This window comes from Staurois parvus, unplaced genomic scaffold, assembly GCF_062004578.1.
Source record: "Staurois parvus isolate SC_StPar_1 unplaced genomic scaffold, SC_StPar_1.0 ptg000715l, whole genome shotgun sequence".
NCBI classification, from domain to species: Eukaryota; Metazoa; Chordata; class Amphibia; order Anura; family Ranidae; genus Staurois; species Staurois parvus.
The window spans coordinates 12,306,755-12,422,289 of NW_028318511.1; the positions used below are offsets into that span (position 1 = coordinate 12,306,755).

General features: G+C 41.4%; 2 protein-coding genes across 5 annotated transcripts; both read left to right on the forward strand.

The window, feature by feature from the left end:
• The first annotated feature begins 19,876 nt into the window (after positions 1-19,876).
• LOC149445704 (phospholipase A and acyltransferase 2-like) lies at positions 19,877-92,265 on the forward strand. 4 transcript variants are annotated; one of them, XM_089653619.1, is made up of 6 exons: positions 19,877-19,983; positions 28,154-28,277; positions 58,291-58,391; positions 70,049-70,148; positions 78,251-78,510; positions 86,899-92,265. In XM_089653619.1, the coding sequence occupies exons 3-6, from the start codon at positions 58,377-58,379 to the stop codon at positions 86,998-87,000; spliced, it is 477 nt and encodes a 158-aa protein (XP_089509745.1). In that variant the 5' UTR covers positions 19,877-19,983; positions 28,154-28,277; positions 58,291-58,376; the 3' UTR covers positions 87,001-92,265. The 4 variants fall into 4 exon arrangements, with proteins under 4 accessions (XP_089509745.1, XP_089509744.1, XP_089509746.1 ...); XM_089653618.1 differs by lacking the exons at positions 19,877-19,983; positions 28,154-28,277 and adding an exon at positions 57,846-57,999; XM_089653620.1 differs by lacking the exons at positions 19,877-19,983; positions 28,154-28,277 and adding an exon at positions 58,013-58,063.
• On the forward strand, positions 19,913-21,421 carry LOC149445705 (uncharacterized). Its single transcript, XM_089653617.1, has one exon. The coding sequence runs from the start codon at positions 19,913-19,915 to the stop codon at positions 20,933-20,935; it is 1,023 nt and encodes a 340-aa protein (XP_089509743.1). The 3' UTR covers positions 20,936-21,421.
• Positions 92,266-115,535: the final 23,270 nt, after the last annotated feature.

A 115,535-nucleotide genomic window follows, 5' to 3' on the forward strand; every position in this document is an offset into this window, starting at 1 on the left:
ACAGTGTGCAAATCAAGGATTGTCCTGCCTGACACTTAGGATTACAGCCACTCAAGTGCATGTGTCTCTCAAAGTCTGGAGCTGCTGAAAGAGAGAGGATTTCTACTGCTGTCTAATGCTATCTAGAGGACAATCCAGAAACAGTGAGTACTCTGTGATGAAAGGGGATTTTGCTATTGCTGCATTTGCTGTTCATCTTTGGAGAATGGTCATGAGAAGGCCTGCTCTCTAATTCTCAGAGTGACACAGATCTTGGAAAGCCCAAGCTGCTCAGAATTAGCTATTTCTGCTGCTGATTGATGAGAGAACTCTGTCTCTGTCTATTACTGGTTTGTCTCCTCAAGATTTGTGCTGTGGCTGAAGAGTGTGTTTAGTTCCAAGCCCTCACAGAAGCTTGCTGCTTTGAATATACTGAGCAAGTGTCAGTATATCAGGATTTCACCTGTATGGTAAAGATTTCTTGAAGTGTTGTTTTCTTCTGTTGCAATGTTCACTGGAAGATTTTGTTTAAAGGAGACTGTGCTATCCTGCTACCCCTGGATTACAAATACTCTCCCATGCAGAGAGTGAGCGCTCTTCCATTGATTAAAGGGCCCCAACATTGAGAGACTTTAAGTTTCATCTCACTGGTCAGTGGTTAGGTAGGACATTTTTGCTCTAGATAGTACTGCTATAGCAAATGTCAATAAGCTGCTAAATCTCATTAACAGTTATTGTTTCATGTGTCAATGTCACTCTCATATGTCACCCTAGTCAGTGTGATACTAGTCAGTTTTTTTGAGTCTTTGGCGAGTGAATTGTGACTTCTTACTAACTGTGTTATGCAAAGTGGTATCTGCGTTTTATGCACATTACCTGTGTTAAATCAGCTGGGTATATTGGGAGGTGTCACCAGATTCAGGTGGGAGTTGAACCTATATATCTAGCCAAGCATCACCCAAGGGTGTGCTACACTAATATATGAGATAGACTCATTACATGCAAAGCAAGATAGTTCAAGCCGCGATTTGTCATAATTGTGATGATTATGGCTTACAGCTCATGAAAACCCTAAATCCACAATCTCAGAAAATTAGAATATTACATGCAATCAATAAAACAAGGATTGTACATAGAACAATTTTAGACCTCTGAAAAGTATAAGCATGGGTATGTACTCAGTACTTGGTTTGGGCCCCTTTTGCAGCAATTACTGCCTCAATACGGCGTGGCATGGAAGCTATCAGCCTGTGGCACTGCCAAGGTGTTATGGAAGACCAGGATGCTTCAATAGCAGCCTTCAGCTCTTCTGCATTCTTCGGTCTCATGTCTCTCATCTTTCTCTTGGCAATGCCCCAAAGATTCTCTATGGGGTTCAGGTTAGGCAAGTTTGCTGGCCAATCAAGCACAGTAATCCCACGGTCATTGAACCAGGTTTTGATGCTTTTGGCAGTGTGGGGAGGTGCCAAGTCCTGCTGGAAAATGAAATCAGCATCCCCATAAAGCTTGTCTGTGGAAGGAAGCATGAAGTGCTCCAAAATCTCCTGGAAGACGGCTGCGTTGACCCTGGACTTAATGAAGCACAGTGGACCAACACCAGCAAATTACATGGCTCCCCAAATCAACACAGACTGTGGAAACTTCACACTGGATTTCAAGCATCTTGCAGTGTGTGCCTCTCCATTCTTCCTCCATAATCTGGATCCTTGGTTTCCAAATAAAAGTTTGCAATTAAATAATTGTTCTTCATCAATTTAGGCCAATATGTATTCTGCTGCATTTCTTTGGTGAAAATAACCGAAATTAGTATTTATTTTTTAGTTTGTAGGAAAGTTTTAGAGTTCACAAACTATGGGATATCTGAAAATGGATCAATCCTGAAGTACTGACAGCCAATCTAATTTCTTGAGGCCCAAAAATGTCAGAACAGTACAGATATCCCCCAAATGACCCCTTTTTGCAAAGTAGACAGTCTGACGTATTTCATAAGAGGCATGGCGAGTTTTTTGAAGTTGTAATGTTTTTGTCATAATTTGTTTGGAAAATGAAGAAATTTAAAAAATGATTTTCACAATTTTTTTTACATACTGTCACCAGTGCAGTACAGCATCAGCATATAACTGGTGTGGCGGTGATCAGGGACACTGACTGGTGACAGTACAAAAAAAAAAAAATTTAAAATGTTTTTTTTTAATTAAATTGTTTTCTTTTTTTTAAGATTTTTTTTCATATTGCAATATGACCAAAGTAGTATACTGTTACCATAGTAACATTGTACTACTTTGGGGGAAGTGATCAGTATCTTTTTTTTTCCACACAATTTGATTGCTTATAGCATATTATTTCTTTGCTATAAGCAAGCATATAACTGAATGAAATTGATTCATTCAGGTTTTTTTGTTGTGATTAGCCACGGCTAATGACATGACACAGATGGGCTGTGATTGGCCCTGCCTGTGCATGTGATCGCTGTGACCATTCACAGCTAGACACAGTTGTATACAATTGATGGCATGAAAGGATCCCATCCATTGTATACAACTGTCATGTGACCTACTGTAATTGGTCTTTAGTCCTGACTATTCAGCAAAACGTTGGGGCCTGTTGGCGCATGTTAAGGCAGGCAATAAGGCCTGCAGTCAGTTATAGGGCTGTGGGGTAGCTGGTAGGTAGTTCCTAATGGCTCAGTTTCTAACAGTGGAAACAGGTAGTGGATAGAAGGCCCTCTAACCAGACCCTGTGACGGAGCAGCAGTCGTCTCCACTCATTCTGGGTTGCCTGTGACAGCTCTGGTGGGTAGCTTCGTCCCTCAGTACTCGGGTGACACTCTGTACCCTCTAGCTGTTCCTCACACACCTGTGGTCTCCGCTGATCAGGCTCTTTCTGATTTAGGTGGAGTTTTGTGGACACGATCCTGTCACACTCCTATCACATTACTCTCCTATCACACTCCTGTCACATCACTCTCCTGTCACACTCAGGTCACATCACTCTCCTGTCACATCACTCTCCTGTTACACTCAGGTCACATCACTCTCCTGTCACACTCAGGTCACATCCCTCTCCTGTCACACTCCTGTCACATCACTTTCTTGTCACACCCTGAGGAGAATCCTTTTTTCCAGAAACTTTAGTTCTCTCCTTCTTACTGCTGATTGGTCCATTGCTGTTACTAGGAGTCCTCTTTAGTGGTTAAACTTTACGCTGCTTACAGGAGGAGGGGGTCTGCTGCCTGGCTACATATACAATGTTACAAAGTCAACAATCTAAGGGTCTGGTATGGATTTTGGGGGGGACCCCATGCTGTTTTCTTTTTTCATTTTTGGCATGGGGTTTCCCTCAAAATCCGTACCAGACCTGAAGGGCCTGGTATGGATGGGGGGGACCCCCATGCAGTTTTTTTTTAACTGTTAACGCCGCCATTTATTTGTTTCAGCTGCCAGTGGGGAATCCTGCTGACAGCTGATGAGTCATCAGTTGTTAAGGATGCGACAACCACCTGCTTGTTAACAGCACACTACTTAGCAGTGGTTAGCAGAAATTAGCAGCCTGTATGAGTGTTTGGCATTTTTTCTGCTGAAATGTTGCTCTGAACATCGCAACTCAAAGATTTTTTCCTCTGTTCTTAAACGCTGAGCTTAAAAAACGCCTCTAGACTACAAATGTGCATAGACACATAGGATAACATTATTTGCTTCTGTAGGCAGGAAAAAAACACTAACTGCTGCTGCTAGGAGCGTTTTTTTTTAAGCTAGTGTGCATGGAGCCTTATAGGCATTTTGGAGTTGATTTACTAAAACTGGAGAGTGCAAAATCTGGTGCAGCTGTGCATAGTAGCTGATTGGGTTCTGTGCAGAGCTGCACCAGATTTTACACTCTCCAGTTTTAGTAAATCAACCCCTTTTGTGTTTAATTTATAGAACCTGGGTTCTCCCCAGATAGGTCAACAAGTGCAATCAGTTCATATCAGTATCGTGTCAGTGGGAGGAATGATGTCCCTGTGTCAGTGGGAGGAATGATGTCCCTGTGTCAGTGGGAGGAATGATGTCCCTGTCTCAATGGGAGGAGTGATGTCCCTGTGTCAATAGAGGAGTGATGTCCGTGACAGTGAGAAGAATGATGCCCCTGTAACAGTGAGAGGAATGATGCCCCTGTAACAGTGAGAGGAATGATGCCCCTGTGTCAGTGGGAGGAATGATGTCCCTTTGTCAGTGGGAGGAATGATGTCCCTGTGCCAGTGAGAGGAATGATGTCCCTGTGACAGTGGGAGGAATGATGTCCCTGTGTCGGTTGAAGGAATGAGGTCCCTGTGTCAGTGGAGGAATTATGTCTCTATGTCAATGGGAGGAACGATGTCCCTGTGTCAGTGGAGGAACGATGCCCCTGTGTCAGTGGGAGGAATGATGTCCCTGTGTCAGTGGGAGGAATGATGTCCCTGTGACAGTGGGAGGAATGATGTCCCTGTGTCGGTTGAAGGAATGAGGTCCCTGTGTCAGTGGAGGAATTATGTCTCTATGTCAATGGGAGGAACGATGTCCCTGTGTCAGTGGAGGAACGATGCCCCTGTGTCAGTGGGAGGAATGATGTCCCTGTGTCAGTGGGAGGAATGATGTCCCTGTGTCAGTGGGAGGAATGATGTGGAAGGGATGGTGCCCCTGTGTCAGTGGAAGGGATGGCGCCCCTGTGTCAGTGGAAGGGATGGCGCCCCTGTGCCAGTGGAAGGGATGGCGCCCCTGTGTCAGTGGGAGGGATGATGTCCCTGTGTCAGTGGAAGGAATGACGTCCCTGTGTCAGTGTAAAGAATGATGTTCCTGTGTCAGTGGGAGGAATGATGTTCCTGTGTCAGTGGATGGAATGATGTCCCTGTGTCAGTGGGAGGAATGATGTCCCTGTGTCAGTGGGAGGGATGATGTCCCTGTGTCAGTGGAAGGAATGATGTTCCTGTGTCAGTGGAAGGAATGATGTTCCTGTATCATATTTGCAACTTATCAATCATTAGATGTGGTGGCTGCATTAGTTGTCTTTTTTTTAGTCTTCTTCCCTCTGTTTTAACCTGATGATCTGGCCAGTGACACGTCTCCTGTATTAGAGTGCTCCTACTCTGGATGAAGGAGCACAGGGGGCACAGAATACAGCAGCATTGTCAGTGTGGGGGGAAGGAGATTGTCAAATGTACTTGCAGATTTAGATACACTAACAAACTGAAGCAGAGCTCCAGCTCACAGGTTATTAGCTGTTACAGTGAACAGCTGCCTTCCCCTTTGGGATAAAGGGTTTACATAAATAAATACAAGCTGATCATTGTAAGCACCCGTCAGTAGTAAATGGTTTGTCTCAACTCTCTGCTACACCTAAAGGACAGCTTGTTGAAAAATAAACAGAGAAAGAAAGGCTAAAACAGAAAACGAATGCAGCCACCACATCTAAGAATCGGTAAGCTGCATTATAATATATGTTTTCTCTGGGTTTTCTACTGCTTTAATAATAACAATGTCCACTTTAGTAGCTAAAACGTAATGAACTCCATGTTCTGAGGCCAAGCAGTTGTCTCGATAAAACATGGAGCCCCGGACTGGCCGACGTCTATTTCCAAGCTGAATAGAAAGGAGCCTCTCCTCCGGCAGCGCTGTGCGTGCAGTAGCAGGGTACCAGCCGCCTCTGATTGGCCGGCGGTCGCCTAGGAGACGCAGCGTTGTCAGCGTATGACAAGGCGGGGCGGCCATCTTTTGTGTGTCGGATTGTGATTGTGAAGAGTGGAGGCGGTGAGTGGAAGGGGACCAAACAAACGGGTGAGTGTTCGGGGGGTGCAGAGAGGGGCAGAGAGCCGGCGATGTCACCGTACAGATCAGAGCACAGCTGAGAGGATGGACTGCTCGCCGGGACAACTTGGCGGGGCTGGGAAGGAGAAGGAACCTGATCAGAAAGTCCCGGGAGCGGCGATGGAGGGAGAACAAATCCTAGCCAGAGAGGGAGAGAAGAAAACTTCCATCGGAGAGAGGATCAGAACAAAGGAGGGCGGGGAGATGGCAGATACCTGAACACTTCATAGGGAGGGGAGGGGGAGGAGAGGACAAAGGGCAGGGGAGCAGCACATACATGTATCTATATAGACATGTATACATTCCTCTATACCATACATACACACAGCCAATCACACACAGGCTACCAGGACATTTCCACAACTTAGACACAGGAAAACAAAGCGGATCTGAAGGTGTCTGGAAGTGACATCACTGGCAGGGAGAGGATCTGTTCTATCACACTGTATTCCTGATTGTTACTTTGGATTTCTTCATCCTTTTTCTCATCAGTGTGATAAGTGCTATTCCCCTCCATGACATGTATGAAGAGTACTGGCAGAGGTGTGGGGCTGCTCTTCAGCTGCCATGTTTTTCCTTCTCCTGTACATTCTGTTTGTTAGAAGGAAATCCTGGAATCCTGTCCTGTTGTTTTTTTATTCAGAAAATTCCTGCTTTTCTTTTTTTAATTGCTTTATTTAGGATTCCCGTACGGTCTAAGAATCGCACAGCAAATATAGGAAAGTGCGATGTATGATGGAACATTTAGCAGCCAGACACAGGGGCAATGTATGGGGACAATGCCAACATCCAGGCTTCTTACCTATAGAAACAAACAAACCAAAACCTCCCCAGCACACTTACCATCTAAAATAAATACACTCTGCTGTGCCTGCTATACAGTTTCACCCAACAACTTATCTATACCTATAAATAAAATACAACAAACTTGTGTCCTAGATCAACCAATTAAATAAACATATCAGCCTTTAGTATTATATTCCTTCCATAGCATGACCACTATTCATACTTACACATATAGATACATTAACAATGCTGGATTTTTATGTGTAAGAATGAATAGAGCTAAAATTATAGAAGGAATATAACACTAAAGACTGATTTATTTGTTTATTGCATTGGTTGATATAGGACACAAGTGTATTGTAAAATATATATATATATATATATATATATATATATATATATATAAAATGTTGGTGTGTGAGACTGTATACTAGCAAATACACTGCTCAAAAAACTAAAGGAACACTTTTTAATCAGAGTATATCATCAAGTCAGTTAAACTCCTGAGATATTGATCTGGTCAGTTAAGTAGCAGAGGGGGTTGTTAATCAGTTTCAGCTGCTTTGGTGTTAATGAAATTAACAACAGGTGCACTAGATGGGCAACAATGAAACGACCCCCAAAACAGGAATGGTTTTACAGGTGGAGGCCTTTGACATGTTTTTCCCTACTCATCTTTTCTGACTGTTTTTCACAAGTTTTGCATTTGGCTAGGGTCAGTGTCACTACTGGTAGCATGAGGCAATACCTGGACCCCACAGAGGTTGCACAGGCAGTTCGACTCCTCCAGGATGGCACATCAATATGTGCCATTGCCAGAAGGTTTGCTATGTCTCTTAGAACAGTCTCAGAGAATGGAGGAGATTCCAGGAGACAGGCAGTTATTCTAGGAGAGCTGGACTGGGCCATAGAAGGTCCTTAACTCATCAGCAGCACCAGTATCTGCTCCTTTGTACAAGGAGGAAGAGGATGATCACTGCCAGAGCCCTACAAAATGACCTCCAGCAGGCCACTGGTGTGAATGTCTCTGACCAAACAATCAGAAACAGACTTCATGAGGGTGGCCTGAGGGCCCAACAACCTCTAGTGGGCCTTGTGCTCACTGCCCGGCACCATAGAGCTCAATTAGCATTTGGCATTGAACACCAGAATTGGCAGGTCCACCACTTGCGCCCTGTGCTTTTCACAGATGAGAGTAGGTTCACCCTGAGCACATGTGACAGACATGAAAGGGTCTGGAGAAGCCGTGGAGAACATTATGCTGCCTGTAACATCATTCAGCATGACCGTTTTGGTGGTGGGTCAGTGATGGTCTGGGGAGGCATATTCATAGAGAGATGCACAGACATGTATAGACTAGACAATAGTACCCTGACTGCCATTAGGTATTGGGATGAAATCCTTGGACCCATTGTCAGACCCTACACTGGTGCAGTAGGTCCTGGGTTCCTCCTGGTGCACGACAATGGCCAGTGCTCTGTAGGTGGATAATTTGCATTTCCATCAAACAATGGAGCATCCTTAGGTTCCTAACACAATACCCAGTCCATATCAGTATAGATATCCAGCCTGATATTTTTCCCCATTGAGATCTGATGTGTTTTCAAAGTGTTCCTTTAATTTATTTGAGCAGTGTGTGTATATATATATATATATATATAGCTATATAGCAAAGTGTATGTATTTTTTTGACACTTTGTGGGAGCACAATTGTTTGCTTGCAGCCACTATATATAATTTGAAGTGTTTATTATATCATAGCACGGGTAGTGTATCATAGGTAGCGCAGGAATGTGACTCTATACAGTACACTTACCAGCTAGCCTGGTAAAAAAATCCTTGTCTAATAATACATGTTAAAAATGGTTTAGTTGCACACATTTGCAAATACTGTATATGTGAAAGCCGCAGTGCCTCACCAAGGTTCCTCAGTAAAGTGCGGTTCTAACTCTTATTTTTGAGAGTGTCCAAGTTGGAGCATATATAGGAGTGGATAAATTAAGGGTAGGCAAGCCTGGAGGGAGTCCATCCCTTCTTGAAGGCACAGGGACACATTAGAAGCCCAGCAAGAGCACAGTGGCAGCTGATGGCATCCAATGTGTCTCCACACCAAATCCAGTGAACAAACTATGCAAGAACATGGCAGCCACCCCAATTTATAACTAGCTTTTGAAGCAAGGTAAAGAAAACCTTTATAGCAGCCTTTCTTAACTAGGATTCTATGGAAGCCTAGGGTTCCTTCAGAGGTTGCTAGCGGTTCCCTGAAAATCCTTCCCAATGACCAGTAACGTAAGGAACATTCTTCCTATTGACAATCATACTAATGTACTGTGAGCTGTTGATATGGTCATTATTAGCAGGGGTTTCCCAAGACCAGCAAGTTATTCAAAGGTTCCTCCAAGTTACAAAGGTTGAGAAAAGCTGCTTTAAAATGATAGATAGCAGGCTGACTTTAGAAGGATGACTCAATACATAAAGCCAACTATAAGATCTGGTGGGGACTAGGGGAAATATTTAAACTTTTTATACATGGCTTAGTTGAGAGGGTGGGTGAAGATGTCCTAAAACCGGGTGCAGTGGTAGAGGGGAGAGGGGGCTTGCATAGGTGAGGAAGGGAGGAGAATAAATTCTTTTTTTTTTCATGCCAAAACACAGCGACTTTTTGTGTAATAGTCTAAATTTTTTCTTGCTAAGTGAGGGAAATACGAAATATGTGTTCATAGTCTGCCTCCAACTCCCAAGTCTCAGAGACCAATAGACTTCATACAGGGCTTATGGGGATTGTAAACTTCAGCTATTTCAGGATCTTGTGTATAAGGCTCCTATCACATGGGGTGGACTCTGCTTTGCTCAGTGGGGGGACCTGTCCACTGATCTCCTGCTTAGCTGAACAGAGCAGAGAGGGCGGATGACATGTTCATGTCTGCTCAGTTTATGCAGAGCAGACACAGCCCGCTCTGCTCTATGAGTGCCCTCCATTCCAATCCACTTAGACGGAGGGGAAAGGATCCCCTTCCATTTTTATCAGCAGATCAGATTGGATTGGATGTAGGCGGGTGTAAACAGACACAAATCCGTTTACACCCGCTATTCCATAGAGGTGAATAGAAGGTCTGATCGGGTCTACCTGAAAAACTGACAGGTGGACCCGATTGGACTGATCGTGTGAAAAGGGCTTATAGATAGATACTGTAGATAGACAGATCAATAGATAGATAGACAGTAGAAGAAGCACTCATGAGCCTTGGAATATGTAGTACTGGTCAGTTATATTGGATATAAACAGTGCTTATCCCAACTTGTAGAACCAGGATAACCATACATTTTGAAAAACCGGGACTTTACAAGCACCAAAATTGCAACAAAAAATATATATAAAAACACAATTTTATTCATCCAATTTTAAAAACAGAAGGAAAAATACATTATACATGACATTGTACAGAGATGGTGATGATTTGGCTGAAAATTCATAGAATTCATACTTTGAATCTTCTTTAGGGGGAAACAGTAGAGTGCAGCAAAAACCTTCTATAAAATAATATAAAATCATACAAATATGTTTGTTAGGAAAAAAAAAATGAGAGCGCACATATTAAGTATATACAGTCATGGCCGAAATTGTTGGCACCCTTGATATTTTTCCTGAAAATCAAGTATTTCACACAAAAAAGGTATTGCATTAACACATGTTTTGCTATACACATGTTTATTCCCTTTGTATGTATTGGAACAAATATAAAACAGAGGCAGAAAAGCAAATATGACATAATGTCACACAAAACCCCAAAAATGGGCTGGACAAAAGTATTGGCACCCTTAACTTAATATTTGGTTGCACACCCTTTGGAAAACATAACTGAAATCAGTCGCTTCCTATAACCATCAATAAGCTTCTGACACCTCTCACCCGGAATTTTGGACCACTCTTCCTTTGCAAACAGCTCCAGGTCTCTCTTATTGGAAGGACACCTTTTCCCAACAGCAATTTTAAGATCTCTCCACAGGTGTTCAATGGGATTTAGATCTGGGCTCATTGCTGGCCACTTCAGAACTCTCCAGCGCTTCTTTGCCATCCATTTCTGAGTGCTTTTTGACGTATGTTTGGGGTCATTGTCCTGCTGGAAGACCCAGGATCTTGGACGCAAACCCAGCTTTCTGACACTGGGCCCTACAGTGCGACCCAAAATCCTTTGGTAATCCTCAGATTTCATGATGCCTTGCACACAGTCAAGGCACCCAGTGCCAGAGGCAGCAAAACAACCCCAAAACATCATTGAACCTCCACCATATTTTACCGTAGGTACTGTGTTTTGTTCTTTGTAGGCCTCATTCCGTTTTCGGTAAACAGTAGAATGATGTGCTTTACCGAAAAGCTCTATCTTGGTCTCATCTGTCCACAAGACGTTTTCCCAGAAGGCTTTTGGCTTACTCAAGTACATTTTGGCAAACTGTAGTCTTGCTTTTTTATGTCTCTGTGTCAGCAGTGGGGTCCTCCTGGGTCTCCTGCCATAGCGTTTCATTTCATTTAAATGTCGACGGATAGTTCGCGCTGACACTGATGCTCCCTGAGCCTGCAGGACAGCTTGAATGTCTTTGGAACATGTTTGGGGCTGCTTATCCACCATCCGGACTATTCTGCGTTGCAATCTTTCATCAATTTTCCTCATCCGTCCACGACCAGGGAGATTAGCTACAGTGCCATGGGTTGCAAACTTCTTGATAATGTTGCGCACTGTGGACAAAGGCAAATCTAGTTCTCTGGAGATGGACTTGTAACCTTGAGATTGTTGATATTTTGCCACAATTTTGGTTCTCAGGTCCTCAGACAGTTCTCGTCTCCTCTTTCTGTTGTCCATGCTTAGTGTGGCACAGACAGACACACAATGCAAAGGTTAAGTGAACGTCTCTCCTTTTTATCTGCTTTCAGGTGTGATTTCTATATTGCCCACACCTGTTACTTGCCCCAGGTGAGTTTACAGGAGCATCACATGCTTGTAACATTCTTATTTATCCGCAGTTGTGAAAGGGTGCCAATACTTTTGTCCAGCCCATTTTTGGAGGTTTGTGTGACATTATGTCGAATTTGCTTTCTTTCCTCCCTTTTTTTGTTTTGTCCCAATACACACAAAGGGAATAAACATGTGTATAGCAAAACATGTGTTAATGCAATACGTTTCGTGAGAAATACATGATTTCCTGGAGAAATATCAAGGGTGCCAACAATTTCGGCCATGACTGTATATTATCAACTTACATTGCCATATGTGTATCAAAAATTAGAAGATCCTTGCTGGTTAATTCCTGGCATCGTATATGCAAGAAGACCCTCAAGTGATCCAACTGGGTAAATGTAGACTGAATGTAATACGTTGCGCTCTCTCTCTCTCTCTCTCTCTCTCTCTCTCTCTCTCTCTCTCTTTATATATATATATATACTTAATATGTGTGCCTTTTCCTGTTTTTTTTTTTTTTTTTTAATAACAAACATATTTGTATGATGTTATGATTAACATTGTATTATTTTATAGAATGTTTTTACTGCACTCTACTGTTTCTCCCTGAATAAGATTCAAAGCATAAATGCTATGAATTGAAACACGTTGGTGTTTCTCTCTTTGGTGATATGCAGCCAAATCATCGCCATCTCTGTACAATGTCATGTATAATGTATTTTTCCTTCTGTTTTTAAAATTGGATAAATAAAATTGTGTTTTTATATATCTTTTTTGTTGCAATTTTAGTGCTTGTAAAGTCCCAGTTTTTAAAAATGTATGGTTATCCTGGTTCCACTCATGAGTCTTGATCATGAGTATGTGACTAAGAGAAATTTATTTTGCCCAACATTTTAATGGATCACAATGGATGGTCTGTGATATATGAAAATGTTGGGCAGAATAAATTCCTCTTCTTTTGACACGTGTTTATGTGAGGACTGTGACACAGGAGCCGTACTAACAAAGGTATCTTGCATTCGGAACTCATCTGGATTAAAAACAAAAACACAGAAACTGTAGCCATAGTAATTTAACAATGTTTTCTTCATAAAGTAAGTACACCCAACAGTGATATTTCAGTTTTTGGTAGATGCTGGAGAGTTAAACCATCTGAGTGTTTATTTTTTTGGGGACTCTGTAAGGCTTGTTCACATCTCACAAATTAGAATCACGGGCAGAATCACTGTAATTCTGCCTGCAATCCTAAATCATGACAGAACACTCAAAGCGCTTTTGGGTGCCTTTATTCCTTAAAGGATAAGTTCCCTTTTAATTAAATAAATAAATTCACTTTTTTTTGGGGGAGGCATAAAAATGAGCATTTACTACTTTTTTTTTTAGGAGCCTGGAATGTATTTCAGTGGTGATCAGCTGGTGCCATGCAGGTCTCCTGCAGACTGTCAGTGTAATCTGTCTTCCTGTAGCTGTCACAGCGGGGATCAGGGGATGTGGGGGCTGGGGTTACAGTAACCTGAATATGGGTGTAACATGTAACATATTACGAAAAGTGAACTTATCCTTTAATGGCACCACAAACATGATGCAATTCTGATGCGATTTTCATATGATCGCAGCAAAACGTGAATTTTAAAATGCACAATGCTTGTCACCCAGAAAGGCGCATGAGCTTCTTTGCAGGCAAGAAACACATATAGGGCAGCTCGTGAAGTGAAGGGGATGTCCTATGTGCGACACGCAAAATCACAAGCAAATCTCTCAACAAAATCTCAATCTGGAACACTTGTGCGAAAGTGTGAATGCAGCCTTAGTGGAATTGCTGACTGTGTGCTCCCCAGCTTGTACATCTGCAGTGGCCATTATGAGAGGTGCCCACCTCCATGCTGGATGTTTATTTAATACAATAGAGAATGCAGCAGTAGGTGCTGGAACACTCTAACCGAAAACTGCCAGGTGGACAGGGACAGAGCTAGGAACTATGACAAGCAGATTTTGAAGCTGGAGTAACCAAGATGTACAAGAAACCAGGGGCTGGTACAATCCACCAGGCTCTACCTTTAACTTTATTTACACTTTATGGTGAACCGGCCCTTTAAGTTGTAACAGTTGAATTTCAGCAAATTCCTATTGTGCAATTGACTAGGGACCTAAGGGAAAAATCTCTGCTGAGCAGTGATTGCATCCAATACTCTGACACCTGTGGAAGCAGTTGCTGTCAGGCTACAAGAGCAGGCAGTAGAGATTTCTCCATCTTCTGTGTATGACTAGCTTCAGGCTCGTTCACACTAGTTCTGGTGGAACTGTTGCGGGACTCGCACTTCGTCCCGCATCTGCAACCACCCGTACATAAAATGTGGGACCCATGGGTGGGTGCCATTGATCTTAATGGCACGCCACCCAGGAAATTGCAATTGCGCTGGAATGGGCTGCCGTGCCGCGGCCCGCAAAAGGGCACTAGTGTGAACCGAGCCTAAAGAGTAACTCCACTTTTACTGAGAAAAAAAACATTCCCATCTGGGTGATCCATGTACATTGCAGGGAGTTTAACAGACTTTGTTGCAGATTTCTACTTTTTTTTTATTCTGACAAAAGCTGCTTGTTTGTCCATGTGCAGAGTGAATCTGTATAGAAGTGATTCTATAATTATTATTCAGCTGCTGCACTTACCAGGCTCTAATGAGGAAAGTGGCAGGGTCTGCATCCCTTTATATTTCCCTTTGGGAGTATCTCACAAAAAATGGCATTTTTGTTGCAGGGGATACCCCAAATCTGACTTGTATCTAAGTGCAGACTTTTGGGGAAAACCAATGAGCCAATCACTCAAGCAGGAAATTACATTTCTGGGGGGGTGTTCTGTATACCATCTGTGTACAGAACGCCTCCAGCTAACCATATTGCTTTGCATTTTACAGATTACAGCAGCTGCAGCATGAATAGCAAAGGTCATTCAATTACAATATGACTTGTTTAGCAATTGTATATGCTATATTCATTTTTCTTTTTTATTTGCTATTTTTTTTCCCACAAAAGTGGAATTACCCGTTAATACTGTACATAATTCAACAAATAATCTTATTGGTTACCGTAAGCTAAAGCATCAGTTTTTTTCCCTAGTTTAGGGATCACATAAGAACACGAAAAAATTACAGTGTATCAGTGGTAAAGTATAACTGAGTGCCAGTTCACATATATACGGATTGGATGCGGTTTGGACCGCATTCAATCTGCATGACATGTGAAATAACATTGCTTACTGTGGTGCCTGTTCACATATGTCCGGTGCACCGGCAGTGCGGATTCAGGGCAGATTGCAAAAGAGTCCTGTACGATTTCTGAGCAGTGCTGTCTGGTTCAAGTGCGGATTACAGGCTATTGACTTCTATGGGAACGTTTCTAAACCTGACGTGTGAACAGGATAAAATCTTGAGCTGATCCTGTCCTGAACCTGATGTAATCCTGATATGAGCCGCTGAACAACTACTGTGTCAATTAGCTGTGAAACCTGAACTTCAATCCACACCGCACATGTGTGAATCAGCTCTAAAGGCAAACATCATTTGTTTTATTTGGGTTTTTTTTTTTCAGTTTTGAATAGAGTGGAGATGGATTAGAACCTAGGTTCTAACTACTGTCTATGCCCCCTTTGGGAGACTCACGCTCCCTATTTCTCCTGTTTATCAATATCATTGGGGAGTTAGGAAATCCCACATATTGATCTGTCACCAGGATAGGAATAGGGGGGAAATCTTCCAATGGGGACACTAATTCTGGTGACAACCAGGGCTTTGCTCTGATGGCAAATTGCAGGGGGTTATATCCCAATGGGATATAGATGACCAAAAAAATTGCAGGGGGTTATAATACTCCCTAACACTGTTCAAAATGAAAGACAAAAAAGTTTTCCTTTTGTTCTACTTGAAAACCCACCTCTGGGAAAATTCCAAATTATAACTTGCAATGAGGCTGCACAATGGGGTTCATTGCTAGTGTTGTCTAATGGAGAGGAGAAACACTTTTACTTATCTTGTCTTCCGCTCCTTCCTGGAGATAGTGTCACCCATGCCCCGGCGGTGGACTGTCCCTCAGCGTCAACACGTCCAATACAGGGCTATGGAACCTGCTTTGGTCTTGATGACATGAGGACCCTAGACTGGTAGAGCATGGGGGAGAAGAAACTGTGGGGACCTGTCTAGCAGCAGGGAGGAGCGAAGGATCTGGAAAGTGAATCTTCTTTTATTGTTTCTCCTAGACCTAAATGAGAAATTACCCTTGCAGTATGGGTGCAGGCTCACCGCAGTGGATCATTTTTTTAGTTGTCTGAAGTTGGGCCTTAAGTTTGTATAATGCACGTTTGACACAGCTCCAATGCTTTGTATGTTTCATGCCTTTTTTAGCATGCATCTTGGACAATGTCAGTTTTCTGGCCCTAGGGCCTGTTCACAGCAGAATATGATGCAGAAAACCCATGCCCTGTGAGTGTTTCCTGCATCGCATTCAAAACGCACTGGGCGTGCAATCTGCTGTGGGTGTCAATATCCTAATGACACCCCAAACACAGATCACAATCGCAGTGTGTTTGCCTGCACCGGATCGCATGGTAGGACTATATGATACAGTTAGATGCATTTTTAAAAGTAGCCAGTGCATATTTTTGGTGTAATCCAGTGCAACTTCAGCCTATTCAAATGAATAGGCTTAAAATCCAATCGCAATAAATCACACAAGAATGGCACAGGAATGTGGACCACCAGTTTTGCTTTTTCTCATTGCAGTTCTGTCTGTCATATTATAATTCAAAATAGAACTCTTTAGACTTGATTTACTTAAGGAAAATGTACAGTACCTGTGATAAATATACAGTAATCAACAATCCCAGTGAATGTGATCCCAGTGAATGTGATTCTTCAATAATCTGCAATATTGTACACTCATCTTCTGTTCATACGTTGCAGTCCGTGTTTGCAGTGTGCATTGAACTTAGAAATAATGATGTTTTGTGCTTAACTGTTCATGTTATTCAAATTATGCGAAAACACCACATGAGGAATGCAGAAAACCAAATATGCAGCGCGCTAAAAAGCCAGGGGTATGTAAGGCAGAGAGTTACTCCAAAGGCATCCAACAAGTGCCATATTCAAAGGTTTTAATGAAGTCATATAGATAAAATCAGTTACAAACTTGTACAGAGACAATGAATTCATGTGGACAGGGTCCTATAGCTCCTTCAGCACACTGGTAAGATTCCAGTATAAATGTAAGGATGGAAGTCAATGAACACATACCAGGTGGGAATTGCACATAGTTCATACCAACGAGCCATCCATTAAAGATCACTCTGTATCAGCCTCTGTCTGTTGTATATCATCTAGGGCAGGGGTGTCAAACTGGCGGCCCTCCAACTGTTACCAAACTACAAGTCCCATGAGGCATTGCAAGATTGACAGTTACAAGAATGGCTCCCAAAGGCAGAGGCATGATGGGACTTGTGGTTTTGGAACAGCTGGAGGGCTGCCAGTTTGACACCCCTGATCTAGAGAGACTCAAGGGAATGGATGTGTCATGTGGGGTCCCATGTCGCAGAGATGGCGCCGCTCGGCCAGAATCCCAGCTGCTCAGCGAGCAGCTCAGTGGCTGTGACAAAGGATGAGGGCGGACCCAGGAACGCACGTTCACCAATGGAATAACGCATTTCAAAGCATTCTGCTTTGTCAAACCTTCCACCCTCACATTTCTACTGGAATATTACCAGTGTGCTGAAGGAGCTATAGGACCCTGTCCACATGAATTTATTGTCTCTATACAAGTTTGTGACTGATTTAATTTATATGACTTCAATAAAACCTTTGAATATAGCACTTGTCGGATGCCTTTGGAGTAACTCTCTGCCTTATATACCCCTGGCTTGTTGTGCGCTGCATATTTGGTCTTCTGCAGTTTGTGTTTGGCCATTCCTCCAGTGGATTGTCAGCAGCACGCACCGGTGGGATATTATTGATACCATCAGCCCTAGTGACTAGTGCCTTTAGTCCTGTGTTGTATTTATTACCACATGAGGAATGAAGAGGCACATGAGCCAAACAAAGGAGCATGTACAAAAAACCCATAGGCTGCACTGTCAGTGCAAATATGGCATAAATAGAGGGATTTATCATGGTAAAATGCATTCACAAGCTGGAGCATCTGAAACTGTGCACTCGCTTATTGTGGGCAAAATTGCATGTACAGCATGTGCATTCGCAAAGAGTCACACCTTTAGAGCATGCACTCTGACCTTTATTTGCTTTCACTGTTTTCTACAGTCAACTTTAGGGCTCATGTCGATGGGCAGCATTCAACAAAAATAGGCTGTGTTTGATCTTTGCTTACAGTTCAAATGCATCTTGATAGGACATGATTCATCCAAAGAAATACAATCCAATGCAAAGCAGGTCAAACCAGCCTCTGAACTGCAATGTGTACTGCTCAGTTACAGCCAATGGGATTTTACTGAACTGCGTTTGAGTTGCACGTGAAATGCAGGTCAAACGCAGGAAAAAAAAAAACAGCTTTGACAAAATCCCTTAGTGATATCATTCGCTTAAAGTGCTAATTTTCCTGCATAAAATGACAATGCAAAAGAGTTAACAGATACCCCCTAAACATCAAAGAAATTCCAGCTTTTATTAGCAGTCACATGAAGCAGTCACAAGCCTGGCATATGTTCAGTATAAACCATATTAGTTAATAAAAAATAGAAATAATCTGTGTGTATGCTAACATAGTTGTGTGTATCCTTATGAAAAGTACGCTTTGAGTTTGTAGGAGTACTAATGAAATGTAGTACATTCATTTTCTTTGCTAAATCAGGCCTTTTATGTAGCTAATTATTTTTTTTTAAACAGAAGTAGGGATGATGACTGAACTCTCTTATGCGCAAATAGCCAACAAAGAGAGATTTTACAAATAAGATTGTAAAATAATGCAATTTTTGAAATAATGGTTCAACATATAATTTTATTGAAAGTACAATTATCGTTTCCCTTTTGGAGTCTTGGCAGTTTTTTGTTTCAGTTACCTTTGATATGAATTAGCCTGTTGAGGATACTCTTGGTGCTATATGAATGGTTTTTGTCATAAGCATATGTCAGGGCAAAATAAAAAACATCTGCAGCACATATCTGTATTAGATGCACATTTTTATCCTTTTAAAGACTTTGCAAGTACAGAAAAGTACCCAGTGGTCTGCAAGATATGCACTCAACCCAGGGCTGCTGTTAGAAACCACAGGGCCCCATACAGCCAACCTGATAGGGCCCCCTAGAAAAAAAAAAAACGGTTTACTTTGCTTCAGTTATGAATGAACACAGCAAGTGATCAGTACCGATCACTTATTGTGTTCAATCAGGAAAGGAAGGGGCTGGTAAATGTGATATATTTACCGGACCCTTCCCCCACTCTCCATCCTGAAGGATCCTATTGCGTGACTGCAGCTGCTGGTGGGAAGAAGAGGAGGGAAGCCGGCAGCACTGCGGGGGCAGGGGCACACAGGGGGACCTGCGCAGCAGGGGGAAACGTTTGGTACACAAGGAGTGTGATGGGTGCGGTGGGGGCAATTACTGGAACCAATCCCCTGTATGGCTCTCTCTGCAGCAGCTGAAAGCCAGCAAGAGGGAGAGGAGAAGAATCCAGCTGCTGCAAGGAGAGCCATGCAGGGGATCAGTTCCAGTAATTACCCCTACCGTGCTGATCACCCTCCCTGCCAACATTCGATTCACCCAGCTGCCTGGGCCCCCTGCTGGCCTGGGCCCTGTACAGGAGGACAGGTAGTACCCCATTATCCACGGCCCTGGCTCAACCACTAAGTCCTGTTGTGAGCTGACAAAATTCATAAGGCTTGCTTCAAACAGGTGTATTGCTGCCTCCTGAACGTCTTCTTTTTTTTCTGACAGTTTTTTTATCCAGCCAAAAGGGGGATTTAGCTTTGAAATATGGTGCCACAGCCATGAGCCAATTGTTTGGCTTGTGTTCCCTTTAACTTCAGTGAAGGAGTTTGGCAAGCAGCACTTCTAGCCGTATTCGACATGCCAAGTTAAATTTGCTGTACTGAAAACCATCGCAGGTACGGCAATGTGTACTTCTCAACTTGTTCATTTGGAGGTGGGTGGTGGGGCGGAGGTTAAAAAGTGGATCAGCTGCCTGTTTTTACCTCTCTTATGCCACCCATATAAACCTAGCCTTGTTAGGGTTTACATACATGGTACACTAAGCCAAATGAAATTAGTGAATTTTACTGCAGAACATCTGAGTACCATAAAATTGCCTAATCATTCTGTTTTGTTTTTAACTAGAAGGGGGACACAGCGTTGGGATATTCTCAAACACTATCCCCAAGCCATGGTGAAGATTTTTGTTGGTGGCGTCTCTCCATCCGCATCCCCTGAAGAGTTAAAGAAGCTCTTTGAGAGGTATGGTCAGGTGAATGAATGTGACATTCTCAAAAACTATGCCTTTGTACACATGGAAAGAGAGCAGGATGCTCACCGTGCCATTGGAGAATTGCACAAACAGGAGTTCTATGGCTCCCATCTTACTGTGGAATATGCAACGTCAAAGATTCGCAATGCCACCAAAATATACGTGGGCAATGTCTCAAGCAGGGCGACAACATCCCAAATAAAGGAGTTATTTGAGAAGTTTGGGAAGGTTGTAGAATGTGATATAGTAAAGAATTATGCTTTTGTACACATGGCCAAGGAAAGAGAAGCCATGGATGCGATTTTGCACCTTAATGATACACCACTGGAGGACCAGAAGATCTTTGTTACTCTGTCCAAGAGCAACAATGCCCCAAAGAGCTCCAAGTTAGCATCTGCAGCTGTTGTTGCAGTTCCAACAGCACCTCCACCTCCTCCTCCACCACCACCTGCTTATTACTTTCATCGCGGACGCCTGCCACCATCTCCAGCTTCTTTCTCACCATTCTCACCTCGCTGTTGGTATGAGAGGGAGTACTATGAGAGATACACGTATGATTTCTACGACAGAAGTGGGCTTGGAGCTCGTGCTGCGTATGACAGAGCCCTTGCTCCTGCTGCAGTAGTAGCTGCAGCTGCTGCAACCCTTCCGACTGCTCCCGTAGCTGCTGCTGCACCAGCTCCAACATCAATCAGCGCAGCCTTGGCCCCCGCAGCATACAGGGACAGAAGTCCTGTTGGCAGGAGGACAGCAGCAGCAGCAGCTGTTATGGCACAGTATGCTGATCCATATGGAGCATCTCAAGCTTACAGCCAGAGTTACAGTCAAGCCTACGCCTCTGCTTTCTCTCAGTATAGCTTGGGAGCAGCAGGTTACAGTCCCGCTGAGTACTACGAGAAATATGCTAACGGGTATGCAGGCCAGTACAGCCAAACTTATTAAGCTACCAAATCCACCTACACTCCCTTTTCCCAGTCTGCTTCTTTTTTGTCTTATACAGACAGATGAAAGGAAAGTATTACAGTTAAGTAACTGGTGGGATTAAAACCTGCCAGTCTGTGAAAATGACATGGGACAGAGAAGCAGCAAATGGGAAACTGGTTACTACACTATTTTAGCATATATAATCATTTAAATGGTTTGTCTATACTGTGAGTTAGAGAGGCCAATACTATAGCATGTCTCTTCGTACTAAAGAGTTTTTATGTGACAACAGATGGTAATCAGAAAAACAGGAGTACTAACAATATCATGGATATTTTACTTGCCTTCACAAACTTCTATCTTGGTTATGCATTTAGTGAAAAATAATATCACATATAACAATTAGATCATACTGATGATATAAAGATCTCTGTGTGCAACAATGAAGATCAGGTCAGATAATAAATTGGCCGGCTGGAAAGCAGTAGACGGCAATAGACTAATTGTGACCTGGGAAGGCTTTTGCTTGAGTTTGTTACTACCGAATACTTAAATACAGAAGAAAACATTTAAAATTTCAAGACTGTAGAATTTCAGCACAGGTAGGTCATGCAATAGCCGTACGTGAAACCTCTCGGCTAGTATTTTTATATGACACAAGGAATGTAAGATACGATTTTAACAATAGATCATTCACATACAGGAAAGAGAGGATAAGAGCAAGGTCAAAAATGCTTTTCTAAAAAAAAAAAAAGGATATAATGCAGAGATTTCTAAAGTTCCAATGGCAGAATGTAAAGTCTGTGATAAGGGTTAGTATTGGATTTGTGGTCCTCGATGTGTGAGTGTTTCATAGCACAGGTTGCAAAAACCAATTTAAAGGACCCCTGTGTCCATTCATTGCACTCGTTCTATAAAGAGGAAGAAGACCTTTGGGTGGAAGGTAATGGGGCAGCATATATGGAAGATAATATTTACTTTTGCATTCCTGATGTGAAGATTCAGCACTCTGAATGTTCTCTGGAGGTTGCCTTTCTTATCGGGATATGCTACTGCTCATTTTGGTGTTAGAGGATTTAGGATCTCCATTGTGGCTCTCATATAAGAAACTGCTAGGTTCTATCACCCACAGTTTCACTATACAGGGCTTCTGCTGACGACTGCCAGTGGGCTAGCAAAACAAAAATACACGTATCAGCACATGCTACGTATCATTATATTGTTTTTTTAAATTTGCTAGTATTGAAGCCAGGCTTCCTTTCTGAGAATTGCCGACTCAGTTTTCACTGATGTGTTGTAGCAGATACAAAATGCTGACTCTCCATGACATACTTAATGAACAAGCATTTTAGTCAACAGGAGGCAGGGATGCTAATTCATTCATGTGCTTATATATGGCAGATTGTAGCACCATAGAGGGAACTTCACAGAGCTGGATCTTTACATTGCAGCTGTAAAAGCAATCAGAATTTTATGCACAAACTATAGCCATGACTATTCGCCTACAACTAAATTTACCCTGAATGGAGTGCTTCTTTAAAAGAAAACTGTAGTTTTTTTACAGGTTAACATATGTGACCTGCATAATGTAAATAATTTTATCAATATCTGTATTTTAAAGACTTATGATCTTTTGTAGTAGTGTAAACAATATATATACTCAGAGCAGACATAAGTGCTCATTTCAGATACAGGCCATCTGCTTCCCTCCTAGTATTACAATGCAGTGACTGTGCTTCATTGCTTCTTCTCTCGCAGTACAAGTCTGACCTGACTGAAACCAGTATGTTATCTTAAAGGCTAACTCAACTTACCTAAACATCTTTTACATAGAGAACAGTAATCACATTCTCTGCTAAGCAGGTGATTGCTACAAGGAACATTTATAAATCTGTATATAAAACACTATAACCAAACTACTGAGCAACAAGCAAGTAAAAAAATAATGTGATTTTTTTAAATTACTTACGGGCAAATTTTCCAAAATTACTCAATTTGTAAAAGACACTATTGTTTCCCCTTTACATCCTTTATAGGTGCACCGCACAATAAGGGTCCATGTACACTGCAGCTGCTAAACTGACATTCAGGAGCTTTTCTGCGTTTTTTTCAGCAGCCCCTGAACTCTCCCTAATGTTTTCCTATGTGTCCATGTACACATCGTCGTTTACAGTTGTTTACAGGCAGTTGAGTTTACAGTCTTTTTTCTGAATGCACCAAACTTGCGTTCAGGAGTAGATTTTATCAGTGTTTCAAATGCCAAACGCTTGTAAACACTGCTAACCGCATTTATAAGCGTTTAGAAGTGTTTTCTAACTGTTACATATCCAAATGCTGTCCAGAGCCTTTTTTCATCATCAGAAATGCATGCAAAGCGTTTTCCATGTATTCAAATGGACCCGGTACACCAGCGCAGTCAGTTCCAGGTTTTGCGTGAAGGAAAAAATGGTAGAACGCACCGCATTATGCTCATGATGGGATCCATAGTGAATACAACCTGAAAAGACAGGTCATCTCAACACATACTGATCTCTCTGCTTCTGCTCTCTCTATTTCTCTCAAAATGTCTGAAATAGCTAATTTTTTACTGTTTTTCAGTGCATTCTGGGCATTTGGGAAGGTCTCCTGAAGTTATCTTAAAAAAAAACGCTTCTAAACGCAAACGCTTATAAACGCGGTATGCAAGCGCGACTAAACAGACGTTTTTTAACCAGCAGTCAGTTTCCATCGTTCAGAAGTGTTTTCCAAACGTCCCATGTACATGGAGCCTAAGTCAATGGAACCTGATTTAATAAAAAAACAGCCGTTATTTATGAAACCACTCTAAATAACAGGGTCCTGGATAACAGATCCAATACTTTGACTTATGACAGTACTAAACAATATTAACAAGCAGAAACAGTTTAGCATTAAACATAGATATTCAAATGTGTTTCATGAAAACAATAAATAGATTATTTTACTATGAGAAACACAACATTATTTTAAAGTGTATGTACCATATAGCAAAAACTTTTTTTTTGTTGTTTGTTTGGGATAGACTGGGGAAACATTGGAACTTTTTATTACCCCCTCTATTTATCCTTGTGACCACTCTCACAACTTTAGAATTGTTACAAAGAGAAGAGGTAAGGGGAAAGGTTCCAATACGGGCAACTGTCTAAGAGGGGCTTCCCTCACTTTGTGGAGATTTCTCCTTACTTACTGTTGCATCTCTGCTAAAGGAGAAAAGGGAGATCTCTCCACAGGGGCGGACTGACCATTTGGAAACTCGGGCACTGCCTGAGGGCCCGGGGTCAGTAGGGGGCTCCATGAGATGCCCCTGGTACCTTTTCATAGGCTTTTTTGAGTTTGGCCAAGGACACAGGGGCCCCATGATCCCCTATTGCCTGGAGGCCCCATGAGTTGTCAGTCCGCCCCTGTCTCTCCAACAAGACACAGACAGAAACAAAAAAAAAAAACTGACAGAGGCTTTAACCTTTCTCTACTCTATCCAACACTAAATCATTGGTTATAACAGATAAAACCAGTTGGCCAAATTTAAGGTTCAACTTGAAAAAGCAGCATACATTAACAGGTAAAGAGAGGGGTTGAGGTTTCATTTCTGAATTATGTCCACTGAAACTGTAGTGTCATTATGGTTGCTAAATACATGAAGGTTCTAGATTTCAGCATGCTGTGAACATGAGCTTGCTGAAATGAAAATAAAACTGTAAGAGAAAGTGCGCAAAAAACACTGATGAAGAATTGCAATAATTGCACCGTAGAGTTCACGTAGCTTTATTAATGTGTATATTCTTATAATTTATTAACTAGTGTAAGAAATGTTAAAGTGATGTTAGCACAATATACAACTGTTTGTATAGTCTGCTATAGAGTCTATCCTTCAAAGTTAATGTGCATAACAGGATTATACACTTAGCAAATTAGACAAGTGCCTAAACTGCTCTGTAGCAGAGGCAGTTTGACTTCTTCATTCTTATGCCTTTATTTAACAGTGTGGTGAAAAGAGTGATGATGTAATGGAACCCATAGCTGATTATAAAGTGACTTTTAGCGGTTTAGTGTAGTCAGTATAGACATTTTTTAGATTGGGTGCTATGGGTTACAGCACTTTGCTCATTGCTCTTTACCTTATTAGGTAGAGGCCTAATTTTCTAAGCACTTCGAAATCTTAAGATTACTTGAGTGTTACAGCTTTGAGAACAAGGAAATGCATAGTGATTGTAAAAGCACATTCAATTTCATATATGTTGTTTGGAGGCACAGAAGCCAATACAAATATATTTGTGAATGTATATTTCATATAGTAATATGGACAGTTTTAGCTATAGTAATCCTTTAACAAAATGTAAACCCATTGCACTATTCATTATGTTAAAAAATATTGAGAACTTTACTTCCATTGTGATGCATAGGACTAGTGTTCCTTTCACAATTTGTGTAAATTTAGTAATTGTTTAGATTATAGAGTTGTATAAAGTTCTAGCATTGTATAGTTAGTTATAAAAAGTTGAGATGCATAAGATGTATAACATTAGCTTATACAATAAAGAAGTAATAGACTGTTTATGTGTTGAGTACACAACATATAGGTGTATTAAAATAGTTCTATTAAAATAGATTACCTAGGTCAAACTAGTTTTAACTAATGTATATTTATTCATTTGCACTTTTTGATGCATGTTCTAGTTGATTGGTTTTAACAAAATAAAGATTTTGCAGGCAGACAATATCAGAGATTTTAAATATGCATTAGACAAAAGCTCCATGATTGTGTTTTCACACCAGCCATTTTAGACAAAGTATGGCATGATAAAAAAAAACCCTCTATTTTCCTTAAATGGTCTACCATTTTTAGTGCAACACCCCTCTTAACAGCATACTTTCTATATTACCTACAGTCGTTCAGTTAGGCTTTTTTATTAATCATTATTGACTTGATTTTATGTATTGAACCACAAACAAAAGAGAATGGCTGATAGCACAGTCATATTGGAAACACCTGCAAAGCTGAAAACTAAGTGACAGCTTGATCCAATTGGACATGTAATATAATGTTCCCGATGATGTCCATGGTTCTATCAGTCCTGAATGATAGTTGCTAATCATAAAATAGTGCAATTCAGCAGCCCACATTTGCTACTGTAGTAAGTTTTTCAAGTATGAATGATAACTTCTAAAGAGAGGAGGTGGCCCAAAATGGATAACCCATTTAAGGGATCTTAAAATAATTTAACTGATCCCACAGTATCTTGCACTACGTGTCCAGTTTAAAAGGTAAAAGTGCACAGTTAAAGTGGAACTGAACTCTGAAACACTCACCTTAGTTCCAGTGGTCCAATGCCTGTGAGGTACCTTGCCAGTGCCAGCATCTTCCCATCCGACTTATAACGGGGGCAAGTCTTGAGAAATCGTGATGGGCTCGCATGGGATGACATAATTCCCATGCATGTGCAGGAGTTTAGTCATCCCAGCACACAGGTACAGTGCCAGATTGTATACTGAGCTGTGTATTCACAACTCAGTGTACATTCTAAGGAAGACTGCGAGCAGACAGGTAGGTTTATTTCATTGCAGAAAAGACATTGCACGACTCTTCTGCAATAGCAGCCTGCCCACTCACAGTTTTTTAAAAAAGAGTTTAGTTTTGCTTTAGTATGGTAGACAACAAACTGTTGAAAACAAATAGTGTGAAAAATGTGAGACGACCACAGGGTAATTTAACAGTTTGATGTACACCCTGCATGCTCTATTTCTGTAACACCTTTTCTATCAAGAGTCAACCTGATTTACGTAAACTTCAAACTAATGCTACCTATTATCCATCTTGCCAAAAAAATGTTTGCTACACTCCGTCTATGAACCAGGTTCACTCTCTCCTTCCCTTTCCTTGCCCCATTTCTTCCCTCCCACTGAACAAGAATTGTCTATTACTCACAAGTCTCGGACGATAAGATGCAATAAAGATGTAATTCTGGAGGATACCACATGGTGCTTTTCCTCTCTCTCGTGACGCTGCCTAGTTTCAATATGACGTTGCATCCGATCTCTGTCGAACTTTCTTCACCGTTCCTCCTGCAGCTGTTTTTCCTTTCCCTTTCTGCTTGTGAACTCAAGGCTGTTCATTCTTAAATTCCAGGGATTCGCGTTCCTTATACAAGGGTTGCCATTTTATGCTTGTCGTGTCACAACATTATATGATACGATTACAATATAAGCAGCTGCTCTTTCTATAACTAAGTTGCAGCATCTAGATTTTATGGGTTGAATCATTGTTCATGTGAATAAAGCATGTAAATGTGGGCTAATAATTTCACTAAAGTACCCCATGGCTATTCTACAAGGATCTGGTGCCATGGGAACTAAAATGCATAACCCATAGCTCATTGCTTTATTCATAGCAATTGGTTTATATTTTTACTTAAAATTTGTTAAGTAGTGGGATTTTCTTTGAGTATGTATGATAGTTTGGCTTTAAAGCTGCACAAACAAATTAATAAACTCAAACTTTTAATATCTGCTGTGTATAGGTGCATAAAAATACATTTCCACCTCCCGGCATCAGTCAGAATCACATGGCTCACATGAGAGTCAGCTGTCTTTGCATAGGAAAATGGCTGACTCTCACAGCAGGAAAGCTCAAACAAAACAAAAAAGTGCCTCCGGCTCCAAATTTTTTAAACTTGATTGAGAACATTTACACTGATATACACTAAGTATTAAACTTTTGGTTAAGTATTAAATATTGGTTCAGGTTTTGTCCTGAAGCTTTAGGTAAAAGCAAAATGGCCACCCTCAATTTAGGGACTTTGCCTCTCAAATTGAAAAGTTTAAAGTATTTGTAGCTTTTCTTACAAGTTATCTCTTATTTAACACATGCCCTTTAACTGTGTCTGTATTATCAGATGGGCTTTGGAATTTAACTTGCAATAGAAAGATGTTTCCTTTTAAGATCATATTTCATGATGCATATTGAATATGTATGCAAACAAAAGGAATCTGATTAAGAATGAACGGACCTTCAGAAACAACTTGTTCATTAAATATGTTGAATATCAAGTGGAATGTGACAATTGATTCTGTAATTAAATAGTTGAGTTGTGTACTGAAGTTTGTTTGAAGAATCCGTGCCGCTCCTCACCCACACCCTTCCGCTGTTATACCGCCTCGTCCACGCTTTCTCCGCTTGAAAAGATGGATGAAAACAACCTACCCCTTTGTCTTCTTTTGCAGACAAATCTCGAAAACTTTAAACCCCTTAACCCCCCAAAATCATGGTTGAATGCGTGAAATAGACAACAGATAAAGTTGGGTTCTAACAAGAGGGGGGAAGAGAGTATGTGGGAGGCTCTAAAAGGTGAGTAAACAGGTCACTACACTGTTAATTCTGTATAATGACACCTCTCTTAGCACCAATTCTGCACAAGGAGTTGCAATACCATCCTGTTCATACATTTTGGTAAACTACAAGCTATATTTGTCCCAAAATTACTTGTATATAAAAAGTGGTCATCATAAACTTGATTGTATAAAAAGCTAAAAAGATCATGGTGTTTGCTAAAATAGGACACCAGCCCTATTGGAAGCCACACTTAAATCCTGTTACCTCATTCTATTCACATATTACATTTGGTATATTCAGAAAAAAAACAACTATCACTGTAAGCCTTGTGTTGTTTTTTGATGTATATCATCCTAAATATTGTAAGTTTAGAGATGTGTTCCACTTAAAACATTATGCTACTACTAGCCTCTAAGAGGCACATCATATAGAATAAACGACATCCCAATCCATTGGGCATTAACATGGGCATTGGAGCTACACCTGCCAGCACCATCTTTGTGGCTACAGCAGCCTTTACTCTTCTGGGAGGACTTTCCACACTGTTTTATTGTGATTATGTGAATGTGTACACATTCAGCCAATAGAGTTGCTGCATGAGGTTAGTAATGATGAGTCTGGCTTGCAATAAGTGTTACAATTTATCCTAAAGGTGTTCAATGAGGTGGAGGTCAGGGCTCTGAGCAGGCCACTGAAGTTGCTCCACACCAAACTTGTCAAACAATGTCTTTGTGGACATGGATTTATGCAAAATCACACTGGAACAGAAAAGGGTCTTACCCAAACAGTTACCACACAAGCCTGAATTTTCTCTCTATGCTGTAGCATTAATAATACCCTTCAATGGAAGGGCCTGAACTCAGTCTAATGGAGGGGTTACAACATGCTTTTAGCAAAAAGCATGTATGATGTCCAGGTGTCCATAAACATTTGGCCATATAGTGTATTTACAAACCTACTCAGAGATCCCCTACAGTGGTCTAGAGTACTGACCAAATTGTGAAGGCTCCAACCTACAGTTTCAATGATTGAAGAATATAAGTGTTCAGCTTATGGAACTGTTGGAGCAGTTTCATTGCTGCTGTCCATGGCTTCATATTAACATGCACATTGTCATCTAATTAAACAGGCAGGGCCTTAAATGAGGTTTGCAAGACGCTCCCCCATAGACCTGCCGATCTGTAGAGTACCATGTAACCATAGGGAAAGGGTAAACTGGGGAAATTGGCTAGGCTTTAGTTATAGTATGCAGAGTAGTAGAGTTTTTTCATTATGGCGGCATTTTAATTATCAACTATATTCTTAACTATACCTTGAAATGAAAGTTTGAAAGGGGAAAAGAGTAATTTTACTTGGCAAATGATGAAGACTATCTGCTGTCTCTGAAAGCAGGTCAGATTTTCATTTCCTGGTTACTCAATAAAACTGACATTTGTTAGGTATAACTACATATCACTGTTTTTTGCATAAAAGAAAAGCCCTGCATGCTCCCCTGAGGGACCATATAGTAATCTGCACCCATATACAAAATTCAAAACATGGAATATGATGTAAATTCAAAGCATTGCATGTGTACATGGGTTTAAGGCTAGGTTCACACTATTGTGGGTGGTTGGGGATATTGCAGCGATTCCCACACCCGCAACCACCCACAGCCAAAACACACTGCTCTTTAAAACAATACAGGGCTACCATTCATTCTTAATGGCACCCCTATGCATCTAAAGGGGGGGGGGGTGCGGGAACCCACAGGGAAATCACATGGTGCAGATTTCCTATCTGTTGCGTTTTCAGAATGCTACAGGAAACTGTTTCCTGCATGAGGCTGGGTTCACACTGGCTTGAGGGCCACGTTTTCATGGGCCACATTTTGAAAACGCAATGGTTCTTTTGTGCCATGTGATTCCCTTGCAGTTCCTGCACCAGCGCTGTGTTTTTAGATGCGTGGGGGTGCCATTAAGAGTGAATGGCAGCCTCGTGTGTTTTTATAAAGAGTAGTGTGTTTTGGATGCAGGTGTGGGAATTGCTGTGAATCCCCCAGCCATCTTCATTAGTGTGAACCTAGCCCTAAACACAGGCACAGTAGCCTATTCAAATGTGCGTACAGAGTACAAAGGAGCTGGACTTACCTGAGCTGCAATTACCTGTGATGAGGAAGGCTATTTCATGATGTGTTATTTAACCACTTCAAGTCCGGACACTTTCACTGCCTTCCTGTCCAGGCCAATTTTCAGCTTTCAGTGCTATCACACTTTGAATGACAATTGCGCGGTCATGCAACACTGTACCCATATGAATTTTTTAGCATTTTTTTTGAGACAGATAAAACTTTATTTTGGTGGTATTTATTCACCACTGGGATTTTTATTTTTTTGTGTTTTTCTTATAAAATTTTGCAAATAAACTTTCTTCATAAATCTTGGCCAAAATGTATTCATCTATCTTTTTAGTAAAAAAAAATAAATAACCCAAATTAATTTATAACCAAAAATTATAATTTTTCAAAACATTTTTTTACATTTTAATTTTTTATATTATTTATTTATTTTAGCATACCGTCATCCTAGCAGTACGGTGTCACCATAGTGACACTGTACTACTTGTGGGCGGGTGCTGAAGATTTTTTTTTCTTTTTTTTACACAGATTGCTTTTACACCCATAAAGGCTGTAAAAGCAATCATTTCTCTTTCTCTCTGGTTGCATTCTTGCAGCCATTGAGAAATACTGTGAGAGCTGTGATTGGTCACAGCTTGCCACATGGTACAAGGCTGTTGTGAATAGCCTTGTACCATGTGACCTCTGTGATCATTCACAGATTTCACAAGTAGTAAGCAATGAAGTCAGGAAGTGACATCTTGTTTGCTACTGTTCCTGCGAACTCTCATTGGCCAATCAGTGATTACATGAATCGGGACCTCACACAGAGGTCCCGTACAGCGATTGGTGTTCCTGTGTCCAGAGGACACAGCAGGCTCCAGATCACAGTGCTGTGCGCTTCCAGGGAGCGCGTACAGGCAATGAATGCGGAGGCCATTTGTAAACAGCCACCCGCTCATGCACTTCTCCCATCCGGCTGTTTATGTACATGGGCTGGACGGGAAGTGGCTAATATCCACAACTGTTCCCCTATGATACAATGTGGATAATAAGGAACTGCATAAATCATTGTCCATTCATTAAATGTACTCAGCTTGCCTGTAATAAATGTGATAAATATTTACCCATGTAGCCCAGAGAATAATTAAAAAAGAATTGTAAGCTTTATGTTAAACATAGCACATAGGAGGTTTAGGGGCATTCAGTCACAGCTGCAAAAGATGCACATTAAATATTGCATAATGTACACTATAAGGTAGATTACAGAAATATTAGAATTGCCTGAGAAGATATGTGATTATGCAAATGCATGAGGAAGAAAGAATGCATTTTAGTGATCACAGTGGGTCTTAGTATCCCTTTAGGGAAAACTATGGAGGATACTATTGCTGATCTCTCCATCTGAAAATGCTGCTTTCTTCACTATCTCACACATGGTTCACCTGCTTTAATATTTATGAGTGACTAACCTGGAATAAATATACAGACCGGGATTTATGACTGTTTTTACTTCAATGGCTGCATGCATTTTTCCATTTAAGTAACTGAAATGGTATTGGAGCCAGAAACAGCCAGTCATCTAACACTTTTAGTAGTAGGCCACCAATGACTTGTTTCTCTTTGTACAGTTTTTCTTGATTTTGTAAGTATTTGACAATATACCCCTATTTAGATTTTTTTCCTCAACACTTCCTCCTCAACAGTTTCTCTTCACCTTAACATATACAGGAGGCTTCACATTTTCTGCAGGTGGGTTTCCTCCATTCTGATCATCATAAGTTAATTTTGTCATCAATATCCAGGTCATGTAACCACAACAGGTGCAAAACATTTATGATTTTTTGCACTAACAGTAAAATCCTATTTTTGGAGTTCATTGAGGGACATGGGATTCAGAAACAATTAGGCTATACTGTTGCCTACAGGATAATTTGGACACTGGCAAACAAAACAAAAAACTGTGGCCAGCCTAGTATAACCCCACCCAATCCCAGCATGCCTTATTTTTTTTAACAAGCTGGGCAAAGAGCAATACCATAAATACAGAGGGTTGGTGTCTATGTCCCTCAATGAACTCCAAGAAAATGATTTTGCTGTGAGTACAACAATCCAGTTTTCTTTCTCGCTTAATAAAGGACACAGGACTACTAAACAAATGGGACATCCAAAAGTAATCCAACTGAGAGGTAGGCAATACAGCAACCAAAAGGTTAACAGGCCCAACTATAAACAACAGCAAAAACTAGAAACTGACTGCAGCTCAAAGAGCTGCCTGGAGGACCCTACACCAGAGGCAGGCCTCACAGAGGCCTGAACATCCACCTGCTGAAACTTGGGGAAAGTGCGAGCAGCAAAAGACTAGTTGGCAGCCTTGAAAATATGGAAAATAGTTGCCTGCTGCCCCTCTCCCAAGAAAAAAGAGACTCACAGATCTAGTAGTGTGTACCATAATAGGAAAGGGTGGATCCTTAAGCTTGAACCATAAGCTTGAATGATGATCTGTCTGCTCCACAGGGAAATGCTAGAACAAGAAGCTATTTCTCTTTGTGGGGTCCATTAGAAATCCCAAAGAGAGAGTCAAGTCTTTCTGGAAGCAGTGGCCGCGCAGTAGCCACGCATAATTCAAACTTCATCCAGACAATAAAGGGAAACGTCTTTTTGATGTATCAATGTCATTCAGGGGGACATAAGCACAATGAACTGGTTGAAGTAAAAGTCCAAAACCACCATGGGAAGGAAGGTGAATCTAGACCTTAATACTACAATGTCCTTGTGTAAGACCAGGAAAGGTTCTTTACTGGACAAAGCCACCAGTTAAGACACATGCCTTGCAGTCATGGCAACAAGGAATGCAATCTTGTGAGAGAGGGTAGAATGGGTAATATCTCTGTTAAGTGTCGAAATAACTCAGTTCTAATCCCTTTGGTGGGTACACAGGCAGAGCCTCCTAAGAAACACCCTGTACTCTGTGTCTCTGGAACAAGATTGCAAGCACCAAGATCTGATCCTTGATGGTACTTAGGGACAACTATTGATCCAGGGCTTATTGCAAAAAAAGCCAGGATTCATCCTACGGTATATTTTCGGTGGTGACAGCTTCTTTTGTCAAATATACCTTCCATGTTTGGTGTTAGACATTGTAAAAACTGGACTTCCTGTCTTTCAACATAGCGTGGATCACTAAGTCAGAGAGGCCCCTGTGCCTCAAGACCTGAGCTTACCAGCCATGCAATGAAAACCCATAACTGAAGCAAGCTGGTAAAGCGGTCCTTCGAAAAAGGGATCTGTTTGATCAGAAAGAGCCCATGGAGCACCTTCCAGGAGTCTGATCAGGTCAGAGTACCACATCTTCCTGGGCCAGTCTGGAGCTATGAGTGTCACGAGGATGTCATAGAAGACAGGGTGTAGATCTGTTGGTAGTGATCTCAGTGAGCTACCAGAGCATTCACTGCTTCTATCATAAGATCTCTGCACCTAGGGACAAACCTATATAGATGTCCACATCTGGTGTTCCCCACCTGTAACATGGGTTCTAGAACACCACTAGGTGTAGGGACCATTTCCTCAGACACAGGTGCTGCCAATTGTCTACACCTGGAATGTAAATAATGAACAAGACTGGAATGTGCAGTTGTGCCCAGAATCCTTTACACATCTTGCCCCAGCTAGACTTCCGGTTCCTCCCTGATGTCTAATGTAAGCCAATATCATGGCATTGTTTGACTGTATCCTTACTGAATTACCCTCCAATATGGATGTCCAGCATTGTAGGGACAACCAAATTACCTGAAACGCCAGAATGTTGATTGTGTGATGGGATTCCTCTGGCATCTAAGGCCCTTACACTGACAAGGTGTCTAGGACTCCTCCGTAGCCGTTGGCATCTGATTGGATGACCTTCCAAGAGATCAGAGGGAAGGTTTTCCCAATTTCAGAACTAGATTCCGGAGACACCAGGCCAGGAATTCACTAAAAAAAAAAAACACAATTTAATTTCCATTTCAAATTTTTACAATCAAAATGTATTTTATTATTTTAGTTGTTGTTTTCACGGAACAGCTGTTTTTACCACATGCCGCTCATTTAAAAATTATGTGAAACTTCTTGCCCAAAACGGAGCAGGGACTTCTCTTGGGCAACAAACGCGCATAGGGCAGCCCATTCAAATGAATGGGCTGCCCTTTGCAAGACACTTGAAGTCTTGTGAAAATCACCTACACAAAATCACGGGCAGAAATGCACTGGGGGCCTTAGAACGAATGGTGCCCAAGCATGCGTCATGTGTTTTGCAGTAACTGCTACACAATATGGAATCACAGGCAGAATCATAGCAACTCTGCCCCCTGTTCCAAATTGCCAAGCGTAAATGGGGCCTGGATGGGGTCTTACGAAGCAAGCCTAAATCAACATTTGAGTGATGAATTTTCTGCTTTATCAGTTACAGAACGATTCCAGGATACTGACACATACTTTGGTTTTGCCACTAGTTATTAAAATGAAAGAACAAAAATCGGATCATTCATTATAGTGAATAAAATCACTGATATGTAAAGTATAATTTAGATTTGTCACATGAATACTTTGGGACAGACTGAAAAACAATCCTATTCTTTTATCACTCTATGCCTATAGAGAATATCAATCTCTGGAATGTATCATTTTTGTTTGCATCATGAGAACAGCAGCACTGAAACACTTCACAAAGTGCAAGCAATCAGTTTACATACATTGTACTTACATGTTACTGTTTTCCGGAAGGATTCAATTGTAGCGCCTGTATGAAGGGATCTTCTCTATTGTAACATCTGAAATGTCTCTCTGCTTCTACAAGGTAAGAAAAAACACATCCTGCATGCAGGGGTGGACTGACAACTCATGGGGCCCCCGGGCAATATGGGATCATGGGGCCCCTGTGTCCTTGCCCACACTCAAAGCACACCCAAAAAAGCCTATAAAAGCTACCAGGGGCATTTCATGGGGCCCCCTACTGACCCAGGGCCCTCGGGCAGTGCCAGAGTGCTCGAATGGTCAGTCTGTCCCTGCCTGCATGTCCAGCTACCCTCCAGGCTTCGTATGTCTCCCAGAGTCTGCTGGCAGGACTTGTGCACCTATTTTATATTTGCAGCTTTGCTTACCTGCTGTTGCTACTAAATTCATATTTGTTCTACAATACACAAAGAACAGCAAATTACTTGCTTGGCTTCAAGAGGTTGCAGTGGAAGGCAGAGCTTGGATATTTAGCAATGGATCCTGGTAGATTTTCAGAGAGATATATGAAGCAAGCAGTCATTCCATGTATTTCCTTTATGTATTTTGGAGGTCTTAAGTCTTTAAAATGTTTTTCAAGACCATCATTTTTATTTTGTTTTGGATACAGTTGGGAAGAGTTATAGAACACCTGTTGAGTTTTTACTGCTATGAAAGGCCTCATTTGTATCTGTATTGCCCTGAAGAGCGATCTGCATTGAATCACTCCTCAGAGGAATTTAGACAGGCAGAAGTATTATATTGCTTCCTTACTGCCAGTTTTAATCCCTTAACCACTTGCCTACCTGGCACGTTTATCCCCTTCCTGCCCAGACCAATTTTCAGCTTTCAGAGCTGTCGAACTTTGAATGACAATTGCGTGGTCATTCAACACTATACCCAAATAAAATTATAATTTTTTTTACACAAATAGAGCTTTATTTTGGTGGTATTTAATCATCATTGGGTTTTTTTATTTTTTGCTAAACAAAAAAAAAAGACTGAACATTTTGAAAAAAATGTTTTCTTAGTTTGTATTATAAAATTTTGCAGACAGGTAATTTTTCTCCTTCACTGATGTGCGTTGATGAGACTGCACTGACGGGCACTGATAAGCAGCACTGATGAGCATTGTTGGGGCTACACTGAAAATCAGTGCCCTAATTACCAGAGAAGATGTCTCCTTTCACACTTGCTCACTTGCTGGTTATCGGCAGTACTTTCCTCACACTGTGACAGCATGAGGAAAGAACTGCCAATAACCGGCAAGTGTGTTTACATCGTGATCAGCTGTGATTGGCCACAGCTGACCATGTGATAAAGGGCCACTGTGAATGGCCCTTTATTGTGACATGTGATCAGCTGTGTCTAAAGGGGGTGTGGTTCTGCGATGCCCTCCGAGAACTGGACATCCGCACTGTAGCCGACATTCAGCTATAGCGTGCTTAGCAAGTAGTTAAACCCCACACCAGCATGCTGCCATTTAGCATCACCCACTGCCCAGAAGAGATATTTGCATATGCCATAGCATGTGTATATACCCCCCCCAGCTGCCTTTGCAACTTAAGGGGGAGCAATTGGGTTGGTTAAAACGCAGCTCAACAGCATGCTCTCCCCCCCCAACCATAAGGGGGGCAGTTGGGGTGGGTAAAAATGCAGCTCAGCTGCATGTTCTCTCCCCCCCTTCCCTCCCCCATCCATCGTAAGTGTAAACGAAGCCTTAGATTTTCCCTCACTTCATGTCTGCTGCCATAAAACTGTTATCATATGAACAGAAAGTGAGGGGAAATCCCTCTAACAAAGCCAAAGTATTTGTGAACACACTGATACATACACACATTGTATTCAAGCAAATAGTATATTTGTTCTCTAATTGTATTTAATTTATTAAAAAAAAATTACCTTTTTTCAGAGTTGTCACAGTCTCATTCAGCTCTTCTTCCCCCAACCTGGAGTTGAATTACGCAACGCACAATGGGAAAGTGCCTTCCTCATCTGCATGTAGTGTGTTCCAGAAGGGCATCCCTTTCACGTTTCAAGCAGTTGCAAGCAGCAGGCAGTGAACGGTTAATGCAGCCACTTTCACAGCCTTATTCCCAATGCAGCAGGGGGTGTGCCAGCTAAACTGACCACGGGAAACACCGGCATGCCGTCAGTAGCCACAGTGTCCTTTATCTCTTAGAAGAATGTTTATTGCTTGGTTAGATTACAAAAGAATGAAGGGGACTGGCTGGATCAGAAAACTAGGAAACCAAATAGAAAATACTGCAATTACAAAGATGTAAAGGAGAAACAGACACGTACATGAAAGATGACATTTTGAGATGATATACATTTTAAGGGCCAGTTCACACCACAAAAGTGCACTCCAAATGCATTCTGGATGTTTTTCCTTACAGTTGACACTACATGCAGTTCTGGTGCAGTTCGCTGTGTTCCAGTACAGTTCTGTAGAAACAAAATGCAGCATGTTCTACTTTGTTCTGCACTGGAAACTGACTGCACTAGTGTGAACCAGGGCCATTGGAATACATGGAAAACACTGTGCATGCATTTTTGATGCAGAAAAAACCGCACTGAACTGCATCTAGTGTGAACTAGCCCTAAGACTAGACAGTGATTCTAATTCTTCCCAACTCTATCTAAAACAAAAGTAAATGTTTTTGACATGACACACTGTACATGTCAACCCTTATTAAAATATATTATCTTGAAATATAATGTACGCTGATGCAGTTAATGCACATAAGGAAAGTAGTATATTCATTCTTTTTCACATGCCTTTATTTATTTATTTTCCACATTTAAGTGCAGACTAAGCTGTCCAGGAAAAGTGTCAGTGGCAGGGGCTGGAACAATCTTGCCATCAACGCCAAGAAATTACAAGATGTCCTCTTAGATTGTAAGCTCCCAGGATCAGGCCCTCCCAACTCTCTTGTATTGAACTGTATTGTTGCTGTAATGTCTCCCTTTATATTGTAAAGCGCTGAGCAAACTGTTGGCGCTATATAAATCCTATACAATAATAATAATAATGTCCTATGGTGAAAAAAGAAGTTACTCACACCCCGGCCGACTTATGTGAACTGTACCCGAGTTGGATTCTCCCCCCTCCCTCGCTGGTCTGCACTTACACTGGTTTGTAAGGAAATTTCCCCGGCACACTCCTCTGCTATCCAGACCAGTGATCCCTGCTGTACTACAGACTTCTCTATGGAGACAACTGTGCTCCGGCACTCACGCTATAGCAAACCATACCAGACTGCAAGTGAACCACGTCTGGGCCCATCTGTTCCAAGTGGTCCTGGGCGCAGTTCGTTTAACTAGTTCCATCAAGATTTGGAGCATTCACATTGCACAAATTAACAGGCCTAAGGTGTTGAACCGCTTCCGGGGCCAATTAAAAGTGCTAGTGTGAGTGCACCCTTAAAATGACAAAAATACTAATGATGGCCCAACCACGTGAAAATAAAATACTTTATTAGTCTCAGTTTACTCTTTCATGCTCGAGGTGATTGTAGCCATATTAGTGCACTTGCAACAGAAACAATTGAGTACTGACGTGATACTTTTTTTATTTGCACTAACATACAATTTTGAGGACAAGCTTTCGGGGTATGTCCCCTTCTTCAAGGTCCGAGCAGTACTAGAGTACTATAGTATAGTATAGTTCTATTTTGCAGCTCAGTATGAAGCAGGCAGTAAATACTAGCCACCAGAATAATTACATTTATCTAATGTTTATGATAACGTGTCTGAACCCGTGACATGTATACTCCAGGGATAAGTCTGCCTGCCAAAATCAACCTAGTACCGCGTTTTGATATTAAGGCAAATAAATCTGATACAAAACAAACTGAATTCATTATTTTAATTAGAGAAAAGTGTAAGCGTCAGTTTGGAAAATGTGAATGCAGGTAAGTAATGGAGTTAAAGCAATTCTTTCCATTACCAATGTCCGCAGAAACATTTTTTCACAATCAGGCACAGAGATACATTAAAAAGGACCCACTGCACACTGTAAGGCTCCATGAACACTGGGCTTTTTCATAACGCTGGTAACGTTAGCTGTGTAAAGTCACGATAAAAACGTGAGTTTTTCAGCTTTTTTTAGCATTTTTGCATTAGCGATTAGCGGCGTTTTTTAGCGGTGTTTTATACCAAAATAAAATATTTTTTCGGGTCAAAAAACATCCAAACATGCCAGTTTGTGGCGGTTTACTGTGTTTTGCCGCATTTTTCAGGCATTAGAGCATTTTTACAGCTAAAAATTCCTCTAGAAACCCACTAGTCCTGTTTTTTTTTTCCAGCCAAAAAACATTGATTAGAGTCTATGTGTGCATGGACACATAGGATAACATACTGGGGGGTTTACTGGCTGTAGAAAACGTCAAAAGCCAAAAACAGCCGCTGTAAAAACGTCCAGTGTGCATGAGCACTTAGGCCTGATTAATACCAATGCTTTTTATAGTGCTTTTTGCAGAAACGTACTACAGTCCATTTAACATGGTTTCCTGTGGGACATGTTCACATCAATACTTTTTTGAGCAGCTGCGTTTTTGGAAAGGGTCAGTGACTGCAGTAGTCAGCAATAGAGTTCAAGGGAGATGCTGCTAAAGCACATGTAGAGCATTTTTGCCTTGTTTTGCATTTTGTGTTTTTATTCTGCCCAGCAACAAAAACATTTCCCCTACCGCAAAACGTGGAAAACTGCTGCAAAAGCACACGTGTGTAAAAACGCAAAGCGAAATGCAAAAAGCATTGCATAACTGGATCAAAAATAAACTGCATTGGGGTGAACCAGGCCTCAGCCTGGGTTCACATATATGCGGCACTGTATATTGCATGTGATTCGCACAGGAACCGCACTGCATTCCTGTGCAAATCACATGCGATTTGTGTGCGGTGCGATTGGAGCCAAACATTATGTGTGGCTCTAATTGCACCGCACCCGCACCAAAAACGTGCAGGACCCTTTTTTGGCTCCACACTAGAATTAAATCACATGGGTATTCACACCTATGCTATCCGATTCTGCACATCACTCCGCGTTTTGCAGACCGTTTTTGCGGTGTTGTTAACATACACACCCGCAGCTTGAACAGGGTGCGTTTATGATGCGGTGCGGAATTCGCACAGAAAACACTGCGAATTAAGTACCGCATCAATGTGAACCAGGGTTTACGCCTAAACGGCAATCTTCCGTGCTGGTGGAACCTGAGGCTACTGAATAGCTGAACAGTGAAGGCATCTGACTGGATGTTTAACTGACAATTTTCCACCTAGCTCCTTCAACAAAAGTCGATTGAAAAATTGACTTTTACTGAGCTGGGACAGGACCACCCACAACTTGAATTTTGACTGATACAGCAGGAATCAACCTGGCCATACACTATGCAATCGGCTTGTACAATATCCTTTCTATTTACCAAAATTATGTAATATGATGACAAACCTAAACAATCCATTTAATTAGTAACAAATCAGGCAGGCCCTTGCTAGGGTTGCCACCTCATCCCTTTAAAACCGAACACGTATTAATTACACAGACTAATTCATAGAAGATAAGGCACTGAGTTTAAATTACCAACTTAATCAGCCCCAGAACCTGTATAATTAATATGTGTTCAGTTTTAAAGGGATGAGGTGGCACCCCTAACCCTTGCATAAAATGGTTGACAGTAGACCGAATGGAGATTGTACAATCAGATTATATAATGTATTGAAGTGTATTATTAGCTTAATAATAACGTGTAAGCTTAATATTAGTAACTGGAGGCAATGTGTGTAATCTCTCTGAGAGAGCCTTTTGTTTGCCCAGTAGGGTCGGGGTATGGCCACTGCAAAGCAGTTTAAAAATGCTTTGTTTTCTATAGAAGCTCCATTTAAATAAATTAATAGGAAAAAGGCTGGGAGAAGAACCTAAAGCTGGCAATATATGGGTAGAAATTTGAACAAAAGTTTTTAGGAAAATAATATTCTAAGAAATACATAAAAGTGCAGCTCTTAAAATGTTACAAATAATCATAAGAAAACAGTGAAAAAATGTGTCAAAAAAATAGTCCGTCCGAAAAGAAAAGTCCCAGAGGCTGTGATGAAACAAAAGAAATCCAAGGACAGTTGTCGTGTCAACAACCACTACTACAGAAGGCTTACCAGAAAGACATGACCCCCTGTTAAGAGTGGTCAGTTGTGCTCTGTTAAACAATCCAGAAATCCGGTCACTCAAATCCTCCTCCAGATCACCAAAACAGCAGATGAGGATCTTCCAAACAATGGACCTTAATTAGGGTAGCTAAACCATTCAGGATAAGGTTTGGACTCATAGTGGAAAACATGCAAAGAAATAACGCTCCTCATAGTGTAAAACCATAATCACAACATTTACTTAAAGTATGGTTGCACACACATGTAAGCAAACATCATTAGGCATTGATTGGCAAAAAATCCAAATTTTCCAGTTTCCAAAATGGCCACCAGCCATTGGCGTATGTGCAGTAGGATGTGTGTGGCTCCACCCTACGCATTTCGTCACAGGTAATGTCATCAGGTGCCCTTGATGATGTTATAGTTTAAATAAATGTTGTGATTATGGTTTTACACTATGTGGAGTGTTCTTTCTTTGCATGTTTTCCACTACAAGTCCAAGCCTTATCCTGAATGGTTTAGCTACCGTAATTAACCACATTCCGCCCAGCCACTGTAGAAATACGTTGGCAGGGCGGCACGGCTGGGCAAAACCGTGTTTGCAAAACGGGGAGCGCGTGAGATGCGCCACCGCCCTACCTGTTCCGCCGATCACAGCCGCGGATGTCAGTCACCGGGTCACAGCCGGTCGTTACCGGCGGTGTCCCGCCGATTAGCGGCAATCACTGACAGGAGAGCAGGGCTGCAGTAGCTCTGCTCTCTGTCAGTTCCCTGTCAGCTCCTGACATGCTAAGCAGGAAAGAAGAGTTTATCTCTCCCGATCAGCTGTCCCCCGTGCAGTACACCGCCCCCTAGTAAAACACTCCCCTCACACAGTTAACCCTTTCAGTAAATAAAAAAGTTAACCCCTTCCTCCCTAGTGCCATTAGTACAGTGTCAGTGGTTTTTTTTTTTGCACTAATCACTGTATTGGTGTCACTGGGGATGTCAATGACCCCAAGTCAGTTCCCCCCCAGTGTCAGAATGTCTGCCACAGTCCCGCCATAAGTCGCTGATCGCCGCCATAAGTCACTGATCGCCGCCATAAGTCGCTGATCGCCGCCATTATTAGTATAAAAAAAATCCCAGTATCTTTACTGCCATTTGTAAACGCTATAACTTTCACGTAAACCAATTAATTTACACGTATTGGGTTTTTTTTTTAGCAAAAACATGTCGCAGAATGCATTTTGGCTGAAATTTATGACGAAATTTGATTTTTAAATTTTGAATTTTTTTTACTGTACATGTTTTATAGCAAAAAGTCCAAAATATTGTTTTTTTTCCTCAAAATTGTCAGCACAGGCACAGGCGATCAAATACCACTGAAAGAAAGCTCTATTTGTGTGAAAAAAGGACATAAATCTCATTTATGTACCGTATTGCATGACCGCACAATTGTCCGTTAAACTAGCGTAGCGCTGTATAGCAACAAAATGGCGTAAATTGCAGTATCTATACCATAGTTTGTAGAAGCTATAACTTTCACACAAAGCAATCAATATACACTTATTGGGATTTTTTTACCAAAAACGTAGCAGAATACATTTTGGCCTAAATTTATAACTAACTTTGAGTTTACTATATATTTTTTATAGCTGAAAGCTTTTCTTCAAAATTTTTGGTCTTTTTTTGTTTATAGTGTGAAAAATAAAAAGCGCACAGGTGATCAAATACCACCGAAAGCTCTATTTGTGTGAAAAAAAGGACGTAAATTTTGTTTGGATGTAGCATTGCATGACCGCGCAATTATCAGTTGAATTAATGCAGCGCCGAGTAGCAAAAAGAGGCCTGGTCAGGAAGGGGGGTAAATCCTCAGGAGGGCAAGTGGTTAAGGTCCATTGTTTGGAAGATCCTTATCTGCTGATTTGGTAATCTGGAGGAGGATTCGAGTGACCGGCTTTCTGGATTGTTTAACCTCCTTGGCGGTATGATTCTTTCCCATTTTTTGTGCTGAAAGCGGTACCATTTTTTTGCATGGAAATATGTAGTTTTTTATTGTAGGCTGTAATTTTTAGGAATAACTCACTGAAATCTGTACGAACAAGAGTCTATTAAACATTCCAGATATGATAAAATTTGAAACACGAAATCATAAATTATAATTTAATAAATAATCATAAAAAATAATAATATAATAATAATAAATTTAATTCAATAATATAATCAAACCAAAAACACTGAAATTTGAAATACAGAGGCAAATTCGCACATCGCTGAGCAAAGTCGCAAAATCGTTTTCAGTGTCTGATGACGAGTTTCTCCACGAATCATTATCACTCAATTCTGCAAGTGGTTCTGATTTACTATCGCTGCTCTAAAACCGCTTTTGACGTAAAGGGACGCTTTTTGGACGCCATGGACTTTTCTAAGTTTCCAGGCAGAAAGAACATTCAAAATGCAGGCAGGGCACAGGACAAAGCAGTAGGGACAAAATATATGTGAAATGCATTGAAACAGCAATGACAGCAAAAATGACATTTTTAAAAAATTTAAAATTTCCCGCCGTCCCGACGTCACAGGGACCGGAACACAGAAGCCGGATGCCGGCATTGGCCGGAGGAGATGGCCGGGGACGCTGCAGGGAACACATCGCGGGAGCGAAGGACAAGGTAAGTGCTGCAGGGACCCCAGAGCAGCGCCGCATGGTAAGCCTGAGTGTAGCTCGGGGTTACCGCTCTTGGTATAGAAATTTTACCCCGAGCTACACTCGGGATTACCGCTAAGGAGGTTAACAAAGCGCGATTGACCACTCTTAACAGGGGGTCATGTCTTTCTGGTAAGCCTTCTATAGTAGTGGTTGATGACACGACAACTCTCCTTGGATTTCTTTTGTTTCATCACAGCCTCTGGTACTTTTCTTTTATTTTTGAATGGACTATTTTTTGACACATTTTTCACTGTTTTTTTATGATTATTTGTAACTTTTTAAGCACTGCACTTTTATGTATGAATGGCGTTCGAAAGTTTTGAGAATTTTCATACAAATTTTCCTAAGATATAAGGCCTTTCCTTCAACCATGAATTGAGCTCTGCAGCATTATGTGAAAAGCACTCTGTGGGAAACTGCTGTTTCCATGTTACCAGGGTTCTAATTCTTCTCTGCTCTGTCCAAAACAAAAAATGTCTATACATACACTTACAAATCATGACAATAGACACCCAGAGCACTTTGAGGTTTTTAAAGAGACAGCAAAGCAGAAGCTTTTCTCTTTTATACATTGAGGCTGATTCACTGAAGGGGTTGAAAATGTTAATACAAATAAACTGTATGAATATTAATTTTAATTTATCATCAAAACCAAAATACCGGTTGCTTTTTTTCATCTGCACATGACTGAATAACTTAAAAAGTGACACTAAAGCCAAAAACATTTTTTATCTTAATGCATTCTTTGCATTAAGGTAAACATTTTTTTTAGATATCTCTCTCCTCTCCCTTCCCTGTGTGAAGAGGAAGAGAGGGGAGAATAGATCCAGCACTGTGCATGCCTGCATCTTTTCTCCCCTCTCTTCCTCTTCACACAGCACTCGAGCAGCAGCAGGAGCCTTTGGCCTCTGCTGCTGTCATTCAAATGCAGTGAGGAGGAAGTGGGGAGGAGGGGCTAAGTCCTACTGTGTGTGTCTATGGAGCACAGCTCGGGAGAGAGCAGAAATAATGTGCCCCCCTAGCAAGGGGACAAACGCATATGTTTGCCAGCAAGCGATGGATCATCAAACACGTCCAAATATTTATTGAAAAAAAGATCACATCACCGAAGACATAGTGCAATGTTTTGGAGCCATGCAGGACCTCTTTGTCGAGCATGTGACTTGCTATTGGGATACACGAAGAAGAGGAGCCAAGAACATCTGCTGGAGACCCGAGAAGAGGAGGATCAATACCATTGGACAAAGCAGGTGAGTATAATATGTTTGCTATTTTAATTTAAGAAAAATAGACTTTAGTAACAATTTAAGTGAACAATTTATGGTGTGAACATTCTCACCTCTTAAAAAACCTAGTACAGAGCCATGTGAAGGAAGGTGGGAGGGCCACTGCTCTGAATTTGACTTGTGTGTGCAATTTATTAGTAGCAAAGGAGTGCCTAACAACATTTAATCGCTGGCTGGGTATGAAAAAAAATATGAAATATTTAATATTCATATGAAATATTTTATACTTAACTGAGTATACAAAAAAGAGAAATATCTTTTAAAATGTATTTATAGTCTTGACACAGTTGGGGTTATTTATTAACACCAAAGAGTATGTAGCACACTTTAGTGTACTACTAGAATAGTGTAGGCAAATCTATAGTGTACAACTCATGGTAACTGTGTGAGTCTTTTATTAAGGTTGGGTTACTGCAGGTCACGCTGGATAGATTTTCATGTTGGGCCTCTATCACCTCTGCCTGGTTCTGGAGGGCCATTGGAACCTTCCAGAAGCCAGTGGGCAGAAGAGGTGGAGACTTAATCTGCATGTTTATAGGAGTCTAACCAATCCGAGGTTTGGAGGCACTGGTAGAGTGGTGGACCTGCCTATAAATGTAGGACAGTCAGGCCAGCTGGGGGAATCAGGTGGACAATGGAGTGCTGAGAAGACTGTCGGTGGCCTGGGAGGGGTCCCCTAGGTCGGAGGGGGGGGTCTAGGCTGGGCTCAGGCTGGCACAGGAGGGTCCATTAGGCAGTACGGCATGAACAGGATCAAGGCCTCAGAGCAAGGAGGACAGAGTGAGTACATCAGCACACCCAGAGCTCTACACGGGGAGAGACTGCCACATGTAGCAAGCTTTTCAAAGGACAGCGCTGTGCTTAATACTTTATCCTTGTCCTGGGAGATCTTCAAAGCAGCCAAGAGGTCTGGTAGTGTCTGCAGCCTGTGGAGCTGGGAGCAGTTCTACAGGGGAGAGGAGACATCTCTGCATGTAGTTTAGAAGCTAGGCTGATTTCCAAGGTGGGCTACGAGTTCCTCACCCATAAGAGGCTGTTATTTCTGATCTGCAAAGACTTACGGCTTTCAAGGAAAAGAAGATTCCATGATATGTTTCTGTAAATAGGAAGGAAGATGTCACCATGCAATTAATTCAGCCAAGCTGAGCATCCCATAATCCCCATTACCATATCCAAGTTATTTTCCCCTAATAAAATAACAAAAACAAAGCTCATGGACTGTTCACTGACTGTGGATGCAAGTGTGGAAAATGCATGTTGCCTGGCTGTACAGAGCTTAGGTACCTAAAAACACAGCGTCCCTCAGGAGGGTAGTGCTACAAATACAAATGTGGTGCAGCTCTTCACAGAAACCAATCAGCTTCCAGTTTTTTTTTGCCAAAGCTCAAGTGAACAATCTGAAGTTAGAAGCTGATTGGCTACCATGCACAGCTGCACCAGATTCTCTGTGCTCCAGTTTTAGTAAATTACCCCACTACATACAAAACAAAATCACTTTACATGATCTTTATATTGATTAATATATACTATAAATAAATGCCATTATCTCATTTCCTTCAAAACAAATGTATTTTTTTATCTGCTTACTCATTTGTATATATGTACTGTAACGCTCATTCAGATTTAGTGCTACTTTGGGCTGTTTAGGAAAGTGACAATTGCTCAATGATTTCTCTTCTTTAACAGTGCGAATGTCAGCGGATTGGACTGCTAACATCACCCAGAATATATTTAGTGTCAGCACATTCCATCAACCTCCATAGTAAACTACCCACTTGCTCAACAATTCTTCCCTCAGTAACATATTTGCTTTTCATTGTCTCTAACAATATGCCATTCCTAATGTCTCTTCTCATTATTTGTATTTGTATGCTAAAGTCCCCCCTCTTCTTGCCAGCTCCAGAATAGTAGTCACTAAGTCTGACCATACTGATCGTTTCGTTAAATTACTAATTTCGTTTTGTTGCATTCGTAACTAAATTTGTTTTGTTTAGTTTAGTTTGTTTTCAATCGGATTCAAATTTTTTCCAATGGATTTGAAACATTCAAATCAAATTCAAGACAAATTTAAATAAAAAATATCTAGTAGATCTGAATTCATTGTGAAGAATAGGTGGTTCTATTCTTTTCAAAATTTGAATTTCGGAAGACAGCTATATTCAGTCTATTTCATACTATATACAGTTAGGTCCATATATATTTGGACACATGCACAATTTTAGTTTTTACAGGTATTTACCAAAACATATTCAAGATATAGTTATATAATGGATATGGGCAGAAAGTGCACACTCTCAGGTTTAATTTGAGGTTATGTACATCCAAATTGGAGGAAGGGTTTAGGAATTACAGCTCTTAACAGTAGCCATCCCCCCTTTTTCAAGGGACCAAAAGTAATTAGACAACTGAATATAATCATAAATAAAATGTTCATTTGTAATATTTTGTTGAGAATCCTTTACTGGCAATGACTGCCTGAAGACTGGAACCCATGGACATTACCAAAGACTGGGTTTCCTCCTTTGTGATGCTTTGCCAGGTTCTAACTGCAGCAGTCTTCAGTTTTTTTTTGTATGTGGGTCTTTCTGCCTTTAGTTTTGCCTTCAGCAAGTGAACTGCATGCTCATTGGGTTGAGATCAGGTGATTGACTCGGCCATTGCAGAATATTCCACTTCTTTTCCTTCAAAAGCTCCTGGGTTGCTTTTGCAGTGTGTTCTGGATCATTGTTCATCTGTACTGTGAAGCGCCGTCCAATCAACTTTGCTGCATTTGGCTTTATCTGGGCTGACAGTATATCTGTAAACACAGAATTCATCCAGCTGCTTCTGTCTTCTTTCACATGATCAATAAACACCAATGACCCAGTGCCACTGGAAACCATGCATGCCCATGCCATCATACTGCCTCCACCAGATGACGTTGCGTGCTTTGGATCATGAGCTGTTCCAAGCCTTCTCTACACTTTTTTCTTCACGTCATTCTGGTACAGATTAATCTTAGTTTCATCCATCCAAAGAATGCTTTTCCAGAACTGGTCTGGTTTTTTTAGATTTGTTTGGCAAAGTCTAATCTCGCTTTTCTATTCTTCAGGCTTATGAATGGTTTGCACCTTGTGGTGAACCCTCTGTATTTGCTCTCATGAAGTCCTCTATTGATTGTGGACTTTGATAATGATACGCCCACCTCCTGGAGAGTGTCCTTCACTTGTCTGGATGTTGTGAATGGGTTTTTCTTTACCATAGAGAGGATCCTGCAATCATCTACCACTATTGCCTTCCGTGGATGTCCTTGCCTTTTTATGTCGCTGAGCTCACTAGTGTGTTCTTCTTTCCTCGGAATGTACCAAACTGTTGATTTGGCCATTCCTAATATTGCTGCTGTCTGATAGATTTGTTTAGTTTTTGAAGCCTTACAATGACCTGTTTCACTTGCATGGACAGCTCCTTTGAACACATGATGTAGGTTCACAGCAAAAAATTCCAAATGCAAATACCACACTTAGAATCAACTCCAGACCTTTTACCTGCTTAATTGATGAAGAAATAATGAAGGAGTAGCCCACACCTGGCCATGAAACAGCTGTTGATTCAATTGTCCAATTACTTTTGGTCCTTTGAAAAAGGGGGGTAGCTACTCTTAAGAGCTGTAATTCCTAAACCCTTCCTCCAATTTGGATGTACGTACCCTCAAATTAAACCTGAGAGTGTGCACTTTCAGCCCATATCCATAATATAACTGTAGCTTGAATATGTTTTGGTAAACATGTGAAAAAAGCTAAACTTGTGCCTGTGTCCAAATATATATGGACTGAACTGTATATAACACTAATACACACAGTCTTTGAAGGAAATTAGCAATAGTCAGCAATATGTTAACAGTTCGAGTTTGTTTTCAAATTCAAATTTTAAATTCATTTCAAAGTAATTTCGAATTTGATTTGAATTTCAGTTGAGATTTTGTTTCTTCATTTCGGATTTGTTTAGTTACTATTGTAATTTGGAAATTCGGATACATCCAGATCTCTGAATAGCAAAAATTTCACTGGTTCCACTGGTTGAACAGAAAAAACTGAATGTGTATATTCAGCATTAGAATAAAGTATTTAGGCAAAGGCCACACTCCTGTCATGCCCCCATTATGTATACCCGGAGGAATGACACTGTACTGTATGGCCCCTTTCAAACGGGGCGGATCTGTTAGTAGATCTGCTTGCTCAGTGGGGGAAGTGCTTGAGCAAGCGGATGACAGATTTGTGTCCGCTCCGCTGCTGCAAAGTGGACACAGACACAGCAAGCTGTCTTCTATAGGCAATTGGATGGAAAAGGACCACCTGTCATTTTCCATCCGACTGTCATCCTATCCAATTCAACGAACAGAAAGGGAATGGATCCCCAGCCGTCTCTTTTTGGCGGATCAGATCGAATTGGATATCGGCGTTTACACCTGCTGTTCCTTAGAGGAGAGCAGAGGTTCCGGGTCCAGGTGAAAAATGGGCAGGTAGACCTGACGGAATGTCCGTATGAAAGGGACCTATATCGATTTGTATCAGTTTACACATCTATCTTTAGCTCAGTTTACATCAGTTTGTACTTCACTTCATTTCAGTTTACATCAGTTTATATCAGTTCAGTTCACATCTATTCACATCAGTCCACATCCATTTTTGCATCCATTTTTTCCTAATTGTTGCAGAGACCAATCAGAGGTGACAAAACTATAAAAAAAAAATGTTTCCTGCCTAAAAATGGACATAAACGCAATGGATGTAAACGGATTGTTTAAAAAAAAAACCAGACCTGAATGGACATGGATGTAGGCGGATGTAAACAGATGATCATCTGTTTACATCTACCCATCCATACTTATACATTGTGGTTCAGTCTGGATCCGTCTGAAAATGTTTCAAACTGTACACTTGTGTGAAAGGGACCCACTACTCTACAGAAAAGTTCAGAAGAATACCTGTTGATCTTCCAGAAATCCAGTGTGTTCCTAACTTCCTAAACAAGAAAAAAGAATGATGAAGGATGCACAACAATACTTTTCCAAGCAGTAATAATGCCATAGATGAAAAAGCTATGAGATTAAAAACCCCACAGTTTATATGAGATATGTCTCAAAATCTTACAGCAGCACAATTTAGTTTAGCTATGGGGAGCTAGACCTTAATAGTTAGACAGAAGCTGAGTAGCAGCTCAGGTGTAATAGCCAGAGGGGTCAAATTGTGGTCAGGGCTGAGAGACTGCAGGCCAGCCCCTCTGGAATTTCCCCCTGCTCTGAGGCTTTCAGAGGAGGGAATTGGAGGCAGTGGGTGGATCTGAGGAGTGGCTGTCTGCACTCTTGAGGGACCTCAGCCAATTCCCAAGAGAAGGCTTGGCAAGGGGCTTCTCGAAAAACGATGGAGATTGCTGAGTAGCAGGAGTGTGGAGGTGGGAGAGGTGTAGAGAGGCAGAGAAAGATGTGAGGCTGGAGAAGGAAGGCTGCAAGGAGGCCTAGTGGGATAGAGCCTGCCAGCAAGCCTGGAGCTGGAGAGGAGGAAAACTTGGAGCTCACTGGCTCCCTGAGTGAGGACTACCTGTATGGCAGGAAAGGAGCAGCCCAGCTGATAGGACTGGTAGCAGCAGCCAACCCGCAAGCGGTACAGGAGAGAATCTGAATGTGTGCACCTGCTGGGTGAATAGGGGAAGGAGCACTCTGGTGGGAACCAGATTAGCCCTACTAGTGACTGTTCACCTCATTTAAAGGGACAGGAACCAGATCCCCTGCTCAGTAAAAGTCTCCAGATTACTGGGTGAAGAGGAGTTCATCTAGGGTCTGGGGTGGTACAACTAGGAGATGCTGACTAGCACTCCAACAGAGACTGTGTTGCAGAAGAGAAGTTTGGGAATAGTTCCACAAAGTTTGCCTCACTTATTGGTTCCCTTGGGCATCCTTTACCCCCCTTACCCTATCCCAGTTAAATCCCCTCAATAAAATACAAAAGCTCAAGGACTGATTTCTGACTCGGGGCACAAGTGTGTGTGGGAAATGCGGATTGCCTGGCTGTGCACTAGTGGGACCAATTTCATCAGCAATCCCTAAGGTGGTAGTGCTACAAATGTAGAAGAGATATTATACAGGTCTTAAACAAGAATGGCTGGGCAGACCAGCAATTCTAAAAACAAAGTGAAGAGAGTGTGCACTAACTTTTTGTAATATAGTAAGAGAATGTATTAAATTAAAAATGAATTATCAGCGATTGCCAGTGGCCCTGCAATGACTCTCCAAAGGAGGCCAGCCTCCATACATTGGGCAGCTGGATAGTACAGGGACGTTGAGATCAGCATGTAAAGGAAAGCTGCTCAGAAGATACAGCAATCGCATTGCCAAGAGTATTCTGAACTGTCTCCTCCCATGTCCAGGTCATACTGTTGCTATGGCAATGCATTTTGGAGGTTTATCCTTTGTCAAACCCCTATGTTGCTATAGCAACAGTATGATTTGAAAAAGCATAGAGTGTCTGCAGGGCCACTGACAAGCATTTCTTCTCACTTACGTTTTTGATTGCATTTCATTACGATTTGTTGAATAAATTCTGTAACTTTATTACACAAGGTTGATGTATTCTCTCTTTACTTTATGCTTCTGTCTGTCTGTCTGTTTGAGCTGACAACACAGTGCCCTTGCTGCACTAAAATCCAAACTGCCATTGTTAGCCCTGCCTGCTGCATAAAAGAACTCCTATTCCCTGATCCTTGTGCATACAGTGATTTGCTTCCCAACAAAACAATGTGCTCAATTGAGTCACAAAATTCTGCTCACACATTAGGCTTGATTCACAAAATGTTAAAAGAAAACCAGTTATCTTTATTTTAGCCATGTGACTGTGATTTTTAAATCTCATTGGAATCACATGGATGTCATCTGTTCAGTCATGTTTTTTCAAAGAAAAACAGATTCAGTTTATATCAGTTTGCATCAGTTTCCACATCCATCTTCAGTTCAGTTTACATCAGTTTTTTACTTCAGTTCAGCTCAGTTTTCATCAGTTTATATCAATTCAGTTTTCATCAGTTTATATCAGTTCAGCTCAGTTTATATCAGGTCAGTTCAGTTTTCATCAGTTTATATCAGTTCAGCTCAGTTTATATCAGGTCAGTTCAGTTTTCATCAGTTTATATCAATTCAGTTTTCTTCAGTTTATATCAGTTCAGCTCAGTTTTCATCAGTTTATATCATTTCAGTTTTCATCAGTTTATATCAGTTCAGTTTTCATCAGTTTATATCAGTTCAGTTCAGCGTGCATCAGTTCATATCAGTTCAGTTCTCATCAGTTTATATCAGTTCAATTTTCATCAGTTTAGCTCAGTTTTCATCAGTTCATATCAGTTCAGTGTTCATCAGTTCATATCAGTTCAGTTCTCATCAGTTCAGTTCAGTGTTCATCAGTTTATATCAGTTCAGTTTAGTTTTCATCAGTTCAGCTCAGTTTTCATCAGTCTATATCAGTTCAGTTTAGTTTTCATCAGTTCATATCAGTTTTCATCAGTTTATATCAGTTCAGTTTTCATCAGTTCATATCAGTTCAATTCAGTTTTCATCAGTTCAGTTCAGTTTTTATCAGTTTATATCAGTTCAGTTCACCTGTGTGCAAGAGGCCTACAAATATGCTCCTTTCAGATCTGTTCCTCTGAGTTCTGTGTATAGGAAGCTCATTCATTTCAATGGGCTGCTGGATTTCGGAGGCCCCATCCAGCCAGGCGCACAGAGTGCAGGGGAGACCATGGCTTCCGTTAGCAGTCCCAAGATGAGGAGTACTGAAAGGCTTGGAGTGTCATTTTTTGAAGCTGATTTGATCTTAGTTCTGGTGAGTGCATATTGGTGAAGGATTTCACGGATGACCTTTTCACAGTTAGATGTGGTTTCACTACACTGAGAACTTTAGTTCAAACGGACTGTTTGCAAAGTCACTACTTTCACTGTGCACTTGCTTTTTACAATTTGCTTTATTTTTACACTGACCCTGGAAGCTATTGATTTCTAATGTACACGATATTTATGAATATTGATATCACTGGTATATTATCTAGAGATCATTTGGTATTCGGTTTCAAGGTAGACACATTTGTAAATATTGTCTTATAGCACAGCATTTTTTGATTTAAAGAAATATATATGTATGTGCAAGAAATGTCCAAAGGTGTATAGTCCTTACATTTCCTCCACCAAACAAATTAGGCATCACTAAATAGTGAACTGAGCTACTGTCCCATCCAGACCCACAGTCACGCCATTCCCCCCAGCCTCCGCTGGTGTCATTCTCAAGGCAGTGAGGAGAGTAGGAGACAGAGGATAGCAATGAACAGACAGCGGGAGGCACAGTCGCACTGGATGGAGGGTGGGAGTGGGAGCTGCATGAGTTAACTTTCCAGATTAACTAGCAGGTGATTGGTTGCTAGGGCACCAGGTGGCCCTAGCCACCAATCATCCGCTTGTTAATACAAAAATGTAACCTTGGTATTTTGACTCAGATTGTTGTGATAGCAATTTATCCCTTGTGAGACCTCTATGCCTAGCCTGTATAAGCAGATATAATCACTCTGGACAATCCTTATCAGATAGCTGAACTCACCAATACTGTGTTCATCCAGAAGTTGCTTTATTCTGTACATGTGACAACAGGATACAGCAGAATGAATGGTTTCCAGTATTATGCGGTCAAAAGATGATACTTTCTGTAGCGTGCTATGCAGAATACATGTGTCCCCGTTACATGTGGACTGTTAGCTGCCTCCATGACACAGAAAGTGCTGTAAAGAAGGGAGGAGCTTCATATGCAAAGGAATTGTGTCATAGATCTCAGGGAGGTAATATAAAAAGCAAGTGCATTACCAAATAAGGCCACTGTATGGCAGCATATAACTAACTATAGAAATATCCATAGGAAATGGTACACAGAATAAACTATATGAATTCTCATGTACATTAACATAAATATTAACTGTGTAACAGCATACTTGGCAACCTCCTGCTCCCACCCTCTATCCAGTGTGGCTGTGCATGCCGACCTCTCTCTGCTCTCTCTAAGGTAGGCAAGAGGACATGGCTGTGAAGGGGGTGGGTGAAGGGGGAAACGGGGTGAGGTGAAGGGGACAGTGTTGTGCGTGTCCCTCGGTGGCAGATGTGAAGGGGGCAGAGCACATTATTGTGGTGGGAGGGAGATGTAAAAGGGTAGCAGTGCGGTGGGGAGGATAATGTGAAGGGGGAAATGGGAGGGAAGGGGGAAAAGTGCTGGTGGGGAGAGGAGATGTGAAGGGGGGCAGTGCTGTGTGTGGTGGGGGTTAATTTAAAGGGGGGCAGTGCTGTGGGGGTGGAGATGTAAAGGGGGACAGTGCTGTATGGGTGCAGATGTAGAGGGGGACAGTGCTGTGTGTGGTGGTGGAGTGATGTAAGGGGGGGCAGTGATTTGGCGAGGATGTAAAGGCAGTGCTGTGGGAGATGTGGGGGTGTAAAGGAGGGGCAGTGCTGTGGGGGGAGATCTGAAGAGGAAGTACTTTGGGGGGATGTAAAGGGGGCAGTGCTGTGGGAGGAGATGTGGGGGGGTGTAAAGGGAGGCAGTGCTGTGGGGGGAGATCTGAAGGGGCAGTGCTGTGGGAGGAGATGTGGGGGGGTGTAAAGGGGGGCAGTGTTGTTGAGGGAAATCTGAAGGGGGCAGTGCTTTGGGGGGGATATAAAGGGGGCAGTGCTGTGGAGGTGGAGATGTAGTGGGGAGGCAGTGCTGTGTGTGGTGGTGAGGTGATGTAAAGGGGGGGCAGTGCTGTGGAAGGGGATGTAAAGGGGGGCAATGCTGTGGGAGGAGATGTGGGGGGGTGTAAAGGGGGCAGTGCTGTGGAGGGAGATCTGAAGAGGAGAGTGCTTTGGGGGGGATATGATGTAAAGGGGTGCAATGCTGTGAGGGGAGCTGTGGGGGGGCAGTGCTGTGGAGGGAGATCTGAAGGGGGGCAGAGCTTTGAGGGGATTTGATGTACAGAGGGGGGCAATGCTATGGGGGGAGTGATTTGAAGCAAGCAAGTCCTGGGGGCGGGGAGAAATAATGTAAAGGGACAAGTGCTGTGGTGGGGGGGGAATGTAAAGAGGGGGCAAATGCTCTGGGGAGGGGTAATATGAAGGGAGGCAATGCTGTGGTGGGGTGATGTAAAGGGGGGCTGTGCTGTGGGGTGGTGGGGTTGATGTGAAGGGGGCAGTGAACACTAATGTGTAGGAGAAACTCATGTGAATTGGGTGACTATGATGTGCGGGAACTGAGGACACTGATGTAAGAACGGGATTGTAATATAAAATGAGGGGGCTGTGATGGGAAGGATCTGAGACATCACACAAGCATGCTATTCAGATCTCAGCTGGAAGAAAATGTTACTGATCGGACCTCCTTGAATTTTAATTCAATACCCCTGGTGTATAACCTTTAAATTTAAATGCAAAAAATGACAAATGTAATCATTTATTTTAGAGGGATAACAGATCTAGCATAATTTAACACTATTATGTATTGCTATTATGTAGTGCATTGTTATGGATATACAGTATACATCATACCAATGTAGCACCCTCTGTGTACAATGTAAGAAAATTTAGTTGAGCTCTTCTGTAGGCAGAATAGCCAGGGTTAATTTGCTTAGTGCTAGCTGGCAGAGCTCCAAGGGCTGGGTCTCTGTTACCTCCCCTTGGCTTATGGAATTGGCTAGATGGTTCTAGAACAGCAATGGGCAAACTACGGCCCGCGGGCCGTATACGGCCCGGCGGACCTTTTAATCCGGCCCGCGGAGCTAGGCTCCCGCAAGGCCAGTGGTCGGCAAGCCGCGGCTCTTTACAAATTTAGATGCGGCTCTCCTGTGTGCCGGGCGCCCGCTCCCCTCCCTCCTCTCCCCTCCTCTCCTCTCGGATGGCCGCCCCCCCTCTCGGATGGCCGCCCCCCTCCCTCCTCTCGGACGTCAGGACTCTGCAGCTGTCAGGATGTAGGCGGGGCAGCCAGGATGTAGGCGGGGCAGCGTGACGAACTCCTCTCACAGTCCTCCCTGAAGACCAGAACGGCGCGGGAATACGAGAGGAACGCGCGGACCAAAGGTAAGTGAATTGACACAGGGGGGGGACTTACTATATGGGGGACTTACTATATGGGGGATGAATTACTATAGGGGGGACTTACTATATGGGGAATGAATTACTATATGGGGGACTTACTATATGGGGAATGAATTACTATATGGAGGACTTACTATATGGGGAATGAATTACTATATGGGGGACTTACTATATGGGGAATGAATTACTATATGGAGGACTTACTATATGGGGAATGAATTACTATATGGAGGACTTACTATATGGGGGATGAATTACTATATGGGGGATGAATTAATATGGGGGATGAATTAATATGGGGGATGAATTACTATGTGGGGGATGAATTACTATGTGGGGGATGAATTACTATGGGGGATGAATTACTATATGGGGGATGAATTACTATGGGGGATGAATTACTATAGGGGGGATGAATTAGTATGGGGGATGAATTACTATATGGGGGACGAATTACTATATGGGGGACGAATTACTATATGGGGGATGAATTACTATGGGGGATGAATTACTATATGGGGGATGAATTACTATATGGGGGATGAATTACTATATGGGGGATTAATTACTATGGGGGATTAATTACTATGCTTACTATGGGGGAATATTACTATACTTACTATGGATGACACATACACATCATTCATCTACTCTTGGTCCGGCCCCCGGGTCCAATATATGAACCCATTGCGGCCCTCAAGTCAAAAAGTTTGCCCACCCCTGTTCTAGAACATAGAGGGTGGAGGGACAAAGACTGAACCTAAACATTTATGGAGTCTCCTCCAATCCCTGGGTAAATAAGGCCCAGAAGGCCCCTGGTCATGTGGCAGTGAGTCCAGGATCCAGTCACCTGAAGGGGACCCCTGTGTCGGGGGGCTCTGCCCCTGGGCAGAAGAAAGGAGCCAGATGAGTGAATGTGGGACCACAAGTAGTCAAAGTCTCGCACCCCTTCAGCCCCTGGGAGCCAAGTTTGGGACCTGTTCAGCAGGAGGTCTGTTCAGCAGCTGCTTGAGCTTCAGGATTCACCAAAGGGAGTGTGTAGCTTCAAGCACTACACCTCAGAGCCTGAAAAAAGAGAAGCAGCAAGGTGCAGTACCCTAACTGCTTCCCACCAAGAGGCAGCTTAGTGCCATGTAAAGATAGTAAAGCCATTCTACAAATCTTGAGTGGGGATCTAAGGAACAGCCAGGTGCATCAGCATTTTCAACAGAGAAAGAGCATCTGCATTCAGTGTTAGGAACCGTTTTTGCTACCAGTTGAGCTGATCCGTTAATCCTATGGAAGGACAGCATAGTGAATTTAGCAGCCAGAAAGTTAGCAAATCCTCAGTTTGTATTCAAGTTACAGCTACAGTCATCCTGTGCTTTCCCTTACCTATTCAAGTTCATCCCCTAATAAACCAAAACAAAACACCTTGGACTGGTCCTTGAAGTCTGAGCTCTTGGTGAAAAGACACTATACAATACCCTTCCATGTAACAGCTGCCCTTTTTACTCTTGTTGCTTAGCTTTGAAAAGATGACTGTGTGTTGTGCATTGTGGGTACACAAAGCAGTGTCATGTGCCCGGTGCCAGGCTCTGTTTACCCTGCTCTCTAGAGATCTCAGCACAAATGAAGCAGGATCCACCCTTTCCCCAGCACTGAGGAAGGTAATAATGAATGTTTAGATGGATTTTCCCCGATGATTGCTCACATGCCTTTAAATCACCAAGGGTGAGATCTCTCAGCTGCAATATGCTTGGTACTATTTCATAGGCTGCTGATGTTATAAATGTAATTCTGAAAACAGACTGTCAGTGATTTTATTCACACGGTCCTGTTCCACTCCCAGATTTTCCTTCTTTCTGGCTAGTGTGGCTGTTTCACTCTGTGTCTTTTTTTTTTACGGATCCATGTAAGGGTGTGATCTCTGCTCTGACATAATCATGTTTATTTTTAAGCACAACCGTCTAGCTGTGGCCTAGTAGATATACTAGGATGGGAAAAATTGTGACGGCATAACAAAAAGACAGAACATCAAGAAGGCATGCCACTGCTGTCGGTGAGTTGAATAATGTTCTACTCTCATTAACCACTAAATGTTGACATTTACAGAAATGTAGACCCTTAATTCTGTCATTCTCATGAAGGTATGGAATGCTAATCCTACTCACGTGATTTCATTGATGAGTTCTGCAAAGCATCTGTTAGTACCTTTTGTGTTAAAGAATACAGATACTAACACTGAGCAGAACCTTGTAATCGCAGCACTGTACCTTTCACGCTCTTGTAGACATTTATTAGCCCCTTTTAGATAAGAACTTTAAATTATTATTATTATTATTATACAGTATTTATAAAGCGACAATAGTTCGCTCAGCGCTGTACATTACAAAGGGGGACAGAACATGTGACTGAACAATACCAATACAATGCAAAACATGAGGGGATTGAGGGCAATCAAATACAGTTGTGTTCAAAATAATAGCAATCAGACATCACTAACCTGATCAATCACAGTTTTTGGTAGAAATGATATTTCTACATGGCAAATAATTTACTAGCAGGTGTAGTAGAGTAATAGAAATCCAACATGACATGCATGCTGCTGATTCTGTGTAATTGAATCACTAATTGAAAGGGGCATGTTCAAAATAATAGCAGTGTGGAGTTCTATTAGTGAGGTCATTCATTCTTTGAAAAACAGGTGGCAATTATTGCCCTTATTTAAGGAAGGAAGGCAGCAAATGTTGTACATGCTGGTTATAGTGCATTTCTCTCTGAAATTCTGAGGAAAATGGGTCGTTCCAGACATTGTTCAGAAGAACAGCGTACCTTGATTAAAAAGTTGATTGGAGAGGGAAAACATATAAAGAAGTGCAGAAAATGATAGGCTGCTTAGCTAAAATGATCGCAAATGCTTTAAAATGGCAACCAAAGAGGAGTGCGCATGCACTCGGATGTCCCGGCGATAGCTCCGCACACCTCCAACACCGATAACATCCCATATAAGGGCATAGTGTGACAACTCCCGGGGCCCCCCCCCGGACCTAGACCAGACCTCAGACACCCGCATGATGCCGGGAAAAACGGCGGAGAAGAGCCGTGGTGGCTCCCAGATGCTGCTCCCTGCGGGGACTGGGAGGCCCAAGATGGTGCCCGGATCGGCGCCCGTGGATTCTGTTACCTCTTCTGCCTCTCCCAAGGCAGCACCTCTCCCCCAGAGGGGAAAATCAGCCACTTCATCCCCACCAGGATTGAGGAGGACTGTGCTAGCATCACCGGCTAGGGTGAGTGACCTCCTGCAGCCCCCTCCGGTCGCCTTCCAGCCCTGTACCACCAGAGTCCCAGGCTTCGGACTGTTCCTTAGGCCATGATTCCCGTCTCCTCGCCATTGAGTAGCAAGATCGCTGCCATCTTCTCCAGCCAGAATAGCGGTCCAGAGCCTGCAGATGACAGCCCTGCCTCCTCGCCAACAATTCCTCCAGACCTGCCACAATATTCAGGTGACGCGACCCTGATAGCTCGGTTCGCAGATTTGCTGCAAGGCGAACTGGATAGAGCTACCTCAAAGTTGGCGGCTGACCTTAAGCAGGATTTCCAGGTCCTGGGCCAACGTCTGGACAATATCGAGGCTAAAGTTGATGCAACAGCCCATAGTGTCTCCCAAAATTCTAACATGATCACCAACTTGCAAGTTCGCCTAGAGGAAGCATACTCTAAAATTGATGATTTGGAGAATCGGGCCAGGCGATACAATTTTCGCATTCGAGGTCTCCCTGAGTCGGTTAAGGAGCTCACTAGCTGCGCACAAACCCTCATGCGATCTGCTTTGCCCGAGATTGATGACCTTCATCTTGAGATAGATCGTATCCACAGAGCATTGATCCCCCCTTGGCAGGGGGGGCCTCCCAGGGATATCATCGTTAAGCCTCATTTTTTCCAAGTCAAGGAAGCGGTTATGAAGTATGGCAGGGAGAATCCGGACCTGGAGCTTACGGGGTACAAGATACAAATTTTTGCTAATGTCTCTCCGGCCACTATCCAGAAGCCACGATCCCTCAAGCCACTACTCTCTCACTTAGTACAGAAAGGCGTTAGATATCGCTGGGCCTACCCCTGTTGCCTGCAGTTCACTCTAAATGGCAAGCCCTATGGGTTTTCTACATTCCAGGATGGCGAGGAATTGCTGCTTCAGCTGGGTGTTATCTCTCGCAGTCCAGCATCCCATTCCCCTACGGGATCGGCTTCTCACCCTTCGTCGCTCTCACCATTGTGGACTACGCCAAATTCTAAGAAGAGGGGGTCACGGAAGCCACCTGATTAAACCTCTTGAACTTCCTTATCTTTTTGGGGTCCTTTCACTGTGCTTTTTGATAGGCGGTGGCCTCTCTGTGGCTCCTGGGGAGCGTTGGCCAATTCTGCTTTGTTGTTGTGGGGGGGGGGTGTAGAGGGGACCGGGGGATTACATTGCATTTGTTTGCTGAATATAGTTTAAGAAGGTTCGATTGTTTTGCTTTTATATTTATATGTACTAAACTTTTGATATATTGCTGATGGGTTACTGTTACTGTCAGTGCCGGAGAGTATCTTTGACTGGAAGACTCTTCCTGAGATCGTTTCTCTGGGTAGATCCATTCCACTACAGGGCTATTGCTCTCTTTTTCTTGGCACATAGTTTACTTCGTTTATATAGTATTGTTTCGTGTACCGCTCTTGGGTTACTCGAGATGTGTTTTTTTGTGCTCATGCATTTCTTCTCTTTCGCTACTTCTTCTCTTCTTATTTTTCCTTGTTTTCTTCCGGGGTCAGCTGGCGACATTTAGGGACACTTCAGAACATTTTCACTTGTCAGGAATGGAGGGTCTCTATCCTACTTAGTTCCTTGATTGTTTATAATGACTTCCCTACGGACCACTAAAGGAGTGATTCGTCTACTTTCTCACAATGTTCAGGGGCTCAATTCCCCCTCCAAACACATACCGGCTTTTAGCTCATACCATGCCCTTGGGGCAGATATTGTTGCCCTACAGGAGACACATTTTCCCCCCTCCTTCTCTCCGCGATATATCCATAAAAACTACCCTGTCTGCTTTTTTGCTAATGCTACGGAGAAAAAACGGGGGGTGGCTCTTTGCTTTTCTCGCCGACTGTCCTTTACCAAATCTAAAATTGTCCGGGACAGGGAGGGGCGTCATCTTCTGGTGAAAGACCACTTGGGAGGAAACCTGACCACCTAATTTATTACACTCTAAATACCAATGAGGTGGAATTTTTTCAGTCCCTGTTATGCTCTATGGCCAAGGAATTTGAGGGTGATGTAATTCTGGCTGGAGACTCCAATTTAGCACTGGACCAGACTCTGGATCATTCCCAAACCGTTACGCTTCAGCCCCCTTCTAGACGGAGCCGTAAGTTGGCCCAACTATTATATCGCTATGACTTTATTGATGTGTGGAGAGAAGCTAATCCTACTTCTCGAGATTACTCCCATTACTCCAGGGCTCATAACAGTTACTCCCGCATTGATCATATATTTCTTCATACGCATTCACTCCCCAGACTTCTTACTGCTAAAATTTTCTCCACACCCTGGTCTGACCACGACCCAGTTTCTATAACTTTGTCATCCGGGACACCTGGTAAGACGGCTTTTCATTGGCGTCTTAATGACTCAATCTTTGGTAACCCCTCTCATTGTCCGGAAATCTCCTCACACTTGCAAGCATTTTTTGATCTCAATAAAGCAGAGGACACGAACCCGGCGGTTAATTGGGCAGCGCATAAAGCCTCGGTCAGGGGATGTTTTATTCAACTTTCTTCTCGACTTAAAAAAGCTTGAAATGACCTACTTACCACTCAGATTCAAATTTACGATGACCTGGTTGCTCAACATAAGCAAAATCCTAGTCCGGATTTGTTACTTAAACTTGACCAGGCCTGACTGGAACTTAATTTATGTCTTACTACCATTGCTGACAAACAGCTTCATTGGTCTGATCATAAATTGTTTACTTGGAGGGACAGACCTGGCACTTTATTCGCACGCAAGCTGACTCCCAGGCATTCCCGGACGGCTCTCCCCAAACTCAGATTGGATAATGGTTCGCTATCCCAGGACCCTGGTAAGATCCTCCACAAATTTCAGTCTTTCTACACTAAATTTTATAGCTCGCCCCAGGGGGATACTTCTTTATCTATTGACACCTTTTTGGGGTCTGTCTCGCTTCCCCCCCTTCAGGAGGCCCATAGGGAGATGATGGAACGGCCTATCTCAGGCGACGAAATCGGGAATGCTGTAAAATCTCTTGCGCCTCATAAGGCCCCAGGACCGGATGGTCTTCCCAATACTTATTATAAAGCTTTCCCTGATATTCTGATGTCCCATATGGCCCTCTATTTTAATTATTTGCGGGATGGGGGTATGGTACTCCCGGATGAAAATAGGGCGTTCATCATTGTCATCCCCAAGCCTCTCAAAGACGCCTCTATGGTCTCCAATTATCGGCCAATGTCCTTGATTAATTGCGATTTAAAGATTCTTACTAAAATCTTGGCCCTACGTCTCCATAAATTATCTTACATGACCCAGTGGGAGGGGGATTTAAATAGTTCGTTAGATCTGGATACATGGCAGAATGCGGCTCATACTTTATCAAAGATCTCGATTAACACTGATCTTATAGAATCCAATTATAAAACGCTACTTCGCTGGTATTTGGTTCCTACTCGCCTAGCCAAAATGTACCCCTCAGTATCATCTAGCTGTTTCCGACGCTGTGGTCAGGAGGGTACTATGTTCCACATTTGGTGGAATGTCCAGTAGTGAGTAGCTTCTGGATCCGCATGTTTAATTTTATATATTCATTAACAGGAATCCGTAGATCAACGGAAGTGGCCTTGTTTCATATACTACCCACTCACTTTCCCAAAAAATCGACTTAACTAATTCTAAACCTCTTGCTGGCAGCTCGTATTACCATAGCTAGAAGTTGGAAACAATCTTTGATCCCGTTAGACTTGGTAAAACGAAAACTTAATTGGATAATGGTGAACAATAAACTTACAAATATTGTCAATAACGATGTGTCCAGATTTGAGGGAACTTGGGAGCCTTGGATCAGTTATATTTCTATATCATGACAGTCTTACAGCTGACCCCCCTTAAGAGTTGTTTCCTCTTTCTTCTCTCTCTTTCTTCTCTCCCTTTCTTCTTTATTGATTGCTGAAACTTGAATATCTTGATGGTACTGCCACTCTCTGGGTATATCACTATAGCCATTGTTAGACACTTTTTTTTTTTTGTGTTCTGATCGTGTTCTATATGTCATTCCGCCATGTGGGTGGACTTTATTGCCATCTCGTTTTATGCTATTGTTTCTCAATAAAAATATTGAAATATAAAATGGCAACCAAAACCTGAAAGACGTGGAAGAAAGTGAAAAACTACCATTCGAATGGATAGAAGAATAGCCAAAATGGCAAGGACTCAGCCAACAATCAGCTCCAGGAAGATCAAAGAAGGTCTAAAGTTACCTGTGAGTACTGTTACAATTAGAAGACGCCTATGTGAAGCCAAGCTATCTGCAAGAAGCCCCCGCAAAGTTCCACTGTTGAAAAAAAAACATGTGCTGAAGAGGTTACAATTTGCCAAAGAGCACATTGACTGGCCTAAAGAGAAATGGCGCAACATTTTGTGGACTGATGAAAGTAAGATTGTTCTTTTTGGGTCTAGTGGCCGGAGACAGTTTGACAGACGACCCCCAAACACTGAATTCAGGGCACAGTACACTGTGAAGACAGTGAAGCATGGTTGCGCAAGCATCATGATTTGAGGATGTTTCTCATACTACAGTGTTGGGCCTATTTATTGCAAACCAGGGATCATGGGTCACTTTGAATACATCAGAATACTTGAAGAGGTCATGCTGCCTTATGCTGAAGAGGTAATGCCCTTGAAATGGGTGTTCTAACAAGACAACGACCCCAAACACACCAGTAAATGTGCAACATCTTGGTTCCAGACCAACAAGATTGACGTTATGGAGTGGTCAGCCCAATCCCCGGATCTTAATCCAATAGAAAACGTGTGGGGTGACATAAAAAATGCAGTTTCTGAGGCAAAACCAAGAAATAGAGAAGAACTGTGGAATGTAGTCCAATCATCCTGGGCTGGAATACCTGTTCACAGGTGCCAGAAGTTGGTTGACTCCATGCAACACAGATGTACAGCAGTTCTCAGAAACAGTGCTTATACAACTAAATATTAATTAAGTGATTCAAAGGAAAGCAAAATCTTCAAACATTTTTCAGTTTATATAGTGAATGTTTGAGTTTGTAAAGAATACAAACACTGCTATTTGTTTGAACAGTCTAATATTCACTTTTCTTCAATTTGTTTAAAGGAACAACACAAATTTGATATATTTTTCTTCATGTTTTGATTTGGAATAGAATGTGTAGTGTTCCCAATGCATTTGTGTGTATGGAAATAAAAGCTATTAGAAGGATTTTGAGCTTTATTTCAACACACTGCTATTATTTTGAACACAACTGTATATCCAGAAATATTAAATAAAACTTTTCATATTAAAATGCTATATACACTCACCGGCCACTTTATTAGGTACACCTGCTCAATTGCATTTAGGCATCTAGACGTGGTGAAGAGGACTTGCTGAAGTTCAAACTGAGCATCAGAACGGGGAAGAAAGGGGATTTAGGCGACTATGAACGTGGTATGGTTGTTTTTTGCCGGACGGGGCTGGTCTGTTACGCACAACCATCTCTAGGGTTTACAGAAAATGGTCTGAAAAAGAGAAAATATCCAGTGAGCGGCAGTTGTGTGGATGAAAATGCCTTGTTGATGTCAAAGGAGAATGGACAGACTGGTTCGAGATGATATGAAAGGCAATAGTAACTCATGTCAATATGGACCAAAATCTCTGAGGAATGTTTCCTATACTTTGCTGAATCTATGCCACAAAGAATTAAGGCAGTTCTAAAGGCAAACCCCGTACTAGCAAGGTGTACCTAATAAAGTGGCTGGCAAGTGTATAACAGTAAGCTTTAGGCCTCATGCACACAGAGTTTAAAGCAGAATTCCACCCCAAAGGGGAAGTTCCGCTTTAATGCTTTGTCCCCCGCTCCCCATTAATGATTGGCATCTTTGGGGAGTGGGGGGGAGCGGGTACCCAAATCTTACAGGTACCCGCTCCCACTTGCGCTCTGATCACCTAGGCGATTGAAAGTGGAAGTTGTCCTCCCTCCCCAAAGTCTTCTGGGTCCCAGAAGACTACGGGGCCATTCACAAAGCGCAGCGCTTCTTGCGCATGCACAGTAGGCACCCGGCTGTGAAGCCGCAAGCTGTCACAACCGGTTGCTCACACTAAAGATGCCAGGGAGAGAAGATGGCCGGTGAAACCAGCGGTGGTAAGGACACTGCTGGACCGAGGGACAGGTAAGTAGCTGTATTTCAAAAGTCAGCAGCTACAGTTTTTGTAGCTGCTTTTTTTTTTTTCAGCTGCAACTGCGCTTTAAAGAAGGCAGAGATTTGCCTCCACTTCCTGTCCCATAGCCAAACAGGAAGAGAAAACTCCTTCAAATTAAATGAGTTCCTTGGGGACCCCCAGGTCACCAGAACTAATGTTCCCATTGGAAAATGTCCCCTCTATTACTTTTCAGGGGACAACCCAAAATTTGAGGTTTATTTTACTTTCAATTTCCATGATAATGGTAAACAGGACAAATAGAAAGGGCGAATCTCCTTAACGGGGGCACAGATAGCTATAAAAACCTGACAGGAATTCAAATCCCATGCCACTGTGTCCTAAAATGAAAAAACAACATACCATATTTTCCGGCGTATAAGATGACTGGGCGTATAAGACGACCCCCTACTTTTCCTGTTAAAATATAGGGTTTGGGCTATACTCACCGTATAAGACTACCCCTCTTCCAATGCACACCAGTGGGAAGAATCGTGCCCCATCATTGGTGTCAGTGGGAGGAATAGTGTCCCATCATTGGTATTAGTGGGAGGAATAGTGCCCCATCATTGGTATTAGTGGGAGGAATAGTGCCCCATCATTGGTGTCAGTGGGAGGAATAGTGTCACATCATTGGTATTAGTAGGAGGAATAGTGCCCCATCATTGTTATTAGTGGGAGGAATAATGCCCCATCATTGGTATTAGTGGGAGGAATAATGCCCCATCATTGGTGTCATTGGGAGGAATAGTGTCCCATCATTGGTATTAGTGGGAGGAATAGTGCCCCATCATTGGTATTAGTGGGAGGAATAGTGCCCCATCATTGGTGTCAGTGGGAGAAATAGTGCCCCATCATTGGTGTCAGAGCGACGAATCGTGCCCCATCATTGGTATCAGTGGGAGAAATAGTGCCCCATCATTGGTATTAGTGGGAGGAATAGTGCCCCATCATTGGTATTAGTGGGAGGAATAGTGCCCCATCATTGGTGTCAGAGCGACGAATCGTGCCCCATCATTGGTGTCAGTGGGAGGAATAGCACCTTATCATTGGTGTCAGTGGCAGGAATAGCGCCCCATCATTGGTGTCAGTGGGAGGAATCGTGCCCCATCATTTGTAGCAGTGGCAGGAATAGTGCCCCATCATTGGTGTCAGTGGGAGGAATAGTGCCCCATCATTGGTATCAGTGGGAGGAATAGTGCCCCATCATTGGTATCAGTGGAGGGAATAGTGCCCCATCATTAGTATCAGTGGGGGGAATAGTGCCCCATCTTTGGTGTCAGTGGGAGGAATCGTGCCCCGTCATTGGTGTCAGTGGGAGGAATAGTGTCCCAACATTGGTGTCAGTGGGGGAAGGAATATTGTTCCATCATTGGTGTCAGTGGGGGGTGGAATAGTGCCCCATCGTTGTCAGTGGGGGGGGGGAATAGTGCCCCATCGTTGGTGTCAGTGGGGGGGAGGAAAAGTGCCCCTTCGTTGGTGTCAGTGGGAAAAATAATAAATAATAATCCGTTGGAAGGGGGGGGCGGCGGCGACACCGCGCCGCCCCCCTAAAAAGTGTCAGCATGCCGTATACCGGCGTATAAGACGACCCCCAACTTTTGAGAAGATTTTCAAGAGGTAAAAAGTCGTCTTATACGCCGGAAAATACGGTAGTTTTGCCTTTAGTTATACTTTAAAGCTTTCTTTCTGTAACCATACAGCTATTTACATTGACTAACATGATTAATATAGCCAGCGTGACTAGGCACCTTAAAACAGATTCAGAATTTACCTCAGACATTGTAAGATTTGCTGAATTTTATTTAGTCATTAACCACTTCGTAAAATTTACCCCTCCCCCCCCCCCTTCCTGACCAGGCCATTTTTTGCTATTCGGCACTGCTCTATTTCAACTGGTAATTGTGCGGTCATGCAACACTGTACCCAAATTAAAATTAAGTCCTTTTGTCACACAAATAGAACTTTCATTTGGTGGTATTTGATCACCACTGCATTTTTTATTTTTTGTGATATGAACGAAAAAATATTGAAAATTGTGGAAAAAAAAAAGAAAATATTTTCTACTTTTGGTTACAAAAAATATCCAATAAACTCAAAGTTAGTCATAAATTTAGGCCAAAATGTATTCTGCTTCATGTCTTTGGTAAAAAAATATTCCAATACTCCATATTATATTCCAATTTTTTTTTTCAATCACTTTTATTCTTATCACAGGGAATGTAAATATCCCCTGTGATAGCAACAGGCAATGATAGGTAATCTTTTCTGAGAAATCTGGGGTCTGTTAAACTCTAGATCTCTTCTCTGTCCTTGAAGCATTAAATCACACCAAGATCAGATGCTTTCCCAATTTAAAAACTGCGCTGCTAATATCCGGCGAAATGGAAAAGATTAAATGCTCAAAGCTTCTGGTTTCTTAGACCATAGAGATGATTGGAGCCATACTGGTCTCCGATCAGCTCTATGGTCAGCCAGAACTGCCAGCTACATTCTCAGATTCCCCGGTGGGACAGGAGAGCCCAAGAAAGCAGTGGAAGTCAGCGGAAGGGGGGTGGGGGGGATGGAACATCCCTTCAAGCTGCTTGTCAGAACCCCACCCAGCAGCTAATTAGCCACTAGGATTGCTTTTACATGAAAGCCGACCACCAGCTTCAAAAACTGATACCATGATGATGCCTGCATCATCCCAATATAACCACTCTAAGTCCAGCAATGTACCAGTATGTTGCTGGTACTTGTCGGGCATATATTTAACAGCAGAGAACATGGGCATATGATGAATCTGGTCTGTGAACCAATATGAACGCAATTCATTCTTTTTTGTAACACCCATGTTGAGAGTTAGGCCCAAAAAAGTTTTAGATTCAGAGCTCACCAGGAAGAAAAGCAAAGCTGTTATGAATCAGATTGTTTCTTAACAGTTTTGCTAATATTGTGATCATATGATCGCATAGCGATAGTACCCATGTCGATTTGCCTGTAGCTGCCGCCCGTTCGCAGTACATTATGGGCGGGCGGCAAGCGGTTAAAGGCATACTCTGGAGAAGCAAAGCAGAAACCATCTACTTCAGGGGTGTCCAATGCCGCCCAAGACGGTTATGAATGTGGTCCACCACAAAATCGTAAACTTACTTAAAAATTTTCTTTTTTTGGAATTTTTTGTAAAATGCATTTACACTTTGCAAACAAATCCAGTCAAAGAAAAATTTGACCGTGTCTCTTTACTGGACTTTTTTAAGTTTTATCTTCCCAAAGAAAATTATCCCGCTCTTCACAATCACACCTTATTCATGTCATCAATTTTCGGCAGAATCTATATTTGTGAGCAATTATCTTCAAGGATGAAGCACATGACGGGGAAAATTAGAACCAAAATATCTGATGAGCACCTTGAGAATGCATTGAGAATTGCTACTACATCCATATAGATATCGCTGTGTTTGTTTATCAAAAACGTGTCAAATATCGCTCTAGTTTTATGTTGCCCTCTTTTACTTTTAATTTAAAAATATTACAAAAAATAAAGTTTTATTACTCAGATAGGCACATTGTCTATATCAGTGATTGTTAACTTGTGATCTGCCCGACATTGTCTGCTCATCAGCTATTCTTATTGTTAATGTATTTTATATGTGGCCCAAGAAAATTCCTCTCCTTCCAATGTGGCACAAGAAAGTCAAAAGGTGTTGGACATCCCTGATCTGCTTATTTACATATGATGCTTTGTTGCTGAGATCCACTGCCAGTTTGGATATTTCTATTGTATTTTGCTTTAATTCGTTTACTCAGTCTTCGACCCTTGGCATTCAACATGGAAAAGAAAACAATATTAATCAAGTGGGCCCATTAATGGAGCACAGGGTAAGAGAATGGTGCACTAATTCAGCCTGAGAGATCTCAGCATAGGAGTCTGAGGTGATCATGAAGCAGATTATAACTATTTTGATGTGGGAAGTGTTCCTGCTTCTACATTGAGGTAAAGTATGAATTTTGTCTCAGGCACCACTAGGGTTATACAGAATAACACCTGCAACGCACTGTTTCTTTAGTCTCTATAGTAGCAGAAACAATTAGGACTGCAAGTGGGTAGGATTTGTCAGTGGTGTCCGAAGTGGCTTCTCAATGCTGCCGAAAACAATACAATAAATTAAAGACAGCAAAAACTAAATTGAAATTGCATGTTCACCATTTCTAAAAATATTCTCTTAACTCTTTCTTCTTTTTATAGGGTCCACCACCTCAGCTGGGAGACCTGATTGAATTTTTCCGGCCTTTGTACCAGCACTGGGGAATATACGTAGGGAATGGCTATGTTGTCCATCTCACAGGTAGACTGTGCACTTCTGATACTCAGGGTTGAGTTTTGGCTTAGAGACATGCAAAGATGCTGCCTCATTGGGACAACTGCCATACAGAGCAAGAGGGTACAGTGATACTGGTAGGAAGACGTATGTTGGTATTTCCTTTTCTATGAAAAGGCCGGGATGTTGAGTGCACAAAATTGGATGGAGCAATGGTGATAATGGGATAGGAGTTTTCAAGAGCATGAAGTGAAGGAGCTTACAGTAATGGTTAGTGGGAATGTGAGTAATGAGATTGGGAGGCTTACTTAAGCAGAATGGCTATGGTAAAGTCTTCAAAGTATAAGTGTGACATATAACATAGCAGTATGACGAGTGCAATACTGCTCACACAGAGTGGTTATTAGAAAATCCAAGCGGAGTAATATAATAAGTATTACCAAACAAGTTTTATCCGATCACATGGATCATACTGAGGTTAGACAAAGACATGGTAAACAAGTCTTTATAAAATCACTGAATTAAAAACATTCGGCGTCTCCAGATCTAATAATGTTCGGCAATCAGGAATCCACATAAAGCAATGAAGTTCCTAACTACTAGATCAAAGGATTTCCATATTTTCCATATAATATCTGCATGAGGGGAACATTCTTCAAAAAGTGTTTTGGTGACCACCACAGTGAATAGAATGACCTCCTAAAAATGGAAAACCAGAAAAAAAGAACATAGTAGAGGGAACAAAAAATAGGATATATGCACTAACCATACGCAATAACAAAACAACCCCATGACAGGTATATATGTTATTCCGTTACCTTCTCATAAGCTTGTCCATCATGAAAAGATGGATATATGGCCTTCCTGGATAGCCACCCCAAATGGAAATGTATCCACAGTAGTAAATGATTCTAGAAGTGTATAGATATGAGACATAAATATGAAGCTACCATCAAACCTGAATGAAACTAATAAGGGTAAAAAATCTAAAGGATATTACCATACAAAAGATCAAAGGGACTCCTCCTCACTTGAAGTAAGATCAGGTCTGGATGAAAAAGTGAATGTGGGGGTGGGCAGTCAGGTAGTAGATATGTAAAGTCCAGACTGTTTGATACAGTCTATGTATATATGAATATATAGGCCCAAATCTGGGTTTCCAAAAATTGCTCAGTAGTGAGAAAGTAAAGCGGTTCCTTAAAAATATGTATGAGACTATAGAAGCATGCCGCAGCACATATAAAGCATAGTATACAAATATTCCTCCAATAGGAGTTCAAAAAATTCCCCCAAATGAGGTAAATAGACACAGGGTTTTAAAAAATATGAGGGTATGTAACCCGTTTATATTGATAGCACTAAAGACAAATTTAGCCTAACGGCTATAAACTTGCCACCGGTGGAAGTAGCCTGTGACTCAGAGTTGCCATGTGCGGGCTGCTTTAGATGATGTCCTCATCATAATTAGAGTGTCTCCTGCCTTTCCAGTGTGGAGCTGAAGCAAACCGCTTCTTCCTTCCTTGTGGGCACTGCGCCCTATGGAGACGCCGAGCGTAATGATGTCATCACGTTGACGCGTTTTGTCCGCCAATCACCGCAGACTTCGTCAGAACTGGGAGGGGACTACTATTGCATTGCCTTATATAGTACCCTAATTACGTACATTCTTGTTTATGTCGCCCTCTTGTGTTAGAAAACCATCACTACAGAGAGCCTTATTTTAAGGACAGGAGACCACCATAAACAGACAGATTCATACCAAAAATTCTTTTGGTTCAGACGGCAATATGGATAAATCTTAAACCCTGAAATAGACCTTTTATTCAGTTCAAACAGACTTTTTAAATTGGGTTCTATTTTCAAACCGTATAAGTCTGATGTATCAAGGGTAAATCTTTTATTTAATTAAAATAAACTTTGAAATTGAGTTCTGTATTCAAACCGTATGGGACTAATGTATCAAGAGTATATATCCAGTATTTTTCTTTTTGGAGAAGAACTTTATCAAAATCCCCTCGTCTAGCTGAGATGTTCAGCAGAAAAATTCCTTTTACTTTCAGGCCTTCAGTTTTTCCCCCGTGTACATCCTTAAAATGTTGAGCAAGCGGGTTTTCCCTCTCTTTATCATTTCCATGCTTATTCTCATTTTTAATGTCTCTCAGGTGTTCGCCTATCCTAGTTCTAAGAGTTCTTTTTGTTTTCCCTATATACTTCTTTTTACATGGACATTCTATCATATAGATCACCTTATTACTAGAACAGTTAATAAAATTCTTTATTTTAAATCTCTGGGATTCATCTATATTAGAAAATTGGTTGGTCTTGTGTACATACGGGCAATGGCCACAGGGGAACATCCCAGTAGTACGGATTTGCTTAGTTAGCCAGTTGGTTTTAGGAGTTCTTTGGAACTCTGATTGTACTAGAATGTCACTCAGATTTTGGGCTCTTTTTGCTACCATGTGTGGATTATCACCCACTATCTGTGCTATTCCAGAGTTTTGAGTTAATAAATGCCAATGTGTATGCAAGGCCTTAACATCATTCCATTGTTGTCCAAATTTTGTTATAAACCTTACTGGTTGATTAAAGTATTTATCACCCGCTTTAGTTTTAGAATTAGAGATTAGTTAATTTCTTGTTTTATAGGAAGCTCTTCGTTTCGCTCTTCTCAAAGTCCTATGTGAATACCCCCTTTCCCTAAATCTTTTATAAAGCTGAATAGATTCAGCTTTATACTGGACCTCATTAGTACAGTTCCTTCTAATTCTCTGAAATTGGCCAATGGGTATACCCTGTTTAAGGCTTTCCGGGTGATAGCTGGTAGCATGTAGCAATGTATTCGCTGCCGTTTCTTTTCTAAATGTTTTAGTAATTAATCTATTCTCACATATTGAAATAAAAAGATCAAGGAATGAAATTACTTCACGGTCAGCAATATATGTTAACCTGATATTTCTGTCATTCTTATTGAGAAATTCAAGAAAGCAAACCAATTGTCCCATGTCTCCGTCCCATATCATCAGGACGTCATCAATATATCTAAGCCATTTAACTACATGTAGGTTAAATGGGATAGAGGGATAAACCAAATCTTCCTCCCAGAGGCCCAAATGGAGACATGCATAAGCTGGAGCCCATGGTGCTCCCATGGAAGTACCACATACCTGTTGGTACCATGCCCCAAGGAATTGAAAGCAATTGTGGGTCAGCATAAATTCCATGAGGTCCAGAATAAATTCGTTCTGGGCCTCCATTCCTGGAAAATGTTTTTCCAGAAAAAAAAGCTATAGCTCTCAATCCCCAGACATGTGGGATTGAGGTATAAAGTGATTCGACATCTATACCCACTAAAAATGCTCCCTTTGGTACCTCTAAATCACTAATTTTTCCCAGTACATCTCCGGTATCTCTTACATAAGACTTAAGTTCGATGACCATATCTTTAACCAGGTCATCGACAAATTTACCAACTGTCTCAAGTGGGCCTTTTATGGCTGATATTATTGGACGTCCCGGTGGTTGGGTAGGATTCTTATGTATTTTGGGAATAACATAGAACGTAGGAATGTTATAGATATCAACTGTCAACATATCATATTCCTGTTCTGTTAAAAGATTTACTTTGAATGCCCACTTTAACTTTCTGTTTAATACCTCAACTATCCTAGGAAAGGGGTTCATATGTACAGTGGGGATCAAAAGTTTGGACACCCCAGCTAAAAAGTTGTATTAATGTGCATAAAGAAGCCAAGGAAAGATGGAAAAATCTCCAAAAGGCATCAAATTACAGATTAGACATTCTTATAATATGTCAACAAAAGTTAGAATTTATTTCCATCATTTACACTTTCAAAATAACAGAAAACAAAAAAAGGGTGTCTGCAAAAGTTTGGGCACCCTGCAGGGTTAATATCTTGTACTGCCCCCTTTGGCAAGTATCACAGCTTGTAAACGCTTTTTGTAGCCAGTCAAGAGTCTTTCAATTCTTGTTTGAGGTATCTTTGCCCATTCTTCCTTACAAAAGTCTTACAGTTCTTTGAGATTTCTGGGCTGTCTGTCACGCACTGCTCTTTTAAGGTCTATCCATAGATTTTCAATTATGTTGAGGTCAGGAGATTGTGAAGGCCATGGCAAAACCTTCAGTTTACGCCTCTTGATGTAATCCCCCATGGATTTTGAGGTGTGTTTAGGATCATTATCCATTTGTAGAAGCCATCCTCTCTTTAACTTCAGCTTTTTCACAGATGGCATCAAGTTACCATCCAAAATTTGCTGAAATTTTATTGAATCCATTTTTCCTTCTACTTGTGAGATGTTCCCTGTGCCACTGGCTGCAACACAACCGCAAAGCATGATTGATCCAACCCCATGCTTAACAGTTGGACAGAGGTTCTTTTCATTAAATTCTGTGCCCCTTCTTCTCCAAACGTATCTTTGCTCATTCCGGCCAAAAAGTTAAATTTTAACCTCATCGGTCCACAGAACTTGTTTCCAAAATGCATCAGGCTTGTCTATATGTTCATTTGCAAAGTTCAAACGATGATTTTTGTGGTGAGGACGTAGAAGAGGTTTTCTTCTGATGACTCTTCCATGAAGACCATATTTGTACAAGTATCTCTTTATAGTGGAATAGTGTACCACAACTCCAGTGTCTGCCAGATCTTTCTGGAGGGATCGTGAAGTCAAACGTGGGTTTTGAATTGTTTTTCTCACAATCTTGCGAGCTGTTCTGTCTGATATTTTTCTTGGTCTTCCAGATCTTGCTTTAACTTCCACTGTTTCTGATGACTGCCATTTCTTAATTACATTCCGAACAGAGGATATTGACATCTGAAAATGCTTTGCTATCTTCTTATAGCCTTCTCCAGCTTTGTGAGCGTCAACTATTTTCAGTTTCAGTTTTCTAGACAACTGCTTAGAAGAACCCATGGTGCTGATTGTTGGGGCAAGGTCAGATGAGTCTGGGCATTTAAAACCTTTGAGATTGACATCACCTGGTCTTCCCAGATGATGATTGAGAACAATCCATGACACTGGCAGGTCTCAGCTTTGCAAAGGGGACAGTGCATGCTATAAATTCTGCAGGGTGCCCAAACTTTTGCAGACGTCATTTTTTTGTTTTCTGTTATTTTGAAAGTGTAAATGATGTAAATAAATTCTAACCTTTGCTGACATATTATAAGAATGTCTAATCTGTAATTTGATGCCTTTTGGAGATTTTTCCATCTTTCCTTGGCTTCTTTATGCACATTAATACAAATTTTTAGCTGGGGTGCCCAAACTTTTGATCCCCACTGTAGTTTGCAGTAAGTACTAGATTCCCTTAATTGTCTCAAAATTTCCTTCTCATAATCATCACTTTGTAATAACACCACATTCCCCCCTTTATCACTTTACTTTATTACAATATCTTTTGCATTTTTTTAACTCTAGGAGTGCTCTTCTTTCCTCTCTAGTCAGATTATCAGGGTTCCTCATGGACCAATTAATTTTACACAAGTCGTTATGTACTCGATCCAGAAAGGTACTAAGCCATTTATTTTCTCTAATATTAGGCATCCTCCTAGATGGTGTTATTAATCTAGTGTGTCTTTTCCATCTATCCGGGATGCATTCTTCCTCAAGTTCTTTCATATTGGATGACTCATCAAGGAGACTTAAAAGATCCATTACTGCCTGTTGTTCCCATTCTGATTCTAGTCCACATGTGTTTTCTTGGGAAATATAAGGAATTCTTAGCATAATTTTCCTCAAAAATAGATTTAAGTCTTTATAAACTTCAAACAGATTCATTTTATTGGTTGGTGAGAAAGTTAGTCCCTTACGTAGTAAGTCATAGTGTCTTTCTTCTAAAACAAATTTTGATAGATTAATTTCCTTGAGATCATCAGTATTCTCCTGTTCTACCTTTTGTGGCTCCGAGTTCGATTTTGGTTGGAGGGCTTGGGAGTAGCCATTGTATTCCTTTCGTCTTTTGTTACATTTATCGGTTTGTTCACCTGTTTTAAGATACCTTGGCCTTCCCCAGTGGTTTTTTCTTCTTCTAAAAAACTAAATGATCTTCTATTGTTATCATCATCATCATCCTCCCTCAAGGATGAATGTTGTCTATTATTTCTAGAAAAATATCTTTTACGTCTAGATCTACTTCTTCCTCTATTGATAGACAGATCAAAGATTTCTCCTCTTTCCCAATCCTCCAGATCTCTTTTAAATTTTTGTTGTTTAGTAAATTTCAAGTTTTTTTGTATTTTTTCTATCTCTTTTTTAAGGAAATCATTATATTTTTCAAAGTCAGGATTGTCCTTCAGAGGTTCCAGGGATTTAATACTGGCATCAATTTGTATAGATAATTCATTTAGTTGGACCTTCTCTTCCTCCACTATTAATCGCATAACTTCAATGCCATGTTTAATGCAGACATCTTTCCAAAAACCTAGGAGTATGGAGGTGTTCTGCTGGGATCACTCTCTCCCGTAACCCTCTGGGGACAATTTCTTTTTCAATATATGATTCCAGGGAGGTTATATCCCACTTCCTGTTTAGAAGTTATAGATATTTAGAAGTTAATTTCTTATAAATTTTAAATTTAGTTTTAATATCCATATTGCTATCATTTGTCTGGTGATTAAAGTTTTTTGTAAATGCAGATTTAATTTCTGCATCCATTTCCTCATTAATCTGATAAGCCATTTTTTTCTCCTCAAGTCACCTAGTATTGTTTACCATGAAAATGTCAAAAAAGAGAATCTCGAAAAAGGTGGCAGAACAGGTTATATCAACCTTTAAGAATATCTATCGGAGAAAGGGGGGGGGGGGGGTAGCCATCTAACATGACACGTAAGTATGTGTCATATAAATATCTCCGTCTCACTTTCTCACTACTGAGCAATTTTTGGAAACCCAGATTTGGGCCTATATATTCATATATACATAGACTGTATCAAACAGTCTGGACTTTACATATCTACTACCTGGCTGCCCACCCCCACATTCACTTTTTCATCCAGACCTGATCTTACTTCAAGTGAGGAGGAGTCCCCTTGATCTTTTGTATGGTAATATCCTTTAGATTTTTTACCCTTATTAGTCTCATTCAGGTCTGATGGTAGCTTCATATTTATGTCTCATATCTATACATTTCTAGAATCACTTACTACTGTGGATACATTTCCATTTGGGGTGGCTATCCAGGAAGGCCATATATCCATCCTTTCATGATGGACAAGCTTATGAGAAGGTTAGTGCATATATCCTATTTTTTGTTCCCTCTACTATGATCTTTTTTTCTGGTTTTCCATTTTTAGGAGGTCATTCTATTCACTGTGGTGGTCACCAAAACACTTTTTGAAGAATGTTCCCCTCATGTAGATATTATATGGAAAATATGGAAATCCTTTGATCTAGTAGTTAGGAATTTCATTGCCTTATGTGGATTCCTGATTGCCGAACATTATTAGATCTGGAGATGCCAAATGTTTTTAATTCAGTGATTTTATAAAGACTTGTTTACCATGTCTTTGTCTAACCTCAGTATGATCCATGTGATCGGATAAAACTTGTTTGTTAATACTTATTATATTACTCCGCTTGGATTTTCTAATAACCACTCTGTGTGAGCAGTATTGCACTCGTCATACTGCTATGTTTTATGCTAAGCATTTGGGTTTATAAATCCACACTAATCATTAGTGAGACGGAGATATTTATATGACACATACGTGTCATGTTAGGTGGCTACCCCCCCCCCTTTCTCCTAAGTGTGACATATGTTGTACATGACAAAATATTCAGTGATGCAATAGATTTAAGCATTCATTCAAAAATCCTAGAGAGAACTGTGATAGTGAGCGTGTTTAATCATCATAAAAAGATTTTTCATCTTGTTCAAACATCTGATTAATTAGCAGCAGCTCCTTCTTTCTTCATAGAGAAATTAGTGAGAAATATTGCGACAGTGCAGGCACTAGAACAGACATGGGCAATTTTACCAGCACGTGATTTTTTTAGTAACAGACTTGCCTTATGTGCCCACCGCAAAGCTACTCAAAGTATTCAAATGAAAACATGTTGATCTAGAAGAAAAACTTTTACAAAATTAACGCTCCTTTAATTTTTGTCCTTAGATCAAGAAGGCTGGTCAAGCTTGTCATCAGCTCTTGGTGGCTCTGCAGTGGTGAGAAAAGATCGCCTGGAACATGTTGCACGTCGGTGCAATTACAGAGTGAATAATAAATTTGATCAGAAGATGAGTCCGTACCCCTCAGAAAAGGTGGTGCAAGCAGCACTGCAGCAAGTGGGTCAGATAATGCCATACAGTGTCACCAGTGCCAACTGTGAACATTTTGTGACAGAACTACGATATGGAAACTGCTTCTCTGAGCAGGTATGATTTAAGACATGTAAGTCCCAAGTGCAGAGGGTACTAAACTGTACCATTAGCGATGTAGCATAAATGGAATCTAGCCATATACCAAATGGCAATATTTTACAGCACCCTCTGGCTTTCCCATATCCAGGAACTAAGGCTGGGTAGTGATAGGTCTGCATCCACTGGTATACAGCTGCTGTAGGTGGAATGGTGGTATATGTAAGTAAAAAAAGGTGGGAGAGGAGATGGGAAGGCCTTAAAAAAAAAGGAAAAATTGGGAAAAAACTCACTTTTTTTCTGGAAAAATTGAAAAAAAAAAAGGAATGTGAAATAAGTTCTTTTACAATGATAAATAATATATCTAAGACATGGTATTCAATACTATATAACAATGAAGACCTTAATGACTGACCTCCTCCACTCTTCCTACCACTCCATCCCCCACAGCTATCTCCTCCTGTACCACTATCCCGTCCCTTCTAGATTGTAAGCTCGAAAGAGCAGGGCCCTCGATCCCCTCATGTTTTGCATTGTATTGGTATTGTTCTGTCACATGTTCTGTCCCCCTTTGCAATGTACAGCGCTGAGTGAACTATCGGCGCTTTATAAATACTGTATAATAATAATAATAATAATGAAAGATTTCTGAGACTTTATGTAAAGTCTTAAATTATTGCAAATTGTCTCAGCTGAAGACAAGCCAAACCTGGAATACAATTCAAGTAACTCTGTACTTCTCAATGCAGTTCTCAAACAAGAGAAATATGCATTTCTGCCACTAGGGAGCACTGTAGGGAAATGCTCCAGTTTAGTTTGCTTGTTGGCTCCATCTTGTACCTTCTGCAGTCGGGTGATTGTTGATATTCAGCAGATGATAGTTTCTGTCCTCTCAGACCTTAACTGACCGGTAAGCGGGTAAATTTGTCTGACAAATTATTTTACCTTTATAACCTTTAACCACTTCCTATACAAAAACATGCAGCGCTAGAGTGAATGGATCTATCTCATGATACGGAGTGACCACTTAATGAGATATAAACGCAGCTACCATAATAGTCTTAAGCAACCAATATTATAACATTCTCATAGTTAAGAAGGTGTAAATGGTGATAAAGGTGTCAAAGTCAATCTATCATAGGAGTGACGTAAATCTGTGACATCTGTGGTAGGAAATGTGGCTGTAGAATGCACTAACCAGATAGCGCAAATAAAAGCGCATTGGAGTAAAATGACCTACTCCTGGTCACTGGATCAGGGGACCTGCCGGAATGGTGGTCGTCTCTACTGTGGTCACCAGAGTCATCCGTGTCCTCTCCAGTTATGGAATTCCCAGGTATCCAGTGGAATAAACGCTCATCCGGTATGCAGTAGAATCCTTGTGTCAGCGACCTCCAGGGGTGCGATGTGCGCTCAAGGACCAGGAATCACCTTCAGGGCTCAGAAATAAACCCAAAAGAGAGGCTTCCGATAGTGTGATAACTTTTATTATGGAGAAGTAGACAAAAAAACGCACTTACATGGTGCAATATACACTTCCAAAGATGGCCGCCCGTGTCAAGGTGTGGACCATGTGGGTAGTGGTTGTGGGTCAAGTAGCATCTCCCTAACGTGTTTCGTGGCAACTGCACGTTATCAAAGGGCCCGCCCCATGTATATTATTTTAATAAAAATTAAAAGCTTTACAATCACTTTAAGGGTTAACCTGTTAAGTTAAAGAAACCCTGTTGCCTCCGTAAAAAAAGAAAGGACAAAGTCACCATGTTAAATAATAATGTACATATTACATACCTTTTCAGCAGGTGGTGAATGCAAGCTTCACATTCTTGAAGTGTTCTGGGCGATCAAATAGTTGTATAGGATAGCATGTTCTCTGCTGGCTTCAGGACTAAAAATTTCTCAAACACTGGCCCGCCCCTTTGATAACGTGCAGTTGCCACGAAACGCGTTAGGGAGATGCTACTGGACCCACAACCACTACCCACATGGTCCACACCTTGACACGGGCGGCCATCTTTGGAAGTGTATATTGCACCATGTAAGTGCGTTTTTTTGTCTACTACTCCATAATAAAAGTTATCACACTATCGGAAGCCTCTCTTTTGGGTTTATTTCTGAGCCCTGAAGGTGATTCCTGGTCCTTGAGCGCACATCGCACCCCTGGAGGTCGCTGACACAAGGATTCTACTGCATACCGGATGAGCGTTTATTCCACTGGATACCTGGGAATTCCATAACTGGAGAGGACACGGATGACTCTGGTGACCACAGTAGAGACGACCACCATTCCGGCAGGTCCCCTGATCCAGTGACCAGGAGTAGGTCATTTTACTCCAATGCGCTTTTATTTGCGCTATCTGGTTAGTGCATTCTACAGCCACATTTCCTACCACAGATGTCACAGATTTACGTCACTCCTATGATAGATTGACTTTGACACCTTTATCACCATTTACACCTTCTTAACTATGAGAATGTTATAATATTGGTTGCTTAAGACTATTATGGTAGCTGCGTTTATATCTCATTAAGTGGTCACTCCGTATCATGAGATAGATCCATTCACTCTAGCGCTGCATGTTTTTGTATATGATTGTCCACCACGAGGCGTTTTGGAGGCTTGCCTTTCATGCCAGCTGCTTTTATATTTCGCTCTAAAACTGTCCAGCGCTCGTTATACTCCTTTTTCTATTTAACCACTTCCTGACCACCCTATAGCAGAAATACTGCTACAGGGCAGCACGGGTGCGCAAAATCACGTATATATACATGAGTTTGCATTTCCGGCTAGGGAGCGCACGCGCACCTTACCCACCCCGTCATTTGCAGCTGTGGCTTTTAATCACTGCGTCCCAGCCTGTGATTACTTGCCAGCGCCCAGTGATTACCGAGGATCTCCGATGGGGAGAACTGTTTTGTTTACTAACAGTTCTCCTCCGTCAGCTCTGGCACACTGCTTTGGATGGCTGTGCACAGCACAGCCATCCAAAGCAGTGTGCTTACAGTGAAGCACACAGATACTGCCCCATAGTAAAACACACCCAGCACATAGTTAACCCTTTGATCGCCCCTCATATTAACTCCTTCCTGCCCAGTACCATTAGTACAGTGTCAGTGCTTTTTTTTTTAGCACTGATTTGTGTTGGTGTCACTGGGGATGTCAGTGACACCAAGTCAGTTCCTCCCAGTGTCAGAATGTCCGCTGCAGTCCCGCTACAAGTCGCTGATCGCCGCCATTACTAGTAACAAAAAAAAAATCCCAGTATATATACCGCCATTTGTAAACGCTATAACTTTCAGGTAAACCAATTTACACGTATTGGCATTTTTTTTTAGCAAAATGTAGCAGAATTTATTTTGGCCTAAATTTATGATGGAATTTGATTTTTTACATTTTTTTATTGGACACATTTAATAGCAAAAAGTCAAACTTATTGCAGTAAAGCATGTTTGATCCTGACTTTTCTGATCCTCCCCTTCTTCCAGTGTCCCCCTCTTATCTCCTGATAAGACATATTGTGTGAAGTCACTCTGCACATGCTCAGTTTTGTGTTTATTGCTAGAGAGGTTTCTTTTTTTCTTGGGAGAGTGCATGTGATCAGCACAGGGCCAATCTGCACTGTCCAGACAGAGGTCAGGGGTTCTGCATCCTCCTAGAGCAGAATGAAAACTCCTCCTATTAGCTTTAACCAGTGCTCTGCTGAAGGCACAAGACTGCTCTAACTGCTGATGAGAAAAGGTATTTAGCAGTTTTTATTTACTAAAATAATTGCATTTCTGTGTTCTGCGTACTGTGGGAGACCAGGTAGGGTGAATGCAGGGTCCTGGGTTTAGTAACACTTTAAGGTAAAAAACCTTCCATGTTCAGCTCCCTCTCCATCCCTCCCCTAAAAACGTATATGAGTCCTAAGTCCTATCGCAAACCAGCACTGTGCCAGAGTGCAGCAGTGCTGCTTTCTCTCCTCACAGGCTCAGAGGCAGCAGCAGGAGCCATTGGTTCCTGCTGCTGTTAGTCAAATCCTGTGAGGAGGGAATAGGGGGTGGGACCGAACCATGTTGTGTGTGTCATTAGACGTTTTGGGATCGAGCCCAAATAAATTCCCCCATAGCAAGCAGCTTGCTATGGGGGCACTTGGAAGGGAGGAAGAGCAGAGAGCGCTAGCAGGGGACCCCAGAAGAGGAGGTTTGGGTCCAATTTGTGCAATACCATTGTACAGAGCAGGCAATTATAACATGTATATTATTTTAATAAAAATTAAAAGCTTTACAATCACTTTAAGGGTTAACCTGTTAAGTTAAAGAAACCCTGTTGCCTCCGTAAAAAAAGAAAGGACAAAGTCACCATGTTAAATAATAATGTACATATTACATACCTTTTCAGCAGGTGGTGAATGCAAGCTTCACATTCTTGAAGTGTTCTGGGCGATCAAATAGTTGTATAGGATAGCATGTTCTCTGCTGGCTTCAGGACTAAAAATTTCTCAAACACTGACTCCACTGATGCAGTGATCCCCAAAAGATTTGAACAGGGCTGTACTCCAAGTTTAGGAACACTTCCTGAGAAAGCTGAAACTTACAGAGCACTATGCAGAGATTCATCATAACAGTGCTCAGGCCTTGTGAGTGTTGGCTGCATTGTAGGGGGTGTGTCACATGTTGTCCCTCTTACGCAGGAGTTCTCAGTGAGAGGAATGTAGTGTCAGACCCCGGGCCCACCTTCACCAAATGTAACAAATGGCTAGTCGATATCACACCGTGCTGTCACCAAGAACATGAGTATGACACTCTCAGCCTCACCCTGCACAAAGATTTTCCAGCTCACGAAACCACAATCTAGGTGCCAGCAATCCACACTAGGTTTAGTTGGCTTGGCTATGAAGTTGGTTTAGTTGGCTACGAAGTTGACCTGTTACACTGCCACCAGATATTTTATAGGAGATATCAGCCTTTACAATATCTGCAATAACAATCATTACTTTGTAATAATTGTCTGTGATACACATTGTCACAGCAGAAATTTACAGTATAGTATCAAAGAGACAGGTATTCGTTAAGTTCTGTCTTAGTGCATTAGAGATAATGATGTTTTTAAAATATTTACAGTGACAAGGGTATTACAAAAGAAAACAGGGACAATAATACAACAGAAAACAAAAAGGGAATAAGAATGAAAGTCCTTGCTTCTGGGAGTTCCAGCAAAGTCCAGTCAATGTGCATAAGATGGATCAGTGTTGTCTCATAAAATAAATCTTGGGTGATGTTCTTCATTTGATGGAAAAGGAGAGCTCCAGACTACTGATGAAGTCTCTTTCTGGCTCCAGAGGATGGTGTAGACAGAAATAATCTGACCAATCTGAGTTCTGAGGAGTGGCCAAAGGGAGGTCACAATGTTTTTGATCATGCAGCTGCCACTCCTTCAGATACAATTTCCTTTAGGTATACATATCTGAGGATAACTACAGGTTACATTCTGGTAACCAGTATATTATCATCCACCATGGGACTAACTTTTGAATGAATACAGATATGGATATCAGATGCATATTTCACCTAGGAGATGGATATCTGCTTAAGGGTTCTAATTACGTAAGCCTGGATACAGGAATGTTTTATGATATCATATGGCAGCACAATGGCTAAATGGTTAGCACTTCCACCTGGTAGTACTAGGGTTCTTGGTTTGAATCCCAACCACGGCACCATGTGCCTGAAATTCGCATGTTCTCCCTGTGCCTGCGTGGGTTTCCTCTGGGTGCTCCGGTTTCCTCTTACACTTCAAAGACATGCTGGTAGGTTAATTGGATCCTGTCTAAAATTGGCCCTAGTATGTGTATGTATGAATGTGAGTTAGGGACCTTAGATTGTACGCCCCTTGAGGGTTAGGGACTGATGTGACTGTACAATATATATGTAAAGCGCTGCGTATGTTGACAGCACTATATAAGTACCTGAAATAAATAAATAAAATATCTATTACAGCACCAGACTTGAATTCCCTTAATTGCTTAGGCCCTGTCAGTGGGATTTATGATGAGCTAAATCACAAAGTTATCTGTTTTGCAGGCTCTTTCTTGATGTTAGTTAAGTTGGTTAAGAGGTTCTGCAGTATTCTACCAGTTTGCTGAGAAGGATTGTTTAGAATGTGGCTATAAGGTTCTTCTATATAGGATATACAGCCCTGGTGTACTCTCTGGGGAGAGTATGGAATCCATTCCATGCCACCTTTACAGACAGAATTCTACTTGAGTCTAACCTGTGTCACAAACCTGCCAACTTTTACATAATAATGGTGTTCCTGACTTCGTTTTAGGGTTGAGCAGATCTCATTATCATCACACTTCCTAAATGGCAGACCAGGTTGGAGGAGTACAGAGACGTACAGCCTTCTTAACCCTACTGCCAAGTTTTGCATCTAAGAATTACTAAACCAATTTTGCTATTTCACATTACTGTTTTTTATTCAAGGCAGGAAAGAGGTACTTCTTTACTCAAAGTGTCACTGGGTAGTGCTGATTCGTGTGAAGTGTAAGTTTTAATGATAGGTCCTCTTTAATATTCAACTCGTCATTGCAGGTTTACCATCAGCAATTAGAAAAGCCTTTACTTTATCTATAGCACTTCTATAATTCTAGTTACTGAGAAACTCAGGAGGAGGGGCAATATGGTATCTCTTGGAGAATTAAATGTAATGCAATTGTAAAGATGATGTTTTATAATTAAACCCTTTCTAGGGTTTCTAGGAGCAGTTTAATAAGTATTTTACTGGTCTTTGGCTGCACAGAGTTCTGATAAATGTGTGACGTTCAGATGGCTCTAAACATACATACATATTTGTAAGACTGTGGGTACATTCCACACAATCATATTTGGCAACATTGCCTAGTTCAAAACTGCTGCCAAGCAGGGGTACAGTGCAGCTACACATACCAAATAAAATATGAAATTGGTCCCAAGAGAAATGATATGTAGAGTGTAGTAAGCCAAGCCTACTAACTAAGTTTAAAGTAAACCTGTGCTTTCAGGGCAAAGCAACAGGTTTACATCAACCCTCCCCTTTCCAGTGTACACCTAACTTACCTTTGCTTCCACAAACTGTACCAGACATTCAGCAGTCAAACGCGTTACTGCCAAATGTAAGAAATTATATAATATCAATGTGCAGCGCTAATAAAAATGTGTGTTATAATCGATGACCAGTGTGATTGTAATAAAGAAAGGAAACATCATAAAAAAGAAATAGGGAATTGTGAATACTCCAATGAAGAAACAAAAACAAATAACAAATGAAAATATATATTATTTCAGGTACTTATATAGCGCTGTCAATTTACGCAGCGCTTTTTACATATATATTGTACATTCACATCAGTCCCTAACCCTCAAGGGACGTACAATCTAAAGTCTCTAATTCACATATATGATACATATATATATATATACATACATACATACATACACATATATATTAGGGCCAATTTAAACAGGAGCCAAGTAACCTTCCAGCATGTCTTTGGAATGTGGAAGGAAACCGGAGTGCCCAGAGGAAACCCACGCAAGCACAGGGAGAACATGCAGACTCCATGCAGGAGGCGCCATGGTTGGGAATCGAACCCATGACCCATTTACTGCAAGGCAGACGTGCTAACCACTAAGCCACTGTGCCGCCCTGTCCCTGTGCCGTCCTCTAAATATCATAATAGTCCCAAGAATAGTGATGTGATCAAATCAACAAAATGTACTGACTTCTGTGACTTCCGCACTGCACCTCCACCATAATGCACTCACCAGAAGTAAGTAGCAAGCAAGCCCAGAGCGGAATGACACTAAAGGGTGTTCCTGCTTGTTCCTCCTGCCGGTGACCCGGTTGAAGGTGGGTTCTCTCCAGAAGCTAGTGATACACCAAATCAACAATCAAAAGGTAGAGTAGCTAAGTCAGCCCACAGTGAACCAAGGAAAGGGATTCCTCCTAGAGGGTAAGCTCATAGACCGAGCCTGGAGACAGTATCATATAGTGTAGTCTGTTTTATTAAAAAGATAGCAACCACGTGGAGCATAAACTCATCAATGGATAAAAAGCACTTACAAAGATGGCCGCCGGACCATCACGTGATCGCGGCGGAATGACATCAGCATGTAGGCTCCTCCCTGACACGTTTCGTGCGCACGCACGTTCTCAAAGGGATCCACCTAATATTATATATTACATTAATATATAAACAATACAACAAGAAACAGGGTCTCACCAGGAACAACAGGAGTATTTGGAGAATTTCAAAAAGGTATCCATAATGTTCTTTTTTTTCAAATTAATATGTTCATTTTTATTCAAGTCTCTGAAGTCTAGATAGGTAAAACAACCAGTGATTAAACAGACTATGTTATAATGATGTTTAAAATTTCTTGTAGGTTGCTAATGTTGCCCTTTGCACAGCAGTTGGAGGAGGAATACTAGCAGCAGCATTAGCCACCCTTGCTATTATTACAAGGAGCAGACGGCAGAACCAGTAGTGGCAAGGAAGAGTTACTGAAGAGTGACTACAAAAATGGTTCACCATATAATCTGTCAACTGCAAATGCAGGCAATGAGTGTTGACATTTTTATGTAATCCAAAAACGCATTTTCTACCTTTTCTAACAATATCACTGCAGCTGCAGACTTATCCATACTACTGTTGCCTTACCACAAATGTCTTCTTGAGATAAGAGTAAATGTAGCATGTAGCAGAACTATAGATATGGCTTCCTGAAGAAGGGACAGACAGCAATGGGGACTTGTATGCTACCTGAATGGACTTTATCTGAAGACTAACCCAAAGCAGAAAGTAAGAAAATATATTTTAGCACTTTAACACACCCAGATATACACCTATTTCTTTGTGTTTTGGTTTATGTTAAGTACTGCAAAAAATAGTTTTTGAACCCTATTAATGAAAGCAGCCATAAGCAATAAAACCCTCTAAAACTTTTTAAAAGTATTATTCTTTACAACTAGTTGATCAGGACAATATGATGGCTTATAAAAGAGAACTAGAGCAGAGGGCCCTGGATTGTTGCCTGCAGCATCCACTCATTATCTAAAGCAGAAAAACAAAAGGAAATTATTCTATTGCCAATATCACTAATTATCTTTTGAATCTTTTAATATATACACACTGACTCTGTGTGCCTAGATATGTCATAATTTAATCCTACCAGTACCTATGTTTATAGTGTTAATTCTCTATTCCTGTCAATAGAATGTTCAATTTTCTTTTAACTATTTAAAAAAATGCAATATGTGTTTTTGATGCATGACTGCTATATAACTGTATAAAAAGATGATATACTTGTCTGTGCATGCTTTCATGGTGTGAATCCAAACCAGATACTTATTGTGGGATGACATTTGCTGGGTTAAGTTGCCCATGTCATATAATCATTGTATAATTTGTGTGATTCTGCAAGACACTAGATAAGGAAGGAGTAAGTTGGTGTGATGTCTCTAACTAGCCCTGGATAAGATACATGGAAATGGCACCAGCTATCACATCTCAAACCTGTTTGCATCTTCCACTCAAATCACTTTTATCTAAAAGCCAGGTGCCCAATAAATAAAACAGAAACAAGCTTATCACTGTGTTTTAACCCCTTGACTTCCATTTCCACATGTTTATAGCAGTCAAACAGTTAAATCAAATGCTTGTAAACTTCAGACATGAAACGTGAAGAAAGCCCATATTTCTATAGTGTTTATTTGTCTCTGTCCAAAGCACTAAGTGTAATTTCTTTCTGCTGTCTAGTTCCTGTTTTCAGTTTGAGTCACTTTCAAAATGTTTTCTTCACACCAAGAGCTAAAAAGCTGACAGGGGAGGGATCTCCAGCACACAGCCTGTGATTGACAGCCTTAACTCTGCTTCTGTGAGCTGTATGAAGGAGGATGTGTCCCTTCCCTTCAGTCAGCTGTCACAGCTTTTGCACAGTATATAACTGCAGGTCCACACCTCCTACTTTTGTGAGCCTGTGAAAAATAATTTTCATCTCTGAGTCTTAGACTTCAAGCACAAGCTTTAAAATTGCATCTAAGCTGTGGTTTTGCAAGCAGGTTTAGGCGTGTCAAGAGCTGGGAGTTTAACTGGCCAGAATATTAATTTATTCTGGCCACTGAAATGAAAATCGCTCAAGCGCTAAACGCGCCTAGCGTTAGACACGCATTTACCCACATTTAGGCACATCAGGTGTTTTTTTATGCTTAAAAGCTCCTCTTCTGAATGAGACTTTAGTGTTTCTTTCTGCCTCTAAGGTCCTGTAAATGCCTGTAGTGTGTATAGACACATTGGCTAACATTGAGAGGAGTTTAGTGGCAGAGGAAAAAAACCCTCAAACACCTGTAAAAGCAGAGTTTTTGAGCTCAAGTGTGCATGAGGCCTAACAAGGATGTACAGGAAAATAGCTGCAAACAAACAGGTATAGCTTATGCGTTTTTGTATCACCTGAGGCTAGTCACTTCACTGGGTATAAGGAGGGGTTTACAGCCACTTTAAGTCAATTACGAGAGAAAGACTGGCTTTGCTTTCCTCCTTCTACAAATGTTAGTTGATGGATAGTTCTGTTGACTCACTGACGTGAACCCTTTGTGAATCACCAGTGGCATTGCTATGGGGGTGTGCACCGCACCCAGGTGACACCCACCAGAGGGTGGAACCAGGGCTGCCAACCATTCGTATAAAATATGGCAGTGGGATGCCTATGGGACAACAGAGTTGACTAGACTCGGACATGCTCGGCTACTTTTACCCACGTGGGCGCATGCACAGTGAGTCAGTGACGTCATGGCATGTTTGAATGAATAACAGCATGGCATTATGGCAGTGGGCATGCCTCCCGAGTCCCATCGCGGAGACTGAATCCCCGCCTCCACCATCCCACCGCCATGGCACTCTGAGCAGCACGGACATGGATTCCCTGAGACTGGATCCATACCCTGCACCAGCCTTCCATGGCTGCTGGAGACTTCAACCACACCACTGTGAGTATTGCCACATGGAGTCCCAGAGACCAGACTCCCACACCATCCATCCACAGCTGCTGCAGACTTCCATTCTACTGTGAGCATTGCTATAGCTATAATCTCTGGCTCTCTCTTGTATCATGTCCACAGTCTGTAACCATCTCTTGTATCATGTCCACTATCTCTGGCTGTCTCTTGTATCATGTCCATGGAGGGGGGGGGGGGGGGGGGGTTGACACCATGTTTTAAAACAGCAGGTGACACCAACCCTAGTGACACCACTATGAATCCCTGACCTAGAATAAATATACAGCTAAGTTGGACGTTCTTTTTGGTATAATTTACCCAAACCTGCAAGCTTGTTTCAGGTGTGGGTAAACCCTTTTTTCACAATGTCTGTAATATAAACTACCTGTATTTACCTACAGTATTTACCTAATACTACAGTACTCAAGCACATTCTTCTTTTCATTGTAAATGTGATATTTCATATCAGAAGACTCTATGTTGGTATTATTAAGGTGCAGAAACACAGACACAACACATTTTTCATTGGTTGGGAAATATTTCAGTGCAACATTTTCAGGGACACCATTTTCAGTTCATAATTTCAAAAAAAGGCTTCATCCATACTGGTCTTTAATGACTTTAGTCATCCCACTGCAAGTGCCAGTGACATGACCAAGGAGAGCAGAGTAACACACTATGTTAAGTGGCAGTACAAGGGGGAAAGGCTCAGGAGGATACGCTGAAGGTGCAGTGGCCTGAATAGAGAGATTTGCTAGGCCAACAAATCCTTCCACAGAGGAAGTCAACCAATCAAACATCACTAGGATGAGCACTGTTGAGGCTCACCAGGAACAAGAATAGAACAGAGTACACTGGATATTGCAGATAAAAACTTAATTTATTACAAAAAAATGTACTTATAAACAATAGCTTAGATTGGGGCATGTAGACCACCTTCTAGTTTACTGTCCACAAGAGCTGCTACCCACCCTTATATTAGTATCGCCCTGAAGTTATATAGATAAAGAAAATATCACTAAAGCACAAGAGATTCTAAACATAATGGATGATAGTCACATTATTTCCTGACTTGCAAGGATGTCCAGGATACTTGATTGACATGATTTGTTGCAAATTATTCTGAACCTTTTAAGGTTGACATTCTTTTTTTTTAGTTTTTGGGGTTTTTTTCTGCTCACTATTGTTGAAAATGTATACCTCATTCTTCAAGAACACTGTGATGCTGGAGCCCTGCACTTACTTATAGTACCATCTAGTGGTGAAAGTCAATAACAACTGCCTGTTGTGCATGTTGTAGAGGCTAAATTCACCTTAACCCTAGGTTCACACCTAAGCATTTTCTGCAGTGTTTTGCAGAAACACAGTACGGTCCATTTAACATGATTTCCTATGGGACATGTTCACATTTGCGCATTTTCACCCAGTGCCTTTTTTGGAAAAGGTCAGGGATTTTTTTAATTCAAAAAGTTGCATTTTTGGTTCTATAGACTTTAATGGAAATGCTGCAGGAAAGCATGTATTGCTTTTTTACTGCATTTTTATGTGCTTTTTATGTGTTTTGCATTTTAAATCTGCCTAGCAACAAAAAATAACCACGCAAAACGCATAAAAAATGCATCAAAAGCGCATCAAAAACACAGGAGCAAAAATGCAAAATGCAATGCAGAAATGGCTCAAATGCAAGCTGCATAGGTGTGAACCTAGCATTAGGCCTGGTTCACATCTATACGCATTGCAATCTGCAATGAGAAAAAAAGTCTCTGATCCTATCCAAAAAATGCAGCAGCTAAAAACACATAGATGTGAACATGTCCCATAGGTAATCATTTTAAATGGACTGTAGTGAGATTCTGCGAAATGTAAAAAGCACTAAAATACCTTATAGGTGTGAACCAGGCCTTAGGCCTCACACAAACAAGATTTTGTTTTCCTCCCCTGGTCGCCTCTGTTTCAGAGAGGAAAATGCAGCTCAACCCCTTGATGCCAACGTAACACAAATATGCGGCCTCACAGAACTGGGCTTTTTTCCATGGGTCCACATATTTGCGTACCTGTCTTTGCACTGGGAGCAGGGTGGATAAAAATCAATGATTTTTTTTTAAAAATCGGATTTTTTTAAATTTAAATCAGATTTTTTAAAATAAAATGCTTTTTGAGGAAAATATATTACCATCCAAAGGTGATTCCATTATGAAATAAAGATTAGTTTTTTAATTATGTAGAATAAGGCTGTATATGTTTAATTGTTTTGGTAAATAAATTCCATGAATCCATTCACAATGTCATGCTCTTCCAGAGGTTTTTGTAAGATTATTGGGCAGTTTCTCTGCCTACAAGATATTATCACAGATGCTTGGTTTACTTTTGCAGTTCTCAAAACTGAATTTGACTCAGCGGAGATCACATGCCTCTTCTTCACAGCAAAAATGTTATAACATGAACAGAGTTAAGAAAAAGACCTTAATCCTAACTTCTACAAACCTATGAATACAGAATCAACCCCTTCAGTGCTACGTTTCAAGAAGTTCAGTGAATAGAATAGAAACAATATTTTTCTGATTGTTTGGAGTGGAATAGATCTGCACAAGAAGAAAGTGAAACTAAGTGTGAGGAGGAAGGGGCTGACAGTCTAAGTTTCTTAAAATATATATATTTTGTTTAGCCAAATTAGTTAACAAACATGGATGTTTGTTTACGCAAATAACATGCTGTAATGTGATTGTTTCAGTTGAATAAATCTATTTAAATTATTATTATTAAGGTAATGATTATTTTTCTCCTTCCTAAGTACAACAGAAAAGTTGTCCAAATATGAATGATTAACCTATTAAACTGGGGATAAAAAAATAATATGAAAAGTTGTTATTCTAAAAATCTTCATCTACTTGCATATTAAAGTTATACCAGCAAGAATTAGTCTATGTAGAAAACTATGATTTAAATCAAGCCTTACTGACTAGTGATTTAAATCGTGATTTAAATCGTGATTTAAATCAGTTTGATTTAAATCAAATCCACCCTGACTGAGAGCGCATCACACAGCGTGCTCCCAGCACAAAGACCGGGGTGTCACTGAGAGCCCCGGGTTCCGTTCTAATGATTCGGAACCCGGGACTCCCGATTCCGGGTCACATGATCGCTGTAATAGCCTCTGATTGGCTATCACAGTGATCAGTGACTGTGAAGCCCGCCCCCTTGGGTTTTTTCTCACTGAATGGAGGAGAGAGATACATTGTATCTCTCTTTCTCCTTGCAAAGAGGAAAAAAAACTGTTTGTGAAAAAGAAAAAAAAAAAAAAGAAAATAAAGAAATATTAAAAAATATAGACAAAATACCTAGATCAAGGTTTGATCTAGTTCAGTGGCAGCGTTAGTGTTTAAGTCAAGGTCAGGATTTTTTTTTTAAATTGGTATCAGTGTCAGTTAGTGTGTGTTTTAGGTTAAAACTAAATGCGCACTTTTGTTTCTGGGCTGTACTGGGTGTACAAACAAATAACATACACATATATGGTATTGCTGCAATCATCAAGAGCTGGAAAATAATTTATTTTGGGTTATTCTTTGGTGGTAGGTTATGGTAGTAACAAGAAACACATAGCTACATTTTCATTTTTTTTTTTTAACTATTTGGGGTCAGTTTTTCTTTAATAATAAAAAAAAAAATCTGGAGATTACCATTTACCAGCAAATGAAAGCCCAATTTGTCCTGAAAAAAACAAGGTATAATTCACCTGGATGCACAAAGTAGTTGTGATGATATGTATAGTTTTAAAAACACATGTCAAAGTTGTAAAATTTTACTTAGGCTTTAAGATTTCTTTTACCCTTAGACATGAAGGAGTTAAAAAAGCAGCTAAAGCTTTAAAGTTTAGGCGTGTCAAGTATTTATTCATTCCATTGGCCAGAATAAACACTTTTAGGTGCACTGGGCATTTGAGGCAAATTGCTCCTCTTTTTTTGTATGTATAATCTCTGTCTATTAAACATTTTGGTACATAAGAAGAAACATACAGTAAAAAAAAAAGATGAAAAAAGGTGTGTTATCGATCATTCCTGTGATGGAACATGCATAACAGTACTCAATACATACATGTGTGTAAAAAAAAAAAGGGATTACATTTGGAAAGTAAACACAGTGACTGCTAGCTACCACCAACGGCATCAAACCTACATCAGTACAATTACACATTGAAGTACAAAATGCAAAGTTATCGACCTCATCATGAAAGAGGACAGGGAATAAGGAAATCATAGTTACATATGAAAGAACCTAATAATAATAATAATATTAAAACAAACTGTGATTATAAGGTTTAGGTAATAAACAAGAGTGCAATCCATCTTATAATAAAACAGTAATGTCCAATCATGTTTCAAAAAGTGTTTGAAGATCCCTTCTGGAGACATTCTAAGGAATTAAAGCAATATTACTGTAAGTCAGGGTGACAACCTCAACTATAGAGTGATACATCTGCACTTGGGGGTTGTAGGGGACTAGTCTATCTTTTTCCAGTGATTATTACATCCAGCTAGACTAGATGTCATGAAATTGCTCCTGTTTACTTTTAGAGGTGAATACCCACCTCTCAGCCTCCATGAGATTTTCAACCTCTTGCTGCCAATCTTGTAGTGTTGGGCATTGGGTCTGTTTCCGAAATTTAGGAATGACACTCTTAGCGGCATTTAAGAGGTGTGGTGTTACACTATTTTTGTACGACTTAATGGAGGAGGGGGTATCATGGAATAGGTAATAAAGCAGGGGGAACTGGATCAGCTTAAGTTAGTTTTCTGAATTCATGGGGAAATTTAATTCCAAAAATTCTGGGCACATCCCCGCCAACATCTGGGGTATGCTCCGGGGAAAGTGAGGGTGTCTCATATCAGAGGGAGAAAAGCTTGTAGCGGGATTTCTGGGTCTTGGAACTAATGGAGGATACGTGAGATAATTTTGTAATTCATTGCAGTTGTTTTGGTGTAAATTCAACACCCAGTTCTGTTTCCTACTCCTGTTCGAAATATGGAACTGTCTCAGAGTGGGTGGTAAGGAAAAGTCTATTCATTTGAGATAAAAGGTGGCGGGAGTTATCATTAGAGGCACTCATGGATTCAAAGGTTGTTACAGTACCGTTAGACCTTCATTTAGGGCTTAGTCTCTGCAGGAAAGCATGCATTTGCCTATGGCACCATGCATTCATGGGGAACCTACCAAGGGATTACCGGAACCAATCCAGGGGCAGAAGGTGGCCCCTAGGTGCAAATTTGAAGCAAGTAGTATCATAATCCTTACACCAGGCTTTGAAGAAAGATGTCCTCACTTGGCAGAAATCAAGGAAACCCCCGGAATTTGAGACTTCACTATGTGGAGATGTGAATGGATCCTGGCAACTGTCTCCATCCACTCTCTCCTATGTACTTGTATAAACATGGCTATACACTATGCAATCTGATTGTATAATCTCTGTTCAATATTATTTAGATTTACCAGAACTATGGAATAGGAGGACACACCTGAACAATCTATTCAATTGGTATCACACCAGACAGGCCCTTGTACTACATAGCTGATGGGGGAAGGTAGTATTGTAATGAGGGAAGTGTGGTAGAGAGTGGTGAACACATCCTCTTCTATGATGAAGGAAAGAAGGCTTCTGGCAGGTGGCCTACAGAAAGTGAATGCTGAGATATCATCAACAGGAAATGATGCAATCTGAAAATCAGTGCAAAATTTTACAGAAATTGACAAAAAAATAAATGTCCTGTGGATGAGGTAAGTGAGAGGAAAACACACTGAGATGGCTGGGCCATAAATGGCACTGGAAAAAGCTTCTATTTATTATTAAAAGTGAAATTGTGACCAAAAAGGGGAACTAATCCTTTAAAGTAGTATGAATGAATGGGGATGTCCAGTCGGATAATCCCTGGCTCTTTTCGGTATCCATGGGGCTCCCACATCCCAGGTTACGTCCTGCGAGGGATTTTGCAAGGCTAACCCAAAGCTTATCCTTAAAGTGATGATGCCAGTTAAGATTATGGACAATCTGCAGATAAAATAATATCCCTGGTCCACACAGCATCGGTAAATGCTAAAATACAGGAAACGTTGTAAATTCCTATCCAGATGGTATAGGGTGCCCGATAGGTTACACCGCATTTTCCTGAGTTTGTTGGGTAATTGCTGAAGAGGATGCGGACAGCGAGGCACTTTCCTTCATTTGTGGTGGACTTGTCCAGTTTTATGCCCCTTTTGGTCTGACATTTGAACGATTATTCATGAGATCACACAATTCCAGATGGCAGATGATCCTTTACCTATCCTATTTCATGACAGTGAGCAATCGGTTGGGAGGTATAAACGCTCCTTAATGCTGCACCTCCTTAATGCCCCTAAATGTCTTATCCAGGGGCGGACTGACAACTCATGGGGCCTCCGGGCAATAAGGGATCATGGGGCCCCTGTGTCCTTGCCCAAACTCAAAAAAGCCTATGAAAAAGGTACCAGGGGCAGTGCCCGAGTTTCCAAATGGTCAGTCTGCCCCTTGTCTTACCCCCTTACATTGGAAATCTCCTGTGTTGCCTTCAGTCAAGGAGTGGCTGCAGAAAGTTCAGGACATTATGGAGGTGGAGACATCAATGCACACATACTTATGGCAAGTTTTATAGATGTTGGGCTCTGTGGCTTGATTTTATAACCTCTGAAAGATATAGTTTACTGAAGGAGTACTGAAGGAGTAGTCGTTATATCTCTTTTATGATGACCAGGTTTTTGTACTGTACACCTGTAAGAGACCTTTTGACCAGGGTGAATTGTATACTGTTTCTTCTTTCTTTACATTCCTACTCAACTGGTGTGGGAATTCAGACAGTTCAACCAACATATCATTGTTTCTGTTTTACTAATGAAGCGTCCTGTCTGATCCTGCTACATGTCATATTATCACTGTACTTTTGACTGGACCGTTATGGTCTTCTTAGTGGAATGTATGTTTGATTCCTTCCTTTTTCTTTGTTCATTTTTGTATTGACTTATGCAAAATTAAAATAAAGATTTAAAAAAAAAAAAATTAATATGGACAATCTCCATAGCTTTTTAATATAGCTTAACATCAGGCAGTCCTAGTTCTCCATCCTCTTTACATCTGTAAAGTATAATATACGCTAATCTTGGTAATTTCCCCTGCCAAATAAAGGTAGTGAATATTCTGTGAGTCTGCTTAAAACACTGGGGAGGTATAGTAGAAAGCAGATGGAGATTTCCGTCTTGATTTTTGTTGCATTTCACCCCACCAAAAATGTGATCAGATCCCCCTGGTGAGCGGGGGGAAATGTATTAGAGGGCGTGGCCAGAGAGGTGGCTGAGGCCATCCCACACATCGGACTCCTGGGGTTGGTTAAGCAGTGTCTATTTCCCCATTCAAATGCAGTTCAACTGCACTTGAATTGGCTGATGCTGGAATCCCTTGTAGACACATCATCTTTCATCTGGCGGTGGGGTTGACTACTTTTCCCATCTCCAGCTGGGAGCGGTGCCGGAAGGTATTTCTATTGTTATGTGAACTGCATTTGACAAGCACACAGCAAGCAAACCAGAGACCAATAACGACCATTGGAAAAAAGGTGAGATTTTACCAATTTGTTTACAAGTTATAAAGTTCATTGTATCCACTAAAGTAATATAAAATAACTTTGTAAGATATAGTATCTTTGTTGTGTGACTTCCATCAAGCCAAATGTTGTAGTTTAAAAGCAATAAAATATATTCAGGGGTTTGGAACTGATCATATGCTATACACACTTGGGTGCTGCAGGAGCTCCAAGTGCATCCTAGATTGTTTTTTTTTCTTCACAATTTTTTTCTTTAATGTGCTGTTAAAAATATATGTTAGGGATCCAACATAGATACTTGCTGCTCAAAGACCAGCCAGAAGTACTATATTTCCAAAGCTTCCATCAGTAGAGGCTTGAACATCCACCTGGTAAAACTTAGAAAATGCATGATTGGAAGACCAGGTGGCAGCCTTGAAATATGGAAATACTTCAAAATACTTCGCCTCTCTCACCTGTTCACCGTCTATGGACAAGAGTAATTTTTACATTTCTGTTATGGGCCTGATTAGGAGGTCTTGTGCTAGAATTATTGTCACTCTTGTGTGCGTGACAATATCTAACATGTGTATCGCAATCAACGTTTTCACGCGTAGGTGCCCTGTTGTGGACATTTACACTCGCACGTGCGTATATGTGGAGGTGGGAGGGCCTCGAAATTTTTTGGGGGGATGTTATGTGCTTGAGAGTAACATTATTTTTCTTGTTTGTTTTTTTCATCACATAGGGGAAACAAAGCCCCCTATGTGATCATAGGTGACTGGTTTGCTTTAATGAGACATGCAGGGTCTAAAAGACCCTGAATGTCTCCTCTGGTCTCCACTGAATGTATTGCAATGCAGATCGCATTGCAATACATCTCTCCCCATCCATTCTAGTGGGGAGAGTGACGGCTGTTACCCAGAAGTGAGGTCATACTCTTTCACCTCCACCTGCTCCCTGGCCTGCATATGGGCAAGTGGAGTCCGGATGCATGGCAGAAGCATGCGCTTGGGGGGGCACCATTAGCTAGGGCTGTGGAATCAATCAGGCGGCAGCACAGCCGCCTGACTGCTTCCATCTGACAACTTGTCCTGTTTAACATAACACTAAAAATATGATTTTGGTACAAAGCATTACAAAGTTTTTTACAACTAAAATAAAAAGAGGTTTTCTCAATTTTGCACTTTAAATGTGAAATGTGTAAATATAGGTTAAAGGTGTAAAAATATTAACGGGACAAAATAAACAAACAAAAAAAGTTCAAATATTATTAGTTACTAAAATAGAAACAAAGAAAAAAAATCAGCAAGAAAATAATTGAATGGAGAAAGTGAATAAGGAGTTAGGGGTGATTAGAGTAAAGTAAGGGTTAATAAGGGCAACCACGCAGGAACATTTAATTTAACCACCTCCCGCCCGCCATATAGTCCAATGACGGGCGCAAGGTGGTTCTCTCATTCTGGGAGGATGTCATATGATGTCCTCCCATTCTCAGCGCGCAGCGCGGTGATCGGCGGTGCGCTGTGTCCCTCGGACAAAGTGGATCACCGATCTACGGAAAGAGCCGAAGATGTCAGCTCGGTCATGTGATCAGCTGTGTCCAATCACAGCTGATCACATGTAAACAGGGAAATGCTGGTTATCAGCATTTCTCTCCTCACGAGCTGTCACGCTGACAGCTTGAGAGGAGAGCCAGTAATTGGCATTCCGCGGAGGGGACATATACACTGATCATCAGGTTACTGATGATCAGTGTGGCCCCAGAAGTGCCACCTGTCAGTGTCCATCAGTGCCAGCTGTCAGTGCTGAACAGTGCCATGTGCCAGTGCCCATCAATGCCACATATCAATGCCACATATCAGTGCCTACCAGTGCACATCAATGCCACATATCAGTGCCCATCTGAGCTGCCTTTTAGTGTCACCCATCAGTGCCAGTCAGTGACACCTATCAATGCCAATCAGTGGTGCCAGTCAGTGTCGCCTATCAGTGGGCATCAGCGCCGCCTATCAGTGCCCGTCAGAGCCGCCTAACAGTGCCAGTCAGTGCCCATCAGTGCCACCTACCAGTGCCTCATCAGTGCCCATCAATGCCACCTACCAGTGCCTCCTCATCAGTGCCCATCAGTGCCACCTATCAGTGTCCATAAGTGCAGCCTATCAGTGCCCATCACTGCAGCCTCATTAGCGCACATCAGTGAAGGAGAAAAATCACTTATTAAAAAATTTTACAACAAAAACTAAGAAAAAGCTTTTTTTTTTTTAAATTTTCAGCGATTTTTGGTTTAAGAAAAAATTAAAAACCCAGAGGTGATTAAATACCACCAAAATAAACCTCTGTCACAAAATAATGATAAAAATTTCATATCGGTACAGTGTTGCATGACCACGTAATTGTCATTCAAAGTGTGACAGCACTGAAAGCTGGAAATTGGCCTGGGCAGGAAGGGGGTACAAGTGCCCTGTAGGCAAGCGGTTAAAAAAACAAAACTTTTTTTTTTACTTGTCAGGTTGCTGTAACCAACTTCATCTCATTCTTTTGATATGAATAAACACAAAGATACAAAATTAAACAATGTTTCTTTGTATGTTTCTGTATTCACAGTTGAGCATGGTTGTTGATAAACATTGCCAGACTGCTTTTTTTTTTAAAGCTCTGTCTCTGTGTACTTGGCAATGCCACTTTGATTAATCACAGCTGAATTACCCAATACTGGGACAGCAGAGGTCCTGGCAGCAGGGCAGAAGGACTGGATGTGCCACACATGTCCTGTGTACAATGATAAATAAATTGCTGTGCTAAATAAAATTACAGGAATTCAAACCTATATAAATATCGAAATATTGATTGAAGAAATAGCACATATAAAGCAGCAAAATGAAGTGATATCCAAATTCTCAATGTAAAAACTTCAAAATAGAAAGTCCTAGTGATGCTGTACACCTCAATGGCAGAATCTTTGTGTATCACCACATCTTCAAACACCAGGGTGCACTGCCACCATAAGTTTAGAAGACTCTTACCAGAACATATGTACTCTTTTGGTAAAAAAAAGTCTACAATGCATATGGTTAAAAACCTCTGTATTGAATCTCTTATCTCTTCCACATCTCCATATTTGTCCATCAAGGATAAATATCCCATTACAACCAGCCTCCACAGCTCTCCTTGAACTCCGTAAAATACCACATCTAATAGTGAGAAGTGGTAATTCATAACATAAGAGGGAAGCAAGGAAGCTCACATAGCGTAAAACCATAGACACATGTTTATTGTATAAAATATATTCTATCCACTCACATATAATAAAACACAAAAGTGCTTTGTCTATATAAATACTGATCCCAGGAGCCAATCTGTGTTGTATCCTCAGAGTAAACAGCATGATGATGTCACAGGTGCAAGCAGAGCTCGTGACATCATCACACTTATGACATTGTCACGCTTAGAGATGAGCGAAGAAATGAAAAATTCGATTCGGCTGATTCGGCGAATTCCAGTGTGAAATTCGATTCGATGCGAATTTCTCCGCTACGAAGATGACTTATTTAAAGGGTTTCTAGGCTTCAGAGAGCCTTTAAATTAGTGCAGAACACTGTACCTTTAATTTAAATGCCCTTGGAGATGAGGAAGGAGAAGGAGAAGGAGAAGGATGAGAAGAAGGAGAAGGAGAAGGATGAGAAGAAGGAGAAGGAGAAGGATGAGAAGAAGGAGAAGGATGAGAAGAAGGAGAAGGATGAGAAGAAGGAGAAGGAGAAGGATGAGAAGAAGGAGAAGGAGAAGGATGAGAAGAAGGAGAAGGAGAAGGATGAGAAGAAGGAGAAGGATGAGAAGAAGGAGAAGGATGAGAAGGAGAAGGATGAGAAGGAGAAGGATGAGAAGAAGAAGGCTGAGAATAAGGAGAAGGATGAGAAGAAGGAGAAGGAGAAGGATGAGAAGAAGGAGAAGGATGAGAAGAAGGAGAAGGAGAAGGATGAGAAGAAAGAGAAGGATGAGAAGGAGAAGGATGAGAAGAAGAAGGATGAGAAGAAGAAGGATGAGAAGAAGGAAAAGGATGAGAAGAAGAAGGATGAGAAGAAGGAGAAGGATGAGAAGAAGGAGAATGATGAGAAGAAGGAGAAGGATGATAAGAAGGAGAAGGAAGAGAAGAAGGAGAAGGAGAAGGATGAGAAGAAGGAGAAGGATGAGAAGAAGGAGAAGGATGAGAAGAAGGAGAAGGATGAGAAGAAGGAGAAGGATGAGAAGAAGGAGAAGGATGAGAAGAAGGAGAAGGATGAGAAGAAGGAGAAGGAGAAGGATGAGAAGAAGGAGAAGGATGAGAAGAAGAAGGATGAGAAGAAGGATGAGAAGAAGGAGGAGAAGGATGAGAAGAAGAAGGATGAGAAGAAGGAGAAGGATGAGAAGAAGGAGAAGGAAGAGAAGAAGGAGAAGGAGAAGGATGAGAAGGAGAAGGATGAGAAGAAGGAGAAGGATGAGAAGAAGGAGAAGGATGAGAAGAAGGAGAAGGAGAAGGATGAGAAGAAGGAGAAGGATGAGAAGAAGAAGGATGAGAAGAAGGATGAGAAGGATGAGAAGAAGGAGAAGGATGAGAAGAAGGAGAATGATGAGAAGAAGGAGAAGAAGGAGAAGGATGAGAAGAAGGAGAAGGATGAGAAGAAGGAGAAGGATGAGAAGAAGGAGAAGGATGAGAAGAAGGAGAAGGAGAAGGATGAGAAGAAAAAGGATGAGGAGAAGGAGAAGGATGAGAAGAAGGAGAAGGATGAGAAGGAGAAGGAGAAGGATGAGAAGAAGGAGAAGGAGAAGGATGAGAAGAAGGAGAAGGATGAGAAGAAGGAGAAGGATGAGAAGGAGAAGGAGAAGGATGAGAAGGAGAAGGATGAGAAGAAGGAGAAGGAGAAGGATGAGAAGAAGGAGAAGGAGAAGGATGAGAAGAAGGAGAAGGATGAGAAGAAGGATGAGCAGAAGGAGAAGGATGAGAAGAAGGAGAAGGATGAGAAGAAGGAGAAGGATGAGAAGAAGGATGAGAAGAAGGATGAGAAGAAGGAGAAGGATGAGAAGAAGGACAGTTCTGTGACAGTTTCTGTCTATTTCTGACAGTTCTGGGACATTCACTCCATACAGCGGTTTCAACCGCTGTATGGAGGGAATGTCATAGAACTGTCAGAAATAGACTATTAATGACAGTTCTGGGACTGTCCTTCCATGCAGCGGTTGAAACATTGTATGTATTTGTTTCCATAAATGGATCCATTTATGGAAACAAATACATACAATGTTTCAACCGCTGCATTGAAGGACAGTCCCAGAACTGTCATTAATAGTCTATTTCTGACAGTTCCATGACATTCCCTCCATACAGCGGTTAAAACAGCTGTATGCAGTGAATGTCCCAGAACTGTCATAAATAGTCTATTTCTGATAGATCTGGGACATTCACTCCATACAGCTGTTTTAACCGCTGTATGGAGGGAATGTCATGGAACTGTCAGAAATAGACTATTAATGACAGTTCTGGGACTGTCCTTCCATGCAGCGGTTGAAACATTGTATGTATTTGTTTCCATAAATGGATCCATTTATGGAAACAAATACATACAATGTTTCAACCGCTGCATTGAAGGACAGTCCCAGAACTGTCATTAATAGTCTATTTCTGACAGTTCCATGACATTCCCTCCATACAGCGGTTAAAACAGCTGTATGCAGTGAATGTCCCAGAACTGTCATAAATAGTCTATTTCTGATAGATCTGGGACATTCACTCCATACAGCTGTTTTAACCGCTGTATGGAGGGAATGTCATGGAACTGTCAGAAATAGACTATTAATGACAGTTGTGGGACTGTCCTTCCATACAGCGGTTGAAACATTGTATGTATTTGTTTCCATAAATGGATCCATTTATGGAAACAAATACATACAATGTTTCAACCGCTGCATGGAAGGACAGTCCCAGAACTGTCATTAATAGTCTATTTCTGACAGTTCCATGACATTCCCTCCATACAGCGGTTAAAACAGCTGTATGCAGTGAATGTCCCAGAACTGTCATAAATAGTCTATTTCTGATAGATCTGGGACATTCACTCCATACAGCTGTTTTAACCGCTGTATGGAGGGAATGTCATGGAACTGTCAGAAATAGACTATTAATGACAGTTGTGGGACTGTCCTTCCATACAGCGGTTGAAACATTGTATGTATTTGTTTCCATAAATGGATCCATTTATGGAAACAAATACATACAATGTTTCAACCGCTGCATGGAAGGACAGTCCCAGAACTGTCATTAATAGTCTATTTCTGACAGTTCCATGACATTCCCTCCATACAGCGGTTAAAACAGCTGTATGCAGTGAATGTCCCAGAACTGTCATAAATAGTCTATTTCTGATAGATCTGGGACATTCACTCCATACAGCTGTTTTAACCGCTGTATGGAGGGAATGTCATGGAACTGTCAGAAATAGACTATTAATGACAGTTCTGGGACTGTCCTTCCATGCAGCGGTTGAAACATTGTATGTATTTGTTTCCATAAATGGATCCATTTATGGAAACAAATACATACAATGTTTCAACCGCTGCATTGAAGGACAGTCCCAGAACTGTCATTAATAGTCTATTTCTGACAGTTCCATGACATTCCCTCCATACAGCGGTTAAAACAGCTGTATGCAGTGAATGTCCCAGAACTGTCATAAATAGTCTATTTCTGATAGATCTGGGACATTCACTCCATACAGCTGTTTTAACCGCTGTATGGAGGGAATGTCATGGAACTGTCAGAAATAGACTATTAATGACAGTTGTGGGACTGTCCTTCCATACAGCGGTTGAAACATTGTATGTATTTGTTTCCATAAATGGATCCATTTATGGAAACAAATACATACAATGTTTCAACCGCTGTATGGAAGGACAGTCCCACAACTGTCATTAATAGTCTATTTCTGACAGTTCCATGACATTCCCTCCATACAACGGTTAAAACAGCTTTATGGAGTGAATGTCCCAGAACTGTCATAAATAGTCTATTTCTGATAGATCTGGGACATTCACTTCATACAGCTGTTTTAACCGCTGTATGGAGGGAATGTCATGGAACTGTCAGAAATAGACTATTAATGACAGTTCTGGGACTGTCCTTCCATGCAGCGGTTGAAACATTGTATGTATTTGTTTCCATAAAATGGATCCATTTATGGAAACAAATACATACAATGTTTCAACCGCTGCATTGAAGGACAGTCCCACAACTGTCATTAATAGTCTATTTCTGACAGTTCCATGACATTCCCTCCATACAGCGGTTAAAACAGCTGTATGCAGTGAATGTCCCAGAACTGTCATAAATAGTCTATTTCTGATAGATCTGGGACATTCACTCCATACAGCTGTTTTAACCGCTGTATGGAGGGAATGTCATGGAACTGTCAGAAATAGACTATTAATGACAGTTGTGGGACTGTCCTTCCATACAGCGGTTGAAACATTGTATGTATTTGTTTCCATAAATGGATCCATTTATGGAAACAAATACATACAATGTTTCAACCGCTGCATGGAAGGACAGTCCCAGAACTGTCATTAATAGTCTATTTCTGACAGTTCCATGACATTCCCTCCATACAGCGGTTAAAACAGCTGTATGCAGTGAATGTCCCAGAACTGTCATAAATAGTCTATTTCTGACAGTTCTGGGACATTCACTCCATACAGCGGTTTCCGGCAAAAAGTGTATGTGCAGAGTTCCTCTATTCTGCAGATACACTTAGAGGAGCTCTGCAGATACACTTAGAGGAGCTCTGCACATACACTTTTTTCCGGTTTGGAATTATTCTTATTTTCATCCTACTTCTTCTTCTTCTTCTTCATCCTCATCCTCATCCTCTTCTTCTTCTGAGGATGAGGATGAAGAAGAAGAAGAAGAAGAAGTAGGATGAAAATAAGATTAATTCCAAGCCGGCAAAAAGTGTATGTGCAGAGCTCCTCTAAGTGTATCTGCAGAGCTCCTCTAAGTGTATCTGCAGAATAGAGGAACTCTGCACATACACTTTTTGCCGGCTTGGAATTATTCTTCTTTTCATCCTACTTCTTCTTCATCCTCATCCTCAGAAGAAGAGGATGAGGATGAGGATGAGGATGAGGATCCTACTTCTTCTTCTTCTTCTTCTTCTTCTTCTTCTTCTTCTTCTTCATCCTCATCCTCATCCTCTTCTTCTGAGGATGAAGAAGAAGAAGAAGTAGGATGAAAAGAAGAATAATTCCAAGCCGGCAAAAAGTGTATGTGCAGAGTTCCTCTATTTCTGACAGTTCTCTCACAACTTCTTCACATGTACAGTGGTTGAAACATCTGTATCCTAAATGTAAACTAATAGATACAATGTTTCAACCGCTAAACATGTGTTCCTTCTGTCAGAGAACTGTCAGAAATAGCGGAGCTCACTGCAGGGACACTTTTGCCGGCTGATCGGGAAATGTTCGATTCGCGCACCCGAAGTAGGCAAAATTTCGGTTTCGACACGAATCGAATATTTCCTGAAATTCGACTCGAATTCCGGTTCGCCTAGTTCGATTCGCTCATCTCTAGTCACGCTGTTTACTCTGAGGATACAACACAAATCGGCCAACTGTTTATCCAGACCGGAGGGAAGTTGGGATGCAAACCATTTAGAATTTCTTGGGATGAGAAGTCTGTGCCTCATGCCATGCAAAGTATGATTCCCAAGTGCAATGGTAGACCTTGTAAGAGGTGGACCTCCAAGCTTTAGGGGAATAGGAATAACGGATTCAGATAGGCTGCAATTACTTAGAACTTGGGCTTCAACAGCCATGTTGTTAAAGCCACCGACCATGAAGCAGGGTGGTAAACTGATACTTAAGACAAGAGATCAATATGGTTTTGGAAAGCCTATGAAGAGTCTGTCAGGAGTCTGATGAGATAGAAGTATCATATCTGTCTAGGCCAGTTTGGCACTATAAGTATCACTTGAATGCCCTCATTCCCAATCCTGCAAAGCAAATGAGGGAGGAGGGAGAGACTTCAAAAAGGAGGAAATGCATAGATTTGGTTGAAGTGATCTCACAGAGTCACGAAAGCATCCACTGCTATGGCCAGAGGATGCCTGGATCTGGAAACAAAACTTCCCCAGTTTGTTCTTTAACCTGAAAGCCAGGAGGTCCACACCTGATAATCCCCACCTGCGACAGAGGTCCTGAAATACCTCCTAGCGAAGAGACCATTCCCTGGTCCAGACACTCTCATCCTAGGAAGCCTGCATGCTAATTTTCCACAGTTGGAATATAGACATCAGACAGTGCTGGACATAACATTCTGCCCAAGTCACAATTTGGTTGGCTTCAGCTGAGCTGGTTTCTGGTTTCGGTGCTACTGTAGTGGCATTGTCTGGCTGAATCCAGGAATGACCGTGCAGTCAAAAAGGTCCAGCATTGGAGGGACAATTGAATTGTTTGTAGCTCATGTAGATCAGGAGATGACCTTCCTCCAGCAACCATCCCACCATGACGGTGTCCAGGACCCCTCCCCAATTTGACAGGCTGCCATATATCAAGAGAATTTTCCAGACTAGCGGGAGGAAGGATTTTCCCAGACTCTATGGCTGGATTTATGAGCTGTCAGGCCAGGGATAAAATTATAACATAGAATAGATCATTTCTCCCTGGACTTCTGGGAAGAGAGAGTCATGCTGGGCAGAGCCAACTAAGACTAGAAGGAATGTGTGGACTCAGTTTGCAAGCCACTACAGACCTGTTAGTGTATCGAGAGTTGGACAAGCTCACAGAAGTGCGGAGTGCCAGCCGATATGGAAAGCTGCAAAGGAAACTCTCTTGGCTCTTTAGTGAACAAAGAAACTTGATCAAAGAAAAAATGTATTGATGAAAAAGAAAAAATGTTGTTTGCTTTTTTCTAAGGAGGGACATGCATTTTCATAGGTTACTAGCATAAAACTGAAGTATGATGGAAATGAGAGGGGTTATACTGCCTGTTCTGCAATTTTCTTGTTCAATTCTCCTGTAGGTGATAGAATATCCCAAGGTCTCAGAATCCCTTCTGCCCTGTGTCCCTTACTGTACAATTAAAAAATATTTTTGCTGCTTAGCAAACCCCGAATCACTTGCAATCTTTTGTTCACTGGGAAACAGATCTCCTCCCTCCTAGAATTACTCCACAGATTATTTATCCACATATTAAGTCATTGCCTGCCACTAATCCTGGCTTCTCCAGAATGGCTTCCAGTTTGGTTCTTCCATCACTGTACAGGACATCTACTCTCTAGCTTGGACTGCCAGTAACATTCTGCGGTCAGAGTATAAAATTTCATATAAGTCCTGAAGCAAGTAAATACCGGTAGGTCTGCTAACTTTAAGGGAAGAGGGTTCTAAAGTCAAAGGTATACTCATGTCAGACAGGAGAAACTAGTCCCTTGTTGACAAGCTGTTGAAAATTTGCTACACTGCAGGTTCTGGGAATGGAACTGAGTAAGAGATACAACTTTGAAGGAAACTGCACCAGATCAAGAATTCTCACGTAGAAGTGGAGAGTAGATCATCTCCAAGATTGGAGTGCATGAGCCTAAGGCTGAGATGTCTGCAGCTTTTCCTGTGAAAGAAAGAAGAATGCAGGGTGTGGCTTGGACATGCTCAGGTAAAGAAGCACCATTGGTGAGCTTTTACTTTCTCCAGACATTAATGCTAACAATGGGAAAATAGGCCAGTCATGGATGCTGGCTGGTAAGCTGGAGAAGAGCAGAATATCCTTCCAGCTGATCCCTGCTTACCTGGATTCTATTCTGGTGCAATTTTTTCTTTCTCAGACCAGTCTACAAGAGTAAGAGCCTCTCCCAACATGGTGCCCACCCACTCAGCTGCACTGGGGATTCTCCTATTAAAGAGGAAAGAGACCCTCCATCACCTCTCATGTCTCAGATACAAGGCTGTAGCTCTGTCCCTTTCCATAAATCCCTCAGTCGTTTTTATGCGGTTTTGGAAATGGGGGCCTTACAAAGAGACTGATACCTCAAAGAACATATTAGAGCACCACCCACTAAAGCAGATATTATGCAGTTAACAGCCTCAGCAGGAAACACTTTTAAACGAGAAATTGATAATCTTAAGCAGGATACTACACATCTAGGTAAGAGATTAGAGACTTCAGAGACTGGGCTACTACTACTACTACAAAATATTTTCATTGAAATATCAATATACATTTGTACAGGTTAAACAGGTATTTTTGTACCAACCACACAGAAACAAACTCCATAAATTACTCCAAACATAAATGGAGGATTTCACATATCATGTGTTACATATCAAGTATAGAGACTTGCAATAAAATACAATACAATACAGGCCTAGTGGTACCCCCCACAGCTGACTTTCATCTAACAACCATATTGCTTGACTGTTGGTAAATTCAGCTAGGAAACTCCAACGCATTTCAATGATGTTTTACAAGTTATCTTTTTCAGGGATAGGATTCTACTCTGGAATATAAACAGTAATTTACAAATTATGACCATTCCAAAAAAATTCATGCATTGCATATTAAATATTGAAACCTACATAACCACAATTAGTCACTGTTATTCCTAAAGGATTTTTGATGATAGGTATTAAGATTTTGTGTCTCATCTGCTGGGAAATTCCCTATTTAAGAGCTGTGTTCTGGGTGCCCAACACAAAGAATCCCAACAGTATCTTCAAGACAGGGAGAATCTCTTCCACACTGCTATTGTGTAATATGCAGAGTATACATTATGTTTAAAAGCACATAATGTTTAAAAGCAAAAATTGTAGAGATTATCCTGTTTACTTTAACTTGCATCTTCGCCTGCTACACCCCCAAAAGCATTACAGGGTAGAGATCAGATTTGTGTCTACCACTGAGTACCATTAAAGTAGAACTCCAGTCAATTTTTGTATTTTTCCATACAGTGGGGCTGTGCTTGCACTGCATGGGTTAACTGCTCGTTTTGTCCAGAGGCTCAGGGAAAAGCTATACTTACCACGTCCTCTGATCCCACAGAAAACTGCCCTCTCCCACATCCAATGGCGGACTGTTCTTGCTGTCCTCACGTCCAGAGCCGGTCTATGGGGATGGAGATGTCAGCAACAGCCCATTCACAAGACCGCTAGTGTTTGGGTGGGCAGGAGCAGTGGGGAGGCAGGAGCGGTGGGGACTGGTCTTGCACTCGGAAGATTGGCAGATTAGGTAAGTATATCTAAGTATATCTTAGCGTTATGAACCCCTAGACGAAAATGAGCATTTAACCCATGCAGTATGGGCACAGCCCACTTCATGAATACATTTTTTGCCCGGATTTCTCCTTAAATTGTCTTTTGTTTCTTTTTGCTACACCAATTTTTTTTTCTTTACTCTCTTCATTAAATACTTCTCTACAGTTGTTGGAGAAGCAGCATTGGTTCCATCAACTGCAATCATACTTTTAGAGACCCTGCTGTATTGGTATGTAGCAAGGGATAGAGGATATAATGAAATCACTAAAGGCAAACCTTTTCTTTCATTTTTGGATAGAGTAAGGGAGGGTTATAACCCATCTTTTTTTTGCCATCTGTGTCGCACTGGGGAGATTTCCCTTCACTTCCTCTTTCATAGCCAAACAGGAAGTGAGAGAACTTTCCCTCCAAAGTGTGAGAATCCTGGAGTGTCACCAGGATCACCAGAACTAGCATCCCCAATGGAAGATTTCCCCTCTATTACTGTTCTGATATCAACCCAAAATGTGGGATTTTATTTGCTAATGTTAACCTCTGTACTCTCTGTTAGAAAGCAATATAACAGATGACATAAAAATGCATATTCTTTACTTGTTATACAGCCTGACTGCATAAAAAGTAAAAATGTGAGGCTTCAATAGGGATTTAATATAAAACACCATATTAATAAATAATAGAATATATATTTGTAAATAATAGAATAATAATACTGAAGCATAACATTGTGTAGGCATTAGCTAATTTGAATATAAATGTTCTAGCCTTATAGAAGGAGATATGATTGCAAATGCAACTGCTCCATTTTGACAAAGACTCATTGGTAAATCATTACACATTATTTGCCTCTAAATAATAACTGTGCAGCTCTTGCTTGATAGTAACTTTATAGTAGTAGTTTGGTGTTGTATCTGTCCGTCCCTTTGCATTCCACACTTCTAGCCAACCAATCATAAGCCAGAAGGTTTGAAAGAATGAAAAAAAACTAACTCCATGTGACTTCTGACAGAAGAATTGCAGTTAGGGTAAAGCGAAACCAGTGAAAAAAAGCAGCTACTAGGATCTGTGCAACATTCTTTTTCTTAGTGAAAGGCAGAAACAGTCCCAGCTCATTTCTCACACTATCTACAATGGATTAATCAATACTGCTTTTTTTTTATAGAATATATTCAAAATAGTTACATTAACAAAACCATAATGGTTAGATTTATAAAACATGTAGGAAACATCTGAATATTTTCTATTTGTTATGCAAAGCTGCAAATGGCAGGAATATAGGCAGTTATATTATTCCTAAAGCAATGTGAAGAAAACCATGTGACTGTGTTATAAATATTTTAGGTTTGCTTGTTTTTTACAATACAGCACAAACTTTATCTCCAGGGAATTTTTTTTTACCGTTCTGCATACACATAGCTTGAGTAAACATCTGGAAATATGAAAATAGAACACAAAGATTTCTGTGAAACGAAGATGACAACTTGCAAGATACAAGATAAGGTAAGTGGAATGTTGGTTCCTGTAGGTTGAGATTGTACTGTACTGATTGTACTTATCTCCACTGCACAGATATCTTCCCCAATTAATGTACTCTGTCTAACAGCACATTCAATAATTTCCACTTTTTAACCTAGCTACTACAGAAGAGGCTACCAAACTTCTCTGAGATGCCCACCCAGGTCTCCAGGACCCTGTTCCCTCACAACTACTACGGTTACCCTCTTGCGCTATCCTATGCTCCCTCACTTGCATCTTCAATCTCTCCCTCTCTACAGGCACTTTCCCCTCCCCTCTAAAGCATGCACAGAATATCCTGTATACTCAAAATGTCCACACTGGACCCAACCAGCCTGAACAACAAAAGTGTTTGTAAACGTACAAAGTTTTTTACTGTAATGAATTTTAAAACCATCTGCATGCAGCTCTCCTCCCCCATAGCCCCACTTATTCTTACTTGACCCAGATCCTGATGCAGCGATGTACACGAGAGCAGCATCTTTCTCTGTTTTCTCTCTCCTTATTGGACAGAGAGGCAGCAGTGGGAGCCATTGGTTCCTGCTGCTGTCAATCACAGCCAGTGAGGAAAGAACAGGGGCAGGACCGAGCCACACTCTGTGTGACAATGGGCACATAGAGCACAACTTGGGAGCAAGCCTGCATGAGTGCCCCAAGAGCAAGCCACTTTCTATGGGGGCACCCTGCAGAGGGAAGGAGCCCCAGCGGAGGACACAGAAGAGTATGATCTGGGATCTTCTGTGCAAAACTATTGCAAAACCATCAGTATAGTTTTTAAAAATGCCTTTAGCACCACTTTAAGACCCATCACCTTACTCCCATTGACCTCTAGACCTTTAGAACACTTAGTCTACAACCGTCTGAGTTCCTACCTCATTGAGAAAAACCTTTCTGACCCCTTAAGTCTGGCTATTGCTTGCAGCACTCCACAGAAACTACCCCACTGAAACTCACTAACAATTTACTAACTGCTAAAATCAATAGCCATTACTCCATACACTTACTACAAGACCATTCTGTGGCCTATGGTACTGTTGACCCCCTACTCCTCAATAAAGTCCACTGCCTTGACCTCCAAGACTCTGTTCTTTCCTTGTTTCCCTTCTGTCTATCACAGCATTCCTTCAATGTTATCTACAACTCTGTCTCCTCCTCTTTGCCTTCTCTTTCTGTAGGAGTCCCCAAAGCTCTGTCTTTGGACTCCTTCTCTCCTCTAACTACACCTCCTTTCTTGGTTACTTAATAACCTACCATGGCTTCCAATACCATCTCTATGCTGATGACATCTATCTCTCAACTCCTCAACTTGATCCTTCAATCTACTCTTGCATTACCTATTAACTGACAAATCCGCATGTATGTCACACCACTTCCTCAAACTAAATATTTCTAATCCCATATTATTCGCCCTTGTTTGTGCCCTCGTGCCAAGGGTACTAGGTGTAATCCTAGACTCTGACCTATTCTTTCAGCCCCAAATCCAATCACTGTCAAAGGCTTGTAGCCTTTACAACCATAACATCTCTAAAACATGCTCCTCTTTGACACCACCAAGCTACTCATTCTTTCCCTTGTTATCTCTTTGCCTGACTATTGCAACTCCCTTCTCATAGGCCTACCTCTACACAGGCTATCCCCCTTCAGTCTATTATGAATGCCGCTGCCAGACTCATCTACCTTACCAACTGCTCATTGTACTCCACTCTTCTATGCCAATCCTTCCAATGATTTCTGATTGTCCAGCAAATAAAATTCAGAATACTGACAACATACAAAGCAAAATCACAACCCAAGCTACATCGCCAATCTTGTCTCAAAATATCACCCAAAGTGTCCCCTCCGCTCCTCCCAAGACCTCCTGCTCTCCAGCTCTGTAGTCTCCTCCTCTCATGCTCACCTTCAGGACTTCTCCAGAGCCTTTCCCATCCTCTGGAATTCTCTTCCTTAAGCTGTCTGTCTTTGTTCTATAGGAGAACCTTGAAAAATTATCTCTTCAGGAAAGTCTATGCAACCTCCACCTAACAACTGAACATTTAATTCTTCCTCAGTGCTCATCCCCACAGATATAGCCTTTTGCACAACTTGCTCCACCCTATTAGATTGTAAGCTCTTATGAGCTGGGCCCTCTTAACCCCCTTCTGCTGTATTCAGAGGCGGACTGACAACTCATGGGGGCCCCCAGGCAATAGGGGATCATGGGGCCCCTGTGTCCTTGCCCAAACTCAAAAAAGCCTATGAAAAAAAAAAAGGTACCAGGGGCATATCATGTGGCCCCCTACTGACCCCGGGCCCTCGGGCAGTGACCGAGTTTCCAAATGGTCATTCCGTCCCTGGCTGTATTGTATTGTATCTGTACTGTTTTCCTTTATATTGTAATGCACTGTGCATACTGTTGGCACTATATAAGGACTGTATAAAAATATTAATAATCATCCATCTTAGATAGCACATTATAGCTTTAAAAATTGGGTTTGCGGACAGCTGGATTTGGGCTTTAGGCTTAACTGAGTAGCATGAATTTTAGAGAATTGGTTATATAAAGTATCTAAACTTAACACATTTTTAGTTTTGTATAGTATGAGAAATTGATGAAGCCCATTCAAATTTTTTTCCTGTCTGTGACCTTGCTCAGAAGCTCAACCCTCCCTATTAGTCTTGGTAACCAATGCCAAAGTGATAGTGATAGGAAATCCAAAGTTTTACAATCGTCACTAGGGATGGGCAAATGAAGATTCTGAACTTAAAATCAAACCTTATTGAAGTAGGCAAGGGGGTTAAGCACTGCAATGTAGGACATGCACAAATAGAAAAAAAAAATAAATCTAAAAAGCAAGATACAGGGAGAAAAGTTTCTAATGTGATTTCAAGGGCAACATGTAAAAACACCAAACCTTTAGGCCCTAATCATATTTTGCATAGCAGGAACTTGCCTTCCCGCTCATAATTTTGTGTGGGAAATTTTCTCACAATTCCACGGGTCATGCATAGGGCAGCCCATTGACTGCCCTATACACGTTTTTCACCCACAAGAAGCTCCTGCTCCTTTTTCAATGAGAAGTTTAATCTAAAGGTGCATTTTGCTGGCAATGCTGCACAATTCTGTTGTGTGAAAATCGACACAACATTGCATCGCATTTGGGGAACCATTCAGAATGAATGGCACCCAAATGCTTTTTGCAGCAATTACCATACGATTTGGAATTGTGGGCAGAATTGTGCCGATTCCAAATGGCCAAGTGTGATAGGGCCTTATATTACATGCCTAGGCGATGCCTTCTAGCTGAATATGATGTTATAAAGCAGTACGATTTTCATGAACAGCATTAAAGACATTGTATATTGGCATTACATATTTTTGTTGTAAAACTGATTAACTTTCACTTTCCTAAATAATGCAGCAGCTTACTGCTTAAATACAGCAGCAGCAGCCCAATCTGATTCATTACAGCTTGAAAAAAAAAAAAAGATGTTGGGGGAGAGAAGCGCATTAACCATACAGTAGCATGTAAAGTGTAATTTTAATGAAAAATGTAAAAAAGCACTCACAACGTTAAATAGGAGCTTAGCATGACAGTCAGGTAGCCTCATGGACAGAGATTAGACAGGTAACCAGAATACATTGCACTGGCCACCAGTAAGGGAGCGGAGATGGAATGGAAGCAGGGAACCACTGTCACTGGAGAGCCAAAGCCTTGGATGGAACACAGGATCCAGGATATGAAGCCACTTTCATATCCGGAAACCAGGCTGAAGAAGAAACAAGGTTGCTTTGAAACGTGTTCCTGTTCCAGCTCCTGCATTCTCCAACAACATAAGGTAGCTTCATATCCTGGTTCCTGTGTTTCATCCACAGCTTTGGCTCTCTAGTGACAGTGGTTCCCTATTTCCATTCTATCTCCACTCCCTTGCTGGTGGCTAAAGCAAGGCATCTTAGTTGCCTGTCCAATCTCTGTCCCAGAGGCTACCTGGCTGTCATGCTGAGCTCCTTTTTAACTTTGTGAGTGCTTTTTTTACACTTTCAATTAAAATTACACTTGCTACTTCTCTCCGCCTCCTCTTTTTGTCTCTTATGGCCACACAGCACACCCATGCTGGAACGAAACAGCACTTCCAGAGTTAGATTAGCAGTGTGTTGAAGAGCACGCTGGGCTACTCACATTTTCTAGCTTACGTAAGCTTTGTCTGTCAATTTGTTTCATATTGTATCATATGGTTTTATATTGTTTCACATTGTTTTACATTGCTTCACAATGTGAAATTACTTCTAGCTCATCAGGGCACTGATTTCTGACCGTGTTTGTGTATTTATACAGGTATATGTGCATATGCATATCAGGGCTCAAAATTTCAGGTCCTGAGCTACTAGCCAGGACTTAAGAGTTACTCGCCACCAGTTGCCCCACCCAGCCCCACCTGTAATTCCGCACCTAAACACGCACACGTAAATTATCTCATGAAATGCACTGTTAAATGTTTTATGCAGAATGAAGGAAGGGAAGGGAGGGAGGGGTGGAAGGAAGGAAGGGAGAAAGGGAGGGATGGGTGGAAGGAAGGAAGGGAGAAAGGGAAGGAGGGGTGGAAGGAAGGAAGGAAGGGAGATAGGGATGGAGCGGTGGGTGGGTGGAAGGAAGGAAGGAAGGAAGGAAGGAAGGGAGGGAGGGAGGGAG

Coding starts and splice junctions, on each gene's coding strand:
- LOC149445704 (XM_089653619.1), top strand. Junction 70,149..78,250: donor CTATGTTGTCCATCTCACAG/GTAGACTGTGCA, acceptor TTTTGTCCTTAG/ATCAAGAAGGCTGGTCAAGC. Junction 78,511..86,898: donor GAAACTGCTTCTCTGAGCAG/GTATGATTTAAG, acceptor AATTTCTTGTAG/GTTGCTAATGTTGCCCTTTG.
- LOC149445705 (XM_089653617.1), top strand. CDS start 19,913: ATGGTGAAGATTTTTGTTGGTGGCGTCTCTCCATCCGCATCCCCTGAA.